Source organism: Bos mutus, chromosome 12 (genome assembly GCF_027580195.1).
Source record: "Bos mutus isolate GX-2022 chromosome 12, NWIPB_WYAK_1.1, whole genome shotgun sequence".
Taxonomy (NCBI): domain Eukaryota; kingdom Metazoa; phylum Chordata; class Mammalia; order Artiodactyla; family Bovidae; genus Bos; species Bos mutus.
The window spans coordinates 29647475-29791653 of NC_091628.1; the positions used below are offsets into that span (position 1 = coordinate 29647475).

The window sequence follows — 144179 nt, forward strand, 5'->3', positions numbered from 1 at the left end:
AAAAGAGTTGATAAATGGTGAACTCCTCAGAGGAGACATTTTGCTAGCATAAAATAAAGTGCGATAATGTATTTGTGGAGTGTCCTTATTTTTTGTTTAATGAAAAATAACAGTTTACAGGGAATTCCCCAGCAATCTAGGTTAGGAGGTGGTGCTTCCACTGCCAGGGTCAGTGCTTGGTCGGGGAGTCAAGATTCTGCAAGCCTTGTGGTGAGGCTCCCCCCAAAAAAGAAGAAGAAAAAGAAAAGAAAAGAAAATAGCAATTTACAAACTGCCTCAGGAATAACACACTTAACATTTCACAATTTAAATAGCTGGTTTCAGGGTCCTTAGTCAGCAATACCAGATTCCTAAGAGCAATACTGGTTTTTTTTGGAAGCATTTGCTCCCCTGAACATACCTTAAACCTTGCGCTTGCTGATGGAGAAGGCAGCCAGAAGGAAGGTGCAATAATTTTGGAGTGCCTCATCATTCTAAAGAGCCTCTTGATGAGGATGGAAGAGGAGGGTGAAAAAGCTGGCTTAAAACTCAACATTCAAAAAAACTAAGACCATGGCATCCGCTCCCATCACTTCATGGTAAATGGATGGGGAAAAAATGGAAACCATGACAGACTTTGTTTTCTTGGGCTCCAAAATCAATGCAGACAGTGACTGCAGCCATGAAATTAAAAGATGCTTGCTCCTTGGAAGAAAAGCTATGATCAACCTAGACAGCATATTAAAAAATAGAGACATTACTTTGCTGACAAAGGTCCATCCAGTCAAAGCTATGGTTTTTCCAGTTGTCATGTATGGATGTGAGAGCTGGACTATAAAGAAGCCTGAGTGCCGAAGAATTGATGCTTTCAAACTGCGGTGTTGGAGAAGACTCTCAAGAGTCACTTGGACAGCAAGGAGATCAAACCAGCCAATCCTAAAGGAAATCAACCCTGAATATTCATTGGAAGGACTGATGCTGAAGCTGAAACTCCAATACTTTGGTCACCTGATGCGAAGAGCCGACTCACTGGAAAAGACTCTGATGCTGGGAAAGATCGAGGGCAGGAGGAAAAGGGGATGACAGACGATGAAATGGTTAGATAGCATCACCAACTCAATGGACATGAGTTTGAGCAAACTCCAGGAGATAGTGAAGGACAGGGAAGCCTGGTGTTCTTGACCAATGACTATGGTCAAGGAGAATGAATGTGCTGATTGACTCAAGCCAAACAGTAACCACCCTCTGGTGCCAGGGTTTAGTTGTTAATAACTAAACAAACACTGGCATTGTAAGAAATACCCTTTTTGCTTTTTATGCTTTGTAATTAAAAGGGAATTAAAGGACATCCCTGGTAGCTCATCTGGTAAAGAATCTGCCTACAATTTGGGAGACCTGGGTTCAATCCCTGGGTTGGGAAGATCCCCTGGACTGAGTGACAAAGCACAGCACACAAAGTAATTTTAATTTGCATGACCCTTAGTTCTCTCTTCCACACTTTTCTAGTTGTCCACCACGAGACAACTGACTGTTAGTGATTTTATCCATTCTTGCCAAGATTTCACTTTGCCATCAGGTGGCCAGCTCTTCCAAAGTGTCTTGAAGGTGGGATTTCATTTCATGTGGTACAAACGAGGTAAGAATAGCCGGACATGACTGATAAAAACAAATCCTGAAAAATGCTATTCACTTTACCACTCCCACCCTCCTGAGTGGATTGTTAATTCATTGGGAGGAACTGAATACACCCTTGGGTTCAAGAACTTAACGTGCCATCCACCGATGGCATCCATCATAAATGCTAACATCTCTGGAGCACAGAAATATCCTGGTTTCAGAATTTATCTGATTCAAAGAAAAAAAAAACACCACCAACATTTTGGTGGTTATTTCCTTGTTGAAAGGAAGGTGCTTCCTTTCAACAAGGCAAATCCAAACAGTCTGTACTAAAATGACTCATATTTAAGACTTGACCCCATTACAGTTCAGAACACAGCAGACACATGCGCCTCTTTCTTCCTTTGCTTTTCCTCCCACGTGTTGAAGAAACAAAGAAAAGAGAAAAAGGGATCTATTTATGGCATGTGAATTTAGTTTTCAGGGTGAAAAATGAGAATGTAAGGCCGCAATGATCCTGGTTATTCAAACGCTAAATTTCTTTCTTTTTTTCTAGTAAAGCAGAATGGTTAAGGTAATCAGAAATGATTATTTAATAATTTTCAGCAAGTGTGCAAGCATTCAAATTATTACTTCAAGAGCAAGGAAAAACTAAGGAAAGGAAAGGTGGTGAGTTATACATACTTGCCTGAGGGAAATAATTTATAATCACGAAAATACTTCTCAATTGCAGTCAAAATGAACACCTTGGAGTGGACAGGTCACGTTTTCACAACAACCAGCATGTCCTGTAGCTAAATGGGGGGCAGCCTACCCCTCCTCATCTACTGAACCAAATACAAGCTGACGTTGCCTGTTTCATTCATAATGAGGTCATCATTCTTCCCATCTCTTAGTCTCTGTGGTTCAGAAATCAAACATTGCTTTGTTTTCTCTCAAAAACATGTCCTGAGGCTATGCCTTTTGGGGATTTCCCTGGTGGTCCAGGGGCTACGCCTCTGTGCTTCCCAGGGGCCCAGGTTTGATCCCTGGGGTCAGGGAACAAGATCAGGCAACTCAATTCCACACACTGCAGCTAACAGTTTGCATGCCACAACTAGACCAGCTCCTGCATGCTGCAACTAAGACCAGGTCAGCCAAATAAAACAAATAAATATTTTTTAAAAATGACTATGTCTTTTTGAACCAATGAAGCTTAAATAAAATCTTACAGCTGTGGGTCTTAATCAGGGACAGTCTGGGGTGGGGTGGGGTGGAGAGTTGCTACTACTAGTATCTAGTGGGTAGAGGCCTAGGATGCTCCTAAACATCCTATAATGCACAGGACACCGCCCCCCACACACACACCCAAGAATTATCTGGTCTAATACGTCAACAGGTGAAAAAAGCCTGTGTTACAGGAAAACTGATACATATCCCTTTTCCCTAATAAGTTTATAAGAGAAACAAGGTCATGACTTTCTGAGCCACACAATTGAAAAAGAAAAAAATTAGTTAATGAATAAATAAATAAGCAAGATAATTGCAGCTTGTGGTACACACTGGAAAGGAAATAAATGGATTAACAATAGAGGATAACTGGGTAAGCAGGAGACACTTCAGATAATAGAGCCAAGGAAGCCCTCCCTTACAGAGATTAGGATATTTTTGTCAGCAGATAAAGTGTTAGTTGCTCATTCATGTCCGATTCTTTGCAACCCCATGGACTGTAGCCCACCAGGCTCCTCTGTCCATGGGATTCTTCATGCAAGAATACTGGAGTGGGTTGCCATTCTCTTCTCCAGGGGATCTTCCTGATCCAGGGATTGAACCTGGGTCTCCTACATTGCAGGTGGATTCTTTACCATCTGAGCCACCAGAGAAGCCTGTCAGCAGGTAACAAACTCCCAATTCAAACTGACTTAAACTGTAAGGAAATGTATGGTTCATGGAACTCAAAGCAGAGGTGGGGTGGGTTTTGAGGTGGGCTTAGACCCCTGGTTCCAATGTCTATCCAACTCCACACTGCACCTTCCTTTTGAGGATGGTAACATCACTGTGACATCATAACCTCACAAGATCATACCTGGAGGAAACAGGAGGAGGTGGAGGGCACAAAGATGGATAGGGCAGAGAGGTAAGGCTCCCATCCCTACTATCTTTCTCCTTTAAAAATTATTTGGCTGTGCTGGGTCTTGGTTGCAGCATGTAGAATCTTTGGTTGTGGCATGCACACTCTTATTTTTGGCATGCAGAATCCAGGTCCCCAAACAGGTATCAAACCCCAGCCCCCTGCACTGGGAGTATGAAGTCTTAGCCACTGGACCACCAGGGAAGTTCCCCCATCTCTACTTTCTAAGTGATGGTACTGAGAGTCACCTGGTTGGGCTGAGTAGGTCACATGCTTACCCTTGAACCAATGACTATGGTTGAGAGGAATGAATGTGCTGATTGGCTCAAGCCAAATAGTGACTACCCTCTGGTGCGAAGTTCACCTTAATAACAAACACTGGGTATTCCTTGGGGAAGGGTGATGTGCTTATAGGTTGGCATTCAGAAACTTCTGTGGGAGATGAGATTTATACTGAGCCTTGAAGAGTGATAAGAAGCTGGCCTAGCCAGGAACCTGAGGAAGAGATTTCTATAGACTAGACAAGCACAGAAGCTTCCAGGTCATGTGAAAGGCCTCGTGTGCTCCAGGGGAACCGGGTCTCAGAGAGCTTGGAGGGACAGATATGAGCATTATCCCATGATTTAAGTTTTAGCTTCACCACATTTGTTATAAAATATGATGATCCTTTGTAGGTTAGAAGAAAAAAAACCCATATAGTCTTGGTTTTCTTCAGGATTTTTCCATGTATTTCTATTTTTAGGTGATCTAACATGACTTAGTTCAGTTCAGTTCAGTCGCTCAGTCGTGTCCGACTCTTTGAGACCCCATGGACTGCAGCACGCCAGACCTCCCTGTCCATCACCAACTTCCGGAGTTTACCCAAACTCATGTCCATTGAGTCGGTGATACCATCCAACCATCTCATCCTCTGTCTTCCCCTTCTCCTCTTGCCTTCAATCTTTCCCAGCATCAGGGTCTTTTCAAATGAGTCAGCTCTTCGCATCAGGTGGCCAAAGTATTGGAGCTTCAGCTTCAACAACAGTCCTTCCAATGCACACCCAGGACTGATCTCCGTTAGGATGGACTTAAAAACAAGACAAAATAGAATCTATGAGTACCAATTAATTTTTAAAGAATAAAGTTCAAGTTAATGTATGAGAAGGAAAAAAAATAAACCCTTTAGAAAGCAGATACTGAAAGAGACTGAAATGGACAAGATTTCAGGTACTGACATTACAGAGAAGCTTTACCAAAGGCACCCTGATTTAGAACAACTTTGATACTTCTTCTGTAACCTCCAGCACTCGGCAGCTTGCTGAATACAGAGGAGACCACAATGTACTGGCTCACATCAAAAGCTGAAAGTCATGAGCACTTTCATGTATATTATTCTGTCTATATATCCACTCTTTGCTCATCTCTTCCTTCCTTTCAAGGAAGTCTGTCACAGCCCTTTACATCTACTGCACATTATCTTTTGACATTTTGATTTGGGCTTTTCTTTTCTTAATGTTTGAATTTTTGTTTTATCTTTTTTTTTTTTTGGCCATGTGGCATAACATGTGATATCCTAGTCCCCTGACCAGCCATAGAATCCATGCCCCCTGCATTGGAAGCGCTGAGTCTTATCCATTGGACTGCCAAGGAAGTCCTCATCATTGTTCCTCTTTGGGAGCTGTTTCTGTTTCCAGGTTTGAAAACCCTCTTTGTTCTTTAAGACACATATGGGGGAAAAAACCCACTAACTGCAGTGGCAGCCACCAGCAGACTTAGGATAAAGTCACCTTCATTCCCTGTTTACCTCTGGATCCACAATGACAGCAATCTGTTGGGATTACTTTTATTTGGTTTCATTCTAAAATTTCTCACACTATAATAAAAAGTGTGAGAAATTGTATATATATAAAAAACATAATAAATCAAAATAAATAAAATACAGTAAGGTAATAAAAATGATAAGGATTTCAAGCACGTCATAAATGCATCATTAGATAATACATATGATGGTTCATATGGCCCCCACTCATTCACTTGTTTCAATAAATAAATAAGTGGGCTGATTAAATACAAGAGGGCTATACAAATGTACAACTCAGCATCAACAGTATGAGTTGAGCTCAAAGTTCTGGCACTTGCTTTTCTTGAATAGTATTACTAATACAGAGAGAAAGCAATGGCAAGCCACTACAGTACTCTTGCCTAGGAAAGCCCATGGACGGATGAGTCTGGTAAGGCTGCAGTCCATAGGGTTGCTACCAGTCGGACACGACTGAACGACTTCACCTTCACTTTTCACTTTCATGCATTGGAGAAGGAAATGGCAATCCACCCCAGTGTTCTTGCCTGGAGAATCCCAGGGAAGGGGGCGCCTGGTGGGCTGCCGTCTATGGGGTCACACAGAGTCAGACACGACTGAAGCGACTTAGCAGCAGCTGCATTACTACTACAACAACTTTCTGAATATCTGAGCTTCCCTGGCGGCTCAATGGTAAAGAATCCATCTGTCAGTGCAGAAGAAAAGGGTTGGGAAGATCCTCTGGAGAAGGAAAAGACAGCCCACCCCAATATTCTTACCTGGGAAACCCCATGATAGAGGAGCCTGGGAGGCTACAAAATTGTTAGATAAGACGTAGCTGCTAAGCAACAACAACTGAATATCTACTACCAAACTAGATGCTTTATTTATATCTAACCCTTCCAAACTCCCAAAAAGATAGGTATATGTCCATTTTACCCATATTGAACTGAAGCCCAAGGGAGAATATGAAGAATATTAAATGAAAACCAAGCAATAATGACGTATGTTTAGTGCTTTACATGTCCTTTTAATCATTACACATATCCTGTAGGGCCGGGCACAGGAAGGCTTAGTAATTATCTCAAGGTCACAGAGCTGGCAATTACTGAGAAATATATATGGCCAGGATTCATGCCCATAAAGTCTACCTTCAGGAGGCCTGGTGGTATTGTAAGCTATATTATAAAGCATATCAGTATTGCCCAGGATTTGAACCTGATCCAAATTCTTCTGGCTCCAAAGACCGAGAACTGTTCCTTTCTCCTTTCTGCACAACAGTTTCCTCATATAAATGTGGGAAGCAGACCAAGAAAAAAAAAATCTCAAAGTTCTATTTCTGTTCAAAAGTGCTATGATTCCAGGGAAAAAAATTTTTTTGGGGGCCATGACATGTGGCAAGAGGGATCTTAGTTCCCTGATCAGGGATAGAACCCGTGCCCCCTGCAGTGGAAGAGGGGTCTTTAACTATTGGACAGCCAAGAAAGTCCCCACGGATTTCAATATAAGGTTTTGATATGCAGAAAAAAAAAAAGCAGGGGGTAGGGGAGGCAAAACAAAAAATAACAAAAAATAAATATAGCTAACTGTACTTTCAAATTTATGAATACAATCACCTTTATTAAATTCTTCCCACCTTGAAGGTGAGTTAACTGAAGCATGTAACATTATCTAGCTTGTCTGAGCCAACGGGTACAATTGACTTTATTTGTAAGGTAAACTTGGCCTTTCCAGTCTTGTCTCTAGAGGACCGCCACACTGTTGTTGCCTTTTTTTTTTTTTTTTTTTTTAATTGGAGGATAATTGCTTTACAACGTTGCATTGGTTTCTGCCAAACAAGAAGGTGAATGGGTGTAAGATTACATATATCCTCCCCGCTCCCCTAGACTGCCTTACTCTTAATTTTTCTAACTTCAGGTCTAAATTTCTACCTATTTCATATATCTTTATGTATCTGAGAGTCGGCAAAAAGCAAACTTAAAAAGACACCGAAAGGTATAAAAGATTCGATAATAGCAGCAAACTGCCACTCCCCCCTCCCCCCATTTTTAATGCTCACCTTCTAATAAAAAATAAGTAACAGGGATATAGCTTTTCAGGGAAAGAAACAAAAGCTGTTTCAGACCAAGCGAAAAGCAAAACTTATCATTTTGGCTTGGGAGTGGCAGGGCAGAATAATGTCTGTTCAAGTCAGATGGAGCAAAATTAAGCAGAAAGTGGTACCACAGATAGCTTTGCAAATTACGCCACACCTAAAATTCGCTTATAAAAAGTAAAACGAAAACGCTGATATTTTATTCCACAAAAGAATGTCCTGCCGCTGGTGAATACAAGAGCATTTAACATAAATTCTAGGATTGTTACTAGAAGTTGAAACGGAAATTTCTTCTTCTAATTCATAATTCACCAGCTGTGGCGTAATCAAGACAATAATAGAAGCGGATACCGAACAAGCACGCAAACAAAACAACGCTGTAGCTGGAGAAAGCGCGCAAGAGCAGCAGAGAAACAACGGCCTCTCCCGAGAGCCTCCCAAGACAAAGCCAGCTCCCAGCACGCACCGCGACCAGGACTACACATCCCAGCATGCAAGGCGACACTGACTCCCAGCTGGACTACGGTTCCCGAAATGCTCTGTGACAGCTGGCCAGCCTCCCCAGTGGACGGGGGTCTCGGGTCTCCGCAGAAGTGGGGGTGTGTGTCTCCGCCACCTGAGCCTCCTCTCCCAATCTAAGGGTCAGACACCATCGCCCACTTGTACATTACGAAGATTACGATTTTTTTCGAGTCATTCTTCGTTGCCCATTTTATTAGGACGGCAAAGAGCCTCTAGCTAGGGCGGGCGGGGGCGTAGGCGGGTCAGCCTGGCCAGCTTGAGCCAATAGCGCAGGAGTGGCTTTCTGGCTGCCATGGCAACGGCGGCCGTCCCCAGAGGGACCAGCCACTCATTGGGTAGAATCTTTCGAGAAGGCTCGAGAAGAAGGAAGCGGAAGTAGCACGTGGAGGGGCCGGTGGAGGCGCCGGTGAGTAAATGCCGCAGATTCTGGAAAGTTCCGATCAGTGAGATACATAAGGCTGAGGCTCTGGGACCTCCCCTTCTGGGTCGGTAGTTCAGCGGCGCGCCGGTGAGCGAGCGGCGGAATATCCGGGCCGGCAGCCCGAGCTGCGGAGCGACTCGCGGACACCGAGCGCCGCCTTCTCCTGTGGCTACTGCTCTGCGAACCACCACTGTCCCCGGGAAGCCGGAGGCGCCAGACCGGCAGACTGTCCGTGTGTCCGTCCGTTCGCGTGACAGGAGCGGACCCCACGGGAGCCGAGCGCGGCCGGGGCAGGAAGCGGCGGCCAGGAGGACGCAGACCCAGACTCATACAGAGCCGAGGAGGAGGCGGACCGAGAGCCGGCCATGTCGGTGGTGGGGCTGGACGTGGGCTCGCAGAGCTGCTACATCGCGGTGGCCCGGGCAGGGGGCATCGAGACCATCGCCAACGAGTTCAGCGACCGATGCACCCCGTAAGTGGGAGCCTGATAGGGGGGGCAGCCGGCGGGGGCTGGGGGTCCCGGGGAACCCAGGCTTGTGGTTGGCCGCGGAACGCCGGCGGCAAACGGAGCGCGGTGTTGGGAGCGGTGCTCCCCTCAGTGGCGATCGGGATGCGGGCTGCCTGGTCGCCGGGTAGGGGAGGGCGCCTGCAGCCGCATATCGGAGACGGGGTGTCTGGGATTCGGGGGGGCCAAGGGAAGCCCGAGGATCGAGTCTCCCCGGGGTGGTCACTTCGGGCGGGCTTCCTCCTGGGAGCCGGTCGGGGGCCAAGCCGGAGACTTGGCTCCCTTTTCTTGGCGAGAAGTCTCTGCCAGCTCTTTCCGCGGCCGCCCCCGTTTCCCCACCCGGCTTCTCGGAGCTGGCTGAGCCGCCCCCAGCTCGTCCCCCTCTTTCCTAGCCTGTCTTTGCGCACCGCAGAGCTGGGGCTGCCGAGCCTTTTCTTCCGCATTGTGAATCTCGAAATGAGCTGGAAGCTTCCAGAGCCTGTGTGCTGCTGCTTGTGCTGTGAGCCAGTGGATTGTTGTTAGCGACCACAGACTGACTGCTCTGATAGATGAGTGTATCTTCTTACGCTCGGATCATTAGTGAAAGATGTAAATGATCTTTTTGCTCGTTTTATGAAAGCCATTATAGAGGAATCGTGTTCTAGTTTTTTTTTTTTTTTTAAATTTTGCACAGCTTAAATAAGAGAAAATAAAAATTGCACACTTGTGCACTAGAACTGGATGTTGTCACTGAATTAAACGGTATATTCTACAGCGGCATGGGGTGGGCAAAGGGTAACGTTTTAAAAAGCAACTTTTTTTGGAGAGGGTCTTAATTTTTGAATATAATGTATAAGGAATGAAGCATTGAGCCCAGAGGTGAAATGACTGGGCTTCTATCAATATTTGAGTGCAGATGAACATTTATAAAAGTGAATGGAAATGAGAAAATACCCAGAGACAGTGTCAGTACCAATAGGAAGACTTATTCCTTAAGCATCTCATGCATCAACCTTTTTATAAATCTACAGTCTTCTTTAGCTGTGCCAACGTCTCTGATTGGAGTATATAGTAAGGAAAAAGAATCTCAGGTTTTCATGCCTAGGGGCAGTTTATATCTTTGTTCTCTTTCGTCCAATAAAAGGAAGCAAAGCTATTGCAGGAAAAAATTTGTATTTGTGGTTATAGAGATCACTGTGAAACTAAAGATGACAGATGTGTCTCTCAAAAAATACAAGCGGAGGGCAGTATTGGAGTTTAATATTTTATGTAATAGATGTTTGACTCAACTGCATTGGCTACTATTAATTTGTTTGGTGAAATTAATTTTATTCTCCCCTTGGAAAATGAGTAAATTAGTCGGCCAACTGTATATTTGCTTTGAATTGGGAGTGACTGTTTTCAGAAGGTATCTTAAAGGTCCAGCCTTTGCCCCAACAGTTCTCTGGCTTTTCGGAGGCTATTCAGCACCTGCTCAGATGATTTAGGTCTGAAATGTCTCTATTATAGCAAATTTGAATTTGATTCGGCTTGGTATTTAATGCCCTCAATGTATTCCCACTTTGCTCCTATGGCAGTTACTCTTTTTCCGCCTTCTAATCTGAAACCTAATTCACTTCCATCCTTCTGACAAGACTCTTGTGCTTGTCTCTGCTCTGTGCTGCCATTCTGTTCCCACTGCTCTGAAGGCTATTTCACAGTTACAAGTCACTTCATCTCTTAAAAGCTGACTTAAAATGTCACTGATTATTCAGTCATTTTGCTCAGCATTTGTACTTGGTTCTGTTGTGGTACTTGCTCTGCATCATTTTTACTTGACTTGCTCAAGTAGAGTTTTCTGTATAGGACCCTCTTTTGTGCTTTTAAATTCCGGAAGCATAATTGAGGCCCACTTGTTTCTCGTTATATAAAAATTTTCTGAAGAGTCAAATGGCTTATTAGAACAGCAGTAGGTAGGATAGTGATGTTTAGATTTCTATGAAGTTGATAACTGCCATATTTTTGTCAGTGGTGTCTAGGACCAAGTTAATAATAGACTGTAACTGTTCAAATCATTTTCAGAGTAAATGTCCACTTCCTAACCATTGGGGCCTGGAGAATTATGCTGGTACTTGTGCTCTTGGAAAATGTCCTCTGAGCCTTGAGCAGTCTGGAGTGGGAGCTGGGGTTGGAGTAGTGGGAGTATGGCTGCCACTGATAGGATCTCAGAGTAGCAGTTAAGTTGGGCCCTCATAGAGGAGCTGACCAAAGCTTTAGACTCCAAACTTGTGCTGAATTGTGTCCCCCTTGCCTAAAAATGGAAATATATAGAATTTTCCTCGTGTCAGTTAAGAAACATTTGTGAAACATGGGCTTTTTTCATCTTTTCTAGATCAGTCATATCATTTGGATCAAAAAACAGAACAATTGGAGTTGCAGCCAAAAATCAGGTATGTTCAAGAGGATTCTGATCATTTTTAAAAGTAGACATTTTAAAAATAAAACCTCAGAAACATACAAGAATATGAAATACCTGAGCCTATCTGTTTTTGAGTTTGTGGACTATAATGCAAGTAATTCTCATGAGCCCTTGCATGTATGTTCAGTCGCTCAGTCATGTCCTACTCTTTGCAACCCCATCAACTGTAGCCGGTCAGGCTTCTGTGTCTATGGAATTTTCCAAGCAAGAATACTGGAGTGGGTTGCCGTTTCCTACTCCACTTATGAACCCTTACATCCTTATTTTCCTTTTCTCTTCCTTTTGTTTTATTGAATAAGATATACTTTAACTCTGTAATTCTCCAACCTTAGTTTTTAATGTGTATCCTATTTTCTAAGACATTTGATTTTTTAAAATGAGGTACATGAAATTCTTTCATGTGAAGTTTCTCATGATACTCATTTAAGAGTTAAAGATTCCTTTTATAGAAGGAACTTCTAAGAAGTTCTGTTGTTTAAGAGCATTTTCAAGTTAGTAATTAAGGAGAACTTGTTGTCTAGGCCTGTGGTATCCTATAGAGTAGCCATTAAATATGGTTCTTGAGCACTTGAGATGTGCCTAAAATCTGGGTTAAAATGCAGAGTATGAAATATATGCAATTTTGAAGGCTTAAAATGAAATAAAAAAGAAAAGCATTTCATCAGTTTTCTACAATGAGTACATGTTGAAATGACAGTATTTTAGATATATTAGGCTAAATAAGTTATTGGAATTAATTTTACTTATTAAGAGGACTTGACAATTTACCTATGTGACTCCCATTTAGGGCTCACATTATAACGAATTTTTGGGGTTAGGGAGAAAAAATAAATATGAAAATCTAAGAAGGGGACTGAAAGCAGTCCTATATATGTAAGCATACCAGAGTAAACATGCTCTGTATACCTTAAACCTACACAAGGTTATACATCAGATTTACATAATTAAAAAAAGGTTGAAAAATTCTTTTAAATACAAAAAATAGTATTGCTACAAAGGAAACAAAACTCTATATAAACGCTGGAATTCTGTGTCACGGCTGGTTGGAAGAGAGGAATGAAAGAAAAGACAGAGCAGGGAAGAGAAATGGGCATGCCACTCAGAGTGACCTACTCAGAAGGGAGAGACTGGTGAGGTAGCAGCCTCCCTGGCTGGCTATAGAGAAGACTCACATCCCAGACCTGAGAGCCACTGCATTGTTAAACAAGGAGAATCCACTGAGGCTTCGATCTAGCCTGTAGGGTACTAGACATCTGTCATCTCAGTTCCAGAATCTCCATTGTTTGAAATATTCCATATTATTTGAAAGCTTGTGTTGCCAAGCTGTATTTTTCCCCTTTATAAGAAGTAGATCAGAGACAGAAGTAAACAGTGAACTGTTTTGCTGTTCGCAAACTAGTCACTTTAGAAGTCTTAGTTTTTCATCTTTTATTGTAATTATTTTTGTGCTTTAAATAAGATTCCCACTGCTGACATCTTTGAGTGAAGTATGCTATCAAGTGTGACTTTTGTATATCCAGAGCCTAACCATAAAAAATACCTACAGTTAGTTGAAAGCATTTCCTCATATGGAAACTGAATTATCCTTACCTTTTCAGAGTCCAGAGTGCTCAGCCTTACACCGTGGAACCACTGTCTGTCCTTACCTTTTCTGCTTTTTGGTATAGATTATTCATATTCCATGCTGTTGATAGGAAAAGTAGCAATCCATACATTTTGTGGCTCAGAATAACTTATCCTGGCCACTTAGCGACTTAATAGACTATAACAGTTAACTCCTTTTTAGAAAAATGTGATTGGACTCTAGGGCTTTCTGATTACCCTTTTTCAGTTATTCGTTAGGTATAAAACAAGTTCAGTGGGAGAAAAGGAATGAAATAAAGTGATACATAAAGTTCTTGGGGCTTGTTCAGAGTTTTAGTTGATAGTTTCATTACCTTTGAGTTCATCTTGCAGATTTGGAAGCCTGTGTGTGTATTCCTCTCACTGCTTCCCTCCTGGCATTTCTGTAGGAAAAGGAGAGAAAATAAAGTGTATTCATTGGTGGAGAAATTCAGGGCTCTTGGGCAAGTTACTTATATCCTGGTGATTTGAGTTGAACAAGTGACTTGCTTTTTAATTGCTATAGCTAGTGATAGATGTTGAAATTAGAATTTAATTTTTTTTTTCTTTTCCAGCAAATCACTCATGCAAACAATACAGTGTCTAATTTTAAGAGGTTTCATGGCCGAGCATTCAATGACCCCTTCATTCAAAAGGAGAAGGAAAACTTAAGTTATGATCTGGTTCCAATGAAAAATGGTGGAGTTGGAATAAAGGTAATTTAATTGAACAACATTAGATTCCTTACTAAGAAACTGTTCAGTTCATCTACAGAGAAAAGTGCTTAATTCTTAGTAAGTATTTAACTCGGTTTCTCTAATTGGACAAGGTGGTCTTTTATTTTTTATCTGGTTTTTCTTAAACTATGGGTCTATGTTTAAATCATCCTTGAAGAATTAACTCGGATGGTATATACTGCTATAAAACTTAGTTTGTGTTTCTTATAACATCTTGGCAATTAGAAAAATGTAGAATTTCTGGTGTCTAAAGAAATCTAAATTGTGTTGTCGTATCAAAAGCAGTCTGTTCACTGTAGCTCGTTCACAGTTGTTGGGAGAGCTCTAGTGTAATACAAGCAGAAACCTTTTTTTAAACTACAGAGGCATTCCTGTCTTATGATCTACACAAAATCATATTTGTCTCCGTGATTCATCTCTTCGGTGAGATTGGAACTCCACTGCTGTCTAGAGTGCTTGGTCTAGTACTTTGGGTAGGGGAAAACGTGCCCAGCTTTGTTTCTCCTCTTCATCTCTGGGCAAGAATATTTCTTTTTTCCTTCTGCTTTGCTTTCCTATCCACTTTCTCTTTCTTTTTCCCTTTCCTCCTTTTAAACAGCCAAAACAATAAAGGTTTTCTGGAAGAGAATATGTAATGATGTTTGGACATTAATATTAGTAGCATGTAGCTTTGAGGACTGCAGTAATGAGAGCATTTTCTTTTCTCAACACAGGTGATGTACATGGATGAAGAACATCTGTTCAGTGTGGAGCAGATCACAGCCATGCTGTTGACTAAGTTAAAAGAAACTGCTGAAAACAACCTCAAGAAGCCAGTAACAGATTGTGTTATTTCAGTAAGTAGAATTCAGCAAGGCAATGTGTTGTATTTTAATTTGCCTTCTTCGTGTTACTTTTTAGTATTAAATGTGTGAAAGCTGTTGTACTACCAGAGATCAGAATTCTGCTGCACTGTATCACTGCAGTGTTGAGCAGCATTGCAGAGTAGGTTTGAATGCTATCTTTAGCCAGAAGTTGCAAAGTTTTTTGTGTGGTGGTGCATATCAAAATCTCCTGTTGGGCTTTTTGAAAATATAGACTGGCTGATCAAGTTGGAGGATGCTGAAGTTAGTCACCGAATTGAGAGACAATTGTATACATCCATGAGAGATTTCACCCACACATGGGAACCAGTGAGTTCTTGGTGAGCAGTAGTTTTACCTAGGGACTCCCCTGGCGGTCAGCGGTTGGGATTTCACCTTCCAGCACAGAGGGTGCAGGTTCTGTGAGCTAACATCCTACATGCCTAAAGGCCAGAAAGCCGAAACCTAAAACAGAAGCAGTATTGTAACAGATTCAGTAAAGACTTTAAAAATGGTCTACATCACTCAAAAAAGATTTCATGCCTTAAATGTTTTTGAACTGCTAGCAGAATTTTATCAAGTCTTCCAGTATATACTTCACAAATGGTGATATGCCTGATGGTCCCTAAAGATGTCCAATAAATGGAAAAATTATGGGGTAATGTACTCTGAAAAGAGAACTTAACATTTGACCTGAGTCAGTAACTTACTTATTCTTCTGGGTTAGAATTTTCATGTGGTGAAAATCAGAAGTTTATTATGGTAAAGATTAAATGACTTTAAGGTTCTTATATCCTTAAATTACTAGGATTCTAAATTTGTATTCTCTAGTATGGTAGCTAGTGGCCACACATGGCTTCTGAGCACTTGAGAAGGAGCTAGTCAAAACTGAGATGTGCTGTATGCATAAAATACACACCAGGTTTTAAAGAGTTAATATAAAATAAAGAATATGAAATATTTTGGATACGTTGGGTTAAATAGAATATTTTATTAAAATAAAAAATAAAAATGATCCACATAAAAAATATCTTTAAAAAGAAAATGTAACCAACCAGTAGTGACAGAACCCAGGTTTTTAGCATTGGTAAACTCAATACTTCAATGGACAGTTGATAATTAAGTTATTCAGGAGGATTTACAGTGGACAGGAACCCTCTTTTATTGGCAGGGTGACCTGCCCAGACCCATCAGGAGCCTTTATGGTCATGCACCTTGGGATATGAGAGAATCCTGAGATAAGAGAGGCAGAAAGGCTGAAGTTTCTCTTGTAGGATAGAAAGTGTTTTACTAAAGGAATATCTTGGAGAAATGCTGTTAGAGAGGGGCTTCCCAGGTGGTGCTAGTGGTAAAGAACCCACCAGCTAATGCAGGATACGTGGGTTCAATCCCTCGATCAGGAAGATCCCTTGGAGGAGGGCATGGCAACCCACTCCAGTATTCTTGCCTGGAGAACCCCATGGACAGAGGAGCCTGACGGGCTTCAGTCCACAGTGTCACACAGAGTCAGACATGACTGAAGTGACTTAGCACAAAGTTATAGTTTTGAGTCAGTGGTCCTTCCTCCTCCCCCACTTCCCTTTAAATAACCTCATATGGAAAACTGCAGAAAGTAGGGTTCTGATTGGAAAGGTGAGCAGAGACCTTTGCTCTTGGCACTCTTTCCGAAGCATTTATAGATACCTAGGGATAAAATGTGGAAGCTCCTGTACCAAGTTTTTTCTTAGGTACTTTCCAGTTAAGTGATAATGTGAATGTATTATTAGATGCTCTTCTGGAAGAATGTGCTAGTTAAAATGGTGTCCTAGAAAGTGATCAAAAGGGTTCATCTAGGTAGAAGACAGCACTGTTAGAAACTATCCCTTGAGCTGCTTTTTGTTCTTCCTCTTAAAAAAATCAATAGGCTTTGACAAAAAAAGTTGCATTTTTGTAACCTTAATTCAGGTCTGCTGAATTAAAAGGTACCCCATCTACTAATGCTTAAATCCAACGAATAGCAAATCAAAGGGCAGTGGCTAGAATTAACTTTGTATTATCTTTAAATTTCTGTAGTCTTTATAGTGTAATTACATTTAATGATGACTTAGCAGAATAATTTCCAAATGTCAGTAGAAATACGACCACTTTAGAAGTAGTATTTCTTCCACTTAAATGTAAAACTTTGTTAGATTTAAAGAATTGGTAATATATCTTATGAATATCTTGATTAGTTTTTATTTCAGGTTAAAATTTATAATTTATAATAAACCTGATACTTAAAATTTTAGGGCAATCTTCTCAAAAGTAGTTACTGTTTCTTAAAGTTAAAGAACTCGCCAGAAACTTAAAGTCCTTCTTCTCTTTCATGACATGGCTAGGCACCTGTTTAGCTGGACTATTGTGAATTGATCGCTGGTGGTTGTAAGGGATTTGTATGTATTTTGGTTTTCTAGGTAAGTTAAAGTTTTTTCCGTTCTTGTTTGCAGGTCCCTTCTTTCTTCACAGATGCTGAGAGGCGATCTGTCTTAGATGCTGCGCAGATTGTTGGCTTAAACTGCTTAAGACTCATGAATGACATGACAGCTGGTAAGAAAAAAACTGTTTTTGTATAAAAGTTAACATACTGTTGAAACTAAAGTTAAGACACACGTGGTCCTGTTATCAAACACTTCCATGTAGAAATACCACCTATTAAAAAACAGATTTGAAAGCAAAAGTTCTAGTCTTTCAGATGCTTGTTTTAATCAGAAGTTGGAACTTTGTCAAATGGATGAATCTGTTTTCATTAGGAAACACTTGTGTATATATATTTTTAATCTTTTGAATTAGTTGTGTTGGGTTTAGTGTTTTTATTTCCTTACATTGGTTTTATAGTTGAGAAACAAGTTTTCCCACAACCTTATTATGGAGTTTTAGAACTACCTCAACTATTGATTTAGTGAAAAACTTTTTTTCCCCTCATATGTTTCCCAATTGTTGGTAGTTGGGAGTCGGTCGTTTCTCTTATGTCAGATGTTGATTTAAGCCGTGCCGTTTGCTGGGCACTTTGCTAGGAATGAGTCGATGGGGAGCAAAGTGTTCATTAGCGCCGGTGTCAGTTAATTGTGATTAAGGATGGACTCAAAGTCAGTTACACCCTAGTGTATTCAAGCAAAGCAAATAAGACTTTGTTTAGCATATTTTTAATCGATATTTTAAGGATTCTTAAAGTATTGATAAAGATGTGTTCTTGAATATCCACAGTGGTTTCAAAATTCATAAAAAGCAAACCATAGACTGTTTAAGGTAGATCAGTTATTTGCCTTGAATCCAGTTGGTAGGAACTGTAGTTGGTATAGTTATACATTAAATTCTTAAATTTTTTTGGATAAGCAGTCTCCTAGCAGGTTGTGGTTCAAATGTAAGTATTGTGTAACGAGTCTGATATTGTCTGTGTGTGGTTTCTTGTGGTTTACATGCCATTGTTTTTGTATTACACATGTCTTCTCTGTCACATCTCTTCATGTATTTAAAAGGGATGAAGTATGAAGTCAGATATAAAAGAAATGTGTTCACCTTGAACTGGTCGAAATATAGTCAGGTTCCCTGCATGTGTAATTATATCAGTAACTATGAAATTACTGAAAGAATGTGAACCAAAGTATTGAAACATACTAATTTCCTTTTAGTTGCTTTGAATTATGGAATTTATAAGCAGGATCTCCCAAGCCTGGATGAGAAACCTCGAATAGTGGTTTTTGTTGATATGGGGCATTCAGCTTTTCAAGTCTCTGCCTGTGCCTTTAACAAGGGAAAATTGAAGGTAAGGTCATAAATTGGAACTAAGTGACCCAGATAGTAATGTGTGACAATTGTTGTTACTTTAAGCTACTGAGCTTCTTGGGTAATGAAGAGTTTGGGATAAAGCTATTAACAGAGAATTGTTCCTAAGGTTGATCTCCATAAAGACAATGCAGTTGTCTTAGCACGCTCTTAATTTTTCTTGCTTAGGAAAGAAAAACTTTCTAAGATTATCTTCTATGTAATCATTAGAATTAAAAATATCATAGAGATGTAGCATTTCATTTGGATTTTATAGTGACATACATCCTAATTGACTTGGGTTTCATGTTGTAGTTTAAATAGAAATTTTGAGCCTATTAGTCTTTGATTGAGCTAGCAACATTTAAATTTTTGGTTACAAATATGATTGAAAATAACCAGATTATTTGTTGTTTTAACTAAATTAGGTACTGGGAACAGCTTTTGATCCTTTCTTAGGAGGAAAAAACTTTGATGCAAAGTTAGTGGAACATTTTTGTGCAGAATTTAAAACTAAGTACAAGTTGGATGCAAAATCCAAAATTCGAGCACTCCTTCGTCTGTATCAGGAGTGTGAAAAATTGAAAAAGCTGATGAGCTCTAACAGCACAGACCTACCACTGAACATCGAGTGCTTCATGAATGACAAAGACGTTTCTGGAAAGATGAACAGGTGTGTCTCAAATTCTGACAAATTAAAAAGAAGGAACTTCTTGCTGAAACTCTAGTCCGGGTGTCAGTTCTAACTGAGGTCTTCTGAGCCTTGGCCCACATTTCAAGATTGTACTACCGGAAGGACTGTCAGCATCATTAGAACTAGAATTGCTTCTGCAAAGAGGGTTTTTAAGAAGATCTGTGCTAAGTGTTCTCATAGTGAAGTCTTTTTAGTATTATTTCTGGGCCAAAAATGTCTTGTAATGAAAATGGGATCACATAAAACATTAAGGACTAAAAATGGAAATCTTAAAAGTGATTTCTTCTGTAGTTACTCATTTTCTTTTCATTCTCCCTCCTGCATCTGGATTTTGTGTATTTTTAGGGAAAAAAGTTATTAATTATGGTATGGCTAAACCTGGCCCATGTGGAATTCAGGGTGTCTGAGAAGAAAAAAGTTTGTTGGGTTGATAAGAATTATTTAAAAAGTAGGACGGGATATTGGCCTTAAGATCAGTTTTCTTAACGTTTTCCTCTTAACTGCTAAGGGCACAATTTGAAGAGCTCTGTGCTGACTTACTGCAGAAGATAGAAGTTCCCCTTTATTTGTTGATGGAACAAACTCAGCTCAAAGTAGAGGATGTGAGTGCTGTCGAGATAGTTGGAGGCACTACACGAATTCCAGCCGTGAAAGAAAAAATCGCCAAATTCTTTGGAAAAGATGTCAGCACAACGCTCAATGCAGATGAAGCAGTGGCCAGAGGGTGTGCGCTGCAGGTACCATCTTCGCATCTTCTCTGGGAGTCATTCCTCAAACCACTTCTGCTTGATCTCATCCTGGCAGAGTCCCGTGCCCAGTTAGACACCACCAGGGAGTTACTTTTCAATAAATCAATAAGGCTGTGGGGACACAAGGGTCTTCCAGTGTTGGATGGTTTGTTGTGTTATTTCTCTTTTATCTAGTGAATGCCCCTGTTATTTATCTTTAGATCTAGTGTTTGGATGATACTTTATGAATAAGACATATATATATACACTGTGAGCAGTTTTGAATTTGAACCTACCCATCCTATTTGAATTGATCTTTATGTTAGAAGCTGAGTGAAATTTTTCATGTGCTCATGATAATCTCTCTTTCTTTTTCTTTTTTAAGTGTGCAATCCTTTCCCCAGCATTTAAAGTTAGAGAATTTTCTGTCACTGATGCAGTTCCTTTCCCAATATCTCTGGTCTGGAGCCACGATTCAGAAGATGCTGAAGGGTAAGTAGGAGAAAATAATGTTCAGATACTTGGTTTTAATATATATTAAAAAAATGAACGTATGACATTGACGGTAGAGTGTTTGATTAACTGAGATCTTTTAGCAATCAAACTTACCAAACTACTTCTCTCACTTTGGGTTATACCTGGGTAGATGGGGTTGATACAGCTTTTGGTTGTGTTCTGTTGGTGTAGCACGGTGAGCTGGAACCCTGGAAGTCCTGAGTACCTTTGCTTTGCTCCTAGTGTCCATGAAGTGTTCAGTAGAAACCACGCTGCTCCTTTCTCCAAAGTTCTCACGTTCTTAAGAAGTGGGCCTTTTGAGCTGGAAGCTTTCTATTCTGATCCTCAAGGAGTTCCATATCCAGAAGCAAAAATAGGTAAGCAATTAATTGTATTTATGCTTTTGAAGATTTAGTGTACCGACTTAAACACTCTGCTCTCAGCAGTGTTGAGTGGAATGCAGTGAAAACGTGAAGTGGAACATAACTGAAAATGTGAGGACGGTTTCAATTTGGAATAATGAAGATGGGGAAGTCTCTTCTTTTATTCATGACTAAACTGGCCTAAAGAGATGAAATGACTTGTGTGTGTGTGGACACTTCCGAGTATTTTTCCTTTTCTGATACAGTCTGTACTTGAAGATTATCACCTACTTTTAGTATTAACCTTTCCTCTGAGTGAAATGTTACTTGCAGAACATTACTTCAGTTTAAAACCTGGCTTGGAAACCGTTGAAACTATCTCCGAAAGCTACCTTTGTATTGTAATCTTTTTTTTTAATACATTTTTTGGGTACATTTTTCTTTGAGAAGTTTGACACTGTCCATCTATTTTGGCCCAAAGTGACACTGAAAATCTGTGAGAGACCTACAGGCATCTTCTTGTATCTCTTTTCCCAAGTAAAATGCTAGTATTGCTAGGGCCTGTTGGGACTCGCCTTTGCCCAGCACCGTTTCATAGTGAAATTGTTGGAAGGAGTCTGACCTGGCCAGTTGTGTTTTCTTTCTTAATCCTTAAAACTGAAAATGTTCTGACACAGGAGGGTTTTATATTTTAAAATAATTTTTTCTTGTATTTGTTGATAGAGAGTTTAATCATTGAATATAGACTAGACTAAAATTTTGACAGGCTGAATTATAGTCCTCATTCAACGGAGGATAAAATCTAAGCTCTTTAGCCATTTTGTCACCAAAACTGAAAAGCCTGCACAGACTTACAGAGCCATCTTACATATCTCTCCTGTGAGTCGTCTTGAGTACCCTCTGGTTAATGCTGTTTCTTTAACTGGATCTTACGACAGTTACTTCCTGAACTAGTGATTTGATAATTAATGAAGGTCTATTCCAACCTATTTCACTGACCTAGTAAATAAATCTAACTTTCTGTGTGTTTATGTAAACAGGACTTTAAATACAAGACTATTAAATCCCATGTAGCGGTTTGCACATAATAGGTTCAAAACACTTCGTTTTTTTCAGCGGTATTTGTTGTAACAATACTGTTGGTAGAGGTGATAACTAACACGTAGCACTTGGTTCCGTAGTAAGTGCTCACCATAAACCCTTATGAACTCAAAGAAGCATAGATGAAGTAACTTACAGCCATCACAGGGCCAAGATTCAAGCCCAGGAAGTCTGGGTCAGAGTCACCACTCTTGATTTCTACTCGGTCATGCTCTGGAACTGCTCTGTAGTGCATCATAATTTTAGGCTTTGGTAACAGGTTTTATCTCACCTCTCCTATTTGAAACAGAAGAAAATGTTTAGATCAGTCAGAAAACAGTATACCCTACCCTGAAGTTCCTACAGAATCAGAATGAGGCAAGCGCTTGATACCATTTGCCGTGTACTTGGGATTTTCATGTTGAGGTTGTGCTCCCCTGTAAAGTGGGGTAGGGAGAGGTGAGGATGGCTGGTCTGTGTCTCACACAGTGTCTGTGTCAGAAGTGTTAAATAGAAAGTCGTGAGAGTGCCCTTGCCTTGGAAGGTTTCATGGCATTTTAAGACTAATCCCAAGTATTATAAGTATACTGTACTTATGAGTCTATTTTAAAAGGTTATATTTCTGGTATACACTAAAGGACTTAAGTCTAACTCAGTTGGTAGAGAAAATGGAATTTTGGAATCGCAGTCTTTCTTAGCATTTGTCTGCGTGATAGATTTAGATTTGGTTCTGAAATTGTCGATTTCTTTTTGCTGAAGGCCGCTTCATTGTTCAGAATGTTTCAGCACAGAAGGATGGAGAAAAATCTCGAGTGAAAGTCAAAGTACGAGTCAATACCCACGGCATTTTCACCATCTCTACAGCGTCTATGGTGGAGAAGATCCCAGCCGAGGAGAACGAAGTGTCTTCTCTTGAAGCCGACATGGACTGTCAGAATCAGAGGCCACCAGAAAACCCAGATGCCGAGGTAAGTTTGTAGGTAAGCCTTTGAGATTGAATATATAGTTGACTTAATTCTAAGCCTGAAGAGATGGGTAGGAAAAGATTAAAGTGTATTTTTCTTCATGATAATTAAAATTTTCATTAATGATGACAGTAGCGATTACTAGATGATGGTAATGTACAGCCTGGAGTTTGGTGGACTGTGATTAAATTCTGTGTAGCTTTATTTGAACCAGCATGTGACAATTGGATTCAGAGTGGGCAAAGTTTCTTGGAATTATATTTTTTAAGACCTAGGCCACATATTGAGAAGTCAAATGCTGATTGATGATGATTAAGAAATAAAAGACTAAAGAACTGTTCATTGAAATATATAGCAGATATTAAAACTTTTTTTGTTTGGTTTGTTTTTTAGTCATATGGCAAAAATCAGTTTTGGTATTTTCTAACTTGATTGTAGTTACATGGTTTTCTGGGTTGTGAGAGGAAGGAAGTGCAGTATCCGACTAGAGTTTAGAAAGTTGTTAATTCTTCATGATGTTAACTGGACTTCTATTAGCCTAAGTGCTAGTTTTGCATGGTCAACCAAAGAATTCTAAGAAACTTTAAAATAGATGAGCTCTTACAGTTTACTTCTAGACAGTAACCAGAAATAGCTTAAATGAAGAGGTAAGGTAGGCGGTTACAGTGTTTTAGTTCCTATGAGCAAGTGTGACATCCCTGTGGTCAGAGAACTGTTAACCACTGTGACCATTCCTAGAACATTTAAGGAACAGGAGCATCTGAGCCTTAGCTTTGTTCTCATCAGGAGAAACTTCAGTGTAATGAATTAAATGACCAGTGCCACACACCAGTGCTTTCTCATCTGGCTACAGACACCATTATTCTAATGCCTGTTGTATCCAATCTCTTAGTACCTTTTAGATGTATATACACCAGCAATGCCTTGCTTCTGGTACTTCAGTGTCTGCCTTAGGATCTTGAGACTCTGGAAGAAAATTAATGAGATCTGGAAGAAAATTAATGAGAGACTTCAGTCATTAAAGTTAGAATGCTTTAGGCTTCTCCCTAAGATGGGATAAGATCATAACAAGCTCTGATTCACTGGGGGATTGAGGCATCCACTAACATGTAGCATTTGTTCTTTTCCTGGGATTTTTTTGAGGTGTAGACTGTTGGGTCACGGAAAGAGAGTGGAGACAGAGAGGGTCTTCCGTCTCTAAACTGGAGTGATGAGCTCCCAGATGATGGATTGTTGGCTATTTTATATAACTCCTCAGTCCACTGACAGGCGGATATGTTGAGATGTGTGATGGCCGCTGGTGAAGTTAGGTTTTGGGAGCTTATTTTTGGGAGAGGCCTGGAGTAAACCTATTTGCTTTTGAGAATTAATGTCTCTGCAGTGCTAGAGGGGAGCTTCTTGAAGGAGAGATGTTGTCATCACATCAGTCAGAATGCCTACTACTTGTGTTATTTAACTACTAACTGTTATCATTCAAAGAATTTCTTACAGGTTTACAATATCTAAGAAGTTTTCAAATACTTGTTCGTTATGCTTTATTCAGTATCTTTTCCCCCCACCTGTTAAGACTTCGGAAATTGCGTGTACTGTCTTTGGTGCCCTGTAACCTTTCAGTTTATACAAGTACACCTGCTTTCTACATCCTTTGTGCCTGGGCTTTCATTTCAGAAAAATATCCAGCAAGACAACAATGAAGCTGGAACACAGCCCCAGGTACAAACTGATGGTCATCAAACCTCACAGTCTCCCCCTTCACCTGAACTTACCTCAGAAGAAAACAAAATCCCAGATGCTGACAAAGTGAGTGACTCTTCTAGTTCATTCCATTAGACAATGTTGCAACCTGTGATCGTTAATGATATCATTCAATCTGCAGTTTCAAGAGCAAGCACCAAGTTACCTTATTCTATGTAGGATTTTTTCTCTCCTGTTAATTTTCTGTGTTTTTCAACTGAAACCAGTGAGAGGTACTCCAGCTGAACTCTTCTACTTTTTGGACCTGAAAGCTTCTCTTGAGTAACTGCCACTCCAGGCACCCAGGGGCGGATGCGCAGCTTTTGCTGTCTTGTCTAGTGCTGCAGGTGCCTGCAGTGCCAGCGTCCGAAAGAGACACGTGTCAGTGCTGCTGATGGGTTTTCACTCGAAGTCATCCGATGATAAATACATGGGCTATAGGAGTCTAGTACAACTTTTTTCTCCTCTTAAATTGCCTGTCAAATTTATATAAACTAATTACAACGATCTGGTAATAAGTTTCCATTGTTATTCCAGATCTGTGCTTTGCAGAACTTCGTTCTTTGTGCAGGTTGCATGTAAATTAGTCTTTCATTAGAAGTTTGGTTTTCTCTCATTCTGAGGATAGAATTCTTTACCTTCAAATGAATTACCGAATGGTCCATTGCAGTCCAAATACATGTTACTCTTAGTAAAAGTATCTGGTTTTAAGCTCCCATGCCCTGACTGATCCCCTCGGGGGTCCTGATTCTGATTTCTCAGAGAAGCTGCCGCCTCCTCTTGAAGAGTTGGGTGTGGATGGTCCGGCAGCGATGGCTCCTTAACTTCAGTGTTCATCCCCTTCACCTAGTGCTGAGCACTGACTGGCTCCTGCCAGTGGGCTCCATACCTGTTAGAACACGACCCTGGGTGGCGTCTCCTGTTCCTAGCTATACGTGGGACCACTAGTGCCAAGCCCGTTGGGGCGTTGCCACACACCCCCTTGGAGTGTCCCTTGTCCATGCCATGTCGGATCCGTTTTGTGATACGTTGGTTTTGTCAGCAGTTGGTTTAATGTTGTACTGTGAGTCTTATCCCAACTTAACCTCCATACCTGTGGCTGTCATCCATTTGATTCTCAGTATCTGTTGCACGCCTGTGTTTCTGCCAGGTGTAGGTGTCACTTCTCTTTCTTGGGTTTCGTGACCCCAGAGCATGCACAGTATACTGTGGGGGTGGTGGGGGAGTTCTCGTGCTCACTGGAGGGGAGAAGACAGGGATGCGGCAGGCTGGCTGACAGGATCCTCCTCGTGACCCAGCTCTGAGCACTTCACAGACAAGTGATCTCTCAGGAACTCAGAAACAGAAGCCTGGAAAACACATCTGAAAAACAGTCTCTGTCCTTGTGATTGTCAAGCCATTGAGCCTCTTTCAAGTCCCAGTTTCTTTTATAGAGGGTCTGAAATTTTAGCATCCTTCATGACTCCCCCACGCTACCTAGTGTCAGTTCCTGTCGTGCCTCGTGGGCTCGTCCGTTGCTGTTTTACCATCGCAGCCAGTCAGGGTGCGTGTTACATGCCCCTTGGTTTCTCCTCATCTGGTCTACAGCTGAGTTCGCTAAAGTTGTGCTGTTTGTCATTTGTGTCTAGAAGAACCTGCAGAAATGAAAATGCTAAGAACATCTTGGAAAATTAAAGGCCATAGGAGATACTTACTTCTTTAGCCCTGTATTTACGTATTTTGGAAAAACTTAACAGTAAACATAGTGTTTGCTACATCATTCCATTTACTGTTCTAAGACTGTAAAAACTTTTCTTTGACCTTGCAGAGTTGCTTATGAGATGTGGTACAACTCAAAGGCAGATAGTAGAAATAAGGAGATGGATGTATACACACACATATATGTGTGTGTGTATAATATCCAAATTCAGGGAATTTTAAAAGGCACTCATCAGTGTACTGATAATTGTAGCTGGAATATAGGGATTCAAATATATATTACAGGAATAGAGTTGATCCTGACATGCTTAGCAGCTGGTCAGAGTCTTATCTGTGGTTACTATTAGATTATAGACTATAATTTAAAGAAGTGGTAATTTAATAGTATTTTTGACTTTGCCAAGTTGCAAACATCGCTTAAAGGGATTAGAAAGTTAAGGACCTGTGAAGAAAAGCTTTAGCCAGAGAGATTAAATTTGAGATGAAAAATGTTCTGGTGAATTCCTGAAGGGGGAAGTATGGCAGGTATAAGTGTGATTGCAGCCCTGATTTAAAATGGATGGGTGGGTAGGAGGTAGGTGATTTTACACATTCTTGCAGCTTTATGATTTTAGGGATTTCACTTTTGCCTGAGTCCTCAGTAAGTATGATAGGGATATTTCTGTTATTCAAGAACTATTTAAGAATTTTTCTTTTCTTTTCTTTTCTTTTTTTTAACCCCTCTTCCCAAGGCTAATGAGAAGAAAGTTGACCAACCTCCAGAAGCTAAAAAACCCAAAATAAAGGTGGTGAATGTTGAGTTGCCTATTGAAGCCAACTTGGTCTGGCAGTTAGGGAAAGACCTTCTGAACATGTATATTGAAACAGAGGTAATTACCTCACTTAAATATTTTTATTTTGGAATATATTTATTTGTTTGGCCCTGTTAGGTAAATGGCTATAATTCTTTTATACAACTTTTAGGGGCAGAATGAAACCAAAAACTAATGGTTTTTAGTTAAATATTTTTAGCAAGTTTTTTTTCCCCCTAATATTTTTGCAACTTTATTAAAGAAATCTATATCATAGATCATTCTGCTTGGTGTAAAATTGATTGCCCAGGTTCTTGTGAAGCAATTGAGTGCTGATATCTTCTAGCACAGAGCACAATACCATTGGTAGGTCAGGCCACACTAAATATTTCTGTTAAAATACATTGTACTTCTCTGTAGTTTGGATAGGTGAAATGATTGAAACTCTGTTTTCCTTTACTGAGATGGGACTATTGTGTTTAGAAATTTAATAATAAACCCCTGTTTCCGTTTGATAAATAATATGTTTGTGCATGCTAAGTACCTTCAGTCCTGTCTTGAGTCTTTGCGACCCCATGGACTGTAGCCCGCCCGGCTCCTCTGTCCGTGGAGTTCTCCAGGAGAGAAGAGTGGGTTGCCGTTTCCTCCTCCAGGGGATCTTCCCGACCAAGGGATTGAACCTGCATTCCTTGTGTCTCCTACATTGGCAGGCGGGCTCTTTACCATTAGCACCAGTAATGTGGTGGCAAAATTGTGTGGCCGTTACACATTGGTCAGTATTAATCCCAGTAGGAAACAACCATGTAACTACATAAAACAAACAAAATTGTATAAAAACAGTAGATAATTTTTGTTCCCTTAATGTTAATCTGAATTGTGAAAGTTACATAATGTATTGCGTTCAGTTGTGTCCAACTCTTTGTGGCCCCATGGGCTGTAGCCTGCCAGGTTTCTCTGTCCATGAGATTTCCCAAGAATACTGGAGTGGGTTGCCACTTCCTGGTCCAGGGGATCATCCCAACCCAGGGATCGAACCTGCATCGCTTGCATCTCCTGCATTGGCAGGTGGATTCTTTACCACTAGTGCCACCTGGGAAGCCCTCTAAAATTTATTATATAATGTTAAAAACAAAAAAACCCTCATTCTGTGTATTTAGAAGATGAAGAACTTCATAGGAATTGTTGGAAGAATCTTATGAGATATAAATTAGAACTATTAATACTGATTTTTGGTTGAGGGGGTGTATAATTGTTGACTTTATTAATTCCAGAATCTAAATAGTTAAAATTCAGTTGCATTTAGCAGAAGATGGGAATTAACCTTTTCTGTTTCTGGACAGGGTAAGATGATAATGCAGGATAAATTGGAAAAGGAGAGAAACGACGCTAAGAATGCGGTGGAGGAGTATGTGTACGAGTTCAGGGACAAGCTGTGTGGACCATACGAAAAGTTTATATGCGAACAGGTGTGTTTAGGGCTGTGTTTATTCAGATAATCTCACTTTGAAGTGCTTAATACCAAATTTGACATTTAAAATCTCTACTAGATTGTGTAACTTGAGCTTTTTGAAAACAGATAACTTGAAATCATATAAACAGAGTCATGGAAAGAGAGAGAGGCTAACTAGCAGTGTGCAGTTTTATACTGGATTATCCTAGTGACTTTACTCTCTACCATTGAAGAAAGAACTTGTCAGCACTTTTATTCATAGTCTGCAGCATCACAGTTATTGGGGAGGTAGAAGCATAAATAGGAGAAAATCCTTATTTTCAAAGACCTCAGAGCCTTGGTTGCTCTGTCATTGCTTTATCCATAAGACTTTTCATCCAGTCATTCCAGAGTTTGTCAGGGACCATAAATCCCAGAGCAGAAGCATGTCTGTGGAAGATGGGCCTTGGAGAAAAATTGGGCTAGTTATAGAAATCCAGAGTGGATTTGTATAACTTTACTCAACCTACAGCTAGAGTATAACCACATACTTTCTGAGTTCGTTAGGAATGGCAGTTGTGTGCAGTGGTTGAACTAGCAACTTGGCTTGGTTCCCTTTCAGTATTTGGTGATTGTGGAAGTGAGTAGGAAGTTACTAATCAAAACCTAATTGTTTCGGAGAATAGGAAGAAAATTGCTCTTCTACGACGACATTTTAGTCAAATTGTGCAAAGTTGAACTTCTAAAATTTATTTTAAGTCCATAAGAGCAGTTTACCACAGATTTTCAAACATCCTTAGGTGCAGAGAGACTAGCCTAAGCCTAGCCCCCTCCTCTGTGTAAAACACTGTCTGGAGCAAGCTGTGGCATGTTTTTGCACCTTGATGTTTTTCAGTGAAGAGAATCCAGGTAATCAGGTTTGCCATCTGGAAATCAGATGAGCTTGATACTGAATACTTCTGAGGATGACTGTTCTGTCACGAAAGCTTTTAAAGTAACGTAGGCACTAATACTGATTTTCATGTTCTGTATGTAGGATCATCAGAAGTTTCTGAGGCTGCTCACAGAGACTGAGAACTGGCTCTATGAAGAAGGGGAGGACCAGGCTAAGCAGGCGTATGTTGACAAGCTGGAAGAATTAATGGTAGGCGCTTCTCTCCTCTGGAAAGTGGTACTTGTGTTTCAGACTGTAGACTTCTAAAATATAATTACTGCGAATATTAATTTATCACATTTGGTTTTAGAAAATCGGCACTCCAATTAAAGTTCGGTTTCAAGAAGCTGAAGAAAGGCCGAAAATATTTGAAGAACTAGGACAGAGGCTGCAGCACTATGCCAAGATAGCAGCTGACTTTAGAAATAATGTAAGTCTCTGTACCCAGTGAGGACATGAACCCTGGATTTACAAGCTGCTGCTTAAGTGGAGGAGTCTTCATTGTGAACAAATGGTCTTAAGTCAGAAATTAGGTTTTGGTGTGTGAGACGAGGAGTTATTGATAGATTTGAACTTCATGGAAAATTGGGTCCAGTTAGATGTTAGTTACTGTTAAATACTTGATTCTACAGAATGGCCATGTTTTTCTATTTAGGATGAGAAATACAACCATATTGATGAGTCTGAAATGAAAAAGGTTGAGAAGTCTGTTAATGAAGTGATGGAGTGGATGAATAATGTCATGATTGCTCAGGCTAAAAAGAGTCTTGATCAAGATCCTGTTGTATGTGCTCAGGAAATTAGAGCAAAAATAAAGGTGAGTGTCACTGTCTAGTGTTTACTGCTGTGGTTTCTTAGGGATTCTGGTTGCAATGATTTGAACCTTAAAAATAGCCATTTTTTCTAAATCTTTTTACCTCATCCCAAGATCAGATTTCTTAATGGTTCGTTATTGATATTACAAAATGTGGGAAGGCCTTGTAAGTTTCATCCAATTTCTATTTCTTCATTTAGTTCAACAAATACATTTGTTGAGCTTCTACCATGTGCCCAGCTGTTGTTCTAGGAGTTAAACTGTCAGTGTACAAGGAAAGTCCCTACTCCTGTGGAGGTCACCTGCTGATAAATAAGTATGGAAGGGTATCAGACTGTGTTAAATGCCAAGGGGAAAAAATAGTCAAAAGGGACTAGGAAACTTGATGATGGGGGGAGTCCCAGGTTGGTATTTTATCAGGGAACGTCTTGCTGAGTTCATGAGGCTTGAAGGAAGTTGGTAAGAAAACCAAGGAAGGCGCTCTGTCTGGAAGAATACTCGAACACAAAGATGGTTAACATGAGCCTTTGAGGTCATGGGCTATAAGCTTGAATTCCAGCTCTTTGCTCACTACTTTTTCTGTTCCTAAGGTTAAGTTACTTAACGTCTCCTCTGTAGGAGATGATGCTAAGTCACTTCAGTCGTGTCCGACTCTGTGCAACCCCATAGACGGCAGCCCAGCAGGCTCCCCCGTCCCTGGGATTCTCCAGGCAAGAACATTGATACCTTTTAATAATTGCTATGAGGAGTAAATGGGTTAATAATAAACTGAATAGTTAGCAAGTCCCTGACACATTGTAGATGAATATTTACATATCTAGATCAGGCTTCAAGCTATAGTTTTAGGCAAATGTACTGAGCAGGTAGAAGTCTTTGAGATATGTATGATTGGAGTTGGTTGAAAAATACTGGTTTAAGTATGTAGGAAAGTAATTGAAAACATTGGAGTTAGCCTGATTATTAGTTTTGTTTTCCTTTCTTAGGAGTTGAATAATAATTGTGAACCTGTTGTAACACAACCCAAACCAAAAATCGAATCGCCCAAACTGGAAAGAACTCCAAATGGCCCGAGTACTGATAAAAAGGAGGAGGACTTAGACGGCAAAAACAATTTCAGTGCTGAACCTCCACATCAGAATGGAGAATGTTACCCTAACGAGAAGAGTTCCATTAATATGGACTTGGACTAGATGACATGAAACTAATTTCGTCCTTCAATTAATAAAATATTTTTGCCATAGTATGTGATTCTACATGACATACTGAGACTATTTATATTTTCTTTTTTAAGGATGTTTGGAAATTTTGTGTATTATATGGAAAAAGAAGAAGCTTAAGTCTGTAGTCTTTATGATCCTAAAAGGGAAAATTGCCTTGGTAACTTTCAGATTCCTGTGGAATTGTGAATTCATACTAAGCTTCTGTGCAGTATTACCATTTGCATCACTGAGGATGAAATTGACTTTTGTCTTTGGAGAAAATAAAGTGTACTGCTTGTTCAAGAGGGCTGTGATTAAACTCTTTAAGCATTTGTTCCTGCCAAGGTAGTTTTCTTGCATTTTGCTCTCCATTGCAGCATGTGTGTGGGTGTGGATGTTTATAAACAAGACTAAGTCTGATTTCATAAGGGCTTTCTAAAATTTAATTCTGTCCAATAGAATATGACTTTTGCTTTGGTATTAATTATATTAAAAATCCATTGACTAAAAGCAAAAGCTAGTGAAATGTGTTCGCAGCATGCAGAACAAAACCTTTACAGTCTCTCTCGTTGTACAGTGCGTTGTCATGTGGAGGTGCGCCGTGGAAGAAACATTGATTCTGTTTGTAACTGATATTGTGAAGCCTCTTATGAGCTTTAAAATAAAGTTCATCTTACGGTGTCATTTCTAAACAGTTTTGTCACTAATTTAAAAATGGGATGGGGGCAGCATGATACAAACTGAAAACCCAACTTCTTTGCTGTTTCCTACATATGCTATTTCTTTTGTAAATAAGAATGATCCCCACCCTGATCAAAAAGTAGCATATATTGATTACAAAAACTATAGAGTTAAATATAACTCATCTGCCACCCAGAAAAACAAACTCATATGGTTGTTCTTCCAGCCTTTCTCTCCTGAAACTGGTGTGTGTCTTTTAAAGCTCTGTGTATCAGAGGATTTGGAAAAAATGGTCAGGTGTTCCATGTACTCTTTTGGACTGGCCATGTGCCATGTGGGAGCTAGTTCCCTGACCAGGGATCAAACCTACACCCCCTACATTGGAAACACGGAGTTTTATTAACCTCTGGACCACCAGGGAAATTCTTGGTCAGGTGTAAACCACTTCACTGTTGGTAATACTGAGTCCCATTATAAAAAGATACGTACATAAAAATATTTTAACTGGTTCCAGTATGGGTGGGCTTTATCGTAGGCTAAACACTGCTGCAGTGAAACTTAGGACAAAACTGAGGCTGTGTTGAGGACTGGGTAGGGAGAAGGCCTGCATACGTAGGGTGGATAACTGACAACCACACTGCACACCAATGTGCAGCAGTCCCCTCCCTCACTGGCAGTGGAGTTCATCTACCTGCTGCCACCCACGAGGTAAAGTAAATTTACAAGATCACATAGGAAGTTGATCAGAGTGTAAAGCCTACACTCAGGACAGCCATTCTACCCTAAGTGACATGTCTTCATTTGTGCAGTGATAAATTTCACACTCTAAATTTGCTCATTAGTGTTCCATGAATGGAATATTCATTTTCATTTGTAATGTTTAAACATCAGTTTTTTCATGAAGTGTTCTTAATCTTCCTTGTGGCTCAGATGGTAAAGAATCTGCCTGCAATGCAGGAGACATGGGTTCAATCCCTAGGTCAGGAAGATCCCCTGGAGAAGTGGGGTATGGCAACCCACTCCAGTACTCTTGTCTGCAGAATCCCATGGGTAGTGGAGCCTGGTGGGCTACAGTCCATGGGGTCCCAAAGAGTTGAACAGGACTGAGCAGCTAACACTTTCACTTTCTTTCATAAGGATCTTAACCATTCTCCAGGTAGTTAAACATTTTACCACTTTGTAATATCTTAAGTCTTGCCGTCTGGAACCTTACATTTACATGTAATCTATGGGTTTTCATGGTTTTTCTTATGTTCTCTTAATGCATGTTAACATACATTCAGTGGGTATACATTTACCCGTTGAGAGGTGAATACAATTCTCTGTACAATCAGGAAGCTCATAAAGATTTTTAAAAGTATGAATGGAAAAACTTTTTTTCTTCTATCTATCCCCAAATAGCGCCTTGTGATAATGGAGAAAGTACCTACCCAGTTGTAAATGGTCAGAAATTTTCTGTAGCGTCACTTTTCTATAAATACGAAGCAGAATCTCAAAAAAAAAAAAAAAAAAAGGCTCAACTTGCTATAGTTTGCAGGCCTCAGAACCGCATTTTTGGCTGTGGGGTGAACACATTGTCACGTTGACTATTTTGAGTACTTGTTAATATCATACTTAGTAATCACCTAGAATCCCCAGGACCTAGATCAGTTTGGATAAATGTTCTATTTAACAAAGGAGTAGATTTTATAATTTTCCTTTAGATTGTCACTTGAGGACTGTTTCTGGAACAGTCCTAGTCATTCTAGTAGTTGAACTTTGAACATTGAATCTGGTTCATCTTAAACACTGGTAAAGCCACAATTAACTTGCTTTCTTGGGTAATGTCCCCAAAACTGATTTGATTTCCATTGTCCTTGATTCCTTATCAAAAAGAAATGTAATATACCCCTCTATGAAGTAGCCTGTGGACAGTTAGACTTTCTGAAAGTAAAAATAAAGTTCACAGTTAACGTGATCAATGACCACTCACTTTTTATGAGCAGCTTTTGAGAAAATTTTTTTGATATTAACCACTTGTCAATTTACATGCAGACTTCTGTCTTGCTTGTGTTTGCTGTGGAGGAATATCTTACTTTATGTAATCAGCACAAAACAGTCATGTCATAGTTTTATGGGGAACACTGAGTCTTAATGTTTGGAGAGATTCGTTTTCTCCTAGTGGGCAGGATGATGAGAAAGTTCCCCTATGCTGTTGCTATGTGCAGTGACTTTGTTGTGGTCTAATTTTTACTAGCCCTGGGTGCTTGCTAAAAGACAACTAGTGGTAAAGAACCTGCCTGCCAATGCAGGTGACATAAGAGACTCAGGTTTGATCCCTGGGTTGGGAAGATCCCCTGGAGGAGGAAATGGCAACCCACTTCAGTATTCCCTGGAGAATCCCATGGACAGAGGAGCCTGGAGGGCTACACTCTGTGGGGTCGCAAAGAGTCGGACACAACTAAAGCAACTGAGCGCAATTGTTTTTGAGTCTGCATGTGGTCTTTGAACAATATAAGCATGTGTAGTGTAACTGAAAACTTTAGGATAAATTTAGCTTTGCTGGTCACTGGTGGTTTTACTTTCTTAGAATTGTAGTATAACATGGGCCCCTTAATTTTTCTGCTGAAGGACTAGTGGTAGTATAGTGGAAAGAGCACATTTTGGGGGTAGGAAAAGATTTGGTTTTTCATCCGAGAATCTAAACTTCTGCTCCCACCCCGACTGGCTCCAGCACTGTGGTTTTTAGGCAGATCGCGTAACTTTTCTGAATCTCCATTTCCTCATCCAAATCTAGAGAACATAAATTGAGTCTGTTTCTGATGTGGATTCCTCTAAGGCAGGGTCTTTCAGCCTCAGCTCTATTGATATTTTAATCTGGGTAATTATTAAAAAATTTAACACTCAACTTGTTTTTATAAAAAAATGTTTTTATGAACAAAATGATATTTTGTTCATCGTGGACTTTTTAACTTGAATTTTTAAAGTATAGTTGATTTACAATATTAGTTTCAGGTGTTCAACATAGTGATTCAAAATGTTTATAGATTATGCTCCATTTACCCTGGGGCTTCCCAGGTGATGCAGGGGTGAAGAATCCGCCTGCCAATGCAGGAGACGTGGATTTGATCCCTGGGTTGGGAAGATGCCCTAGAGTAGGAAATGGCAACTCACTCCAGTATTCGTGCCTGAAAAACCCTATGGACAGGGGAGCCTGGCAGACTACAGTCCATGGGGTTGCAAAGAGTCAGACATGACTGAGCACACATGCGCCCTACATTCCATTTAAGGTTGCAACATTTTGGCTAGATTCCCTATGCTGCACGATGTGTTCTGCTTGTTTATTATGAACAGTGGATTGTATGAGCCGGGTAGTTCTTTGTTGTGGGGGCCACCCTGAACGCTGAGGCACGTTTAACAGCATCCCTGCCCTCCACCCACTGGAAGCCCTTGTTGAGACAACCACAAATGACCCTGTCCCTTGAGGACTTCAGCTCTAGGGAAAGTGGCTTTGGACATCAAAATCCTACAGAAAGAGAAGGAAGTATACTGGCACTTACTGAATGCATTCTAGTGAGCCGGCTCTGTGCTCTTCCTCAGGGGTCATGATAATTCTCTCAACTCTTTTATTGGTGGGAAAGCGAGGTGAAAGGTCATCTGACCAAGTTAAAAGGTTAATCAGAACTTCTGACAGACTCCAAAGCCCACGTTCTTCTGTATGTGGTAGTAGAGTGACCATAGCATGCACTTACCCAGGCTGAGAAGTTGATCAGCACCGTCAACACACACTTTCATCCTCACTGAAGACTCTAAATGTTAAGTTCTCCAAATCTTTTATCTGAAATTACCCGTAAAGGTCAATCATGTTCAGCATTTGCTGTGTTTTCACCAGGCTGTACCCAGTTTTCCAACCCTGTACTTACATGAAACACTACAGCTTTTCTTTACTAAATAAATATTCTTAATCTGGTGTTTTCAAACCTGATCAAAATCAGAATCTTTCCTAGAGGAAAAAAAAAGTAAAACATCAGTGCATCAGAAGGAGGCGAGGAATTATTTATTGAATACTTTTGTTTGACAATTGCAATTGTTCCTTTGAAGAACAAGAAACAAGCTTGCCTTTTCTTTGACCGTTATATTAGAAATAGTGATTCACAACACTGGCTGTGTTTCAGAATTTCTCAGCGGCTTATAAAAATATAAACCTACCCTCAGAGATTCTGACTGAATTGGTCTGGATGGGAATGAAGCATCCAGATGACTGTAATGTATGAACTGAAGGACCACTGGACTGTGAGCCGTCCTATGTGATAACTGACATCTCAGCCCTAAGAACGAGAAGTTTCATTTATGATCATTGATGCTGTATTTGAAGGATAAACTGATGTGCTTATCCATTTATGTGTTTCTGTACTTAGCCTTTTCTCACTGGCTATAGATGTTTACCACCCCTCACCCCAACAACTTCTGTACAAACATATCCTCCATCCCAGACATTTCCTACAAATATGGTTTTGTCTTTTATTATTAAAAATCAGTAAAGTCCAGAGAATCAGGAAACAACCCCCTCTGTACTGAGTCTTGACTCCAGCTGAGTTAGAAGGCAGTTGGGCTTCCCTAGTGCAGAGTACATCATGCGAAATACCAGGCTGGATGAAGCACAAGCTGGAATCAAGATTTCTGGGACAAATATCAATAACCTCAGATATGTAGATGACACCACCCTTATGGCAGAAAGGGAAGAAGAACTAAGGAGCCTCTTGATGAAGGTGAAAGAGGTGAGTGAAAAAGTTGGCTTAAAACTCAACAACATTCAGAAAACTAAGATCATGGCATCTGGTCCCATCAGTTCAGTTCAGTTGCTCAGTCATGTCCGACTCTTTGTGACCCCATGAATCACAGCACGCCAGGCCTCCCTCTCCATCACCAACTGCCGGACTCCACCCAAACCCATGTCAATTGAGTCGCTGATGCCATCCAACCATCTCATCCTCTGTTGTCCCCTTCTCCTCCTGCCCTCAATCTTTCCCAGAATCAGGGTCTTTTCAAATGAGTCAGCTCTTCGCATCAGGTGGCCAAAGGATTGGAGTTTCAGCTTCAACATCAGTCCCACCAGTGAACACCCAGGACTGATCTCCTTTAGGATGGACTGGTTGGATCTCTTTGTAGTCTAAGGGACTCTAGAGTCTTCTCCAACACTATAGTTCAAAAGCACCAATTCTTTGGTGCTCAGCGTTCTTTATAGTCCAACTCCCACATCCATACATGACCATTGGAAAAACCATAGCCTTGACTAGACAGACCTTTGTTGACAAAGTGATGTCTCTGCTTTTTAATACGCTGTCTATGTTGGTCATAACTTTCCTTCCAAGGAGTAAGCATCTTTTAATTTCATGGCTGCAATCACCATCTGCAGTGATTTTGGAGCCCAGAAAAATAAAGTCAGCCACTGTTTCCACAGTTTCCCCATCTATTTGCCATAAAGTGATGGGACCAGATGCCATGATCTTAGTTTTCTGAATGCTGAGCTTTAAGCCAACTTTTTCACTCTCCTCTTTCACTTTCAAGAGGCTCTTCAGTTCTTCTTCACTTTCTGCCACAAGGGTGGTGTCATCTGTCTCTGAGGTTATTGATATTTCTCCCAGCAATCTTGATTCCAGCTTGTGCTTCCTCCAGCCATCACTTCATGGCAAATAGATGGGGAAACTTTACTTTTTGGGGCTCCAAAATCACTGCAGATGGTGACTGCAGCCATGAAATTAAAAGACTCTTGCTCCTTGGAAGAAAAGCTATGACCAACCTAGACAGCATATTAAAAAGCAGAGACATTACTTGACTGCCAAAGGTCTGTCTAGTCAAAGCTATGGTTTTTCTGGTGGTCATGTATGGATGTGAGAGTTGGCCTAAAGAAGCTGAGCACCGAAGAACTGATGCTTTGAACTGTAGTGTTGGAGAAGAATCTTGAGAGTCCCTTGGACTGCAAGGAGATCAAACCAGTCCGTCCTAAAGGAAATCAGTCCTGAATATTCATTGGAAGGACTGATGCTGAAGCTGAAACTCCAATACTTGGGCCACCTGATGAGAAGAACCCACTCATTGGAAAAGATACTGATGCTGGGAAAGATTGAAGGTGGGAGGATAAGGGGACAACGGAGGATGAGATGGTTGGATGGAATCACTGACACGATGAACATGAGTTTGAGCAAGCTCTGGGAGTTGGTGATGGACAGGGAAGCCTGGCAGTCCATGGGGTAGCAAAGAGTTGGACACTACTGAACTGAACTGAACAGTGGCTCAAATGGTAAAAAATCTGTCTGTGATGCGGGAGACCCAAGTTTGATCCCTAGGCTGGGAGATCTGGAAAAGGAAATGGTGACCCACTCCAGTGTTCTTGCCTGGAGCATTCCATGCACAGAGGAGCCTAACTGACTACAGTCCATGGGGTTGCAAAGAGTTGGACACGACTCAGTGACTAACGTACACACACACTGGATGGTAAAGTAAGTGTTTGTGTGGCTTTTTCATTAAGCACTCGTTGCTTTATGTTCTGGCTCCACTTTTTACACTCAGCACGGCCTTGGCGTTGGTTTTCCCAGGGCAGTTTCCTCTGTGAGATGGGTTTGTCTCTCTGTGAAGTGGTTGTGAGGATTAAAGGAGAAAAGTGTTTGGTGATGTTCAGTTCAGTTCAATTGCTCAGTCGTGTCTGACTCTTTGTGACCCCATGGACTGCAGCATGCCAGGCTTCCCTGTCCATCACTAACTCCTGGAGCTTGCTCAAACTCACGCCCATTGAGTCAATGATGCCATCCAACCATCTCATCCTCTGTTGTCCCCTTCTCCTCCTGCCTTCAATCTTTCCCAGCATCAGGGTCTTTTCCAATGAGTCAGCTCTTTGCATCAGGTGGCGAAAGTCTTGGAGTTTCAGCTTCAGCATCAGTCCTTCCAATGAATATTCAGGATTGATTTCCTTTAGGATTGACTGGTTTGATCTCCTTCCTCTCCAAGGGACTCTCAAGAGTCTTCTCCAACACCACAGTTCAAAAGCATCAATTCTTCTGCTCTCAGCTTTCTTTATGGTCCAACTCTCACATCCATACATGACTACTGGAGAAACCATAGCTTTGACTAGACGGACCGTTGTAGGTCAAGTAATGTCTCTGCTTTTTAATATGCTGTCTAGGTTGGTCATAACTTTTCTTCCAAGGAGCCAGCGTCTTTTAATTGGTGATGTTGACGCAGGGCAGACACCCGGTGAAGGTTACCATAGCCATGACCGGAGGGCTCTGTCTTCTCTCTGGCCCGTGCTAGTTTTCTTTTCCACTGTCAGTGTATATCCTGTTTACTCCTCACCTCCCACCACTGCACACACACACAAACACACCAGTTTTTAAAAAAATTCTTCCCTTTAGTGTTTTCTGTGGAAAGTGTGGCTTTTTAAATGACACAGGCAGTCAGCTCATGCCTTTCTTCCTGCCCGGTGAACCAACCAGCCACTCACTATGGATTTAGTGGAAACGCAGCATCTGCTTTCACTGCCCAGGGCTATCTCTCTGCTAACCACTTCCAGGCCAGGGAATGTTCGGAAAGCCAGATGGGGGTCCCAGATGTCTCTGGGGAATCTCGCCGACTTGACAGTCCATAAACAGGGGACAATATCTTCCCAGTTCCAAAGATGTGGTGATTGTCAGAATTGGTGGATTGTCTGTTAACATAAAAACCTTCTCTGCAAGAGTCGCTTTGATAATCTTCTTTTCCTTTCAAATGATAACAGTCCCAGAGTAGCATTCTTTTTTTTTTTTTTTTAATGCTCCACCTTTTAATTTAGAGAAGTTGAAAGCTTAGTGCACTGAACCCAGGACCAGTCACTGCAAGACTCACCCAACATCTTCACCACAAAGCTTCTTAGCATAGGGACCTCGTCTTCCCAGCAAGTCTGGTTTCAAGTCTGAGGACCCTCTTGTGGGCATGATAGTATTATCAGGTTCAATGTCCCCCAAATGTCCTCTACAACTATTTTTTTGGATTCCAGATACAATCAAGGATTATATGCTTCATTTGGTTGTCATAATCTGCTCAACACTTTTTAAAAATGAAACCAGTCTTGTTTCAGAATTTGGGGCATTTTATAGCAATACTATAGGTGACTCAGTGGTAAAGAATCTGCCTGCTGAGCAGAAGATGCAGGTTTGGAGGAAATGGCAACCCACACTAGTATTCATGCCTGGGAAATCCAGTGGACAGAGGAGCCTTGCAGGGTACAGGCCAAGGGGTTGCAAAGAGTTGGACACGACTTAGCAACTAAACAACAGCAAAAATAGCAGTACTAGATGTAAACGTTTTGCCTAAAGGATAGCTTTATTAGAAGAACTAGCAGATGGTCTTTATCAAATAATTTTTGTTAGTACTTGTATCCACTTAAATAGACAAAAGCAGCATTACATGTGGCTCATCAACCAAAAGGTTCATATAAAATTTGTAGAATGTACTTGTTAAATTACATCTTTATAAAAGCCACTGGGTTGATCCATTGATAAGGTCATAAACTTTCTTCCACTAGGACGCAATATATGACCAGGCATAAACAGTCCCAATGCTTAACAGCCACAAAAATAAGATCTAGGCCAACAAGGACTTATCGTATAGCACAGGGAACTCTGCTCAGTGTTCTATAATAACCTATATGGGAAAAGAATTTGAAAAAGGATAGATACTTGTATATGCATAACTGAATCCCTCTGCTGTATGCCTGAAACGGACACAACATTGCTAACCAACTATACTCCATATAACATAACAATTTTAATTATTTAAAAACTAGAATAGAAGATCTCTGCTTGACAATTGCTACTGTTTTAATGGAACATAGGTGTGTGTCCTGCACATAACTGGTCTGCACACTTCCCACGAACAGCTAATGTGTTCTGGTCACGCTCACCAGGAGTGCTTGTCTTCCTGGAATTTCTCTCTGCCTGGCAGCCCTGGGCCCTCTGGAGGGGCCGTTGCCTTCACGACACTAAGCAGGCCTCCAGGTTTATGGTGCATCATTAAAGAGCTTGCAAAACACAGAACACGAAGCCCCTGCCCTTCCCCACTGTGCTTGCTGAAGTCTTGCTTCCTCGGTGGGACGGGAAGCCCCCAGCAGACACACCTCCCTGTCTCAAAGAGTCCAGAGAACATTTGTGATGGGGACCCTCCTGGGGACCAAATATGCTCAGGGGTGGGCTCTATAAGAGCTCGGCCACTGCCCTGCAAGCGGTGGGTGGGGTGGAGGGGAGGTCACTTCTCAGAACAGGGGGCTGCGGCTCCCAGAAGAGGAAACACACACACACACCCCACTGGCCCCACCTCCCACAGCCAGACCCCTTTACTCCCTCCCTAGACCTCTCTCTCCCCAGGAATCCTGGCCAAACCTCCTGCCAACATCCCTTAACTCTCCCTGGGGAGCTCCCTTTGTGTCTGCTCCTGACTCAATGGGCATGAATCTGAGCAAACTCCAGGAGATAGTGAAGGACAAAGGAGCCTAGCTGGTGTGCTCAGTCCATGGGGCTACAAAGAGTCAGGCATGACTGAGCAACTAAACAATAGCAACAACAGTGATCCCTTTACATTTCTCTCTCCCAGTGCACTACGGACTCCTAAGATAGGAAGAGAGTTTCTTATACTATCCATGTCCTCCAGAGCTTAGGGTACAGCCTGATGCATAGGTGAAATGTTAACTAAAGGAATAAATGAAATAACAGGTGCTGGCCAGATACCACATTCTTTGCCTTCTTTTTTATTAAAAAATATATATTTATTTGGCTGTGCCAGGTCTTAGTTGCAGCACACAGGATTTTTTTTTGTTTGTTTTTTAGTTACGGCATGTGGGATCTAGTTCCCCAACCAGGATTGAACCCCAGCTCCCTGCATCGGGAGCATGGAGTTTTAGCCACTGGACCGCCAGGGCTTCTCACATTCTTGAGAAGGAAAACCATGTTCCATTCTAGAAACCTTGGAGTCTGTATTCATTTCTGAGGCTGGCGTAACCAGTAAACACAAACTGTGTGGCTTAGAACAATAGAGATTTATTCTCCTACAGATCTGGAAGCCTGAAGTCTCAAATCAAGTTGTTGGTAGGCCCCGGTTCCCTCCAAGGGCAGAATTTCCCTTTCCTCCTCCAGCCTCTGGTGGCTCCAGGCATTCCCTGGCTTGTGTTCCCTCTCTTCCTCTGTTTCTCCCTCACCTTTTCCCTTTTGTGTCCCTGCCATCTCCCTTTGCCTCTCATAAGGACCCTGGCAATGGCCTTGGGGACCCACCTGGAAAATCCTTAGTAAAATCATCCCATGAGCCTGAATTAAACACACGTGCACAGACTTATTTCCCAATAGGGTCACATTCACAGCTTCCAGGAATTGGAACTTGTTATCTGTGGCTGGCCATGATTCAGTTCATACGGTGCTCCACCGTGAAAGAAAAAAATATTGCCTGTATCTTTCTTGCAATGTTTTCCTGCATGTGCTTCACCAGAGAGACACCTCCCAGATGCAGTGTGCTTGCTTTGGTTTTGTCTAGGAAAATTAAGCTAGTAACATCTCTGATTGTCATAAAGATGCACACAGATGGCATCATTCTTCATGAGAGTCCACAAATAGGAGGTAGAAGGAAGAAGGGAGGCTGATGGGTGAGTTTTAGGATGGGAGGTCCAGGAAGGTGTGATAAGCTACAAAATATTCTCTTGGGGTTCTTGAAGCCGAGGGGAGGGTGGGCCCAGGTTTCACCTGAGCTCAGCAAGGGCGGGGGTGGGGGTAATGTGTGAGGGATGGAGGGAAGATGATGATGGTCCCTGGAAGGGGCCCCCAAGCAGTCAGGTTTCAGGAAACACAGAGTGGCCTCCAGGATCTAGAAGAATGATCCTGGCCCCATCCTGAATCTCAGAGGGACCGGACCACGCTTTCAGGAACTGTAGCCAGGCTCCCCCTGAGCATCTGGAGTGGAAAAAAGACCACAGTCCCTCCTTGATGGGCCCCTGTTTTCATTCTTTTTGGCCGCACCATGCAGCGGTGCAGGATTTTAGTCTCCCAACCAGGGATCAAACCTGCGCCCCCTGCAGTGGAAGCTCCAAGTGCTAATCACTTGACCTCCCGCAAGTCCTGATGGGGCCCTATTTTCTACCAAGTAGGGGTAGAAAACACAAACAGCTTGTGTCCTGAGGCTTAGCCAAAAAGTGCTCCTTTGGGTTGTCCAGACAGGAGGAGAGAAGACAGTCTAATCCTATGGTACCACTGATTAGCGACCAGGATCCTGCCTAGCCTTCATCACTGATGGCAGGTCACTCACACCAGGACTGTCAGGCTCACAAACTTGGGGTCAGATCTGGGGAGGAGGAGGCAATTCCCCACTCAGGAACCAGGACAGACAAAGGTCAGATGTTCACTCCTTTGTTTCATGACTTTGCCCTGTTTTCTTCCAACAAGGCCAGACCAATTGGAAGCGGCATCTGGAATCCTGTTCGGCTTGATTTATAAGATAGGTTTCGCTCTGAACACCGCTGACTTTGTATAATGGTGTTATTTCCTCATGGGATTAGTTAACAGAGGCAACACAGCGCTCAGCGAAACAACGCTGAGCTCTCAGTTGAAAACAGTACCAGGCAGGCAGGCTAGGACCCTGAGGATTAAACTCTAAATGCTCTGGTTCAAAAATCAAGGATTAAAAATGAATATTTCATTAAAATAGAAATCCAGTTTAAAGGTTTATGAAAAGTAGGGTGGAAAAAGAGGTCTGGACAAGTTAGTCTGATTGCTCAAAGATCTAGAAACAGAGTAGGGAAACCTGTCTGCTCCCCCACTGCCTTTTTAACAGCTGAAGAAATTAAGGCAGAAGGATGAAGTCATAATTTGCTCTGGCCCATTAGCAAGTTGATGCCAGAGCTGGGACTGGGTCCCCTCTGTGCCTCTGGAGCCTGGATTCAGTGTGAAGGAGAAAACTCAGAATTCAAACCCAGGTTAGGAAGGAAGGAAGGAAAAGCAGACCGAGGGGGATGGGGAGGGAAGGGGTAGGCAGACAGAAACAGTCTCATAGTCCGAGACAATGCAACTTGATTATAGACATTAAGGGACATGCAGAGGACTGTCTGTGCACCCAATGTCCTCTTCTTTTCTTTCTGGGTAACAGTGACCGCAGGGCCTTTTCATCCCCATGGCTCTATTTTTTTTTTTTTTAATTTTAATTTTTTGGCCCAGTGGCATGTGGGATCTTAATTCCCTGATCAGGGATCAAACCCTTGTCTCCTGCATTGGAAGCTCAAAGTCTTAATTGCTGAACCATCGGGGCAGCCCCAGAAGAGCCATTCTAAAGGAACCAGCCCCAGACTTCAGTTGGCTAGGCTGAAGTAAGTGCAGACCTGGGGATCTGCCAGCGAGTGCCTTTGCTAGGAACCTGGGACTTGGAACCTGAGAGAACTCGAAGTCCGACTCTCTATGAAGCTAAGGCTGCAGATTAAACCTGGAGATTGTTGCGGCCCTGTTTCCTGCAACGTGGAGGGAACTGGTGTGCAGAGAGAAGACAGGCAGCACGGCAGGGGCGAGAGCTGAAAGGACAGTCCTGATGGGGTTTTTAAATTCCTAGTCATAGTTTTTCCCGAAGTTCTAGGAGTCTATATATATATATATATATATATATATATATATATATATTGGCCTAAGTTTGTTTAGCTTGGATTTCCTTGTGGGTAAGTCCTCACTGATGTGAAGGTTCTCCATAAGCACGAGCTGGAGGGGCCCAGGTCTGGATTCCTGGCTGATTGGGTCAGAAAGATCCTGGGGGAAATCAGACAATTTAACTTGGTAGCAGAGCAGCTGGCAATTCAGACACATGTGAACTGTCAGTCATGGTGGGGGTGGAGGCAGGGCTGGGATTCCTAAAAAGTGCCCAGTGAGGATCCAGTAGTCTTGGCAAGGATGGTCTGTCAAGGGGGATTGAAGTCCCTAAGTTTTTGAGGTGTGGGGTTAGAGGAGTCCGATAAATGAACAGGAAGTCAGGGCAATCTCGCCCCTAGTATTTGGGGAACCCAGGACAAGAGTACAGATGGAGACCTAGTTTTTAAACATTAAGTGTCAAGTTAACAAACTTAAATAAAATATTTAACACATGGTGAGTGTTCGGTCTTTCTACCTTGGCCATTCCGTGACGCCCCGGAAGGCCAGTTTGGATGTAGAATTCTTGGGGTCCTCATAGTTCCATGGCGGATATGGCAACGCACGGACAGTCGGCCCCTGGGTCCCAGCCCTTGGCTGGCCCTCCTTATCCCTGCACTGTGAGGACCTCAGCATGAATATGCAGGCACTTCCCAGCCAGAATGTCCAATATCTGTCTGCACCCAGCAAACACCGTCCCTCAGCCACCTTGAGAGCCTGGGACCGAGTAGTACTCTGTGGATGGACAGGTCCTGGGGAAGCTGCTCAGGCTCCGAACGTGGACTTGGGGTCACCTGGGCATGAGATCTCAAATTCCCGAGATCTGCAGCATGGTCTAAAAGTAAGTATAAGCTCTGGGGGGACGCTTCTCCTTGGTCCTGTAGAGCCCAGGTCCAGTGAAATGGGCCTGGCTAGGACAGCACCGTCCTGCCCCTCTGAGAAGGGTAAGGTCATGGGCTGACCCAAGGCGGGTGAGTTGGTCCTAGAACATGCTGGACTTGGGGAGGCGGGCAGGAGGCTACCCAGCTATGCTGTTGTGGGCTCTCTTTGCTACAAGGTCTTTGTAAAATGATGGCTCTGAGTCAGAGTAGAGATTAATAATCCACTGTTTGGGGCCAAACTTAGGTTTGAATTTTGAGGGCTTTTATCCCTTTGCTGTGTGATTTTGGGCAAAGTATTTAATTTCTCTGAGGACTGATTTTCTCATCTGTAAAGTGCAGACATACCCTCTCCAGGCGGCTTTGAGGATTAAATGATGTCCATAAAGAGATCAGCGCTCTGTAACCGACAGCAGCTGTGTTGTTATTCTTTTCCTACTATTGTTGAGATGGCTCACAGCTCTGAAGTGACTGCTCTAAGGCCATGCTTGGAAAGGAGAGACCCACTGGCCCTCCGATGTTATTCCCTCTTCTCCGAGAGTTACTGCTGTTGATAGTCAGGGGCCTGGGCTCTGATTTCCTTGTATCATTTACTTGACTGTGAACCACTGGCAAATCACTTTGCTTCCTGGAGCCTCAGTGTCCCTGTTGGAATAATGGGACAATAACAGCATCCGTTCCTGACAGTGCTATTAGGAGTGAGCGAGATGATCCATCTAAGATCTTAACCAAGGTTTGCCTGGCACAAAGCAGGCTTTCAAAGCTGTTATTTACTTTTCAACACCTCCCTTCTCTCTCCTGCTGTCCTCGGCCCAGCCGTGGGCAGCTGCTGTTGTGATATTCAGGGTTCTAGGGGAGCTATTTCAGGACCCATTTGTCCTGGACAATCTTCACTCCATGGAATAATGGCTTCTGAGGAAGGAAGACCTTGAATCTGATTTGTTTGCTCAAGCCCAAGCTCTAATTGCTTTGGGAAAAGGCCCGTGTTGGCTGAAATCATTTCTTGTTTTGTTCTTTTTCGGCCCCTGTCGGGCAAAGCTTAATCTCAGTCAGACTTCTTGATTAACCGGGGAAGAAGAATTTGCCAAGGAAAGAAAACAGCAGGCTGGTTTCTTCAGAACTCAAATGAGGAAACTGCTATGTGATCAGTACGCTTTCTGGGCAGCTTCACTTCCTTCTTTTTCTTGTGTAAGAAAATCTAAGTTAAACGTATCTGTGCCAAGGATGGACAAATCCAGCTTCTCTGGGAGCACTGATAGGCAGGGGACCTGGTGGCACCGGAGGCTCTGGTAGATGCTGGGGATCCCCGGCGCAGGTGTGCCCCGGGGAGGCTTGCTCTGCTCCAAGGGTGGCCTGGAGGAAAGGAAGCAGGTGAGTGCAGATTCCTCAGGCACCTGGGGGCTCACTGCTGCCCCCTGCTTCCACGTAAGCCCTGGGTCGAGCACTGTGGGCCCCATCATCAAAGCATGTTGTCCACTTGCAAAGACATGTAAACACTGATTCTTTCTACTTGACCGCCCATCACCAGGTCTTTCCTCCTGTTGATCTCTGAACACATTGAAAAGCCATCTACTTCCACTTCTCAAACACCTTCCTTTCATGTCCAGGTCTCTACCACCGTCACCTTTGCCCAGTTCTGTGCCAACCCAGCTCAGAGCTCCCAGAAGCTCCCCTTTCTGCCTTGCCTGGGGCCATGCTCTGCCTTTATTTCTCTCTCTCTCTCTCTCTTTAATTTTTAATTGGGGTAAAATATGCTTCCCTGGTGGTTCAGATAGTAAAAAATTCTACCTCCAATGCAGGAGACCTGGATCCGATCCCTGGGGTGGGAAGATACCCTGAAGAAGGGAATGGCAACCCACTCCAGTATTCTTGCCTGGAGAATCCATGGACAGAGAAGCCTGGTGGGCCACAGTCCATGGGGTTGCAGAGTTGGACATGACTGAGCGACTAACACAATGCAGAACATAAAATTTACCATCTTGGCCACCTTAAGTGCACAGCTCTGTGGCGTTAAGTGCTTTCACATGGTCATGCAACCATCACCACTGTCCATCTCTGAAACACTTGTCATCTTGCAAAACTGAAACTCTGTACTCAGTAAAAAAGAATTTGCCCTTCTCCTCGCCACTAGCCCCTGGCAATCACCATTCCACTTTTTAACTTTCTGTGAGTTTGACCACTCTAGAAACCTTGTGTAAGTGGAATTACACAGCATTTGTCCTTCTATAACTGGCTTATCTCCCTGAACACAATGTCCTCATGGCCCACCTGTGTTGTAGCAGCTCTTCCTTCTCTTAGGGTTTCCTTTGGAATGGCTGCATCCTACCCGTCTTCAGGGTCTGAGTGTGAACTCCTTTCTTCCAGGAGGCCTCCTCAACTCCTGCCACTGGTGCTCCCACAATGCTCTGCACACTCCTTCAGGGAGATCCAGGCAGAGTAGGGGCGGAGCCCAGAGACCCCTCTGCCTTCCCGAGCACAGATCCTCAGAGCACAGGCTCCTCTGCTTTCCTGGCTATATCCCAGGGTCCCATCACAGGCCCGTGCCCGGCAGAGCAGAGTGGAGCACAGCAAACAGTGCAGAGTGAATGCTGAACACACTTTTCCTAAAATATTCACTGACAGTTTCTAGTGACAATTTCTCACAAACCTTGAGACCAAATTAGCACATACTTGGCCCATCGGGGCCCAGGGAATCTTAACCAGCACAGGGTTTGTCTCTAAGGCACAACTCTCCATCCAATCACTGATTCTCTGGCCTTTCCCTCCACCCTGCTCTATTAGCACCCACAGCTTCTTGGGGAGCCCAGCGGTGTCTCCAGCCCTGAGTTCCAGGCGCAGTCCTCGTCACCCACTCGCCTCCTGGTGTGTGTTTTGGAGGTGGTCTCCCCGTCTGCCTCTCCTGGCCTCACTTCACCCTGCACAGCCTGGAAAGTGCCTACTCCTGGCCACCTCTCTACCCCTGTTCACTCCAGGAACCCTGGCCCTGGTGTGTCTCAGCGAGTAACACTGACGCCATCACGCAGGCCTGCCCTCTGGGGAGGAGTCCTCATTCCACAGTAATCTGCCCACTGCCAACAGCTTCTACTTCCTTCTTTCCTATGCTCATACAGAAGCCCTTCTCCAAGGCCTGATCCTTTCACTGTGGGGGAGTGGACAGACGGTGGGGCCATGTTCCTGCCTTCCCATTGACCAGTGGTTTAACTTTAGGCAAATCACAATTCATCCCTAAGGCTTGGTTTCCTCATCGTAGGTGGAGATAACAAGGAGTATGTACCACACAGACTTCGAGAATGATCTTACGATTACTGAGGGGAAGGATGGGAGGAAGGGATAGTTAGGTAGTTTGGGATGGACATGTACACACTGCTGTGTTTAAAATGGATAACCAGGGGCTTCCTTGGTGGTTCAGTGTAAAGCATCTGTCTGCCAATGCAGGAGACATGGGTTCAATCCCTGATCCAGGAAGATGTCACATGTCATGGAGCAGTTAATTCTATGAGCCACAACTATTGAGCCGGTGCTCTAGAGCCTGGGAGCCGCAACTCCTGAGCCCACATGTCACAGTTACTGAAGCCTGTACACCCTAGAGCCCGTGCTCTGCAATAAAAGAAGCCACCACAGTGAGAAGCCCACGCACCATTAGGCAGTAGCCCTGACTCGCCACAACTAGAAAAAAGCCCACGCGTAACAACAAAGACCCAGCACTGCCAAAAATAAATAAAAATTAAAAACTAAAATGAAGTGAAATAAAATGGGTAATCAATAAGGATCGACTGTATACACAAGGAACTCTGCTCAATGTTATGTGGCATTCCGGATGGGAGGGGAGTTTAGGGGAGAATGGATACCTGTATGACCCAGTCCCTTTGCTGTTTGCTTGAAACTATCACAACACTGTTTGTTAATTGGCTAAACTCCAATACAAAATAAAATTAAAGATAAAAAGGAGTACGTCCCCAGAAGCCTGTGAGGATGAAGCGAAGTCATGGAGCAGTTCCCCACCTTGCTGTCAGGTATGGGCCTGGTGGAAGACTCTGGACAGGGGTTGACCCTGGAGGAGGCCGGTGCTGTTGGAGGAGGTCGGGCTGCACGGAGGTGGAGCTGGTGCAGGTGAGGTAACGCTAACCTGGGAGACTAAGCATGAAGACACCACCTGCCTCCTCCCACGTTTTCCCTCCCTGGCCTCCGTGCTGTGGCCAAGCTCTCCACGGAAAGCATCCATCTGATTTCTAGGGACTCCTTGCTGCTCAGGGGATCACGTGTGGTGGACACTCTGCTGACTGAACTGATGGCCTGAATGACTCTGTAAACACCCTGCGAAATGCCCACAGAATGCTCTAGACACTCACGTCTGCTAGATGGTACTTCTGCTCCCAAAGGCTGGGGGTTGAGTCATGTACTTAACAAGAATCAGCTGTGTTTGCTCCCAAACTTGTGAATGCCAGTTGTACATTTTATTGTGATCATAAACGTATTTAAACAAAATGAAAATTGATGAGATTAGTGTGAAAGAACTTTGTGAAAACTAAGATGAATACTTGGAAAAGACTAGATGAAGGGTCATGTTGAATTGAGGATAGATGAGACAACTGTTAAAGCTTGAGGGAAATTATAAAGATAAAAAACTAGAAGTCTAGTGCTCTCTCATTGCTTTGCAAATATCTTTAAGTCCTAGCTCTACTTTAAAAAAAGCAGGAACTGAAAACGATAAATAATGCATTTATGGCAGACTGTGCTGAACTTGCCTCTTATGCGAAGAAAAAGCCTTGGCCCTACATCAAAAGATTGGGGATGACTGTACGTTCTACTCTTGCAAATCGAAGTAAAATGTTTACAGGATGTACATATCATGTTTTAATGGCCCCTTGCTTTAAAATCTGTATTTTTAAATTAACCCGACAAGCACTGGTATTGATCCAGCTGGGTGAGAGGGTTTCTGCCGTTCAGCCTCCTGTTTGGGGCCCTCCAAGCAGCCCCATTCTGGCCTCACTCACTGCATACATCTCCCACTTTCCCTTCCACTCATTTAGCCCCTCACTGAAGATTGACTGAGAATCAGAACCAGCTCTGAGTTCAGAGCCGACTTCTCTTGCTGTCTCTACCTGGAGAGGGTGGAAGCAAGAGAGTGTAAGAGTGTGCCTGGCCCCTCCTGCTGCGTGGGAGCTGCTTGTCTATGGTGTTGTGGAGTCTTTCCCCACCTGACAGCCCACCGCACTTTCAGTGCTTTGGATAGAATTGGGTCCCAGCCCGAATTCACATGTTGAAGCCCTATCCCCCCAATGAGATGGTATTTGGAGGTGCGGGGCCTTTGGGAGGTAATTAGAGTTGATGGGGTCATGAGGCTGGGGCCCTTCTGATAGAATTAGTGGCTTCACAGGAGGAGGAGGGGATAGAGGTTGCTCTGTCTCCACCCTGTGAGGACACAGAGAAAGTGCCAGCCTGCCAGCTAGGAAGAAGGCCCTCCTGCGCCTTGAACGGAATTGGTGGTGACCATGAACTTGGCCTTCCAGCTTCCAGGACTGTGAGAAGTAAATGTCTGTTTCTTGAGCCGCCTAGTCTCTGGTATCTTGTCACAGCAGCCAGGGCAGGCTAACACTCTGAGGCCCCTAAGACCACAGCAGGTCCTGGGGAGGTATGTAGAGGATGTCTATGATCCTGCTGCCACCATCAAGGAAGATGCTGTCGGTGATGCCACACCCTCAAACCCCCGAGGGTCCCCCTTCCGTCCCAGTCTCAGACTCCAACACACCGGCAACACTCACCATCTCATGAGACCACAGACCCACTGGGAGATCTGCAGATGTACATTCAGGGAGTTGATTGTACAATCAGGGAGTCTCACCTGAGGTCACACTGTTTTCAAAGACACACCTGTGACTGTAACCAAAGCCCATGACACATTCTGATAAGCCAAGTGGTTTCCCAAATAAAACTTTAAATTCACGACTCTGTTGTGAAATGCATGATGAATCATGTTTCTATGTATGATACCCTCTGACTCTGATGGCATCCAGAGCATTTAACTATTTGACCTCCCAGAACAGAGATTTCTAGTTGTCTACCCTAATCCTCTCCTGCCTTCCTCCTTAGTTACAGAACTCCCAGCCTCTCCTGCAGGGAGATGTGGCTATGTGACTAAGTTCTGGCCACCAAGACATGAGCAGAAGTGTTCAGGACATCCTGGAAAAGTCAGTAAAGGGGGTTGATCCGACTGGAACATGCACCCTCTCTGTCGTGGACCCCTGATTTGCATGCCATTTCTTCCCGTTGCCTGGAGTGTGGGTGGAAGCAGGAGGCCCCAACAGCTGTCTGGACCATACAGCACTGTGAACCTGGAAGCCAGACCTGAGAGGGGGCAGAAGCATATAGAAGGGGCCTGGGCTCATGACCACGGAGCCACTGCACCGAGAAAGTGGGAACGTTGGGGTGGGGGGCAGGGGTCATCCTTCATGCAGGTGCACGACCTTGATCTTAGCCCCGTGATGAGAGGAGTGGCAGGGAACACTGAAGGGATCATTTCTATAGTTGCCTTGGTGATGGGCCCTCAAGAAACCGGGTGTGGGGCCTGGGGAACTGGAGTGAGTTGTTATTCACTCCCCTTACTTCTCTTTAGAAACCAGGCTCCAGTTTGGGGAGAAGGTGGTGCCCCAGGTTCTCCCAGCTTTGGAAGCCCAGGCCCAGACCCCCCACCCTCTCAGGGGTTGCACGGAGCTCCCAAGGAAGGAACAGTGAGATGGTCCAGCCTCACACAGCCTGGTAGGCAGTTAACGATAGCCACAAAGCTCAAGACAAAACCCTGTGAGGTAGCCCTTGACTGCACGTGATGGCCAGACAACACAGGGACTTCTGAGAGTGTCCTGAGCTGAGCAGGCAGGACATCAAACTGGTGAGATTTGAGTTGTGACCTTGCTGTACTCACAGGCTGTGGGGCTTAGGGACAGATGACTCATGATGATGACAGAGTGGCCTGGATCCCTCAGCCAGGAAAGGCTGCCTTTTATTTCACCTTCAGCGTGGCTCACCTGTCACTGCCGAATCCATCCCCGCCGCAGGAGTCTTCCTTCACTTCAAGGACGCAGTCTCCTGGAAAGCGAGGATCAGAGGTCTTTTCAGGCTAGAAGGAGACGGAGCAGATTTGGGAAGAGGAACCCAGGATCACACTGTGACGGGGAGCAAGTTTAACTCCAGTTACATGGAGTTTCTGTGTTAGAACAAGACCCTGGCTGGCTGAATCCATGAAATAACAAGAACATTTTCCCCTGAGCTTTCACTCGACTCTCAAAATCATTTGTGATGTTTTCCAGGTAAATTGTTTTCTGCATTCAGTCAACTTATTTTAGTTTGTGGTTGTGTTTAATAGGCTGGTATGCTGGGAAAAATCACTCCAGACATCCAGAATCCAATCAAAATAGATGTGCAGAGAAACACGTGTTTAGGGCTGAAATGAAACTGGAAAATCAGCCAACCCCACTCCTCATTTTACAAATCAGTGGAAGTGATTCCTGGAGCTCACACAGCTAATGAAGGTGAACTTCAGAGCAGACCTTAGTTAACCCTAACTCATAAACAGCGCTTCAAACACTTTGCTTCTTGGGGTTTTTTTTTTTGGGGGGCGCTTTGTTTTTTGTTTGACCGTGCCTCGAGGCATGGGGGATCTTAGTTTCCTGATCAGACCAGGGATCAAACCAATGCCCCCTGCAGTGGAAGTGTGGAATCTTAACCTCTGGACTGCCCGGGACGTCCCCTCCAGATATACTATGTAAGAGCTCCTCAGGTTCTTTGTGTGTGTGTGTGTGTGTTCATTTTTCTTGTAAAGAATTTACAGAGTGTTTCCTGAGGCATTTGGAGTCAAGCTAGACAGAACTACAAACGTCGAAGCAGCTTTCCCTACACAAGATCAAGGTCACTCGTGAAGTCTGTTGCTTGACCCTCTTTCCCATCATAGGAGTTGGGCGTTTGGATTGTGCTGAACTGAGTATCCTTCCTCTCCTCCGCCTCCCCTTCTCCTGCTTCCTCCTCCTCCTCCATCCCCGCTCTCTCCTTCTGCCTGATGCTTCCTGCCTCACAGTCTGATTTTCTCCAGGTTTGCTGTGCTGTATAGCATGGACCCTGGATTTTGTGCTGATCAGCATATTTCCCTCATTTGGTTCTTCCTTCCTCTCTTCCCACCCCTTTCTGCGCTTTTAGTTTCCAAATTGTGGGCCTATCTAAATTAATGAACTCATTTTTTTCCCTCTATATCAAATGCACAGCAAAATGACTGTATTTCTAAACAGGCCAATAGTACCATGTAGACGCACTCTGAGCCTCCCTGGAGCTATGAAAGCACCATGTTAAGCTCATGAGAACAACATGGGGAAGTGAGGGAGCCCTTGTCAAGGCAGAAGGCTTTCTTGATCAATGCATGCCTGGTCCCTCTATTCCGCACGTTGAGTGTGTCTCTACGAAGAAGTCAGTGACGAGGATCCATTGTGTGATTAGTATTCCAAGAGGCTGCAGATACAAAATCCTAGACACATTATTTTGTGGGCAAAGCAGATGTTCTGCCTTGAGTTGTAACATAACCAGTGAGCAATAGTTCATGAAATGACCTTTTTTTCAGTTTATTAAAGGGCAAGCATTTCCTGGAAATTCGTGTATTTCACTGAGCTCTAAATCAAGACTGCATCTACCAGGGTCTTTTCACCATCTCTTGCTCTGACATCGACTTTCATGGACCCAGGCACTGAACCCATTATTCCTTCCTTTCACTCAGGAAGCCCTGTGTTAAAATGTATTTCCTAACAGGGACTGTGTGCTGCGGGTTGCAGTTTCAGCGTCTGTCTCTCTGATGTGACAGGGGATTGAGCATGGTGCTGAGTCTGTCTGTGTTCCAAGGCCACAGACAACAACCTTTTTGCTGGTGAGAAAGAGGGACAGTCAAGTGATGCTGGGAGATCAGCTCCAACTGCCCCCAGATGAACCAGTAAGCCCCCTGGCCCTGGTCAGTAGAAGGATCTTGGGATATGCTTTTATTCCTGAGTTGACTTGGTTCTCTGGGTCATGCCTTGACCCTTTCAGGGTGCAGTTTATAACCGGTGCCAATCTGCCTGGAGCTATGAGCAAGCCTAGGTGAACTGTATGTGCCAGGACCAACCTCAGCACTGGCCTTGCCCTCCACCACCTTGTCTTGCTCTTCTCCTCTGCACGTGGCAGGAACAGCTCCTTCTAGCACTGGGTGAGCAGGCATGCTCTGGGGATCTGTCAGGACTTCATGGGGCACTCTAGGGTGGCTCCAGGAGGCAGGAGTGAAAATATCCCAGGGGCTGCTCTGCCCAAAGGTCCCTGGAAAAGTAAATTGGCAAACAGTAAGCATAAGATGGGAGGTACCCTGTCTTCTCTTAACTCTTGCGTAACTCTCTTCCCTTCCCCAGGGGATCTTCCCAACCCAGGGATCGAACCCAGGTCTCCTGCATTGCAGGTGGATTCTTTCTTTACCAGCTGAGCCACCAGGGAAGCCCAAGAATACTGGAGTGGGTAGCCTATCCCTTCTCCAGCGGATCTTCCTGACTCAGAAATCGAAGTGAGGTCTCGTGCATTGCAGGTGGATTATTTACCAACTGAGCTATCAGGGAAGCCCCTGGGCCATAAAAAGACTCAGCAAAAGGTGTCCATAAAAGGAGCTCATCTGCAAACCAGGAAAAGCCCCCTAAGCAGCACCTGACCATGCTGGGACCCTGATCTCAGACTTCCAGTCTCCAGGGTAGCACATACGTGACAAACAAAATTCTGTGGCTTAAGTGGCCCGGTCTATGGTGGTTATTTCATCATGTTAGCCTAATCTGACCAACACCCTAGACCTCAGAGAATTCACGACCCGATGGAGACTTCAACTGAGGCCCCAGACTGGGACTGAACTGGTGGCCAGGTGGACGGTCCTTACCGATGAACGCCCCGTCCCTGCTCCACAGGCGCACGGTGTGGTCCAGAGAGGATGAGAGCAGAAGCTCTTCTTCTTCTATCAGCTCCAAAGTAATGAGATGAAAGGGCAAGGGAGATGCGCTGAGGCTGCCCCAGCAAGAAACGCTCAACGCGTCAATACCCCATTATTTACAGCTGGAATATAGAAGCCAGGTTCATCTCCTGGATTATTCTCCGTACCATACTCTCCCTGCCTCCTACCATGCCACACCCCCTTCAGATGCCCCAACTCCAGTCCCAAGATAGCAGACAAGATATACTGGAAGCATTTCATGGACTGTGGGAACTGATGGGTCTGTGGGAACACTAACGGGTTGGAAGAAACTTCTGACCAGGGTCCAGGCCCCATGGCAGCACTGACTTCTTTTAACTCTAGTGAAAAAAATCTTAAACATACTAAGCATCTACACTTACACTAAAATAGTGGATCAATTCAAGGAAAACAATCACCATTTATAAGAAAAATGACTTCAGATCTCTTCCTTTACTCTGTGTAGGGAACATAAACATCCAGTTCTCACAGCAGCAGAATTATAGCACTGCCCTTGTCTTCTGGTTAATTCAGAAGGCTTCTGAGAGAATCCATTTACTCAAAGCTGGGAAAAGTATTTTGACTCTGTTATACATTCTTAAACTCTAAAATAGATGGTACTCACGATGTCACCATGCTGACATGGGCCCGCCAGAATGTCACATCTAAAGCAGAGGAAAGAACACAGCTGAGTGCGGTGGGAGAGGTCCACCCTGATGGTAGATGCTGGGCAACAGTCGCTGCAGGCTGGGGTCGGAACTGGGTGAGCGTCCAGCAGGAGAGGCCCACCCTGATGCTAGATGCTGGGCAACAGCCACTGCAGGCTGGGGTCGGATCTGGATGAGTGTCCAGCAAGGAGGGAGGTACTGGTGTGACAAGTCGCTGGTCTTGCTACATTAATTTGATACAAGTTTATCAAGCATCTACTATGTGCAAGACCCTATGCCAGCTCCAAAGATATATAAAATGGGGCCTGTTCAAGGTCCTCACCCTATAGTTTCCTTTAGCACTTAGGGTTTGGTAAGCCTGCAGGAGTGGGAAAGTAATAAAAAATAATTTTTAATACAGCCTGGTGAAAGCTACGTTCCCAGTACTCAGAGTAAAGACCAATGCAAGGCCAATCACTCTTACTTCTAAATTCCAATTTCTCACACTTAAGCATTTAAACTTCTCCTGTGGTGGAACAGGAAAAAGTGAATAAGGGGAGGTAGGTGAATATTTGCCTCTAAATTGGCTTTACAGAAATATATTTAATGAAATGTTATATAGCCATTCAAATATGCTAAGAAAAACCCCTAAATATGCTTATATGTAAAGCTTGCTAAGATACAAAGGAAAAGATGAGTCTTGAAAGTATGTGTCGTGGGTGTGTGTGTATGTGCTCCTGTATATATTTTATATATATACACATGCATAGAAACTTTCTGGAAGGAAATTGAAATTCATTAATAGTGTTGCTAGGATGCAGAAAAGTCAGGCTGGGTGATGGAGGAGGTCAGAGAAACAACTACTGCTTTTCATTTTATATTCTATCATGCTTCTTGATTTTTTTTTCTAAACATGAGCATTTCTACAACTGTATGAAAGGCCTTTAACACTTTAAACATATTCTGTTATTACCAAAGCATTATATCTCCAGAAAAATTAGAAAAGACATATTTTTAAAAAGAAGATAACCCTGTATGCGAGACAGCAAAAGAGACGCAGATGTATAGAACAGTCTTTTGGACTCTGTGGGAGAGGGAGGGGGGGATGATTTGGGAGAATGGCATGGAAACATGTATATTATCATACGTGAAACGAATCACCAGTCCAAGTTCAATGCATGATACAGGGTGCTCCGGGCTGGTGCACTGGGATGACCCAGAGGGATGATACGGGGAAGGAGGTGGGAGGGGGGTTCAGGATGGGGAACACATGTACACCCATGGTGGATTCATGTCAATGTATGGCAAAACCAATACAATATTGTAAAGTAATTAGCCTCCAATTAAAATAAATAAATTTATATTTAAAAAAAAGAAAAGAAAAGCATAACTAAAACCTCAATGTGGGCTTCCCTTGTGGCTCAGCTGGTAAATAATCTGCCTGTGGGAGACCTGGGTACAATCCCTGGGTTGGGAATATTCCCTGGAGAAGGGAAAAGCTACCCACTCCAGTATTCCTGCCTGGAGAATTCTGTGGACTGTATAGTTCATGGGGTCACAAAGAGTTGAACATGACTGAGTGACTTTCACTTTTCAAAACCTCATGTACAAAGAGGTAAGGATTTGTTACATCCTTGATGTATATTTTTCCAGACTTTCAATCTTCCGTATATGTCTTCGTTTTAACAAGGGTTGCATTATTGTTTTGTGACCTAATTTTTCACTGAACAATTTTGTCACGAATAGTCTCCCTATAAATACATTTTCATATATGGCATCCTTACACAATAACTCAATGATATTTCAATGTGTTATATTCTGTACTATCACATATTTAATTACTCCCCTTACACTGGACAGTTTGGTTCCTCTATTTTCTTCTGCCTCTCTTATAAACAATACGCTGATTCACAACCTTATAACTAAGTCTTTGTTTATGCTTCTTACTCTTTTTTTTTGGCCAAATCCTTAGAGGTAGAATTGCTGGTTCTAAGCTTTAATGCACATTGTCAACTTGCCCTTCGCGCCCTTCGGACAGTATATACCAACTCACCCTCCATCCAAGAGCGTGAGTGCCATTTTCCTCTCACCTTGCCAATATTGAATACTTTCATGAAAATGTTTTTCTCTAGAAAAACATTAAATTTTATTTAATCTAATATTTAACTAAAACTGAAGCAATGCTCATCATAACATCTCACGTGGAGAGCTCATGCCTACTCGTGGGAGGCTGCAGCTCCTGTCCCTGCAGGCTGTACTCTTCGATGTCATAGACGTGCACAAAGCCACGCTGGTCAGCCACGTAAGCACAGGCATCTCCCGCTGTCACCACCATGCTGCTGACCCGGGCTTTGTCTCTGGACTGAAGACACGTACACACAGGGATCATTACACACACGCACAGAGGGTCCATCAGAGACAGACACACAGATACATGCACACACACACATAGAGGGCCCATTACATACACACACATGCACACGCACGGAGTCCACCACATATGCACACAGACACACACAGGGTCCATCACAGACAGACAGACACACATGTCCATCAATGGTAAAGCTTACCTGTCAGACAATGGCAAGTGAAATACATTCTCCTTAATGAGAGAGACACTAGTTTTTTGACACAGGCTAGTGTCAAAAATGGCAACCCACGCCAGTATTCTTGCCTGGAGAATCCCATGGATGGAGAAGCCTGGTGAGCTACAGTCCATGGGGTCGCAAAGAGTTGGACATGACTGAGCAAGCGACTTAAGTGTCTAAAAACAAGTCAACCCAAACATAAGGTATGGAACTTATTTCCAACCCACTACCCAACTTATAGGAGTGAAGTTTGCAATGGGACGGGCCCCACCAAACAGCCTCCAGAAGGTGACAGAACCTGGGAATAGGGAAGCAGAAGGGAGGGCCTTTGGGTGTTGGTGCTTTGCAGTTCTGGAGCTTCTGGTCAGAGTCTGGGAGTCTCTGTTGAGAGGCACCGCAGTCTCAGGACTCTAGGGTGGTGCCTGGGTTGCTTGGCTTAATCTGACCAGCTAAATGGTCAATCTGTGTGTATCTGGGGAAGGAGCTCCTCTTGGAGGCTTTGGATTAAATGTCTCAATAGCCTCTCGCTTCTCCACTATTCCAGGCAGCCTTCCTGACAGAGGAGGCTTCCTTGGGCTGTGGAGGTAAGATATGGACATTTGTGCTATGGCAACAATTAATGTGTGTGCATATGTGTGCACACAGGCACTTGTGTGTGTAGGCATATCTTTTAAACACACTGTGGGACTTGCCTAGTCGAAGGAATTCTCTGGGACCTCTTTTGGCCTAACAGTCACAATTCTTGAGTGCTTTGCCGGTGGGTGTTCACAGCAAGCCTGTGCATACCTCTTTGTCTCAGGAGCTCCCTAAATCACAGACTGTGGGATCCTCCTCTTCTCTTAGGGGAGGGGGTCCTGTGCTGCTGACAGGTAAAGCAGAAGCAAGGGATGCCCAGGGTGGAGGGCGCCTGGTGCCAACAGGCCAGAAGCTTCGGGGCTGGGCCAAGGTCAGGCATCGGGAGGAGGCGGTCCCCTTGAGAGTGGCAGCCGAGTGGGGAGGCAGTCTCCTTCTCTAGTGAGGAGACTACAAACAACCGAATGCCCTGGGACCTGGGCTCTTGCAATCAGAATAACACAGGTGGCTGCTTCTAACTTACTGTTTAAAATAAAATTCCTGTGCTTTGGAGCAGGACACTGGCTCACTCCTTACAGTTCACCGAAGCCAGAGGTCCTGTCATCTATGTGACATCACCAAGCTAGTTAGTGGTGGAAGTGGCCTCAGGAAACGTCCTCTACCCCAGGAGTCCCCAGCCTCCGGGATCTAATGCCTGATGGAGCTGATGTAACAATAATAGAAGTAAACTGCACAATAAATCATCCCGAAACCATCTCCTACCTCCCAGTCTATGGAAAAACTGTCTTCAACAAAACTGGTCCCTGGTGCCAAAACAGGCTGGGTATGACTGCATCCCTGCAGGCTGACCCCCATCACATGACTCTCAGCTCTTTTCTCAGGCCTCCCGTGGGTGCTGTGGCAGTCTGCCCCTCCCTGGCTAAATAAACATTTGATGTTTATTTAACCTCACTAAATGACATCCTGTGAACCCTATGTCCCTGCAGGAATCACCAGGGACCTCTGGGGAGGCAGCAGGCAGGGAGACTCGACTGGGAGGAAGCTGCCCTCCCCCAGCTGGAAGGCTAGGCTGAGTCGGCCAGGGAGTGCCTGGCGAGTCCTGAATGCCTGGGAGGTCCTTCCTCTTGGAACCCGGGCCTGCAGTGGCCGCTTCTTAGAGACGAGCCGATGGCCAGTGTGGGCTCCATTCTCACCTCGGGGACCGTTGGCCATCAGCGAAGCAGAGGCTGATTCCAAGTTGGCTGCCCAAGTCTTGAGGAAGGCGAGGCAGGAGACACTTCTGTCTGGGCCTGGAGACAAGGAGAGGGCTTTGGTTGTGCTCCTCACGCAGCTCCCAGCTCTCCTCTCGTCCTCTCTGGTGATTGCCCCGGGGCCCCAGAGTCTCAGATCTGCCCCTGGACCTGGGTTGTAGCGGTCGAGGCATACACAAGAGCACAGTTGGCCTCGCTGGTTGAGAAGCAGCCCAGCCTGGCTGGGGGGTAAAGTCAGATGTGAAGGCAATCCAGGGCACCCTGCATTGCCCCAGGACCCTAGGGCTTTTAGAGAGTCAAGGATGGGGAACTTGGTTAGGGCTTGAGGGAGGGGCTGAGAGAGATGGTAGGGCAGTCGGGGGCTTTGCCTGGAGCTCTATGGGTATTTCCTAGGAGGTTCCCACTCTCTAGAATTCCTGGATGGGAATTAGTTGCTGTTCAGTCGCTTAATCATGTCCGACTCTTTGTGGCCCCCATGGACTGCAGCACACCAGGCTCCTCTGTCCTCCACTGTCTCTCAGGGTGTTGGAATAACTTCTAAACCCACCTCCCTGCTTCCTTACCATCCACTCCTCCTGCTGGACTTGAAGCACCATCAACACAGGGCTCACATTTGTCTTTTTCCCCACTTATCTCCAATGTCTCCAAGAGCTTAGCACATAGAACTCAAAATTTGCTCTTGCATAAAAGTCCTGCAGACCTACTTAGATGCAAACCTCCAAGAACCACAAGAGACACAGCTGTTTGGGTGTTAGGAGATGGGTAGGGAGCTTCTTCATCTCACCTCCTTGCGTCTGTGGGCTCTGGGGTGACTTGCCTTGACTGGAGGTGAAAGGAAAGTTCTCATGTAAACAATGGAGTAGGTGCTGGAGTGAAATAAAGAGCTGCTGCTCCCTTGTCTCGGAGAAGGCAATGGCACCCCACTCCAGTACTCTTGCCTGGAAAATCCCATGGATGGAGGAGCCTGGTAGGCTGCAGTCCATGGGGTCGCTAAGAGTCGGACACAACTGAGCGACTTCACTTTCACTTTTCACTTTCACTTTCGCTTTCACTTTTCACTTTCATGCATTGGAGAAGGAAATGGCAGCCCACTCCAGTGTTCTTGCCTGGAGAATCCCAGGGACGGGGGAGCCTGGTGGGCTGCCGTCTATGGGGTCGCACAGAGTTGGACACGACTGAAGTGACTTAGCAGCAGCAGCTCCCTTGTCTAGCACCATAGGACACCCACGACCCAGGCTAGTCATTGTTCAACAGAGTTTGTTCGGGCCTGACTCTGAGCTCAGCGCTGCATTGTGCATTTGGGAAGCCACAGTGGACGTGGCAGACTCAGGCCCGCCTCGGGTGGACCACGGTCACAAGTCGGATTACCCACCTAGAACACATCCTGTGCCAGGCCTGGAACTAAGCACGTCTCAGCACCACCGTATTCAGCGATCACAACAATCCTAGTTAGACGTAGTCTCTTGATTTTACCAAGCAGTGAGTGTGGTTTAGAAAGAACCGCATTGCCTGAGGTCATACAGCGGAGGGGCTGACATTCAAACCCAGATGTGTTTGTATCCAAAGCCCATGCCCTTGATATTGGGCTCTGTGTTTGTCCTTAGGGGGCTGAGGGATGTCCTTGAGGGACTGAAGGTTGTCCCTGGGGGAGCTAAAGGTTCTCAGAGGCAGATGGAGGGCCACCTACATGGTGTCCTCCCTGCCTGGGACACAGTCAGTGATTGGGCTAAGGATCACCTTACACTCAGGTTATCCAGCTCTTGGGGAATTGACTTCCGGGGTGGCGGGAGGGAACATGATGAGTAGGGGGAGGGGCAGCAAGGATAACCCTCCTAACTTGCCCACTTCGTCTTGGGTGGGGGGCTGCAGAGTCCTGGGAAATGGGCATATGTACAGCCTCCCCACTTAACCATGTGTGGGCTCGGGGAGCGTTTCACTTCCCTAAACCTGTTTTCTTCACCTGTGATAGGGAGACAATACTTCCTGTTTCACAGAGTTTCAGTGAAGATTAAATTAGAGACTCTATGGGAATTGTGCTCCATGGCTTTGCAGTGGAGGCTGAATGGAGATACTGAACCTAAGGTACTCAGAACACAGGGACATTCAGCAAATGGTAACGGTTATAATGGCTGTTAGTTAAGTCTCTAGCCTCAGTTTCCTCATCTGTGAAAATGGGTCCAAGAACACCTGTCTCTCTGGATCAATGTGAGCACTAAGTGAGATAAAACATTAAAAGCACTCAGGAAAATGACATATAAAATCAAACATGTCATTTATGTAATTATTAACATATTGTTATTATGTTCATTATAATTCTATTATTAAACACTATTTAAATATTATTTTATTAAAATTACATTAAATGTTGTTTCGTTATAATAAATATTATTACTTACAAATGAAGTAAATATTATTAGTTTCCCTAAGTAAGAAACCTTAGTCTCTTAGAACAAATAAATGAATTCCTCAGAGAAGCAGGATACAAAGTCAACACACAAAAAATCAGTTGCATTTGTATACATGACCAAGGAATAATCTGAAAAGTAAATAAGGAAAAAAATTCCATTTTCAAAAGCATTAAGAATAACACACTTAGGAATTTACCTAGGAGGTGAAATACTTGTATAATGAAAACTACAAGACACTGTTGAAAGAAATTAAGACATAAATAAATGGAGACACATCCCACATTCATAAATTGGAAGAAAATATTGTTAAAATGAGAGTATGACACCAAATGATCTACAGATTCAGTGCAATTTCTATCAAATCCCAAAGACGTTTTTGGCAGAAATAGAAAAACTCATTTTAAAATTTACATGGAATTTCAAGGGACCTCCAAATAGCCAAAACGATCTTGAAAAAGAAGAATAAAACTGGGGGCTCTCATACTTCCTGATTTCAAAACTGACTGTACAAAACGTACAGTCATCAAAACAGGGTGGTACTGGTATACAGACAGATGGTAGAAAAATGGAATAGAACAGACAGCCCCAAAATAACCCCCATGTTTTTGGTCAAATGATTTTTGACAAGGGTGTCAAGATCCTTTTCAGTGGAGGAAGGACAGTCTTTTCACTAATGGTGCCAAGAAAACTGGATATCCACCTGCAAAATAACAAGTCTGGACCCTTAGCTAATGCCCTGTGTGAAAATTAGCTCAAAATGGATGAAGGACATAAAGGGAAGACCTACAACAAGATAATTCTTAGAAGAAAACAAAGGAGAAAAGCCTCATGACATTGAACATGGCAATAATTTTTTGGATATGACACCAAAAACCATAGGTAACAAAAGAAAAATATAGACAGAGTGGACTTCATGAAAACTGATCTTTTTCTGCATCAAAAGACACCATCTGTAGAGTAAAAAGACAGCCTGCAGAATGGGAGAGAATATCTGCAGATCATTTGTCTGGTGATGAACTAATATTCTTAGAAGAAGACTTCTATGAAGCAACGACAAGAAAATCAGATTCAAAAATGGGCAGGGGGTGGTTTCCCTGGTGGTCTGCTGATTAAGAATTTGCCTTGCAATGCAGGGGACGTGGGTTCAAGCCCTGGTTGGAGAACTAAGATCCCACGTGCCTTGGAGCAACTAAGCCAGCACACGCTGTAAATACTGAAGTCTGTGCACTCTGGAGCCCGTCTGCCACAACTAGAGAGTCTGTGTGCTGCAATGAAAGATCATGCATGACAAAACTAAGACCCAAAGCGGCCAAATAAATTAAATATATATTTTTTAAAAAGGGCAAAAAAACTTGAACAGACATCTTTCCAAAAAAAGATATAAAATAGCCATAAACAGGTGAAAGGACGAGACCACAATGAGATGCCACCCCACATCCATTAGGATGACTATTATCGAAGAAACAGAAAACAAGTGTTGGTCAGGATGTGGAGAAATTGGAGCCCTGTACACTGTGGGTGGGAATGCGGAACGGCAGGGCCAGTGTGGGGAAACAGTGTGGTGGTTCCTCAGAATATCAAAATAGAATTACCATGTGATCCAGCAGTTCAGTTTCAAGTTTTCCACCTGCAATGCCGGAGACCTGGGTTTGATCCCTGGGTGGGAAGATCCCCTGGAAAAGGGAACAGCTAGCTACCCGCTACAGTATTCTGGTCTGGAGAATTCCATGGACTGCATAGTTCATGGGGTCGCAAAGAGTCGGACATGACTGAGCATCTTTCACTTTCACTTCACTTTTTCCCCCAGCAATTCTACTTCAGGGTATATACCCCAGAAAACTGAAAGCAGAATCTTGAAGAGATATTTGTACAACTATATTCACAGCAATGTTATTCACAATAGCTAAAATGTAGAAGCGACCCAACTATCCATCAATGGATGAATGGACAAGCAAACTGTGGCATATATAAATGGTGGAATATTATTTAGTCTTAAAAAGCAAGGAAACAGCAATATGCTACAATGGATGAACTTTGAGGTCATTATGCTAAGGAAAATAAGCCAGTCACAAAAAGACAAATACTGTATGATTCTATTTCCATGAGTAATCAAAATCATAAAGACAGAAAGTATAACAGTAGCTGCCAGGGGTTGAAGAGAAGGGAGAAGGGAGAGGCATTATTTGATAGATAAAGACCTTTAGTTTCAAGAAAATTTATGGGGAAGGATGGAGAGTATGATTGCATGACAATATGAATGTATTTAAAACCATTGAACTGTACACTTAAAAATAGTTAAGATGGTATATATTGTATTATGTATATTCTTCGTGTGTGCTCAGTCACTTCAGTTGTGTCCAACTCTTTGTGACCCTATGGACTATAGCCTGCCAGGCTCGTCGGGCAGGGATTCTCCAGGCAAGAATACTGGAGTGGGTTGCCAGGCCCTCTTTCAGGGGATCTTACCCATGTCTCTTAAATCTCCTGCATTGGCAGGCAGGTTCCTTACCACTAACACCACTTAGGAAGCCCACGTGTATTCTACTACAATAAGAAAAAGAGAAGAAAAAGCCTTCCAGAGAGCTCACAAACTTCCTGGATTTTAGCCTGGTTGAAATCTCTTGCTCTCTCTCTTTCACTCTCAAATTCTTTCTCTTTGATGTGGGAGAAGACATAACAGTTCTCAAAGGGGAGAATGAAGCTAAAATGTAGAAAAGTTGGCAGAAAGAATGTATTTTCAGCTCATCAGCTTTGCTCACACAATTGCCTTTCTCTCTTAGCTCCCCTTTCCACTGAGAATGACTTCAGAAGACTTGTCCAGATGGTTTTCCAAATAAGACGGCAGTCTCTTAACCAACCCCATGTGAAAAGGACCACCGTGCTTTGTTTTGACCTTCAGGCCGAGCCAGTGCTGCTCTTTTCTGGAAGGCCACAGGAACTTTCACATCCTTCCACCTAATTTGTGCATTTTTTTGCACTGTTGAAATGTGAATAATTAGGAACTAGGGCTGGCTTTTGCATTTTTGGAGAGAAGAGGAGTTTTTCAAAAACCAATGGCCACATAACTTGAAGCAATAAATGTTGCTGCAAAGAGGGTTTTAAATTAGAACTGCTGGCTGAAAGGTCAACATTGCATTCTTGGCCAGTGACTTAATTCTCAATTTAATGCAATGAAAATAAACCTTTAGAAGGAAATGCCACCACTTTTTCCCCAAAGATTTTTTAAACTCTTAGGCACTCTCAGAAACAGCTTCACAGAAGGGTCTTTTTTTTTTATATGCAGCAAAGGGGCTAGAAATAGACAGGATCATAAATCTACAGGTAAGAATTTCTTTTTAATCTCACGGCGTCCAAAGGTTTCGGTTTCTAACCACTGCCCTCCGGAGCGCCTCTCAAGCACAGCAGGCTGACTGCATCGCTTTATCCTCATTTAACCTGTTGAGCATCACATCTTGTGCCTGAATTTAGACTGTGAGTCCCTCGGTGTGTACAGCACCAGGTCTCACATCTCTCTCTAGCCTCTGGTACACAACTCCCATGGGCTCCCTTGTGAGCCGTGGGAGCGGCTCACATATTTTCTGATCCAAGGAGTCACTGGAGATTTTCCTTGGCTACTAAGTCATCACATGTCTAAAGCAGGGATCGTAGTCTGAGGGTCATGGCTCTCTAAGGGTGGGCTGGTTTGGCTTCTGGAGATGCAGGAACTCCCCAGTTTTATGCAAAAATTCCCAGCACTTCTGTCTGTGTGTCCCCTGCTGGGGCCCATGGGTGTGAGGAGTGGGACCTCTGGCTGTTGGCTGATGAGCATCTGCAGATGGCCACTTCGGAAGGATGAAGCTGGACTCTGGACATGGGGATACAGCAGTGGTAAGAAGCTGCCTGTGTGGCTCTGGGTTCCTGCCACTTTTACAGTCCAGCAGCACCAGCAATGGAACTGATAGATAAGTGGATCTCCCCATGTGTGTTTTCCACATGGCTCAGGACTCCTGGGGAGAGAGGGTTGCGATTATCAGCCCAAGACCTAGCACTAGGCCTGGCACATAGCAGGAACTTGTCTGTATTCTTTGAATGAATAAGTGAGTGAATGGACCTGTGATCACATTAGCAGACAACAAAGAGAGAGCCTTGAAGAACTAGGACCAGTGCAGAAGAATTGGGAAGAGTGCAGTGGGACAGTGGGGAGTTTTGTAGTATACAAGTAATGGGGCTTCTCAGATGGCGCTAGTGGGAAAGAACCTACCTGCCAATGCAGGAGACATAAGAGACGCCCATTCGATCCCTGGGTTGGGAAGATCTGGAGGAGGGCATGGCAACCCACTCCAGTATTCTTGCCTGAAGAATCCCATGGACAGAGGTGATTGGTGGGCTACCGTCCACGGGGTCACAAAGAGTCGGACACGACTGAAGCACACAAACACGTAATTGACTTACAATGCTATGTTAGTTTCAGGTGTGTGTGAGATGGGCTCTGAGGGACAGGTGCCTGGGGATGTGTACTGAGCTAGCTGAACTCTCAAGCTCCTCCCCACCGCTCCTGCCTTCCCCAGCTCTGAAAATCTCCATCTCACAAGTTAAGACCTGAAACCAGGCCACTCCCTTATAACTGGGAAGCATTCCAGAGATGAGCTCCCTTTAGACAACTTGCCAGGAGCCTGAGCCTGCCGGGTCCATGCAGAGTGGCCATGGAGGCCACCCCTACCTTCCCTATTTTCTGTGCCATCAGAGGAGCTGGGGGAATTCAGCTTGCAGAACACATGGCCTGAGATGACATTCCAGATGATAATCCCCCCATCATAACTGGAGGTGGCGAGGAGAGAAGGTGGACAATGAGCCACACAGAGGATGCCTTCCTTGTGCCCATGGTTCTAGGAAAGAGAGAAGGGGACAGAGTGAGAAACCCAATCCCCAGTCACCCACAGTTCACTTGCCTGCATTTGACGCCTGGACAGAGGAGGAAGAGGCGTTCCTCCTGCGGTTACCCCTGGAACCTGGTGGTCCAGCCCACATCAGCCAGAGAGGAGCTGCATCCTCCTGTGTCAATTTCATCACCTTCCCTGGGGAAGTGCTACATCTATCAGCTTCCTTACCACCCCCAGTGCTAGCAAGGAGGCTCTTTGCAAGGAGCCCTCTTTGGGGCTGACATTGATGGAAACATGACAATGGAACCCAAGCCCTGGCCAAGGGGGTCTGGCCTCCCATGAGCCCCAGGTCTAAATTCCAGGGTGTGGAGTCCCTCAGCTCAGTTCCTCCAGGGCTCCCCTCTGCCCCCCAGTGTGGCCTACAAGTGCCCTTAGGAACTGGAATTACCCATTCTCCTTGAAAGGAGGATTTGGGTATCTGCGTGCTTAAGAAAGACAAGAAACACAACAAAAATGTTTTTGTTTTTCAGACCAGAGCTGCAGAGCTCCAAGAGTGTCTGACTATTCTCCAGTTGAAGGTTGAAAGTTAAAACTTTCTCCCTGGGCTGCAGTTCCCTTGTGAAGACAACTTCTCCTGGGGCTGTAAATGATATTCTTTCTCCCTTGTCTTCATGTGCTTCCTGCAGAGTGTCCCTTGAGGACCTGTCTGTTATCGGCTAAGATGTTCCTTCTGCCTGAAAGCAGCTGGGAAGGTGATGGGAAGGACACATGGAGAGAAAGTCAATGACTTTCTCCTCCCGACAGTCTGCCTCCAAATCTCACCTCCTTCTCAGGTCTGTGAGCACTGGTGTCTGGAGATTCTCCCTCCACGGTCCCCACTACTTGTGGAATGCAGTTTCATGCCTTGGATGGCTTTCAGACTCTGGTTTAACTTCCAGCTTCATTTCCCTCCTGTACCTGAATCTCCAGCCCCTCAGACTATTCATAGTCCTTCCAGACAACATGCTTCTCCTGCATCCAGACAGGCCTCTCCCCATCTCCCCCATCCAGACTGCCTTTTCCTACTTGGCCTCCCAGAAAAATCCTAGTAATCTTTTAATATCCTCCATGATGTTAAAGCAAAATTGGTAGTTCCCATCTCTGGGTTTCTCTAGTATTTCATACATTATTACATCATCTGTCACATCGTATAATGATTACTTCCTTAGTTTATCTCCTTTCCAGTCTGTGAGACCCTGGGCTGGGAATCACACTTAATTCATGTTTGTATCCTGTGTGCCTACCCACAAAGGACGGCACTATATCCGTGCTTGATAAGTAGGGGTTGAAAGAACTGATAACTGAATGAATAAATATTTGGATGAACTAATACTTCCCTGACTCCTGCATGATTTCTGCCCTTACAGTGGCTGTGGCTTTCCTAGGGACATTTTATGCAAACTCTGTTCTTTCACTTAATAATCACTCACCTGCAAACTTCATAAAGGCAGGGACCATGTGACGACCATTTTGCTCATCATTGCAATCTCAGTGACCAGCACAGGCTGGGCGCATGTTTGACACATGTTGGTTGAATGAAAGCCTATTAATATAAGCTAGGCACTGAGCTACATCCTGGGAATACAATGGAGAAAGCAGATGAGGTCTGTCTTCATGACTTTGTATTCTAGTGACTTGTGGCTTTTGGAATATTTGCAGGGCATAAGGTGGGGTTGGCTGATGGGAAGTGCTTGTGCACAGTGACCTTCCTTTCTTAATACTTGTCTTAGTGGCTTGACATCCAGACATTTTGTTAAATTTATTTTTGATTGGAGGATAACTGTTTTACAATGTTGTATCCATCTTTGCTGTACTACAACAATGTGAATCCAGACAGTTTTGAGGGAGATCATTTGGCTCTGGGAAGCTGCAGAAGGTTGGGGGCAGTTTAAGTGCTAATAAGAATTATAAGACGTTCCCTGGTTCTGGGCCCCTAACAAGCCATGGGGCAGCAGGAACGTCATTGCTTAGGTTCCCTGGCCACCCAAGGATGGCATGGTGAATGCTTGTGGTTTTGCACTGGAGCAGAAGCAGGAAGTGGATGCTTCCTTGAAGAAAGTCATCCCCAGCAGGTCCTGGCCTGCCACTCTTGCACAATAGGACTCCAGGCTGAATTCAAGTAGAGCTGTGCAGACTTGCTCCTGGGCCTCATGCCCCAAACAGCAAAGGCCATCCCTCCTGTGGAGCAGAAGCAGCTGCTTGGAGCTCAGGGCTCCTGGCTCTACCTGGACCCAATCACGAGTCCCACCACACCGGAGGCTCTTGAGATGCTGTGACCGCCCTGGGCAGGCCCAGAGGACTCAGGGTGAGCCTCTGGAGGGAATGACATCCCCATCAAGTGCCACTGTTTGGGTTTAGAGTCAGACAGTGGACCAGGGCTCTCCAAGTCATCTTGCCAGTGTGGCTGTGGCTTCCGGAAGTGATGAAAGCCACACGGTGTGTCCTGCATCCAAAGCCAAATAGGAGACGACCAGCAATAAAATGAGCTGCCAACACACTCACAGCTTCAGAGAGAGGTGCTGGCACATTTTACAACCCTACCCCTCACTCCACCAGTGATGTAGATTTTTGAAATGTCAAAGCAAATTCCCCTAGTGCTAGTGGGAATAAAAAGCAATCCACTCCTGACGTTTGGGTGATTGCATTTCAGCAAATCATATGCCAACTGACAAGCTCTCCTTGGATGGTCTGCATAGCTTCACCTCCATAATAAGATCCATAGCTATTGCATGAGCTAAAACAAAAGCCATCAGCCCAGGAATCTATAATACCAAAGGGCGAATTCAATGCCAAGACCTCTCAGGTAGTCATGTTGCAGATCATCTGAGGATGCTGGGCTTAGGCTGTGAAATACAGCATACTTTCAAATGAATAAAGAACTTATAATGTTTAAAGACTTTGGAAATTCAGGACCATCAACATAGCAAGCAAGGGAAATAAAATGCCACAGGTAGATTTAAAATGCAGTTTTAAGTCAGAATTTTCATCTTCCCCTGTCTCTTAATTCCCTTTCCCAACTGTAAGTCATAAAAAAGAATTTTTTTTTCCCACAGAGATGCTTGGAGATGGCATTTATTTCCTCTTCTCATTTAGAGATGGACTGGGGCACAAAGAAAGAAATGATAACCCCCTCCAGCATTCTTGCCTGGAGAATTCCATGGACAGAGGAGCCTGGCAGGATACAGTCCATGGGGTTGCAAAGAGTCAGACACGATTGACTTACTAACACTTTCACAGGGAATAAAGACAAGATGGGAGAGAGAAGGAAGAATTTAAAGAGCCAGAGAGTTGACAGTCTGGTTAACCTTCAGTTAGGGGTGAGGGTATCAGAGATGAAGCTGGAAGCCCCTGCAGGGAGAGGGGAGCACAGCCACCTGTACAGAGGGTGAGGAGACCCGCAGGGTGCGAGGAGCTGCAGCTGTGGGGGCTAGCCTGGTTTGGATCCCCGGAGATGCCCTCTCTGCTCCCAAGAGCTTTTATACCCAGGACTTTGTGATATTGTGATTTATAATAAGAACTATCTGTTTGGGCTTTGTCCACATTCTGGCACAGAGTTGCTAAAACCTTGCAGTTTCTTGAGTGACGAGACCAGGGAGGCTCCTTGCCCTTTCCCATACCTCACTGTCTGATCTCTTTCATCTGACTGTCCCAGAGTTATATCCGTTTGTAGTAAAATGATAATCCATTAAACAAAGTATTTCTCTAAATTCTGTGTGATGCTCGAGAAAACGAAAATAATCCAAGGAGAGGGTTGTTGGACCTTCTAGTCTACAGGCAGTTGGACAGGACTTGCAGACGGTGTCTGAAGTGGAGGGGCGGGAGTCTTGTGTCTTGGAAGAGGGAACTCTGCCCCATGGAAGCCGATGCTCTCCCCAGGCAGACAGGGTCAGAACTGTAGGGTACCAGCTGGTGTTGGAGAATGGCTTGCTGGGAAAACCCCCACACGTAGAACTGGATGTGGTGTCATACTTCTTCCCATAAAAAAGAACTAAAGAAACCGAAGGAGAAAAACTCAAGTTTTTTAAAGGGAAGAAGGGAGGAAAAATGGGGAGAAAAAGGGGAGAGAAGGAAGGAGGAAACACTTTTTTTCTGTATCACTGCTTGGCTTATACCAGATAGAGGTATAAAGAATTTCTCCAAAATCTGTTTTTAGAGAGAAAAGATTCAGCAGGGGGTGGGGGTGGGGAGATGCATATCGGTTTGAAGCAGGGTTTTGAAAACATCATAATTCTGTACATTTCACTTACAAAGTACACATCTATTCTTCTCTCCCATCCAACTGCTCTGATACACCTAGAACAATAACAGATGGCTATATTTTGATACTTAAGCTTATCATTTGCTTAATTTTTGCATGGAATCAGCACTGTGGCTTGATTTTGCCATGTTCATGTGACAAATGAGGAGAGCAAGAAAGTCACCTCTTCTGTTTTTTTATGAAGAGCAAGATAAAACATGATTTGGTAAATGAGGGTCAGTTTTTTAACTGGCTCCTAAAGGATTAGGAACAGAAACAGGATACTCTGTTGTTCCCAAGGTCTGTTCCATGAGCAGCTGCCTTTCTGAGGATTACTCGGTCCCGAGAGCCTGGCTGCACCATGGAGGCAAGGACGCAAATAGAAATGGATCGAGTACTGCTTTTTAACACTTTCATGTTCAGGAGGGAATTTATTGGATTTTTATTCTTTGACTTATGGCTGCTGAATTTAGCTACTCTAGTTTGTGATTTATTCCTTGATAAAGCATTTGGTGGAAGACGCACTGTTTCCTACCTCTACCTCTAGACTATTATCAAAATGTGAAGAGAATTGTTTCCAATATTCTGGAAGAGACGAGTTGCCTAAATTGCCATCAGGGAGCAACCACAGTTTGGGGAATTCTTTGACACATTTCCTTCTGGAAAATTCCCTTTACTATCTTTAGTATCCTTCCCTAGGACAAAGTTTGTGTCAAAAAGGATACCCAACCAAATATTCAAAGTTGTCTCTCTTATATTCAAGCTGAATGTAACTCACTTATTTTGGTTCACTTCCAAGTAGGTGCAATCACAGACTTTACCTTGGTCTCCGTCTAGAAAGATAATATTATCAACTAAGAATCCAAGTACATAAGAGTATAAATGAAGTCCAAGTAAATAAGATAAAAATTTTTTTCTATATTAGCTCTTGAATCAATTTACACATGTTGGCTCAATCCAACTGATGACTGGGGAAACTTCAACACTTACTTTCTGGTTTTCAGACCACAGTTAGGTGTCTGTGGGGAGCCGGCGGGAGGACCGCCACCCGTGGCAAAGGTCATGAGGAAGGAGGCTCGACATACGCAAAGGCGGGATCGAGCCTCAGCAGTCCCCCTGGAAATTCTCGAGCATCTACCCCCATAACCAGAGCCTGCCTACTTTACTACTTTGTGCTCTCACCTACACCTCTGACTTTATGGGGGGCTGTCCCCCACAGCCTCTTTCGGAGAAGGAGTTAACTTAGAGCTCCAGTTAATAATAATTCCTGGGCGTGATAGGAGTGTTTCAACCTACAAACTCCTCTGAAGGTTCTCTAGCCTGCCTGACAGGCTTGTCCAGCCACATGTGATTGCTCACAGCCTCCCAACCGTGAGAGGCACGAGATGCTTTAAACCTTCTAAAAACAGGTTCTTTAGAGAAGTTAGAAAACTATTAGTATAAGTATAGTGGGCTGATTAGAAATTTTATTGGTGAAGGGTTTTTCATTTGTTGAGCCAATGTTTACTGCTAAGTCTCCACATCCCCTGCCCTTACACACATTAATGAATATATAGAAGAAATAAGTATTAACCTTTGATATAAATCATGTTAGACCTTAGGCTAAGTAAATTCTTTCCTTAACTAAAACCCACTACACCCTCACCCTATAGGAATGTAACTTTATCTGGTACCTTTGGAAGGTGGCGTCTGTTTCAAAAATAATCACCCCTGGAGAAATAAGTGTTCTGGTTGACTGACCGCTGTCACAAGGAGAGGGTCATAAACTGTCAGCAGGCCCCTCTGGCCAGAAGATGATATAACACCCCTAAGACCTCTGTATAAATCTGTATGAAGCACCTGACTTTAATAAAAGTCAGGACTGCTGTCCCCGCGTGACTTGTGTATACCATCTCAGTGTATAAAAATAGATCCTGGAAAATAAAGAATGGGATGAGTTCCTCGAAATACTGGTCTCCCCATGTCGTTCTCTCTCTCAAACTGTGGCTGAGTTTCCATCTGGAGCGCAGAGCCCGCCATGCTTACTAATTATGCCTGGGCTTCTAAGATCCGACCGGGGAGGCCTCAGTGTCTCCTCTCCTTTGGGAGAACGGAAGGACGCCTACGGCCTACGTAAGTGGTACAAGCTTCTTGTCTTGAAGTTTTATTGGTTTCCCGCGTAAACCAAGCTACTCAGCCTCTTTTCTGCACTGAATTTTCCTACTGAGCTATCCTTATTCTATTACTCTTTATATCTCTAATTAATATCTAATTAAAGCCAGTGTATTCACCAACACCGTCTCCCCTTCGAACTCCCTGGATCAGCCGGGGCTGGACCTCGGCAGGTGTCTTTCCAAGCCATCAAAACACAGCTGATGCTGCTCTCACTGCCCTAAAAGGTTGATTCAGCCCTGGCTCAGCCGTGGGAAGAGGCTCATCTTCTCCTGCAGAGTGCCTGACACTTATTGACAGCGAACCAGCAACAAATTCACGAAGTCAAAGGCAAAACTAGGGACCACACACACATGGCACTGAGCAGTTTTTATCTTGTTTACTTGGACTTTGTTTATATCCTCCGAATGTTGAAGAACATTTGCCTCTGATCTTTCTCATAGCTTCACAGGCCAGAATTGCGGAAATTTTACCAGGAATAGACCTAGCACGTGAACAAAGGGAATAAGCAAACTTGAAAAAAAAGATCACAATGACACATAAAAAAGACTTGCTTTTAGTTCATCTAAGTTCATCTAGACTTTGTGATGTTTGACTTATGTGATATTTAAAATGTTTAGAAAAATTAAATATTTTAAAGATTTTTGGGGGGGCGGGGAAGGGGCGTTGCTTTTCTCGTAGCTCATGGATAAAGAATCTGCCTGCAATGCAGGAGACCTGGGTTCAATTCCTGGGTTGGGAAGATCCCCTGGAGAAGGGAATGACAACCCATTCCAGTATGCTTCCCTGGGAAATCCCATAGACAGGGGAGCCTGGCTGTTTTTAAAGCATTTGTTGAATTTGTTACAATATTGCTTCTGTTTCATATTTTGGGTTTTTGGTTTTGAGGCATGTGGGATCTTAGCCCCCTGACAAGTGATTGAAACCTACATGCCCTGCGATGGAAGGCAAACTCTTAACCACTAGACGACCAGAGAAGTCCCAGGTTAAACTTTTTAAAGAATTCAGGTCTATACCAGGCAGTGAGGGAACAAATGCACAGGCTATAGATGGGAACACAAACATATATGTGAAGTATGTCCCTCCTGCCCAGTAGTTTAGAGTCAGTGGCAACGAAATACCAGAGAGAAAGGATAGAACATTGTTCCATGCATCCTAGACTCTGTCTCATTTGATTTCTCCTGTATGTGCCCCAAATGCCTAATGTGTGTCGTTATTTCATGGGGACCCTTGGTAGGAGGTGACTCAGCGTGTTTCAGTGTGCAGACAATGTCCACTGTTGTTGTTCCGTATTTTCAGACAGCCGTCTCTGCCCCCAGTAACCAGCCTAAAAAGCAGAACCCTGCATCAGGACGGAAGTCAGGGGTCATCCTGCCTAACAGTAGAAGGTTCTGACGAAAGCACATACCTTCTTCCACTGGAGTCGAAGGTCAGACAGGTGATTCCAGCATTGCCATGAGCCCCAGTAAATTCAGACAACAGTCTTCCCGTTTCAAAGTCCCATACTTTCACCACCTGTAACAGGAAGTTTAAAAAAGTAGCTGGAGACAGGCTATCAAATTAGAGAGAATTTACATTTAGAGGTTTAGTCTCATAGATATGAAAGATATGCATTTACTCTGAAGGTTTCTGTACTTTTATTAATACAAGTTGGCTCACCTGAGTGTGTTCGTTAGCTGCTGCTGCTAAGTCACTTCAGTTGTGTCCAACTCTGTGTGACCCCATAGATGGCAGCCACCAGGCTCCCCCATCCCTGGGATTCTCCAGGCAAGAACACTGGAGTGGGTTGCCATTTCCTTCTCCAGTTCGTTAGCTAGGGCTGCCATAACAAAATACTGTAGACTGGGGCTATAAACAGCAGACACATTTTCTCACAGTCCAAGATCAAGCTGCCAGCAGGGTTTGGTCTCTTTCGAGGCCTGTCTCCTTGGCTTGTGGATGGCCACCTTCTCACTGAGTCCTCACGTGGTCTTTCCTCTGTGCCTCTGCACCCCAGTATCTCTTTATGTGTACAAATTTCCTCTCGTTATAAGAACACCAGTCAGATTGGATTAGGGAGGGCCCACCCTCACAGCCTCAGTTTAACATGATGACCTCTCTAAAGACTGTCTCTGAATACAACCATATTCTGAGGTACCGAGCATTAGGACTTCAACACATGCATTTGAGGGGAACACAATTCAGTCCATAGTACTGACTGAGAAGATCAGAAAATTTAGAAGCATTGGATAAAAATCTCCTGACCATGTAACTCAGAGAAGAGAGGTGTGAATTGAATTTTGAGCAGCCAAATTTATTTACCACCAAAGCAAAGCTGAAGAGAAAAGATGACACATTTTCTGGGAAGGATATATAAACCCTCAGCTTTAAAGCTTTGCTCAGTCCAGCTTGTTCCAGTCTTGCAGTTACTTTCTTTTTGCCTCATCTCTTGAGCACTCTTTGAATGAAAATAATCTTTAAAATTTTTAAAAATATTTTTTGACTGCCATGGCACAGTGGGATCTTATTTCCCAGACCACAGATTAAACCTGTGCCCCCTGCAGTGGAAGCAGGGTCCTAACCAATGGACCGCCAAGGAAGTCCCCAAAGTTGTTATTCTGATAAACTTTGGTATTACATGTAACTATGCATGTGTTAAGTTACAGTTCATAAGTAATATATTGTAAACATTTAATTGAACTCTATTAATCTTCATTGTACAGCTTATAAGCATTTCAAAGGCATCAAAATTTGGTGGTCCCTAGTGCTCAGTTTATACAAATGAATGAATACAATGTGATATAGTGGTATTCATAAATTCAGGCCTTATCAAGGTCTTGGGCAATGGAGTCTAGATGTCATGGATTGTGATGATGGGCATGACTATGCTACAAAGACTTCACACAGCAACAGATTTGCAAGGTGAGCAAATACTTAAATCAATAATTTAACTCAGTAAGTATAGGGGTGTTTATTACTGCAAGGCGGAGAAGGCAATGGCACCCCACTCCAGTACTCTTGCCTGGAAAATCCCATGGATGGAGGAGCCTGGTGGGCTACAGTCCATGGGGTCGCTAAGAGTTGGACACAACTGAGTGACTTCACTTTCACTTTTCACTTTCATGCATTGGAGAAGGAAATGGTAACCCACTCCAGTGTTCTTGCCTGGAGAATCCCAGGGACAGAGGAGCCTGGTGGGCTGACGTCTATGGGGTCGCACAGAGTCGGACACGACTGAAGTGACTTAGCAGCAGCAGCAGCAGCAGCATTACTACAAGGAGATCCAACCAGTCTGTCCTAAAGGAGATCAGTCCTGGGTGTTCATTGGAAGGACTCTTGTTGAAGCTGAAACTCCAATACTTTGGCCACCTGATGCGAAGAGCTGACTCACTGGAAAAGACCCTGATGCTGGGAAAGATTGAGGGCAGGAGGAGAAGGAGACGACAGAGGGTGGGATGGTTGGATGGCATCACTGACTCAATGGACATGAGTTTGGGACTCCGGGAGTTGGTGATGGACAGGGAGGTCTGGCATGCTGTGGTTCATGGGGTTGCAATGAGTCGGACACGACTCAGTGACTGAATTGATTAATTGATTGATTCAGTTCAGTTCAGTAGCTCAGTCATGTCCGACTCTTTGGGACCTCATGAATCGCAGCACGCCAGGCCTCCCTGTCCATCACCAACTCCCGGAGTTCACTCAGACTCACGTCCATCGAGTCAGTGATACCATCCAGCCATCTCATCCTCTGTCGTCCCCTTCTCCTCCTGCCCCCAATCCCTCCCAGCATCAGAGTCTTTTCCAATGAATCAACTCTTCTCATGAGGTACTGGAGTTTCGGCTTTAGCATCATTCCTTCCAAAGAAATCCCAGGGCTGATCTCCTTCACAATGGACTGGTTGGATCTCCTTGCAGTCCAAGGGACTCTCAAGAGTCTTCTCCAACACCACAGCTCAAAAGCATCAATTCTTCAGCGCTCAGCTTTCTTCACAGTCCAACTCTCACATCCATACATGACCACTGGAAAAACCATAGCCTTGACTAGACGGACCTTTGTTGGCAAAGTAATGTCTCTGCTTTTGAATATGCTATCTAGATTGGTCATAACTTTTCTTCCAAGGAGTAAGCGTCTTTTAATTTCATGGCTGCAGTCACCATCTGCAGTGATTTTGGAGCCCCCAAAAATAAAGTCTAACACTGTTTCCACTGTTTCCCCATCTATTTCCCATTAAGTGATGGGACCAGATGCCATGATCTTCGTTTTCTGAATGTTGAGTTTTAAGCCAACTTTTTCACTCTCCTCCTTCACCTTCATCAAGAGGCTTTTTAGTTCCTCTTCACTTTCTGCCGTAAGGGTGGTGTCATCTGTATATCTGAGGTTATTGATATTTCTCCTGGCAATCTTGATTCCAGCTTGTGCTTCTTCCAGTCCAGCGTTTCTCATGATTGATTGATTAGCATATGCCTAATACATACAGTTATAATTGTAGAGTATTTATATCTCAACTTAACCTCTACTTACCACCCACCACTGGGGGAGACTTGCATATCAATGTAATGCCATTGAGGGAGGCAGACTGTGTTAGCATAGAATTAGGAGCCCAAACACTAATGGAGCCATTCATTCTGCCTGGATGTGGGAGGGGATCTAGGACTGTTACAGGGGCTGGTGTCTGAGTTGTGCCTTAAAGAATAAGAAGGCTTTTGACAGATTAAGAAGGAAAGAAGAGGGAGACATAGGTGCTCTGATTCCTGCCCTCAAACACCTGAAGCAATTGTTTAGAGGTGAGGCTCACACACATGAAACAGAGCAGAACACCGTACAGAAGGCTCAGGGGGTGATCAGGAAGAGGGAGGTGCCCACACAAGTCAGGGTGGAGAAGGCAAATTTTCCCTGGTGGAGACAGGACTTGAGTTGGACCTTGAAGGGTTGCTTAGGTGCGCGTAGGAAAAGAGCAGGAAGAAGGAAATTCCAGGGTGGGGATGGGAAAAGTTTGCACAGACCCAGGGGCAGGAATGTGCAGAACGCTGAGAAGCATGATAAGACTGACTTCCTTGGAGTCAAATCTGAAGGATAAATGCTTCTCTGTAAGTTTGAACCCAAACTATGCAGGAACCCAACTATGCAGGAACCCAATTTCTTTGAGATGAACTGACACTGAGTCATCATAAAAAATTTTTGACCAAGAGATCAGGTAATTTACTTCTTTTGGTACTTAATAAGACCATGGTGACCATTAATCTCTGGAGCAGAAGCTTGTCAAGAAGAGATGCTGGGAGTGCAGCTGAAGTGAATGTGAATAGGAAGAGGATGTGTCCGGGCTGTGATGCTCCTGATGCTGTAAATCCTAAAGACAGGGTGCACCAGGCTCTGGCAGGAATGAGGGAAGAGGTCACGGCCACACTGCCAGGGACACTCACTTGCAATGTTAGAGCCTAGGTCAGTAATAAAGTAAGTGATTGAACTAATATTAGAAGATTTCAGAACATTTCAGCAGCACCAGTGTACTTGGGATGTGCCCTCCCATTGCCTCAAGGACAGAAAAACATAAGTTGTGGGATGTCCGTGTTTCCGTGCTCTAGTTCCTTGTTCAAGGAGCAATGATTGCTGATTATGGCCCCTCCTGTGGGCCAGCCACTGTTCAGGTCCTCCAGGATGGGGCCAGTGGGGTCCTCATGAGTTCTGGTGAGAGGGGAAGTAGACGGCAAGTTGTGAACCCTCATTCCCAGACTAGAGTTGCAGGGGGTTAGGGGTACACTGATCATCCACACAAGAGCATTGCCATGAAGTCTTAACCATTCCATAAGACCAGACAGACTGTCCTTCCAAATAGCTCACAATGCAAGCCCTGCAGAATCTGTGGGCTCTTCCATCCCTGTGAGCATTCACGGAAGAGTGTCCAAACACTACAGGTGGTCAGCAGAGCAGACCCGAACCTCTCATTTTTCACTTCTAGAGACAGATTGCCCCGTGAAGGTGAGGACAGTGGGGCCGCACTTGCAAGCACATCATTGCTAAAGAGACTAACGCTTGATACTTACAGATGCTTCTGAACAGCTGACCACCTGCCTGAATGTGGGGTTGTACCGGCAGCATACCACGGGCTTCTTGTGGGAAACCACTGGGTGAGGCTCATGGGGAGAACTTGTTCATGAAAAACAGAGAGAAAGAGGATGAAAACTTGAACCGAGGGCACAACATGCATACCCGGGACGAAACGTCGATTACTTTGATTAAGAGGATGGTCCTGAGCTCAAATGATGGGTCTGTGACCTTGGGCAAGTCACTTAGCTGTTCAGAACTCTACTTTTATGATCTATTAAATAGGAATAATGGTATCTACTTTAAAGCATTGTTTTGAGGATTAAATGAGAAGCCATATATACAGTCATCCCTCAGTATCTGAGGGGGGGGATTGGTTTGAGGACCCCCAAGAACACCAAAATCCACAGGTTCTCGAGTCCCTTATGTAAAATGGCATAATATTTGCATATAACCCATGCACATTCTTTTATATACTTTAAAACATCCCCAAATTACTTATAAAAACCAATGCAATTTAAATGTTACATATATAGTTGCCATATGTGGCAAATTCAACTTTGGGGGTCCTTTTGCTTTTTGGAAACTTCTGGAATTGAAATAATTTTTTTCTTCCATCTCCAGTTGGTTGAATGTCTGATGCAGCACCCATGGACAAAGAGGGCCAACGTGACGTCCTTAGCCCAGGACCTCACATAACCTGACGGGTCTGCAATGAGGAGCAGCCACAAACGTGAGAACTGATGCCATGTCTCCTTGATGGGGCAAGAAGGAGTGTGACTTCATGAAACTGCAAGGTGGACCTTCTTCCCTATTAACGCACATCTTCCCACAAACAAACTGTATCATCCCGTTCTGAGTCCCCAAGCCTGAATGGCAGTGCTTTTCCCTCACAGCAGGGACAAGGCCAGGCCAGATCCTGGGAGGCCCTGCAGAGTGCCTCCCACTGGCACCCAGGGGCATAGGGCTCACCCGTGTCCTTGGACTTCGCCTCTTAAGCCACCCAATCCCTTTACACTCATCGCCTCATCTGTAAAATGGAATCCTTTATAGAAACTTTGTGAGGGAAAAGAGCGGGGAAGGAGGTAAAAGGCTGGCATGCAGTGGACACTGAAGAACCGAACGTTGGTCACCAGCCGTCACTCTCCTTAGTGCCTTGCGATGGTCAGCCCCAAGCCTGGGCCACTCACAGAGATTTGGGGGACCCGCAACCTCAGATTTAGTGCTGGAAGAGTCTCAGTGTGGGCAAAGCAGGGCTTGGCATAAGGACGATTAGAACTTTGGGGAGCAGGGTCTCCACACGTCACAGATGAGACCGCAGGAGGCTTTTGGCTGACCTGGTCAACATCACAAGCTCCCCAGAGATGGAGCGGGGACTGGCAGACAGTATCTGGCATTCAAGTGTTGGTGCTAGAGAAGAGGCTATTTTTGCCGTGAGGTGGAATTTCAGACACTTTGCTCTAAAAAAATCAACCCAGCAGGCTGTTTGTTCTGCACAGTGATACCATGTAGAACAAACAGCAGTTTGACTCAGAGATGCTCCCATTTTTCAGCTGGTTGTTTTGGCCTCTTGAGTGAAGAGCCTGCCTTCCAGGCCTGGCTGGAGTGATGACCTGGCAGTGCCCGCTGTGTCCTAGAGTGGCTGCCCTGCTTGAGGGACAGGGGTTTCAGGTATGGACGCTGCTGGACAGTGGGACTACAAGTAGGCCGATGCCTTAGGACTGAGTAAGCAGCCCCGGGCTTTGTAGGACAGTTTCCTATGGGGGTGGGCTGGTGGGTGGAACAGGCTCAAGGGGTGGATCTCAGTCTTCAGGATGATATAGGGAGGTGGTGTCAGAGTTACCAGCGGGCATGTTAGGGAGAGCTCACCAGATGTACACTGTGCTCTAGGGTGTGGGGTGTATAGCCGGGGGCTCCCACAGAGTCCTTAGCTCTGGATTGTTAGGTAGAAGGTCCTAGGCAGCTGCACTGAGCTCTGCAGGACCTTCTGGAGAGCTGACTGCCAGGGCCCAGAGGACACCCTCCTACCTCAGCCTCAGGTGCAGAAGTGCTAGGATACCAGCGGCCACATACAGGGCTCTGGGACCGGGGAGACAGAGGCAGGCCCCGGGCTCACCCTGAATGCTGCTGGCTTTGGAGGAGGCAGTGAACAAGCAGCCGTTGGTCTCCAGATCCCAGATCTGAGGAGGCAGTGAGAAAAAAGTGATCAGAGCTCTTGACTAGCCTGTTTTGCTGGGTTTCCAAAGCCATCACCTGTTGGGGGATCTCTTAGGCTTATGCAAAGTTCACACGTTGTCCCTCCTCTCACTCCCCCAAAGGAAGGGTAGTTGTCTAAGGAGAAGGAAATGGCAGCCCACTCCAGTATTCTTGCCTGGAGAATCCCATGGACAGAGGAGCCTGGCGGGCTACAGTCCATGGGGTCACAAAGAGTCGGACACAACTGAGTGACTAACACACACACACACACACACAAGGAAGCATGAAGTGGGGACCAAAGTCCTGAGCCCTTCTGCCAGGATGAAGCTGCCCGGCAACTGCAGCTAAACTCCCCAGAGTTCTGCTCTACTTTCCCACCAGGAGATGCTTCTCTTCCATAGACACAGTTTCCTCGGTGGGGGCTCACAGTATGGGTCTGATCTGTGGCTCAGAGCTACTGCTGCCCCCAAGATATGCCCCTATTTCTTCCTATTGATCCTTAAAACCCATCCCTGGAGGACACAGGCAAGAAACCTCAGGGTGACTACTGGAGGAGAGCATAACCCCCCGTCCCTGGGTTGGAATCCCAGCTGTACTGCCTGATCACTGTGTGGTGTTGGACAAATAACTACATTTTCTTTGCCTCAGTTTCTTCATCTGTAAAATGGGGAGAATAATAGTAGCATTTGCCTTATAGATTTGTGTTAAGGAATCTAAACATTTAATAAAAGATGGAGTGCTAGAAGATGGTATAATATGGCTAGAATAACACTATTATTGTTCATCACTAATTTTTTTTTTTTTTTGCCTGCACTGTGTGGCTCACGGGGTCTTGGTTCCCTGACTAAGGATTGAACTATCATCTCCTGCAATGGAAACACAGAGTCTTAATGGCTGGACTGCCAGCAAAGTCCTGACTGCTCTGTTCTTGAAGGGAGAAAAAGTGCCCCTCACCAGAAGCACTGGTGCTGGATTTTTACAATAGACAGAAATTAATTTACATTGTTTCAACCTATGGAAAAAAAGGGGTTTATCTGTTACAGTGGCAAGCCTTACCTTAACTGACACACCATGCTATCTTCCTTCCAAGAAATAGCTTTCTTTCCACCCTAATTCTTGTTGACATAAAACAGCTTTGTTTGTGGTGTGCAATATTAAATGCACAAAAAATAACAAGTGAAAATGGAAATCTGAATCAGTCACTTTGCTCTTCTTTAGAGAATGCCAGAAACTAGCAGACTCTTGAAACATTTTGTGGGTCCCCATGATTTACAGACATGAAATATTTGGGCTAAAAAAAAAAATCAACCAAAGAATGAAGACTATCTGATCAGGCATGCTAGAAATTTAGCTGTTTGCTTCCTAGTTGATTAGTTTTTATTTGATAGGAATAATATATTCTGAAATAAATTACACACCCTATTTCCAAGATAGGATTTCAACATATTTTAAACACACTTTGGGAAGTGATTCAATATGCCTGAATCATCACAGGCAAGATGCTAATCTTGTCATCATGAGTTTAGATTGGAAGAAAATGGAGAGGCACTAGGAAAAAAAATAGGATAGAAGACGTGTCCTCACATACAGAATTATGATTATCTGATGGTGGCAAGTTTTGAAAAAAAAAAAGTGAATTAAAAATATGAAATCTCCAACTTTGTGGCCCTGGAGAATGCCTTTGGATGAATTTGATTTTCAAAATAAATAAAAAACTAAAGTCCATAAATCTCACCATTTTAATCAGTTTTTCTTGGAGGACTAAATTGAGTTTGGGTCCTGGTTGTATCCCTGACTGTGATCTCAACACCTAATTTTATATAAATATGTTCTTCATTGCCGTGAGATGGACTCTAAGCTCACTACACAGGAGCAATGCTGGACCCCACAAACAGTAAAATCCCAGAGTGTCACAGGGCCCCTGTTCTCAGTCTTTAGAGCTTTTCTCTCTTTTGCCCACTTTGGCTCCCGTTATGAGACTTCCCCGATGGTTCAGCAGGTAAAAAATTTGCCTGCAGTGTAGGAGATGCAGGAGATTCGGGTTTGATCCCCGGGCCAGAAGATCCCCTGGAGAAGGAAATGGCAACCCACTCCAGTACTCTTGCCTGAAAAATCCCATGGACAGAGGAGCCTGGCAGGCTGTAGTCCAAGAGTCACCAAGAGTTGGACGCAACTAAGCAGGAAAGCATGCTCCCTTTATGATCTCATCTACTCCACGGCTTAAAATTCTATCTAAATGCTGATTCCCAAATTTGTATCTCCAGCTCTTGCATCTCCCCTCTCTCAGGACGACTCTCTCCAGCACATCCGCAACTGGGCTCCTGACATTATACTCCTCTCACCCACCACCTTCCTTATCACAGACCTAAAATCTTAGTATCATCCTTGACTCCTCACTCGCTCTCTTCTTTAAAAACAAAACAAAACAAAACACAGCTTTATTGACATTTAATCCACATACTACAAAATTTGCATTTTAAAGCATACAGTTCAATGGTTTTTAGCATATTCACAGAGTTGTGCAACCATCGCCACTACTTTCAAAAAATTTTCCTTCCTCCAAAAGGAAACCCCATGCCCATTAATTGCTACCCCCTATTCCCAGCTCACCCTACCCCCTGACAAGCACTAAGCTCATTTCTGTGTCTGAATTTGCCTACTCTGGACATTTCATATAAATGGAATTATACGGTACACAGCCCTTTGTGACTGGCTTTCACGTAACACTTAGAGCTTCTCATGTTTTCTGTGCTGTCCCCTATAATAGTGCTTCATTTCCATTTTTTGTTGCTGAATAATATTCCATTGTATGGCTGATTGGATTTTGTTTATCCATTCCTCAGTTCATGGACATTTGGTTTATTTCTACTTTTTGGCTGTCATGAATGCTGCTATGAATATCCATATGTAATTATTTTTATGAACAGATGTTTTCAATTCTCTTGGGTATAAATCCAGGAGTGGAAATGCTAGGTCATATATTACCTTTCTGGTTAACATTGAAAGAACTACCAAAATGTTTTCCAAAGTGGCTGTACCATTTAAATTCCCACCAGCAATCCACAAGGGTTCCAATTTCTCTACTTCTTTGCCAACATTTGTTATCATCTATCTTTTAATGTTAGCCATCCTAATGGGCGTGGTTTGAATTTTCATAGTGATTAATGATGTTGAGCATCTTGTCCTGTGTTTACTGGCCGTTTGAATATTTTCTTTAAAGGACTTTCTGTCCAAGTCCTTTGCCCATTTAAAAATAAGCTATCTGTGCTTTTATTGCTGAGCACTGAGTTCTTTGTATTCTAGGTACAAGTCCCTCATCAGATATATGGTTTGCAGGTATTTTGTCTCATCCTGTAGGTTGTCTAATCACTCTCTTAATATCGTCCTTTAAAGCACGAGTTTTTATTTTTGAGGAAATCAACTCATTTTTTCCTTTAGTCTCTTATGCTTTTGATGACATATCTAAGAAATCATTGCCTAGACCGAGGTCATGAAGATTTGCTCCCATGTTTTCTTCTAAGAGTTTGGTAGGTGTAGCTCTTTTTACAGTTAGGTCTATGATCCATTTTGAGTTAACCTTTTTGTACAGCGTGAAGTAAGAGATTTAAGTCCAAAATCAAGGCATGGAAAGATATGGACTCTTCAGTGACCTTTCTCCTGGGCTTGCAGAAGACCATCTTCCTGCTGTGTCCTTGTAAGGTTGCCTCTCAATCTGAGTGTCCTGATTTCCTCCTTTTGTAAGGACATCAGTCATACTAGATTAGGGCCCACCAATATGACCTCATTTAACCTTCAGTATTTCTTTATAGGGGCTTCCCTGGTGGCTCAGTGGTCAGGAATCTGCCTGCCAATGCAGGGGATGCAAGAGACTTGGGTTCAATCCCTGGGTTGGAGAAGGAAATGGTGACCCACTCCAGTATTCTTGCCTGATAAATCCCGTAGACAGAGGAGCCTGGCGGGCTACAGTCCATGGGGTTTCAAAGAGTTGGTCATTACTTAGCAAAAGAGTTGGACATGACTTAGTGACTAAGCAAAAACCCAGCAATTTCTTTATAGGCCCTATCTGTAAATACAACCATATTCTAAAGTACTGGGGGTTAACATTTTGACATATGAATTTTGAAGAGACACAATTCAGCTCAGCGTCTATCAATCATTTATTATGTGAGGGGTCAGTGAGCTGGTTTATATATCTGCAGTGAATATGATCTCTGTCCTGAGGTTCCAGCAACTCACATTGCTCCAAACACCCATCCTCTGGCCCTGTGACAGTCCAGAAAAGAAGGTGGATGAGCCATGGAAACTTGTCATATTCACTGGAAAAGCATATGAGGTGATGAATGAAACAAATCAGTGAGGTTTTTCTTCTTTTTTAATTTATAAAACTGTGTATTCCAGAGATAACAGAGTGACTGGGCTTTATAGGCAGACAGGACCCTGTGTATAAAAAGAGGTATGAAGGCAAACAAAATGAAGGTAGGGACATTGCTACCTCTGCCAGGGCCAGAAAGGTTTAAATTCTAAGCCTTAGAGAGCATTTCAGAAAGGGCCCACTTGCTCTATGTGTCCTGCAAGACAAGATGATCACCTCTAGAGGCAAAGGACTGCTGACTCCTTCTGTCCCCATTCTGTCCCCAGCTCCCCCTCTCCATCCCCAACCTGCATTCTCACAAGGAATCTCTGAATGGAGTATAAGCAGAGGGCTCAGTGCTATAACATTTACTCATCCCAACAAAGAGCAGGTATAGGAAGTTCTCAGAGAGCCTGCCCTTCCCCTGCTTGCCTATTCTCCCTTTCAAAAGCAGATCCATGGAAGCAAATGCCATCTAAGCATCTGCTAATCAGAGGCCCCAAAGGCTCCAGAGAGAGGAATGAAAACATGAAAGGAACACCTTCTCTGTCTGAAACCGCATTGGATAACACATCGAAACATAACAGGGCAAAGGCCTTAATAGTGTTGTCGGTGGACATGGAAAATATCTTGTTATCCTCAGCAGACACATGGATGTAAATCACTGGAGCTGTGTGGCTTCTCAGCATACCTGTTGGTTTTCTAGAATGGAAAAAGAACAGATGAACACCAGGCAGTTCTAGCTGAGGCTTCTAAATAAAAATGCAAGACTAAACTTGGCCCGGATCTGGCAGCTCTATTCAGCCTGAGGAGGGTTATGTCTCCCTCTGAAACGACGTGCGTATATATCTTGTGTGATAAAAGGAGTGAAGCAGATAATATGCAGTTACAGCAACACAACTCGGTGTGAGATGAAGCCCTGGGCTTTGTTTCTCCCAGGGCTGACAATACCGCTATAAAAGGAATAAGCTTGGAAGAGCGCTGGGTGGGGTTGGAAGAGACTCCACGCAGGTTGTTGCTTTATGCAGGATTCAGATCTGGCGTGAATGTCTTTCTAATAAGAGTTTATTTTAAGGAGTTCTGAGGGATCGCAGGGCCCTGAAGGGTGCAGGGCTGCGTGTGCTGTGGGAGGGTGAGGGGTAAGGAGAAGGGATGCTGGGCTGAGGTTGACGGGAGAGAACAGTGTCGTTTTATAACCATGTCACTGGGAAGTAAGCAAATTTTTCTCAGTCTTCTGACAAACAGGAGGCTAAGGTAGTAGAAGTGGGTAGAAAAATCATGTTTCTTTTTTCCTTCCTTCCTCCCTTCCATTTCTTTCCTTCTTATTAGGCATCAGACATGGCACTGAGTGCTCTATATGGATGGTCTCATTTGCGATCTGTACTGCTAATCTACAGAAGACTCCCAAGAGTCCCATGGGCAGCAAGGAGATCAAACCAGTCAATCCTAAAGGAAATCAACCCTGAATATTCATTGGAAGGACTGATGCTGAAGCTCCAATACTTTGGCCACTTGATGTGAAGAGCCGACTCATTGGAAAAGACCTTGATGCTGGGAAAGACAAAGGGCAGGAGCAGAAGGGGACGACAAAAGAGGAGATGGTTAGATGGCATCACCAACTCAACGGACATGGGTTTGAGCAAATTCTGGGAGACAGTGTAGGGCAGGGAAGCCTAGTGGGCAACAGTCCATGGGATTGCAGTCCATACGACTTAGCTGACTGAACAACAAATACTACTACTACTCATCCAGGAGTGGATATTCTTGTTATTTCCAAAGAGGGACTGGAGGCTGCAGCCCTTGCTCAGGATCATTCAGCTAGAAAGGGACTGAGGCGGGACAGAGGCTGGACCCGTGAGCTCACCGCCTTGGAGCACTGCCCAGCAGCTGAGGGGGTGGGGGTCACCTGGCAGGCCTCACTGGTGTCTGTGCAGAGGCTCAGCAGCAACCTGGGCTTTCTGTAGGTGACTGGTTCTTACTCCAAACCCCATATCAACTCCCGTTTTCCTCCTCTCCTTCCTTCTTCAACACTTGTCAACAGAAATGACACAGCTTTTAGCAACCAAGTTGCATTTGAATCCTGATTCTGCCATTAGTACCCCAAAATTACTCAGCTCCTCTGAGCTTCAGTTTCTTCCTTGGTAAATGGAGTTGACATGAGGATTAGAGAGAATGAATATGGGGCACAGTGCCTGGTACCAAGTAGGTGCTCAGTAAAGTGACAGTTCCTGTTATTTTCAAGAAAGCATTTCTGAGACTTGTTCTGCAGGGACCCACATGAAGGTTGGAGGGGCACTCTCAGGAGTATGATAATTACACACTGAAGGGGCGATGGCAACAGCTGCTCTTCTGATTAAACAGTTTGCTACCCTGACTACCCCAGTGCCAGGCTTTCCAGAAGAATCCCTGTTTTCTTAAGGTCAATTCTGCTGTATTTCAGGGGTGGTGGAGTCCTTAAATTAGATGGGGCTACACAACTCCAGCAGAGAAGTGAGGGTAAGCTTAGGGCCATCTGAGTGAGGTGCACAGAAAGGACACTGATTGGAGATCAAAATCCCTAATTGTTCTCTACAACTGATCATCATTCATTGTAGGGAAGACAGCAATCTGATCAAAGTAAATCCTTCCAGTTATGAGTGAATGATGGTTCTACACGATCTCTGTGTCTTTGCAAGATATTTTCATTTTAAATAAGTTGCTTATTAACCCCCCAAAATGACTTTGTAATAGCCACAAGCAGAGATTTCCTGGGTTGCGTGTCTGGGAGATCAGTTTTGGACAGGGGCTGTTAAATTAAAGGGGAATCTTAGTGATCCTCAGTCCTGCTCTCCTGTACTTATGAGGTCAAGGGCACCCTTGGTTGGAGAGAGAATGAAAACTTACCCAGGCAGATAAGGATTCCAGACTAATTATCCGATCCATTCCACCTGTCAACAGCAAGTTCTTTCCCTTGCAGAACGGAAATGCCTTGACTCCTTTGTGGATGCAGAAAACCGTTTGATCACACTCTGCTCGCCTTTGGGGCAAACCGAGGAATGCTTGGTCTTTTCTTGCTTTGACATTTCCCCCAACATCCTTTATTTCTTTCATCTTTTGCTTGACATTTGTTGTTCCCATAGTGCACCCTAAAAATATTCACAGAAAAGCAAAACAGTTTCTCAACATGATCAGTCAATTTTTGGACAAGTTACTAATTTTGAAAGATCTCAGGCTCATTTTCAGTGATGACAGTGTTTTCTTCATTTTTACCCCAGGTGTTAAACTATAGGTAGTCTGAAGAATGAAAATGATATTGTAAGAAACGCAAGGTTTCCCCAAATCTCTACTGAGTGCCAGGCATTGGGCCAGAGCCTCCCCATACATGATCTTGTTTGAGCCTCAAAGAAACTCAGTGGGGTAAGCACCTTTACTGCTGCCTTACAGGTGAGGAAACTCACACATAGAGAGGTTAAACACTTGTCATTAAGAACACATTGGAGCCAAGGAAGCACCATCTGACTCCTAGATCAGGGCCTCCAGGTTTCATTAACTAATCAGCCAATTTCATTTACAACTATTCTGACAGATATTTGAGCCAAATTACTCAAATGACTTTTGGGCTTATGAATCCACAGAATAGAATAAAATAGTAGCATCACACAGAAGTGTCACACAGAAATGATCAAGGGCCTTCCTGCAGGCTTTAGACATTGATTTTGAGACAGGCCGGGACCTAGGACCCTTGACTAGAGTTCTTGCATCTAGATAAAAGTCTCCTCAGGCAACAAAAATACAAGAAACTATAAGGGGCTAAAAATAACTTACGTGTGTGTGTGCTAAGTCAGTGCATGTGTGCTAAGTCACTTCAGTTGTATCTGACTCTTTTCGATCCCATGGACTGTAGCCCACCAGGTTCCTATGTCCATGGGGTTCTCCATGCAAGAATACTGGAGTGGGTTGCCATGCCCTCCAAGGGATCTTCCCAACCCAGGGATTGAATCCACGTCTCCTGCGGCTTCTGCATTGCAGGCGGATTTTTTACCACTGAGCCACCAGGAAAGCCCAAAATAACTACGTGAAAGCCCAATCGGGGCAATTATGAATTATAAGATACAAAAAGGCCACAAACCAACCACTGTTTCTGAGGTGGGGAGAGCAAAAGTAGGGTACTGTGCATGATCCTTGCACACAGCACTACCAGGGGGGTGGGCAGGCCACCTAAGGCACCCTTCCTGCCCGACCTGCCCATCTGCCCCCACCCTCACCATGTTTAAGGAACCAGCTTGCCCCCTCCTGGGGAGCGAGCAAGGCACCTGTGACTTGTTTTTGCTTCCTCCTGCTGTAGCACAAATCCCAATACAGCCTTGCCTGTATTCCTCATCTGGCTTCTTCTCATCAATTCCTATTGATTAAAGAGTCTTAGGACCCGAGGGGGTAAATAGTCTCACCAGAAGATGATCATGAAGGAAATCCGAAATACACTCACCAGTGCCTCTCCCGTCCACCTGCCTGACTTCCCCCTTGACCTCTGCCTTGTCCAAGGAGCCTGAAGGACCTTGGAGGACGAAGGTGGGAGACTAACTGTCTTCACCCATCTCCCCAACCCCCTCCCGATCCCTCTACCCCCAAGTAAGAATCCTCTTTCATCATCTGTGACTTCAGCAACTGGCTGAAGGATTATCAGTTTGGTCTGGGTCTTGTACCTGCTAGCACAAATTACAACTCAGCTTTCTTCCAGGATTCAGGGAGAACATGCTACTCAGGAAAGTTCCCTCAAGGCGACTGGAGGCTTCCACCTCCTGGGCGTGGTGCTACTGCAGCTCAGAGGACCCCCGTGAGGCAGCCCTGCCCATTTTCCCACAGAAGTGGGAAATCTCCATTTTTCACTGGATATCGCCAGAACTTTACTTGTTGGTGACCAGTTTTAAAACACGCTTTAGCTCGGTCTGTGGCTGTTTCTCAGGGCCTCTGGGTTAGGGCGTGTTGTGCAAGGGAGGACGGGCAGGTGTCACAGTTGGGGGAAGGGAGCCCCCCTCTTTCCACTTCAGAGCTTCTCTGCTTCAGAGTCCCGTGGCTGTTCTCCTTTCCCTGAATTCCAACAGGGAAGCAGAGTCATTTCTGAACAGGGGTCTCTGACATCCCCATTATTTGAGGCTATATAACCCGAGTCCAGAGACAGCCCTGGCTGGTTTGTGGACAGTGAGTTGAGGTGAAGACCCTGCCCTCCATGGTTCCTCCCCACAGTGGCCAATGGCTGGGTCGGGTGGTCCCTCTGGCCCCATCCTTCCTTTCTGCTGTAGCATGCAGCAGGGAAGGTACACAGCCTTGAACTTGCAGCTCTTTCATCTGCCAGGCAGAGGGGAGGGGAGGACAAGTGCTGAGTGTACATAATTACTTCAGATGACAGCGTGAGCCTGCGTTATCTGAGCACTTGAAATGTCAAGGCAATGCAGCAAACCCTCCACAAACACCAGTTCAACACTTTCACCCCTCTTGTTGTGAGCAGAGATCTGAAACATCTAAGCAGGTGTATCACTTTATTTTTAATTTTTTTAAGCGAAGGGAGAGCAGCCAGTTCATTTGCATGATCTCTAGCAGTTCTTTTCCAACCAAGCCAGAAAGAGATACATGTTTAAGTGGTTGTCATGGAAACCAGAGAGCATTGCTCTCCCCCAAGGTCTGAAAGAAGGATGATGAAAAGTTTAAGCAGTCACCATGGAAACTGAGAGCAGATTCAAGGAGGGCTCAGATCTCAGCACACTAAGTAGCAGCTAAGTCTTGAGGTGCTGGGGTCCTGGTGAATTCTGTCTGTCACTGCAGCTGCTAGTGTCAGGGCTGACCCACAGGCCACTTTCATGGTCACGGGCTTAGCGCATCCCAGGGGGTCAGCACTGAGGTGAGTGTGTCCTCTGCAGAGCTCAGATCCTTATTCTTCCTGTTCTGAGGTGGCCTCTCCTGCTTATCCCTCCCTGTACTTCCTTCCCTTCACTCCATCTGTTTCTTCAGTGTGGCAGGAGCCCACAGATCGGCCGTCACTAGGTGGAACCTAATGCTGCTCAGGTTTGGGTTCGAGGCCCAGCCTGGTCTGTCTATGGCCTTGACCAAGACGTGTCCCCTTTCATGTTCATGAATGATGAAAACAAGCAAGCAATTCCTGCCTTCCTTCACTGCAAGGGACCAAACGCACTTGAAAGCACTTCCTTTGCCTCACGCAGAGCCTCTGTGCCATGTTGGTCTCTCCTGTTAAGGTTTTTCCCTCTTGCTGGAGGTGATCCTGTCTGGGGACAGATGGCTGACCTGAAGCTGAGTTTTGAAGTTCAGGAGTATGTAAAGGGCGGTCCCTTAGGGGCTGCGGAAGGGGACAGACCAGAAATAGAAGCTAGAATTGATTTGAAGGGGACTGTGGGCTGGTGTGAACCCTCTACTTTCTTCCTGATGGGATTACTGTCTCTAGGGACCATTTAGGGGTGGGGTGGGGTGAGGCCTATAGCCCAGTGGAAGAGTGTGTGTGTGAGTGTGTGGGACACATACATATCCAACTGAGCAGTGACACAGGTGTAGGACACTGTGGGGGTGTGTAGGGGGTGGGTGGGTGGGGAGAGGGCGGAGAGGGCACAGGAGGAAACACTCGACAAGCTTGTCACTACAGAATCTTAGCTTTCCTGCTGTGTGTGGCCTTGAGCACTGCTTTGGGAGAGAGATGGATTTGTTATGTACTCTGACTTCACAAAGAAATCCATTAAATAAATATTTATTGAGCACATACTTATGTGCCATGTGCTATTCTAAGTGTGAACAAAACAATGACTAACACAGACAAAACTCCTGCCTTCAAGGCTCTTGTCTTCTGATGAAGACAGACCACGAGCAACAAACATAATAGATAAATCATATACTATATTAGGAGGTGATTAAATGCATGGAATTAATCAAGGGCAGAACAAGGTAAGAAAAATAGGGAATGCTGAGGGCAGCACCTGGGCTGTTCCATTATAAAATAACGTGGACAAGATGGCCTCACTGAGAAGTTTGAGCAAAGACCTCGAAGAGCTGAGGGAGTGAGCAATGCAGGCATTTGAGGGGGAATTTTCTAGGTGCAGAGAAGAAGCAGTGAAAAGATCCTAAATAAATTCAAGGAGATTGTATGACTAGCACAGAGAGACTGAGGGAAGGAAGTAGGAGACCGAGCCAGAGATGTAAGGGTTGGGCTGACACATGGGGCTCAGGAGGACCTGGCTTTGACTGAGGGAGTCGAGCGCCCACTGCAGGATTTGCACAGATCAGACCTCTCGTTTTACAGGATATCTCTGGCTGATGCGTGGAGACTGCAGGGGCAGGATGGAAACAGTGGCCCAGGGAGGAGAAAGCAGTGACTTTCACGAGATAGTAGTAGTTGGGCTGGGACAAGCAGCCAAATTCCGAGTGTATAATGAAGGTGGGATCAACAGGTCAGGATGGGTTGTGTGTGTGAGAGAGAGAGAGAGAGAGAGAAGAGTCAAGGATGACTACTAGATTCTGGCCAAGCAACTGGAGGGATGAATTTAGAGCCAACTGAGATGAGCTAGACAGCCTGACGGAGATGATCTAGATTCAGGTTTGAACTTAACTTTGATGTCTATGAGATACCCTAGTTGGAGAGATCCTTTAGACATAGGTCCAAGGCAGCGGGAAATACCAGACTGAAATTCAGGGGGATGTGCATTTGGGATTTGATAACATCATCAAGAGAGTGATGCAGATGTGAAAGAGAAGAGAACTGAGGATCAAATTCTGGGGCCTCCAACATTAGGTCTTGGACATTATATCATGGAGGGAGCAACTAAGGGAGTCAGAGAAGTCATCCAGCAAAGAGCTGGGTGGAAGGGAAACCAAGAGAGGCTGGATCTCTCAAGCCAAAACACCAGGGGATTTCCCTGGTGGTACAGTGGCTATGACTCCACACTCCCAATGCAGAGGGCCTGGGTTCAATCCCCTGTCAGGGAACTAATCCCACGTGCTTGCAACTAAGAGCTGGTGCAGCCAAATAAATAAATATATTTTTTAAAGGCATACACGAAGGAAGCTGAGTGACCTGCAGCTTAAGTGTTGAGAGAACAAGTGGGATGAGGACGGGTCACTGACTCAGCAACAAGAGGGGCATTTGGTGGCCCTTACAAAGGTGCTTTTGGTGGCATGGCAGGGACAAAGCCAGGCTGGAGTGGGTTTTAGAAATACTGGAAGGACAGGGAAAAGAGAAGGCAAGTAGAAACAACCCTTCCCAGGAATTTTACTCCAAAGGTTCACCCACATTATCATCCTAGTCCCATCCCAGGCACATCATAAATGCCCAACACACACAGAAACTCTGACAGTGTGGACAGGGGATTGAGGTGAAGTAATTCTTTCTGCACTAGTGTTATCTAGGTCTCTAGAGACACTTCACACTGGTTTAGAGCTGTCAGCAACTGCAGTGGCCCCTGCTTTCCATGATGTGAGGAGGAGGAGGGGATGGACAGGGGTCTCACAGGAGAATGAGGATCTTCAGATCTGAGCTGGACAGACCCTCGCGTCCAACTTCCTTATTGAACTGGAGAGGGAACCAGGGCCTGAGGCCACAGCTCTGTGAGTAGCAGAGCTGGGGCTGGAACCCAGAGACCCTCCTTCTTTCATTGAATTTTGTTCTGCCATAACAAACACTGAATTCTGAGCAGTTTCTAAAGGCTGACTTTCAGTTTTTTAAGATTCATATCCATTACTGGTCTAGAAAATCATAATTTCCTAGTTCCCAGAAAGTCTAATGAAAATTCCCAAGAAAGTTCTTATAGCACACTTGCTAACACTTTGGTGATTTAAATGTCAGTGAATCAGAAATTGATAAAGGGAGCTTTCCTTGAAAGATAATATGAGTTCCAAGGCTGTGAATCAGAGGTGGATGGAGTTCCTGTCAGATTCCTGTCAAAAAGAAGAAAGAAGGTGTTTCACAGGCGGTGGAGACCTTGGACATGACTCATTACTGATTCTCCAAGATGTTCAGTGGCCACTGAAACAAGATTCTACAGGAAAGGAGGAAAAAAAAACCCCTAAGATCTGTTTTCGCAAAGCTCAGAAATGCTCAGGCACAGCTCAGCTGAAAGGCTTCTTAAAAGAAAGACTCATCATGACGTGGGTGGCTGACTTCTGAGTCGCTGAAGACAGTGTTAAATACTGTATTCATTACAAGTTCATTGCTTGGTGAAATCAGGCCCTTAAAACCCAGGAGTGGGGCCAGGGACGGATCTAGGAGGAAGAGAGAGAGGGCATTTAGGACGGTCAAGAGGGAAAGGTGAAGATCATTGCAGCAAATGAAAGACGATCTCATGTAGAGATGCTGCTGCTGCTGCCCAGGTGGCAGGGACCCCACCCAGGGATCACAGAGATCGAAGGCAGCCTTTGCCAGCGAACACTTTCTCACCGCCCTACGGTGGATGATGAGGATTCAGAGATTTATTTTGCTCCAGGGTCACAGTCTCCTTTGGAAATGTCATTGTTTTTGTTCAGTCACTAAGTCGTGTCCTACTCTTTGCGACCCCATGAACTGCAGCATACCAGGCTTCCCTGTCCTTTTGAAATGAGGCTGTCCCCAAACAAGTCCCAGGACCTGAGGGGCAGGGCCTTACCAGTCCAAGTCTAGGGAATGAAAGGTGGAATACTGGCACTGGGGTCAGAAAAACTGAAGTCGAGGCACAATTCTACCTCTTCCAGCTAAGTGACCTGATAGGCAAACTTCTCTGAACTTACGTATCCTCATTTGTAAAATGGGAGTGCACACAGGTATACCTTACCTCCTACTGTGAAGATCAAATAATAAATACATGTGAGTGGTTCTCAACCTTGGCTGCAAATTAAAGTCACTGGGAAGTATCTAAAAAATACTGGTGCCTCAGCCACAGTCCTTGGACAGTGCTTTTAATCTTGGCCACGTATTAGAATCACTGGGAGAACTTTTAGAAGTCCCAGTGCCCAGAAACTTACTGGTGGTCAGGTGGTTAAGAATCCACCTTCCAATGCTTCCCTGATAGCTCAGTTGGTAAAGAATCCACCTGCAATGCAGGGGGCCCCGGTTCAAATCCTGGGTTGGGCAGATCCTCTGGAGAAGGGATAGGCTACCCACTCCAGTATTCTTGCGCTTCCCTTGTGGCTCAGCTGGTAAAGAATCCACCTGCAATGCGGGAGACCAGGGTTTGTTTGCTGGGTTGGGAAGATCCCCTGGAGAAGGGAATGGCTACACACTCCAGTATTCTGGCCTGGAGAATTCCATGGACTGTATAGTCCATGGGGTCACAAAGAGTCAGACACGACTGAGCGACTTTCACTTCACTTCCAATGCAGGGGATGTAGGTTTGATCCCTGGTTGTAAAACTAAGATCCCACATGCCTCAGGGCAACTAAAGCCTGCATGTTGCGACTGGAGAAGGCTGCGTGTTGCAACTGAGATCAGCAGAATCCACCCCCGCCACAAAAGCCCCAATGCCCAGGCTTCACCCCGGGGCCAGTTAAGTCAGAATCTCTGAGGGCAAGACCCAGGTAGTAATCAGATTTGATGAAGTACCCCAGAAGATCCCTAAGGGCAGCCAAGACCGAGAAATGAATGTGAAAATTCTTTATAAGTTAGTAAGTGCCAAACACGTGTAAGGAATCATCACCAGTATCACCTTGACAAATTAAATATGATGACAGTAACACTGAATTAGTGGACAAGGCTTTTCAACATGCTTTCAAGAGCTTCACAAAATAAGAATGCAGTTTAACAAAGTAAGTGTGAAGAATTAAGAAGATTTTCAAGTGCCAAGTTATTAGGAAAAATTATTTCAAATAGAATAAAATGGAAACAAAAAATTAAGTAAAAAAATATACTATTGTGATTAAAGGATACCTCTTGGACTTGACATGTACACAGGTGCCCTGCAGCTCTTTTCAAGGGCAGACAAAAAAAAGAAAAATCCCTGAAGACAAGTTACTTATTCTGTGCTGTAGCTTACTCACCTGTGAGACGAGGCTTGTAGTGGGATCTACTCACAAGGTTACGATAAAGAATCTGCCTGCCAATGCAGGAGATGTAAGAAACTTGGGTTCGATCCCTCTTCAGGAAGATCCCCTGGAGGAGGAAATGGCACACCACTCCAGTATTCTTGCCAGGAGAATCCCTTGGACAGAGAAGCCTGGCAGTCTGCAGCCCATGGGGTTGAAAAAAGTCAGACATGACTGAGCATCTGAGCACTAAGCAGCGAGCACATGATGGGGATTAAATAAAAGCAAGCATGGAAGGAGCTCAGTGCAGGGCCTGGCAGTAATTGTTCTAGTTAGAAGGCCCCAGGACCAGTCAGAGGCTGCATCTACGTCAGACCATGAGCTGGTCTCCAGGGAATGGTCCACGTGAAGAGACTGGCTCCCGGGTCAAACCTAAATCAGCCAATCTCCTGGGGTTCATCCAGCACCAGGATATACAACTTCTGGTTGGCCCAGACAAAAGGACTCCCATGCGAAGAGCACAGGCTTGTCAGATTCCTACTCCAAAGACCCCAGATCAGTCTGGTCAAGTCCACGCCCAGACTGCCGTGCATCTGGGCCTGGAAAAGGAACAGGTGGATAGGGACTGGGGTTCTCCTTTCTCTGAATTCACTTGATCAAAGGCCAGCTTCCAGAAAAATCCAAAGGCCTTCAAGGTGTGGGTCTTCCTCTTGCCATTGCTGACAGTTGTTATATCAAGTGTGCGTTTTGAATTCTTAAAATATTCCAAATCCTACTTGATACAAATGCCCCCAAGACCACTGTTTTATGTTGATACCACCGTATATTTAATATCATGTAGCACCTTAGGGCTGATCAAATGGTATGGCCTGAGATTGCCTAAAGTGGATTTTGCTTTTATTTCAACCCAACAAATACAAATATGGATTGAGCTCTGGGTATGAGCGAAGGCTGGGATAGGCCTGCCCACCCTCCCTCTGCCTCCCCGGCAGCCGAGAGTGAGGCTTATAAAACTCAGCAGTGGGAGGATGTCCCATTTTGAGCTTCACTGGGAGTTATTATCCAAGTGTGGGATGCCTGCTGCAATGTAGAAATTCTAAAGGTGGGAGAAAGTCAAGGGTCTGACACACAAAAAGGGAACACGGGAAACTTAAGAGAAGGGCAAGCAGTACCGATGACTAGAGCAGTGGGCTCGTGGTTGGAGCTTGAAATGACAGCTTTGATAGAATCATAGTAGTTCAGCTAGAAATGAAAAAAAGAAATGTTAATTTGAAGATCACATACCAGGTCAAGTAAGAGTCTATAACAATATCTAAGGTGTTCTTTCAACACACATTTCAAGAGGGAGAAAGGAGCCTCTTGTTCACAGGACAGGTGCGACTTTACAGAACCACATTTGAGTGTGGGCGGCGTGATGGGTGACAAGCTCACAGGGGGCTCACTTGGCTTTATACTCGCTCAAGACTAGTACAGGAGCAAGCAATTCCTGGGTGTCCTGTCTGATAGACTATGCCCAAGTTTCTACTACCTCGTTTAGGTATTTCCAAGAAAATCAGAATGCTCCCTGCACAGCCGCAGGGGTTTCATAAAGATAGCAGCGTGTCCTTCACCGTAAATCAGATTTGAGTTGGAAGCTATGCTGCGTCGTACTGGGAAGGGTAATGACCTCTTTTCCTCAGCCTTTGAAAATGAAGCTCTGGGCTCAGTGGCAGGTGCTCTGGGGATGGGGAGGCAGAGCTTTCAGGCAGGACCCTGAATGGGGGTGGCGGTGGGTGGGGTTGGGGGTGGGGAGGGCAGGGCCACTCTTGGGGAAACAGATTGGGAGGGATTTGAGGAGTTCCTCTCCTCTCAGGCCACCTTCTCCACCTGCAGAAGTCCTAGTAGGGACAAAGTATTAGTCACTCAGTTGTGTTCGACTCTTTACCATCCCATGGACTGTAGCCCTCCAGGCTCCTCTGTCCATGGAATTCTCCAGGCAAGAATACTAGAGTGGGTAGCCATTCCCTTCTTTAGGGGATCTTCCCGACCCAGGGATCGAACCCAGGCCCCCTGAATTGTAGGAACATTCTACACCACTGAGCCCCCAGGGAAGCCCTCAGGTAAACTGTACCTCAAACAAATTGAAGGAAAAAAGAACCTGGTTCCATCTGCTTTCGAGAAATACATTGAATTACACTACAACTTTGCGTGTGCTTGTTCAGTCAGATTATTGTTTTCTTTTTTGTACCTAGCTTTCTTAATTCACATTTCCTTTCTACTGCAGGATGGTGTTCTAGTTTCTTCTCTTTATGTTTGAAACTTTGTTGGTTTAATCTTTTAGACAAGATTTTCCCGGTCTGATTTTTCTTCCCCTTTAATTTTCCTTTTCATTTAGCACATGTTTGATTCTTTTCCATTCACCCAATAACATTCCCGACCTTTCTTTTCTTACATTAGTCTTCTTTATTAAACATCTTCACTACCTAGTTTCAACCTGACGTGTTTATAAAGAGATGAGGGATCTTTATTCTCCCCCAGGGGAGGATCCCCATCAATCCCGAAGGACCACTGCTTTCCCTTCTGCACGTCCACTCTGTTTGGCTTCTGGGCTTTTTCTTTGTTTTTCAATTTAAAGTGTATAATTTCACATTTTGTTAGTATATTCAGAGTTGTGCACCATCACCATTTTCAATATTAAAACATTTTCATCGCTTCAAAAAGAAATGCCAGGACTTCCCTGATGGGAAGTGGCTAACAATCTGCCTGCCAATGCAGGGTACCTGGGTTCGACCCCTGCTGGGCAACTAAGCCTGTGTACCACAACTACTGAAGCCCGCACCCTCGAGCCCGTGCTCTGCAATGAGAAGCCACCGCAATGAGAAGCCCACGCACCACAATGGAGAGTAGCCCCGTCTGCAGCAACTAGAGGAAGCCTGTGGGCAGCAATGAAGACCCAGGCAAAAAAATTTTTTAAAAAAATAAAAAGAAACACCCTTAACATTAACAGTCACTCCCTATTTTCCCACTATTTCCTCATCCCTGTTCTTCTGGAGAATCCCACGGACAGAGGAGTCTGGTGGGCGATAGTCTGTGGGGTCGCAAAGAGCTGGACAAGACTGGAGCAACTTAGCAGCAGCAGGCAACCACTAATCTGCTTTTTTGTCCCCATGGATTTTCCTTTTCTGGACATTCCATATAAATGCAATCACATAATTTGGGATCTTTTGTGACTTGATGTAATGTTTGAGTGTCATTCACATTACAGCTTGTATCACGACTTCATTCCTCTTATTGTCAAATAATATTTCCTTGTACAGACATATCAGATTTTGTTTATCTGTTCACCAGTTGATGGACATTTGGATTGTTTCTACTTTTTGACTACTGTGAATAATGCTGCCATGAACGTTCATTCGGGAACAAGTTCTTATGTGGACACATTCTTCATTTTTCTTGGTTAGACTGGGCTGTCTTAACATACAGGACAAAGTCTTGCTTTTTTACACACTAGGGAAATACTAAGTTCTCAGAGCCAGTAGAAATCTCAGGGAACAACTCTCAAGTCTGTAGTCACATTGTGGGTCCTCAGACACGAGTCATCTGAGTGAGTCTCACTCCTACAAGATGGAGGAGAACAATCTACTGTCTTCAGACCCATTGGGTATCTCGGGTGGAAACTCCCAGAACAAACATGCAAGCAAGTTCAGATTAATGATTTTCACTTACTTCTAGAAACCATTCTTTGGGCCATTCTGGGTATATCATGTGACATTTATTTTTGTGTTTAGCTAAGTTAATAAAGTTACCTCAGGACCAGTGATGACTTGTTAAAGAATACACACACTATTATTTGATTGCTTGTGTGACACCCCTGCAGAAAGACGTAGTGTGGCACATTGCAAGCTACTTTTGCTTCTTCTTTTTACCTGAGTAACCGAGTCCCCGTGCGCTTGCCAGAGGATATAGCTTACGTTTGGAGAGTTCACAGCATTATTAAGGTTAATGTTTGGCACGTTCTCAACTTCAGGCAGCTTCTTCCAAGTTCTAAGGAGAAAACAAAAAATCTCAAAAGAATAGGAATGAATGTTCCCCCTCATTCTTCTATTATGATTTCAAGCAAACGGACCACCCTAGAGCCTCAGCTTCTTCGTATGCAGAATGGGAATCATGAGCATACTCCACACAAAGTTTACACTGTTGAACAAACTGTGTATAAATAAATTTTAGATCCTTAAAAATATAAAAAGAATGAATATCCCTCCCATGTCCTGCTGACTCCATCCAGGAGCTTTTTCACAGTCTAGCCTTGTGATCAGGAATGACCCTCCTCTCCCTTGCTCATAAATTCTTCTCATTCACTGCGACCTCAATAACTCCTCCATGGGAACCTCTCTCTATGCCAGACCGTTTGATTGCTCCGTTTTCTGGACTCCAGGAGAGTTGAGCATGGAACTGATGCTTGATGTGTGCTGCTCTTATTTTCTCATCCGTGTATGTACAACCCAAAGGCCAGGATGCTTCCTTTGGAGCCCCACGAGGCTCAGTAGAGAGCAGGGACTCAATTGGGTACCTCTGTGTGTTCTAGTCAGGATTTGAACAGCCTTTAAGAAGAAGATACTGAGGTCAAGGTCCATCTCCAAAAGAAGTGGGCCTTGATCATCTTCCTATCATATATGGGAAGAACTTAGCAGTGGTAGCAGTGGTCTCATATGTTACAAGAGCTCTGTGATCATTGATTAATTCACACGAATGCTCTGAGGGACACACCATCCTTCCCACAGCCAAAGCAGGAACAAAGCAGCTGGTATAACAGGAATGATTAACTGTGGAGGACCCATGGTTGTCTCCCTAACAGACACTCTCTCCCCTTTTTTCTGCCAACAGAACCACGGCAGAGGGCTTCCTTGGTGGCTCAGTGGTAAAGAATCCACCTGCCAAAGCAGGAGACATGGTTCAATCCCTAGTCTGGGAAGATCCATATGCCGTGGAGTAGCTAAGCCCATGAGCCACAACTCCTGAGCCCATGTGCAGCAACTAATGAAGCCCAAGTACCCTAGATATCATGCTCCACAAGAGAAACCACCACAGTGAGAAGCTCATGCACTGCAGCTAAAGAGTAGATGCAACGAGAGAAAGCCTGCACAGCAATGAGGACCCAGCACAGCCAAGAAAAAAAAAAAAAAAAAGCCAAGACAGAGCTCTTGATTTCAGGGATGTCCTGAGACTCAGTTCTGGCCAATGAGATCAGGTGAAATCAACTGAGGCGCTCTGGGAAGATATTTTGCTCCTTCATAAAATGTGAAAATAATGTGAAATAGTCTCTTTTTCTTTCTCACTTTTCCCTCTCCCCTGGATGGTATTGTTCTTTCTGATTTTAAACACAGTTGAGATGTGAGATATTTGGAGCTATGGCAGCCATTCTGAGACCATGAGGCCATGGGCTGAAGGACAAAAAGCCAGCATATTAAAGATGGTGAAGTGACATGATGGAGATTGGAGGTGAGTGATGACACCATTGATAAGCTAAACCAGTACAGCAATCATCTATATCCTGATATTTCTTTAATGAAAGAAAGAGAATTCCTTTATCATGTTAGTTGTTTTTTATGTTTCTGTAATAGCAAGCATTTATCAGCTTCTTAGTATGTGTTAAGCAGTGTTCTAAGCACTTTATATATATCAACTCATTTACTCCTTAACTTTATGAGATAGGCACTATTACTATTCCCTTTTTAAGGCTCTATTATTATTCTTTCAGAAGGAGGAAACTGAGGCACAGAAAGGTATTAAATAATTTGCCAAAGTTAGTAAGTGGCAGCAACAGGATTCAAGCCTAGGCAGCCTGATTGCAGCTTGAAGCATATTTAGTAGATAACTCTACACAACAGTCTACAATTGATGTTCTCACAGTTTAACAAGCCCCAGAATTGTGGAACTATTTAGAGCTCAGAGGTGTTATTCAGATGACCTTGAAAATATTAAAGTAGATGGAACCTGGAATGGTGACCTATGTATCACTGAAAACTGTAGGCAAGATGTTTTAATACATACTGCTAGCAATTACAGAAGTGCATTGGCTTTCCCAAAGCAGTCCCAAAACTGTTTTTTTCATCTAGTGTTTTATTATTATTATAGGTTATGTCATAGTAAAGTTCTCTCTGCACTTTTTAATTGCTAGTATGACAGTGCATTTTTTCATTTAAATTGCTCATTACTTTTGAATATTTTCCAAGTATTAAACTTGAAAATCTCAGTATACTCAAAAGCTATATCTTGGACTTCCCTGGTGGTCCCGTGGTAAAGAAATCCACCTACCAGTGCAGGGGACACCGGTCCGATCCCTGGTCTGGGAAGACTGCACGTGCCAAGGGACAACTAAGACCTGTGCCATGACTACTGAGCTGGTGCTGAAGAGCCTGCGAGTCGAAGCCTGCACACTCTAGAACCTGTGCTCCGCAGCAAGAGAATCCACTGCAATGGGAAGCCTGTGTACTGCAACAGAGTAGCCCCCCTCTCCACTGCTGGAGAAAACCTACGGGGAGCAACGAAGACCCAGTGCAGCCAAAAATAAAAATTTAAAAAGCTACTTTTTGGGAATTTTTTACAAATTAGCAGTCCTATCAAAGCAACAGGAGACCCTCTAAATTGGTGATCGCTGAGCACTCCCTCTCAGTTTGGTTATCATGCTTGCTGGACTGCCTCACGCTGTAGAGTGCTCAGGGGCAGTCTACATGAACATTCACTTCCTCTCCAAATGAACTTCTGTCAGGGTTCATTCTGAACTTCTTCATGTCTTGGACACACCCTTTCATCTGTCTTTGCCTGATGAAGTTCTTTATTTCTGAGTTTTCTCAAACTTTCCATCCAAGCACCCTGATCCCCTACACTCTTAAGCCAAGAGTCAGAGAACTATAGACTGAGTAGATTTCAGTCCCCACACTTCAGAACTCCCAAGACCCATTGCCCATCTGTGTTTGCGTTCAGATTACAGGCACTTCAGAAACGAATCCTGAGTACTCGATAATCTCCATTTTGCCCATGGTACTGTCTTTCTAAGATTTCTGTTACAGTTCAGATTCACTTGGCTTCTATAACAAACTCTGATCTCACTGGTTAATGGAACTTCTCTCTTTAAAAAGCAGCTTTCGAGAAGCAGTTAACAAAGTCTGCTATTGTTACTTGAAGAAGTGCCTGCTCTCCAACAGTAAAGTGAATAATAAGTCTCCTCAGCCTGAATGTTTCTTTGTGGTACCTTGAGAATCCTGCAACTAGCTTTTACTGTCAATTAATCTTCTCTTAAATTTCCCTCAGATAAGAACTTTTCTGACCCACTTCCATTAACCGCTCCATAATACCATTCATCATCAATGTTACCTTTCTCTGGATACATTTATTTCTGGGGAGGAATTTTCATGACAGAAAATAGGTCAGAAGAGAAAAATCGGCCAAATTCACAGACTTAGATTAAGGAGATGGTGATGGTACTCAGTAATCAAAGGTAACTGACTTAAAACATGCATTCACACCTCAAGAGATAAAACTTTAGGAAAAATCTTTAAATGCTTAGGAATTACTGCTTAGAAACATGAACTCAGTCTCCTGTGGGTAAATTAACTGATGAGGACAAAGTTTTTAAAACAAGGACTTGATTGTGATTTATTTTTCATTTTGTTAATAGTTTCAGAATTACCCACTAATATTTTCTTAATTTAGACAAAAATCACGTATTTTAAAAAAATCTCCACCAAGCATAAAGCAGATAGATATCCTGGGATACTTATGACACAAGCTGTTCCTTTTTGAAGGCATCTACAGGGGGAGATTTAGATAGTCTTTGCTTTATCAGTTTTTCATCTACTCTGAAATTGGTTTAGTTAGATCAGAGTAACAGTTCTGTGTGGTGCTGCCTTTATGGTTTTGAGTACATTTGTGTCATCGGTCAATTGTTCACCTTGAACTTCATCTTTCAGCTTGTCAAAAAATAATCTAACACTTATCCAAGCACCAGCATGAATTGCCAAAGAAGCCTGGAGGAGGCTGTCATTGCAACTGGAGCCTCAAGACTCTTGCCCCCAATCCAGGTCCCCTGAGAAGTGATGAAGTGTGGCACCTCTCCACACTCCACAAGGGCACAGTATCCTGGCTCCATGGCTGTGGAAGGCTTATGACATGTGGGACCCTAATTCCTAGCAGTACTCGTGTGTGTGTGTGGCTGGGGCGGGGGTGGGTGGGGCTCTCTATCCATTATAGGGCAAAGCTCCAACAAATTCCTTCCCTTTCATCCAAATGCAACTGAGGGATACTATGAACTGTCCTGCTGTGCCTTTTTAGAAGGCATAATTCCTGGAATCATTACCAGTACTTTTTCTTTTCCATGCCTCTCCCAAAAGTGTCTTTGCATTACATCTTTGAGCAAATGAATAAATACCTCTACTCAAAGCAAAGTGCTAGGTAAATGTCAAGTGAATGCCACCCTGGGGAAGGTTTAGTGACTCAGGACCCTGTTCTCACTGTACCAGGTTCAATGATCTTTTCTAAGACTTGGATACATTCAGAGAAATACTGTTAAATATATTGATGACACAAAGCTGAGAGAGAGAGAATGCCAATCTACTGGGTGGTATTATCAGTTTTTAAAATTATTTTAACCAAATAGAATTAGGAGGCAAAAAAAAAATCAATAAAATGAAATTTAGCAAGAATGAAAGCCTTGGGTTTAGATTTAAACCTCAATTTGTAAAGAAAGGATGAGGAGTGTCTTCCCTGATGTTCCAGTGGCTAAGACACCACGTTTCCAATGGAGGGAGCCCAGTTTAATCCCTGGTCAGGGAACTAGACCCCACAGGCTGCAACTAAGAGTCTGTATGCCACAACTAAGACCAGGTACAGCCAAGTAAATAATAAATGTTAAAAAAAAAGAGAGAGAGAAAGGATGAGGAATACATGGCTTGAAAGTGGAAGATAAGATGCCAGTGAGTAGAGTGTTGGTGGGCTGTGTGATGCCTTTCTCCAGAAGAGAGGCCAGGATGACCTGATATCTTGAAGTGAAGTCAGATAAAGGATGGCTGAGAAAAATAGAACAGTTTACCCGAGAGAAGGGAAAATCTAGTCATTTTCAAATATTTGAAAATGTGGATTTTGGGGGGAAGTTATGTTTTTATGTTTTGCTTATTTTTCTTTTCCTTTTTTTAAAAAAAATTACTTTTATTTAAGTTGTATACTCAGTGATAAAGAATCCTCCTGCAATGCAGGAGATGCAGTAAGGGCCAAGGGTTTGATCTCTGGGTTGGAAAGATCCCCTGGAGAAGGAAACGGCAACCTACTCCAGTATCCTTGCCTGGGAAATCCCATGGACAAGAGGAGCCTGGGGGGCTACAGTCCATGGGGTTGCAAAAGAGTCGGACGTGACTTAGCAACTCAACAACAAAGTTATATGCAGTTGTTTGAAGAATCAAATAGTTCTGCAAGTTTAAGAAGCCTGACCACTTTCTTCATTTCCATCCCTGAAAACCTCCACATTTCTTTCTTTTAGGTGACTATGTGGTATCTATTCCCTGTCTCTAAATAGCATGCTTGCTGTGCTTCTTCTTGGTTTTTCAGTTTGGGATATTATCTTATGACTCTGGACTTTCATTTGCTTAGACTTCTGAGCACTTAGCATTCGTATTTACCAACCATCTTAATCTTTTCTCAAGATACTTGGCTCCATCAGATTGTCATTCCATTGGTTTCATCTTCTGAGGGGCCCTGGCCACCCTTATGCCTGGGACACAGTTGCAATCTCAGGTCTGGATGGGGAGGAAATGTAATTTTTCTTAAATTCTTCAAGGTTCTTGGCTGGGACCTCCCCTCTAATAGAAGACAGAATAGCAGGAGAAAACCAAACAAGTAAAAGAACATGTATATATGGGAGATAGTCAGGAAAACTGAATAACTCCCCCAAATGGCCTAAGCCATCGCCTTAAACACCATCTTCAGCTAAAGGTAAAGAAGATGTGTGTGAGGGAGCCTGTTATGGGAGATTATCAGGCAAAACACAGTAAGCAATGGTAAGGTCATTAGATTTAAGTCATCATCTTCTCCACTCACACGACTTTCTAGAGATTTGGTCATCCTCCCCTTCAGTACAGAGAGGTTGTTGTTGTCTGGTCACTAAGTCATGTCTGACTCTTGCAACCCCATGGACTGCAGCATGCCAGGAAGACACCCCTACACATGGAGATTCCCCTTATAAATGTAAAATGCTCTTACAAAAAGGTAACTTCTACTTGGCTTTCAGAGCTCCTCCTGTGCCTGCTGTTTCTTAAAAATAATCAGCCTGAAATAATCCTTATGGCAAAAAGGCATATTTGGGGTGATGTACTCTGCTGCCCTTCAGGTCCTTCCTCCCCCATCATCCTGAGGATGCTATTTGCTATTCTGCTTCATTGCATCTCCTGTTTTCCTATCCCACGTCTTCTTTTCAGTTTTCCCCTTCACTTTACAGAGAAAATCCTTCATTGGTTTCCTGAGAAGGATACCTATATGGGAAGTACTTTTTGAAACTTTACATCTTTGCAGATGACTTTATTCTACCCTCAAATTTCAGTAATAGTTTACCAGGATATAGAATGCCACACTGGAGACAATTTTCCTTCCATTTCTGAAGGAACTGCTGCTTTGCTTTCTAGCTTCCAGATCTGCTGTGGTGAAGTTCAAATCCATTACTGAGTCCTGATCCTCTGCATGGTGAGCTGACTTGTCTCCTCTGGACACTTCTAAAATCTTCTCTTTGCTCTCAATGTTTTGGAAAATGTTCTTAAACTATTGGATTATTTTCTTCCCTCTCTTTTCTCTTTTTGTGTGCATAGTATTTGAATATTGTACTTCCCAGACTGGTTGTATGGTTTTTGTTAATCTTTTCTCTTTATTTCACTTTTTTCTGTTTTTTTATTGTTGTTGTTGTTGTTCTGCTTCCTGGGAAAATATTATCTTCCAACCATTTTATTAAGTATTTAAAATCACAATTTTAATTTCTAAGAATTCTTTTTTCCCCTCTGGATTTTCCTCTGTACTGGCATCTTCTTTATTTAATGGATTCCATCTTGTCTCTCCAAAGATAATAATGGCATTTTATTGTTGTTTCATACCTAGAAGGGAAAAGTACGGTTGTCAGCGATCTAGGAGGCAGTGCTGCTAATTCTTGGGCCTGGGGGGTGAGGATGTGGGTTCTGTCTTATGAAATGAACTGGCTGTCAGTTTTTCCCACAGTTGATCTCAAGTATTTAGTGTTTTGGGGCTTCCTAAGTCACTTACCATTTGTTTTATCTGCTCTCCAACTTGCAAATTTTATTGCTGCCGTTTCCTCTCATTCACCCCATCCTTGTGGGACTGTGCCTTCAGGACAAAAAAAAATCCCTTTTCCATGGTTGAGACCAGTGTTATTTAGCAGGGAATTAAAGTAGGTGCATGAATTCAGCCTACTCTGCTTCCTGGAAGTGTGGAAGGCCTATTTGGAGTCACCTAAGGGACTGCTTTCTAATATCTGGAAATAATCCACAGCTTTAGGGGCTGTCTTGTGAGGCAGGGGCTCCCCTTTCCTGGAAGTTGTTGTCAAAAAGTGGGAAGTTTTGTTGTTCAGTCGTGTATGACTCTTTGCAACCCCGTGGACTGTAGCCCGCCAGGCTCCTGAGTCCATGGGGTTCTCCAGGCAAGAATACTGGAGTGGGTAGCCATTCCCTTCTCTAGGGGATCTTCCTGACCCAGGGATGGAACCCAGGTCTCCTGCATTGCAGGCAGGTTCTTTACCACTGAGCCACCAGGCCAGTTTGGAAGTCTGCCTCTCTGGGATGTGGCAGAGAGGCTTCTGCTTCTCTGGGTGGTCACAAGTCAGATAAGGTGCCTCCCTGGGACCTTCCCACTCATTTAAAACTCTGATTACATTGTGCTTAATATAGTAATGTTCATATCCAGATATCTCTGAGAAAACGTGCTTTCATTATTGTTTCATTTTCCAGTGTAGCCCACTGTGTATTTTGTGGAGGGAGAGTTTTGGTGAAGAGGTGACACCTGGGGGCAAGTTTGTCTTCTAGTTCTGTCATCAAAAGATTATAGGTGATGAGAAGTCAGTGTCTAGTCACTGTCAACTGCTTCCTGGGCCTCCCTAAAACAGCAGGTGGTGGGGAAGAAATCCACTTCTGCTCTGACACATACAGTCAGCATTTTCCAGCGTTTCTCAAGATAAAAATGGAGACCCTAAAGCCCAACCCAAACTAGACAGGGCCAACACCAGAAAACAACAGGCGCTGAGAGGTACTTAGGTATGTGGAAAGCCCCTCATGTTCTAAAAGGATTCTCCTCCGTATTTGCTAACAGAAGTCAATCATTTTCAGCTGAATGATGTATCTGACAGTGGCTGGCAGGGAAAGATGAGTTAAAGATAAGGAACTTAAAAGTTACAGCATGAGCTACTGCTAATTGAATAGCATAACAAGAAAGTAAAGCATGTCCGAAATTATATTGGTCAATGGGCAAATTAGGTGCAATTTATAAAAACTGTTCTTATATGCAACTTTCCAGCCATCATTCATCATCAGTCATCATGTGTAGCTGATGTGCAAACACGCTCTCAAGTTCAGCCACATCCTCCATGGAGAAGTTAGCGAGCTAATGTCTTACAGTCAGTTTTCAAGTTTTATTGCTTAACTGATTCTAAACAAAACCCAAGAATTCAAGATCTGATGAAAGAGCCAGCATCCATCCACCCATCCATCTGTTAGATAGTTAGGATAGGAAAAAAGAGTCCAAAATGGCGGTGGTTAAAAGACAAAGAAGGGAAAAGCCTGCGAAAATAGAACAAAGGAAGGTCCAAGGACCTCAGGTAAAACAAACAGCACTCCTGGCTGGTCCAATTTACACAGGGCAGGCCCCAGGGGAGGAGGAAAAAACATGAAAAGAGGAACCAAAATTGGGCCAGGGCCTCTCTTCTCTTTCCGTCTTTTGAGTGGGCATCCCCTCACGCCTCGAGGATGGATTTTCCTTTACTTCCTAAATAAAGCTGAGCTATAACATGGTGCTGTAACACTGGTCTGTCCAAGGGCTGTAACGCTGGTCCGTCTGTTGCTTCCAATTTTTGTTGTGACGAGACAGAACCGAGGAAATTACACACTCCCCCAACACATCCATTCAACCATCCATCCACGTCTACTAGGGAATCAAAAATAAGAGTTCTATTCTCAGTCCTGTAGAAGTTCCCAGTCTGGTGAGAGAGACAGAGTGGGGACAGAACATTCTGACTCAGGGCTATAATCCCAATCATTGAAGTACACATAGACTGCTTTGGGGATGTGTGGTTCCAAGAAGAGAGAAAAGCTCCCCTGAGGAGAAGATGCTCAGTGAAGGCCCAGAAGGGCACTGTCTTCAAGCAGGGAAAACTACCTACACGGGTGCCTGGTTCCACGAAAGATGAGTTGCTTGCCAGAAGCCCATCTGCCACCAGAACATGGCAGGGCTTGGGGGCTGAAAGTGCCAGGAAGAGACAAATCTGGAAAAAGAAGTGAGGTCCCCATCCTGAAGTGCTCACAGATGAGAGTTTTGATTTTATCTGAAATTGAGGGGAGTCACTGAAGGATTCTGAGAAAGACAGAGACAACATGGCCTCTCACAAGCTCTGCTGCTGCCCCTGGTCTGACATCATCATCACCAGAGTGACTGTTCAGTATGGAAGTCAGAGCATGTCACCCACTGCTCAAAACCCTGCAGCAGACCCACCTGCTCCAAGCCCCATGTGACCAACCTCCCCTCGCTCTTTGAGCTCATGCCTGCCGCTCAGCCTGCACCCACTCTGCTTCCAGTACCCTGGCCCATGCTCCTCCTTAAGGTTTCCAGGTCATTCCCCCACGGGGCACTTCTCTGGCTATTGCGTCTGCAGTGAGTGCTCTCCCTTCAGATATGCATGGGGCTCATCCCCTCCCCTCCCCTGTTAGTAAATACCAACCTCTCTATAAGGCCTATCCTGGCCACACTGCTTAAAACCACACACACACACTCGGTACTCTCAACCCTCTGTACGCTGCTTCTTTTTTCCTCTTCTCCACAGCATTTATTACTTTCCAAGGTATCATATAAAATGTTATGTTTATTGTCTTTCTCCTCCTGTTAAACTATGGGCAGATGTCTTTGTTTTGTATACCTAGCACCTTGAACGAATACAGAATGAATAGAAATTAGATTTTTTCTTTTTTTACAAAACCGCCCTATGAAAATATGGAGGTTGATGTACAGGGGTGTGATATTAGGGCTCGGGAAGCCAGTTAAGGGTTTGCTGTGATGACAATGACAATTTGAATGGGGCAGTGACCGTGGGGAGAGAAGAAAGCAGGGTCCCTGTTAGAGTTATTAAGGGAACAGAGTTGTCAGGACTTGGTGACCAATTATTTGGATGTGGGAGCTCGGTGGTACCAACATTGGATCAGGAGGAAGGGGAAGACATGCTAATTTTTGGTGGATGACAAAGACACAGTGAGTTTACCTTCAGCTCTCTGTGGAACCAGTCTTTTTATATTGCCCAGTACATATTGATTTTATAACTTGTTTCTTTCCGATGTATTTGCAACCCCATGGACTATAGACTTCCAGGCTCCTCTGACCATGGGATTCCCCAGGCAAGAATACTGGAGTGGGTTGCCAATTCCTTCTCTAGGGGACCTTACTGATCCAGGGATGGAACCTGTGTCTCCTACATTGGCAGGCGAAATTTTTACCATCTGGGAAACCCCATCTATATACAGCCTCTATGAAAATACATTCAATTTACCTAAAATTTTTACCAAAAGCAAAATAATTGATTACAATAATTTATGACTTATCCTATAGTCATTGACCATCCTTAGGATCTTATTTGAGGTTTTAAAAAAAGTCTAATCTGAGGTACATCTAAGTTTCTTTCCCATTTTCCACTGTCCATTTTCACATTGACAACCAGAGACAAGGTCTCTATAGCACCATACCTCAGACATCTCCTGACTTTTCTCTAAATGATGATGCCCTTAACTAGTTTACTTTAGACCTGCAATCCAGTCCTTAGGGAAACCACTCGACTGTTTCTAAATGGCTCTGGCTTCTTTCCTGTTCCCCAAAGCAGTAACCTCCTCTCACGATAAGCTGCACCCACTTGCTGGAAACTCAGCAACTTTGTTCTTCCCTTTCCCCGCAGCCCCCAGATGGCCACCAGCTGGCCTGAGCTATTTCTTGCATCCTAATCCCTTTATCCGTCCTCTTGGTTTTCTTTTTGATCTCCTTGTCTCTCCCCTCCTCCTGCTAGCAGCCACCACAATCTACTCCTCTGTGGAAGCGCCTATTTTTCTAAGAGAATTTGAGGATTTTTTTTAGAGCATCACCTCTTTTTTCTTCTGCTTTTGTATTGTGAGGAGGCCAGCTAAAGGGCTGTGTGGGAGGAAAGCTGTCTCTGGGAGCAGGACGAAGTCTCCCGTGAGAAAGAGGTCAGGACAGACTGTCTCCTGAACGAGGCCCCTGGGGGACAAAGGGACCAGAAGGTCCCAGAAGTCACACCTGGGCCCCGGGGCAGTGCTGGCCACTCTTGAAGGGCACAGCGGGAAGTGTCTCCTCTCTGGCTTTCTCATGGGCACCATTTGACCTCATTTCAGGGGATTTCTGTCCCCTTCCCCAGCACCAGAGAGGGTCACACCATATTCTCAGTTGTTAAACACCTTTTAAAGGACTGTTATTGATTTTTTAAGATGACAACTGGAAGATAGCTGAGGTGTCTGTGTCTTTGTGCTTGTTGGGCCTGTGAGCTTCCGTGTTCACGGGTCTGGGGGAGTGTTTCTGTGAGGTGAGCCTGAGAGTGTGTCTGTGAAGATGGAGTGGTAGTGCAGGGAGAGGGGTGGACACGCTTGTGTGTCTGAGCTGTGCCTGTGTGTGTGTGTGTGTGTGTGTGTGTGTGTGGACAAGGCTGTGTGTGCCTGTGCCTCGGTTCTGGATGTGTGGCTGTCCATGAGCAGGGGGTCTGGGCAGGGTGCCAGGTGTGGTCTGGCCTGTGAGCGGTATTAGAGGTGATTGTGCCGGGCCTGTCGAGTGTAGAGGGCAGGGGGCTTTCTAGGGAACTCCTGAGTGTCTACTTGGGAGATTGTGGGATGAAATTAGAGACTGTGTGGGAAATCTGTGGGAGACCTGTGGAGGGCTGTTGACATGGGTTTTGGGGTATATTTTGAAGTGTTTGTGGAATATGTGCGGGTGTCTACAAAGTCTCTGTGGGGTGACAGCGGGAAACGTGTGGCGAAATGTGAGTGTGACTACTGATATCTACAGACCACCTATGGGGTGAACGTGAAGGTGTCTCTGAAGGGTTGGGGGAGCTGTGGGAATGTGTCAGGGGTCCTCTAGAATGTCTGTCTGTGGGACAGTGTTGGTGGAGGGCCTGCTGGTGACTGGGGATGTCTGCAGACCTCTGCGTGCCTGCTCTGCCTCTGGATTCACCACACCTGAGAGTGTGACGGCCTCTAAACGTTCCGCCAGGACTATTCTCACCTCCAAGCTTCTCTGCCCCCAGTGTCACGGTGACAGGCTGAACGGAGGTACTTTCTCAAGGTCCTCAGCCACCAACAGTGACAGCACAGTTGATCTAGAATGATGTCTTCCTCGAGGGATTAAGGGTGTGGTGTGGCCTCCCCGCTGAGAGGGACCTGGGGTGAGGCCTCCCCACTGAGAGGGACCTGGGGTGTCGCCTCCCCACTGAGAGGGACCTGGGGTGAGGCCTCCCCGCTGAGAGGGACCTGGGGTGAGGCCTCCCCGCTGAGAGGGACCTGGGGTGAGGCCTCCCCACTGAGAGGGACCTGGGGTGAGGCCTCCCCGCTGAGAGGGACCTGGGGTGAGGCCTCCCCACTGAGAGGGACCTGGGGTGAGGCCTCCCCACTGAGAGGGACCTGGGGTGAGGCCTCCCCACTGAGAGGGACCTGGGGTGTGGCCTCCCGCTGAGAAGGACCTGGGTGTGGCCTCCCCACTGAGAGGGACCTGGGGTGTCGCCTCCCCACTGAGAGGGACCTGGGGTGAGGCCTCCCCACTGAGAGGGACCTGGGGTGTGGCCTCCCCGCTGAGAAGGACCTGGGGTGTCGCCTCCCCACTGAGAGGGACCTGGGGTGTGGCCTCCCCGCTGAGAAGGACCTGGGGTGTCGCCTCCCCACTGAGAGGGACCTGGGGTGAGGCCTCCCCACTGAGAGGGACCTGGGGTGTCGCCTCCCCACTGAGAGGGACCTGGGGTGTGACCTCCCCCTTGTGAGGAACCTAAGGTGTGACCTCAGTCAGATCAGCCTGGTGATTAACTTTCCTTCCTCTCCTTCTGGATATACCTGAATGACCTCATTCAAACCTCAGAACCCCTTCTGAGAGGACGGTGCAGGCAGTACCATCTGGCTTATGGAGGAAGACACTGAGGCAGCCGTGGGGTCTGGCAATGGCCAAGCCAGGGGAAAGAGCTTGGGATGGTGTGTCTCACCACCCCACTTTCCTCTCTTGAAGCCAGATCTTGAGCTCCTGCCAGGTGGCAGGCGCCATCCTCTCTGAAGATTTTCTGTTTCGTTGAAATGTCCATCCTGACTTTTTTCCATGACCAGTTTTTGGTTTCACTGCTCTGTCCTCTGAACCCAGCAGAATGATCTGATGTATCCTCAGGAAACATTTCTTAATGAATGAATAAATGTCCCCGCTTCGGAGGTCCATAGTGGTATCCATGAGAGGGGAACGTCAGAGAAGAGTAGACAAATGAGTACAGTAGGGGGTGGAAAAGAGAAAATTAGAAAGAAGAAAAAGCGAAGCCAAACCCTAAGCTATCTTAAGAGCATTTTTCTGGGTTTATTCTCTTACCCCATGGCAACAGTTACATAAAGAGATTATGTCCTTGCTTTAAAAAAACGTGTTATTCCCCTTCATTTAGAAATTAGACTTAAACGTCAATATTTACCTTAATAGTTCACCGACAGAAGCCAAAAACAGAATGCTCACACATCCCTGCAACACAGTTTAAAAAAGAGAAGAAAAATAAATTCCCTTCAGAAGTAAAAAGCCAACACATTCCATTTATTTCCCACACGCTAAAAGCTTGTGGTTCTCTCAGCAGAAACAAGTGATCTTTTTCCACTTAAGAGGGAGTGGATAGTGTTCAGGCATCTCTGTTTCTCCCCACACAGATGGGCTTTCATATCCAGCAAGTGGAGCTGTGTAACCTTTAGTGAGGCATGAGCTTGGACAAGACTCCCCTGTCCCAGTGCTCAGGCTGGGGTCACAGGGAGCTCCCTCCCTCGTGCGCCTGACAGTGTGCTTGGAAGACCTTGGTCACCGTGGGACGCGTGTCGTAGTGACCTGCACTGGGAGCAGCATCTGACACGGAGGAAAACACTGGAACAGCACCCAGGCACGCAGAACAGCAGAACTTGCTGTCCTTCATGCGAAATCGACACTGCTATTCTGTTGATAGCGTCCCAGTGTTCCATGACTAAATATCTCCTTGAACAAGCACCAGGCACTGCTCTGGCTAGGTGGCTCAGTGGTAAAGAACCCACCTGCCAATGTAGGAGACTCAGGAGACTCGGGTTTGATTCCTGGGTCGGGAAGATACACTGGAGTAGGAAATGGCAACCCACTCCAGTATTCTTATCTGGAGAATCCCATGGATAGAGGATCCTGGTGGGCTACAGTCCACGGGGTAGCAAAGATTCAGACATGACTGAGCACACACACACACACACACACACACACACTTCTCTACCTAGCTGCTTTGCATGCCTTATCCATTAAATATTCAACATGATCCTCTAGGGTAGGCGATTTTATTACTGCCATTTTACAGATGAGTAGACTGAGGCAGGAAGAGCTTGAATGGTATGCCCAGGGTAAGAGAAGTCCTGAGAGGCATTATTACATTTCATGTGGTCTCTGAGCTCAGGTAGATCAGTGTCTGATCAGGCTGTGGTCTTAAATCACAGTCTGTGAAGTTCACGGTAGGTAACGTCATTTTCTTGCTCAGACTGGATACAAAAAGAATCCCAGTATGCTGTTTTTTCTTTTTTTCTTAGCCTTAGTATGACATACACCAAAAATTCTGTGTCACGTGTCTTCTGTAAGATTTTTCTAGCACATAATCTATTAATGAGAATTACATTACTGTTATTGGGTTCTGTCACTTTCCCCTGCAGTTATAGTATGATTTAGAAACTCACTTTATTTCAGGAAATCATGGTATCCTCTTGCCCTCTCTCCACATCTCTCCTCCTAGTTTGTGTGTCACTGTCTTCCTTCACGTTCCCTCCTCAGAGTCCTGCAATCTGGCTTGCCTCCCTGTTCCTCTACTGACATTTTTCTCACTACAGGCTCCCTTTCTAATACATTGAATGGAACTGTCTTGGTCTCTCACCTTCCCTGAGCTCCCTGGATGCTTGGCTACTAAAGAGCTCTTTCCTCCTGGACACCCCTCCTCCCCTGTTTGCTGCTGGTTACTAGGCCCTCTCAGCTCCTTGTGTCCCTAAGGTTGGGATCTTAGCCGTCTGCTTTTCTTCCAAAGTGCTATCCCATGCCCTCCATCACTCTCTCATGCTTCAGGAGCATCACAGCCGAGCTGTCTTCCTAAGCCAGTGACGTGCACGTCTGCCTCTCTACCCCAGACCCTGAGCAGGGATCACAGTTTCCCACACGACCCTGAATGTGCAGGATGTCATGCTCTCCGCGTGTATAAACCACACCGACGGCTGGAACACAGCTGCCCTTTGCCCCTTTTCTGTCAGGCTGTGTGGTCCCTGGAGCCTATGAGTCTCTTGGTGCCCTGAGGACCTATGCTGGGAACTGGATAAAGTGAGAAGGACTGAGGACGCCCAACACAGAAATCGTGCTCCACAAAAATGGTTTTCTTGCTATTTCCATCCCTCTCTCTCCCTCCTGGTGTCTACCTAGGCATCAGGTCTGTCTCGTGGGGAAGAGAGCACCAGCATTATCCCACCCTATCCACCCTGGGGCCACCTCCATTTAACCCTTGTCTGTTGGGCCAGAACAGAGCTTGGGCTCTGTCTCCCCAGTCCTGACTTATCCAGTTAACCACTGATTTCCTGGCACCAGGCGAGTGTTTCTAACCCATGACTGTCTCTCTGCCACTGTCCTGCTAAGATTACCATGAAGGGTCCCTGCTACCAGTTAGACTAGGTAAAAACTCTTTCACTTAATTTCAAGATCCTCCATCAGTGTGGCCCCTCGTTCAGTCCACATTTCCACCCGACACCCCAAAATGGGAGCTCTTCCCTCTGGACCACCAGCAGTCCCACCTCTTACTCTGCCCTCATCTCTATGATTTGCTCACATCAGATCCCTCTCTCTACCCAGAGTTATATTTCCTTCAGGATCTAGCTAATCTATTAAGATTGCCTCACTCCCCCCGATCCAAAATGCTCTTTATTCCCTCTGAATTTCTCTAGTATACATAGTCAAGAACATATATCCTTTAACTACCATAAGGAAAGTTTGTTGAATTTTTACACTGTGCAAAATTGATTCAATCTCTCCTAAAAATAACCCCAAGAGATAAATGCCCACATAGTTTTTCACATGAGAAAACTGAAGTTCAGAAGGTGAATTTGCCTAATACTGTATCCGGGATTCGAACCCACGAAGTCTGATCCCAAAGCCCACATACCTCTCAACCGTCCTGTGCTAAATACTCTGTATTTGTTTCATCTCCCAAAGGATTCAATGGAAAAGATCATTTATTGTACAATTTTTTTCTTTTCCAGTGAGCCTAGCTCAGGGTGGAGCAGGTATTTATTAAATAAACACTCACTTCTTTTGTCTTGCGGCTTCTAGACTTAAAGATACTGTGACCCCAATGGAGTTAAACAGCTGAAGAAAGCAGTGGTCACACCAGGATTATTTGCTTGATAAATAGCAGATGACAATAAAGACCAGGCTACAGTGACCAGTGACATACGGACAATAAACCGCTTAGCTTTGGTGGTCCCCTTTTTTATTTTTCCTTTGGAAAAAAGAAAACCAAGGTATTAAAAAAAAAAAAAAACAAAACCAAACCTGAGCACTCAGTGCTCATTGCTAGTCTGAAATCATTTTGCTTCCAACTCTTATTCAAAACATCTCAGGGGCTTTGTTGACATTATCTGCTAATGATTGTAATCCCTCTTTCCAAAAGGAGAGGCAGCAGGCTGACAAACAACACCCTTCTGTCCACAGAGATCTGAGGTCTGAGGCCACCTCCCGACTTGCTCCTGGGCCAGCTGCCTGCACCGGGCCTCCGGATGCATTTCTAAAGGGTAACATTTACAGTGTTGGATAGCTGGGCCTTGTGGAGCTTAATGGGATTCTTAATAAAGGTGGCTTTCATTAAGACGGGGAGCACAGGCAAGGTGCCCTTGCTTTTGAGGAAAGGATGGCCCAGCACAAGAAGTAATGCTCCTCCTGGGCTTGGAAATCTTGCAGGTCAAGTGCCTTGTCATACATTAACAGGCTCTTTAAGTTCCCAGGCAGATTGAGAGGAACGTCTAGACAAATGAAGGCAGAGGAATCATGCGATCTGTGTTAGGAGCAGAAACACTGAGACACAGCAGCTGCATTTAAACAGAGCAATTTGCTAAATGAGTGGTCGGCTACATTCCAGATGGCCAATGTGACACAGGGCTTAGAGGAAGCCTTTATTCAATCCTGCATCTGTCTAGACTGAGACATGAAAGGCCAGGTTACACTTACTGCAGCAACAGCAGCTTTGAAACTCACACATAAAACCTGCTTGGTATCACCAATGAGGCAGCTTGGCCAGAGGCCAGCTGGAGAAGATGCGGTAGCAGGGCGTGTGTGCAGCCCCGAGGAAAGCCGGCTTCTTGGCTGAACGACAGCCAGCCAGAGGTGGGGGCTCTCACTGTGCACTTCCGCCGGCTGCACCACCTCACCCACCTCCCACATGCAGGGAGGCAGGGGATCGTCATAGGAGGAAGCACCAGGATACGGTCAGAGAGCAGAAATATTGGATGAGTTCCACACGTCTTCTTTTTCATTGTTGTTCAGTCGCCAAGTTATATGTGACTCTTTGTGACCCCATGGACCATAGCACGCCAGGCCTCTCTGTCCCTTACAATCTTCTGGAGTTTGCCCAAGTTCATGTCCATTGAGTCAGTGATGCCATCCAACAATCTTGTCCTGTGTTGTCCCCTTTTCCTCCTGCCCTCAATCTTTCCCAGCATCAGGGTCTTTACCAATGAGTTGACTCTTCCTATCAGGGGGCCAAAGTACTTCATAATCATTTCCCATGTGTTTGACTTTGGATTTTCTAATTAGGTTGTCAAATTTCCAATGTGGATGAAAGAACATTCTTAGCTTTCACCTACGACCCCACTCTGTGTTCCCATCTCCCTGCCTCTAGCACCTAATTCAGTCCTGGCTCAAGCACCTCTTTAGAGATGATATATCAAAGATATTGGCTGAGTAGGCTGGGGGGCAGACCAGATGACCACCTTGTTCTGGGACCTCTGGGTCCACAAGATATGTTGACTGACTGATTTAAACTAGGTCAGCCAAAATCAAATGGAACCACTTGGTGGGCATCTTGCCCAGCTTTAATAAAAGAGGCAGCCACAGAGCTTCATTGGACTGATATGAGGACCTACAGGAATCAGCTCTACTGACCTATTTCTCTCTGGTAAGTTCTACCCCAAGCCTATTTAATTTTTATTGTTGGATTGAAAGTTTCCATGGGTTGAGGCTTTCACTATGTTCTTCAGTAGCCATTGAAGTTTCACGGTTGGAACGTACTGACCAGTCAGTAAACAAGCCTGCATCCTCTCACCGCCTCCTTCTGGGTCCCAGAACCCTCTGGGCTTCCATGCTGGACAGCTGTTTTTTTCTGACTAAGGAGGAAATGTTTAACCTGACGACTCACCAGCAGCCCTTCCTGTGACAGTCTCAGGAAAACTACAGTCTGCTTAGGAAGAACTCCAAAGCACTTCACTTACTGTGGATTCTGATCTACACAGACATGGAAAAATTTGAGTTCTGTTCTGTGTCTGCACACCAAAGCTTCCTTACTAGCGCTTTTCTCTCTTAGAGATTTCCTATCATCAGGACTATGTCTACCCTAGAGTCAGTCCAAAATAAATGAGCTAAATGAATAGGGCTGTCCTAGGGGGGAATTTATCACTATCCCCATACTAATCTCACCCACATACCACTTCTTAGGTAACCATTTGAGGTAACCGCCCAGTTTCCTCATTTGTACCAATAAGCACAGAAAACGATTCAAGAGACTATTATTTTCAGTTCTCCCAAGGGTGGCACATGACTAGCATTGCTTTAGATGCACAGGTAAGAAGCTAATCTGTGTCTAGAAGAGATGGCTTTGGATATAACTGGCCTAGACTTTGTTAATGGAGGTCTTTGTGGCAAGAGTCCAGGTTATGGAAAGGGAGCTATTCTAGTATCTATAATATTCTAGCAGTAGATATGCCAAAACTTCAGAGAAATAATTTCACTGAACTTCAAGATAGTCGCCAATCTGTTCAAGTCCTTACAATACTCAAATAGCTCAGAAAGGGTATAAAAGTAGATCATTCACCTCCTTAAGAAACAGGTTTCTTCAGACTCACAGACATAGAGAACAGTTGTGTGGTTGCCAAGTGGGAGGTGGGTAGGGAAGGATTGGAAGTTTGGGATTAGCAGATGTAAATTAGTATATATAGGATGGATAAACAACACAGTCCTACTGTATAGCACAGGGAACTATATTCAATACCTGTGATAAACCATAATGGAAAGGAATATAAAAATAAGAATGCCCATATGTGTATAACTATACAGCAGAGATAGGCACAGCAGAGTACATCAACTATACTTCAATTAAAAAAATTAAAAAACCATGCTTCTTAGTATGCTGAACACAACACTGACGAGTATATCTAAATGATCGTTAGATATACTCTAAAGATGATCCTAGATGAGAGGTAGCAAAGAAAGAAGCCCAAGAATAGTCAGTCACTCATCAAGACAGCCTTTGTGGTATGACGGTGATAAACCAGGTTTCCCTTGTCTTTATCTCAGTAGCTTCCTTTATGCTGACTGTGTCCCTGATTCCAAGGATACTTGCCCATCAAGAAGTAGGCAAGATGTGAAGACCTTGAAAGCCGACAAAGGGTGCTTAGGGGACCTTACGTGATACAACAGCAAGAGTTAGTGCATCTGCTTCATATATAAACTAATTTCTCTCTTGGGCACAACTCATAATTTTGTGAGATGGCAAGGTGAGCTCCTTAATGATATCTTCACTGTAAGCTTTTTATCAGCCTAAAGAAAATTCGTTTTTTTAAAAAAATGAACATCCAGCAAAGGCTCAATACTGTTTAAAAATGTCCAGACTTTTAAACATTCAAATATAGTTCCACAAAGAGCCATCCATGATTGACACTTTATCTTATTAAAGTGCTGTTAATTAAGAACCATAACCACGAGCTAAAAGGATTAAAGCAGCATACTCTGCAATCTATTCCTGAAACAAAATGCAACTCTGATTTGCTTGGAACCTAAATCAAAGGAACAGTCTATGGGGTCATTCACTTCCGGTCCACTAGGGGGCAGTGAATGATCGGGTTTCCCCCAGGCAGCTTTAATGACGGTTGCTATATATACACCTGAAGTGTGGCAGGCCTTTTACACAAAGTGAGCAGTGCCGCAGTGATGACAGGTGCAAGGAGCAGCCCGTTATTGCTACCAGCACAGTCTGTCAGGAGGATGAAGTGAAATGGATCATTTGCATTTTTACCAATGAACTTGCATTATAATGAACAGGCAGTGTTGCCTGGATGGGGCCCTGGCTTTGCCTCCCTGGCTTCTGTTGGACTGCTGCCAGTCACCAGGCTGGACCGCACCCAGGACTGCAGCGCGATGAACAGATAGAGCCGGGGAGCTGAATTTAACAATTGCCTGGGGCTGGTGACCACAGGGGCACGGATAAGCATGGTGGGGTGAGTGTGGGGTGGGTCGCTCTCCCATCCCATCCCTGGACCAGTGTCCACTGCGGGGAATTCCAGGCCTGGGAAGCTGCAGCAGTGCGTATTCAGGGATCCAGACCATGCGTGCTGCAGTCTGTGTGAATGGCGCCCCCTGGAGTTGGGCAGTGAGACTCTGTAGAATCACCCACCTGCCCTCTCTTGGCTGCTCAGTTTTTTAAAAACAATCTGCCTTCAAAGGCTCTAGGGAAAATAGAAAGGCCATATATAGGCAGAGTTTGAAATTGAAACTAGCTGGATTTCAGAGTTGGCCAGGGTCCCTCTCCCTTATTCCTCAGTCCCACCCCAGATCCAAGTATCTGGCACCCTCCTGATGGTCGTCTTTGTCCTGTTCCAACATGCTCTTCAAAAAGATTCTAGGACATCACACCATCCACCTAGGTTATGTTTACATCACTTGGTCTCCTCTCCCACCCGAATTTACATTTAAACCTTATTTCTAATTGCGAAGCAAAATCCAGAGAAAGGCTTCCTCCCTCCTGGACCCTTCTCCTTAGCCCTGATTAACAGGAGCCTCCCCTGCCTAATGGGAGTTAAACCAGACGTGTGTTTCCTGCTGTGCTCCGACTTTAAAGCTTTCCGAGTGATTCCTTCCTCCTCAGCCCTGTTTCTTCACACATTTACCTGGAACATCCCTTTCGTTTTACTTGAAAGCCAGTAAAGCACAGTGGTTAAATGCAGGCTGGGATTAGACTGCTTGGGTTCAAATCCCAGCTGTGTCGCCTCCTAGCAGCACGTAAGCTGGAGAGCCCACGTGACTGCTCTGTGCCTCAGTGTCCCCGTTATCACAGATGGCAGTAAGAGCAGCGCCAGATGGCGGTGGCGTGAGGATTGAAGACGCAAGCACAGCACCAGGCCGAGGCCGGCACTCAGACATGCTACTTGTCAGAATTTTATGCATTTGCCATAACGTCGTGTTTTCTCTTCTCTTTCCTCCACTTGCACCTCGCCTTCCAGAAACAGATTCTCCCACCCGCTTCCCTCCCCCTTGCTCCTCCCTGAAAGGACAGCAGATGGTCTTCTGGCCCCTGAATCACTCCCGACTGCCCCCTCATGCCCCCTCCTGCCCTGCACACCTACCTGATCATCACCATAGAGAAGCAGGCACTTGTCAGGATCCTCGTAACTAGAGCAAAGAACGAAAAAAGAAAACATCTTTCAGACATGGAGCACAACAGCAGCTCGGGGGAGGGGGACCCGAAGACTGTCCTTTATGTCACACTTATGTTCTATTTGCAGAACAGTCTTAGACATAGACACTTGTTTACTTCACCCAGATCAGAAGTGATTTCAGATTTCTCTTCATTTAATCATCTCCTTCCACTGTGTAGGTTCATAATTAAAATAAGAAACTTATTTATAAAGCCAGTGCCAGAGCTGAGAGCTAGCTGAAAGAAGGTGCTTGGGCTGATGAACCCTCTCGGTCAGCAGACCTCCAAACCACAGTGGGCAGCCTGGAAGGAGAGACAGGGGCTTGCCTGACATGGACAGCATCTCCCCCATCGGATGGGGGTTGGAGGGAGTGGGGAAGAAGGAGCATTGGCTCCCTAATCCTGGTGTCCAAGAAGGAGGTGGCCAGAGTTTCATGGGGAAATGCTGCACCACCCACTTTGGGTAAATGGCTGGCTTCAAGGGTAGGGTGCCCACTGGCTGGTGCCAGGGCCAGAGGGAGAGAACGTAGTTGCGGATGAAGATGTGAGAGTGGGTGGAGTTGGCTGGAAGGGGGGATGATGGGGCTGAGAAAGAGTAGGAGGAGGGCGTATGGACAGTGGGCAACAAAGCGGCAAGACCCTGAGTGTGTTACCCTTCCCAGTGACCCCTCAAATCTCAGTATTATCTACAAAAATCACTAAATGCTTGGTGTGGCTGGATTTCTTGTCAAACCAGTAAAGGGGCTGAGTGGATACATGAGGTGGAGGCCTGCCAGTATCTGGGAAATAGCAATGAAGGCTTGTCTGACATTATATGGCTACATTATGTGGCTACATGACATATTTTTGGAAGTACAGCTGATATACAATATTGTGTTAGTTTCAGGTGTACTACAGAATGATTCGACGTTTGCATACATTATGAAATGATCACAAATCTAGTAACCATCTGTCCCCATAAGTGGCTACATTAAATTTAAAAAATAATTTGTCACTTTGAATTACATTAATTTATTACTCTTATTTCCGGAAACAGAAGGAACCTACAAGAGACACACTTCTTTCCTGTGTCAGTATCAGAAATCTGTATGTGTCTTAAACACCTTAATTGATATCTTATAGACCCTACCAAGTGGCCAATGGAGGTTGTTTCCTTCTTTTTTCTGGCTTTTAGGAAACTCAAAGAAAAATAGGCTATTCATTTCTAAGAATTGTTTAGGGTATTATGGAGTGTATTTTGGTCACTGATTTTGTCTCCCTATACATTTATCCGTCACCTTCATTCATCCATGTGCACATGTTGTATCTTTTATTCTATTCTATATTCATTGCTGTAACTGTCCCCAAATCCTCTTTTGAACATTGTAGTTATTAATAAACAAAAACACAAATAAGTATATTTTGCCTATCCTGAAAATTCTTACACTTGAGTATTTTTACTGCACAGACTATTCCTCAAGTTTTGCCGGCAAATCTGTCCATTAATCTTTTCTGGACTTCTGTCTTTAGAGTTCTGCTTTTCCAAAAGACTTTGCTTCACCCTCATTTTATTAACATGGTCTCTTGTATTTTCTTCTAGTATCTACTTTAAAAATATTTAGATCTTTATTTTGAATTTATTTTTATGTATCCTGTGATTTAAGGACTTAATTTTCCCCCTAATAAATAGCTAACAATTATTTGTTAGACTGTTCTCCCACTAATTTGAAACACTTATTTTATCAGATACTATTTTTCCTGTGTGCATGTCTGGCATCGATCTATTTGTCTCTCCTTTGCACTAGCTCTTTCATTTATTATAACTTAACAGCTTGCTTTGATATCCAGTAGTTCCAATCTTTGGAGAAGGCAATGGCACCCCACTCCAGTGCTCTTGCCTGGAAAACCCCATGGACGGAGGAGCCTGGTAGGCTGCAGTCCATGGGGTCGCTAGAGTCGGACACGACTAAGCGACTTCACTTTCACTTTTCACTTTCATGCATTGGAGAAGGAAATGGCAACCCACTCCAGTGTTCTTGCCTGGAGAATCCCAGGGACGGGGGAGCCTGGTGGGCTGCAGTCCATGGGGTCATACAGAGTCAGACACAACTGAAGTGACTTAGCAGCAGCAGCAGTTCCAATCTTACCTCCTTATTTATTTTCAATATTTTTGGGGGGCTATTTTCACATATTTACTCTTTCAGATGAACTTCAGAATCAACTTGTTGAGCTTCAAAACAATCTCTTAGATATGTTCATTGGAATTCCATTGAAATTGACATTTAATTTGGGGAGAGGTGACATCTTCACAATATTAAAATTTCCCATTCACGAACAAAATGGCTTCCCTTTTATTTGGTCTTTCTTTTACATTTTTAAAAAAAGGCTGTTGATGGTACTAGTAGTAAAAAACCCACCTACCAAGGCACCAGACGTAAGAGACTCCCTGGGTTTGGAAGATGCCCTGAAGGAGGGCATGGCAACCCACTCCAGTATTCTTGTCTGGAGAATCCCATGGACACAGGAGCCTGGTGTGCTACAGTCCACAGGGTCAGAAAGAGTTGGATACAACTGAAGCAACTTAGCATGCACGTGTGCAGAAAGGTTGTTATCACTCTAGATATATCTCACACATTTCTTGTTAAGGTTATTTCTGGGAATAATCAATTATCTACCAATCAATTTCTTCCTTAGAGAAAAATCGAGAAAGATAGCAAAGAGTCAAGTTCCTCACGGTCAAGATACTCCTGTTACAAAGACATGTACCTGTGTATGGGTTCAGTTGCTTCAGTCGTGTCTGCCTCTTTGCGACCCCATGGACTGCAGCCAGCCAGACTCCTCTGTCCATGGGATTCTCCAGGCAAGAATACTGGAATGGGTTGCCATGCCCTCCTCCAGATCTTCCAGACCCAAGGATCAAACCTGCGTCTGTGTCTCCTGTATTGCAGGCAGATTCTTTAACCACTGAGCCATCTGGGAAGCCCCTTACGAAGCCATATTCACCTGCAAAGTTCTGCCATACCTTTTCCCAAGAAAGACCCGTCCAACCCGTGTATAATGTTGGAAATAAGAACAGTTGGGCAGTTGAATAAATTTTTAAAAAATCCTGCACGTCCCTCCAAAAGACAAAGAACAGAGGTTCTCCACTAAGTTATAAAAAGACTCGTTTAGACCCCCAATTTTTCTCTATACCTTTTATTTCTACAGATGATATAAAATATAAAATAAAATTCAACTCCTTGCACACATTATCATTCTCCCCAGCACATAAATCTTGTGATTTGAATATCAATCATAAAGAATCCATCCAGTCTACTGGTGTCTCATTTCCTTCCCCTCCATTTCAATCGTCTTGTCTTTGATCATACTTAAGCCACTCACAGCCATGGTTGTACCCTTGATTTTGTCCTCAGTCATACCTGGAGCCCCTGCAAAATCTCCGTTTCAAACTCCAGTCTTCCCAGTTTATCTGCACTGTACTCCAGCTGTAACTCTTGGACTTTCAATCCATTGGTCCTAACACATTTTCACTGCCCTTGACCCTTCCATGCCTTATTTTCCTTCATATCTGGCTTAAATTCCACAGTCAATTATAACCACTTCCTCCTTTACACCCCAACTCTCTCGTTGTTGCTGCTGTTCTTTCTTGGCAAAAGTACATCCCTGATTCAAACTGACTTTCCACCCACCCCCTGCATGCACTCACATGAAAATGTGGCTGGCGATAAACCACACCACTCTGCTGAGTGGTCTGACTTGAAATTCATGACCACAAACCACAAATAAATTCTCAGTGCTTCCTGGCAGCCATTCTCATCTCCCACTTTTCAAGACCATTTCACACTTCCTCTTTTCTCTGAAAATCTCCAATGCTTCTTCCCAATGTCCATTCTCAGATGAAGATCCTGCTTCTGAGTTATCAAGAAAATGGAAACCTTTAAAACAGGCTCCACTGGGGCTTCCCTGGTGGCTCAGTGGTAAAGATTCCGCCTGCCGATGCAGGAGACACGGGTTTGATCCTTGGTCAAGGAAGATCCCACATGACACAGAGCAACTAAGGCTGTGTGCTGCAACTATTGAGCCAGTGCTCTAGAACCTGGGAGCCACACTACTAAGCCCATGTGCCCCACCTTCTGAATGCCACATACTCTCGAGCCCATTCTCTGCAACAAAAGAAGCCGCCACATTGGGAAGCCTGCGCACTGCAACCACAGGGTAACCCTCACAACTAGAGGAAAGCCCTCACAGCAATGAAGATATAGCACAACCAAAAATTAAAAATGAACAAACAAAGAAAACAGGCTCCATCAGATCCCAGCACACATGCACACATTTACCTGCGTATGGACCCATCTACTCAGGCTTCCTTTGCATCCCTGGTTCCCCCCGGGGTCAGCCCTTCACATGCGTGCTGGATCCCATCCCTTTTTGCCTACCCAGTCTGCCTGCTGTTCAGCATTTTTCCCCTCTGTCTCCTGCACCACTGATATTCTGGATCATTCCCATCAGCACAAAAAAGGGTTCTAATTACTCTTGTTGGAGAGGATAAAAAACACTTGTCTCAGTCTGCTTGCCCTACCAACTATCACCCCATTTTTCTCCTTCCCTTTACAGAAAAGTTCCTTGAAAGAGGGGTTGATCCTGCTGTCTCCATTTCTCTCTTCCTATTCCCACTCAATAGCATTTTCATCTGGCATGTCCACCTTGGACAAAACTGCAGTGACTTCCAGTGGAAATTCTGGGTCCTCGTCTTTCTAGCCACTGCATGCACTTGACGCTGCTCATCCAGGTTTGAACACCCAGGACTCGGCCCCTATTGCCTACACATGAGCAAGTGCATCCGACACCTTGAGCTCTGACTCCGCTTCTTTATTCTGATGACTCTGACGCCCCTCAACACGCATACCTTGACCACCTCAAATTTCTGATGCCCTCCCCTTGTGCTTCTTTCTCAGCACTTATCACTTTCCAACACCCTATGTAATCATCTATTATGTTGATGGTTTATTATCTGAAAGCCAGGCTCCACTAGAGCAAAGGTTCTTGCTTATTTTACTCGCTTACATGCCGTGAGTGCTCAGAGCAGTGTTGGGCCTATAATAAGCTACACTGATCTTTGCTGTTGATGCATGAATCATACACTCCAGGCTGGCCATGCTCAACTCCCAGCAAACCCCAGGCCCCACCTCTAACGCACAGGCTCCGGCCTCGCCTGTAACCCCTGTACCTCATTGTTGCTCTTCCCTCAAGTCCCTCCCAGTGGTGCCCGTGAGCACTGCCCTATCCCCCCACCCCCACATAATTTCTAGATCCTTCTGTGCTGTATTTCTTCTCCTTTGCTCTCACATCCTAACACACTCCTCACTGAGCTTATTGCCTGTCTCTTTCCACTAGGACGGAAGTTCCCTGAGAGCAGACTTTTGATCTGCTTCTCCCCCTGCTGTGTCCGCAGCACCCAAATAGTGCCTGAGAACACATATGTGGAAGGGGCTTACTTAGAAAGCACCCTTTATAAAGTTCTGAGCGATCATCTCCCATACTTGTCTCTACGAATGTGGACCAGAAGACAGTCAAGCTCTAGCTGGATGCAGTGGGTCTGGCCTGCATGCTGCGCCCACATTCCCCAGGGTGGCCTTCACTCACCCTTGCATGCTTGGCCTCTGAGTCCCAGCCAAGATCTGGAGGCCTCACCTGGAGGCCACTGGGCTCCCTGCCTCGGTCCTAGTGCTCCAGATACACTCTCCCCACTGCCCTTGGCCTCCTTGATTTTGGAGCCTCGGTCGCCCAGCCAGCCAAATGCAGGGTGACTCCTCGCCCACTCTTGGCTCTGTCATCCAGCTGAACGAAGGCTGGCAACTCGCCCAGGGACTGTAACAGGCTAGGCACCCCCAAGCCATTCATTCCTTTATTCCTCAAATAGTTATTATAATACCATGTGGCCAGTGTGGTTTTATGCTGATGGGATATAACAGAGAACACTCTTGCCATTGTGGAGCTCATATCTAATGGGGGGGTGGGTAAGAAATAAATAGCCAAATAAATATATCACATGTCAGATGATGCTAATTGCTATGGAAGTAAATAAGGCAGGGTGAGGACATTAAGTAAATCTGAGTCTTGGGGTGGAAGAGTGTATTTTCATGGTCAGAGAGGCCTCCTGGAGAAGCAGGTGACACTGGATTGAGCCACATGGATTTCTGAAGGGAAGGTCACTCCTGGGGGTAATGACAGCAAATGCAAAGACCCTGAGGTGCATTTGTCCCTGCTGTGTTCAGAGAGCAGTAATGCATGCAAAGGCCTGGAGCAAGGTGGGCAAGCAGGAGGGTCCTGGTGGGGACAGAGTGGCCTGGCAGGCGGAAGCATAAAAGAAGGAAGATTTCTCCTAGAACTGAAGGAGATCCTCCCTGAGCTTGCGGGGAAAGGAAAAAATAGACAGGGAAAAACTGGGAACAGTGACAGACTTTATTTTTGGGGGGCTCCAAAATCACTGCCAATGGTGACTGCTGCTATGAAATTAAAGGATGCTTGCTCCTTGAAAGAAAGCTATGACAAACCTAGACAGCATATTAAAAATCAGAGACATTACTTTGCCAACAAAGGTCCACATGGTTAAAGCTATGGTTTTTCCAGTAGTCATGTATGGATGTGAGAGTTGGACCATAAAGAAGGCTGAGTGCTGAAGAATTAATGCTTTTGAACTGAGGTGTTGGACAAGACTCTCGAGAGTCCCTTGGACAGCAAGGAGATCAAACCAGTCAATCCTAAAAGAAATCAACCCTCAATATTCATTGGAAGGACTGATGCTGAAACTGAAGCTCCAATACTTTGGCCATCTGATGCAAAGAGCTGACTCATAAGAAAAAACCCTGATTCTGGGAAAGATTGAAGACAAGAAGAGGAGAGGATGACAGAGGATGAGATGGTTGGATGGCATCACTGACTTGATGGACATAAGTTTGAGCAAGCTCTGGGAGATAATGAAGGACAAGGAAGGCTGATGTGCTGCATTCCTTGGAGTCACAAAGAGTTGGACGTGACTGAGCAACTGAAAAACAAATTCATTGGAAGGACTGATGCTGAAGCTGAAGCTCCAATACTTTGGCCACTTAATGCGAAGAGCAGACTCACTGGAAAAGACCTAGATCCTGGGAAAGATTGAGGGCAGGAGGCAAAGGGGAAAGCAGAGGATGAGATGGTTGGACAGTATCACTGACTCAATGGACATAAGTTTGAACAAATTCTGGGAGATAGTGAAGGACAAGGAAGCCTAGTGTGCTGCAGTCCATGGGGTTGCAAAAAGTTGGACACAACTTAGCAACTGAACAACAAAAGGAAAAGCAGAAGAACCACAAGGAAGGGGGAGGAAGAGAGGGCTGAGGGTTCTTGTAGGTACACAGCCCAGCTATCCAGGGGGCTGCCAAAGGGAACTGTGGTTCCCCAGCAATGTGAGAGGAGTAGCTGTGTGGAGCTCCAGGTAGACATGCCACCTGCAGCCAAGTGCAGAGTCTTATGTATGAGACAGCCTCAGGCCCAAAGGGGCCTTGATGAAGGCTTCCCACCAGTGGACCCCCAAACTCAGGCACCATGTCAGTGGAACCCCTGTAGTGACTGATATTACGGTGTGGGTGCTCAAAACAGAACTGGAGTTCTGAAAAGTAAAGTGAGTTATGTTTCTTTCATATCCAAAGTTACAGACTAAGATTCACATTTGCTACATTATTCTAAGTACATTAAAATCAGGAGAAATAAACTGTTGTGTACCACTGGCTTATCTTTCACACATCTTTGCCCCTGGATGTTGATATATTTTTCTTCCAACAAGACTTGGAAAAATGAAAAGAGTTGCCTTGAGTGGAAATCTCTGCTCTGCTATTGCTTACCCTGAAAGGAAGCATGGAGCCTGCCTTAAAGCATGCAGTCACTGACTTCTCTAAAAGAGAGACTCGATATTTCTGCCAAAAAAAAAATCCCAGAAACACATCCATCCCGAGTATCAGAGCCCAGAAATTATTCATATCACTCTGCAGCTCTGGCAAGAGACCAGATTCCTGGAATTCGAGGCATCTGAAACATTTCATTGTGCTGCAATAACAGCAATAGATGTGGGTGATAACAATCTAGAAAGAGTTTTTCAAAGGGGCTATCTCTGATTTTTTAAGATGCAAAAAAGGCCCAATTTAGGATCAATAATTCCCCCCTTTCTAGAGATGTTTCAAGCTAATCTGTGTGTTTCAATCTCAGCAAGGGCAGCAAGACTGTCATTTCATTTAGGAGTTAGGTTTAGAGTAGTTTTATCCAACTAATTGCAGCCCAGCGATTCAGGGGAGCATTCTGTCACATCTAATAAACTGAAGCTTTCACACAATGCTTAGGACAGGGCCTCAGACCCAGGGTAAACTCCCCATATGCTGCTGGCAAGGACAGGGAAACCAGGAAATTGGAAGTACCTAGCTGTGCTTGGACTGGCTTCAGACTTCATTTCTTTGATCTTTGATGAATTGCAAAGCTTCATGATAAGTGAGTCAATTTCTGACAAGTCTTGGCATTCTAAATCCTAATGATCTTACCATCCCCATATTTTTTTCCTTCTGGGTCACAGTAGGATGATGCATAGAATACATCTCTTGGTTTCCCCCTTCAAAATGGAGATGATCGTGGGGTCTCAGTTATGAAAGGTGATGGGGAGACTGAGGCCAATGACAGCTATTCACAAGGGACCCATCAGTGCTCTTTTTCAGGCGGCAAAAGACAGGAAGAACAGTCAGATAAGAGATCACTGAATGTGTCTGTAGTTATTGATGCTAGATTCTTTCTCTCTATATATCAGCCTTCCAGGAAAAAAGAGAATGGATCATCAATGCTCCCAATTCGTAACTCGGCTAAGGAAAGAAGGCAGGCTGTTTTTACTCAGTGTATGCTTGACCTGAATCAAATTGATTGTACTAAAGCACTGAGGCATCGCTGGGATTCTGTCATTTATGTGAGAAGTCTCTTCTGGGGTCCATGCGGATGCCATTTGGGGATGAACCATCTCTTGAGAGAGCCAACCAATGTCTTAACATCAACTTGGATGTAAACCAGAAAACAATGGTGATGGTGATCACTTTGTCCTTCAAAGAAGCTGAGAGGGAATGCAGATCATATGACAAGCATCAATGTTCAAAGAGGCCTTGATCCACTGGGATCCTGGCAAAATGCCATTGAGATTTGTTCGAAATTGTAAGCAGAGCATAAACAAATCTTCCCAGAGTTTGTGGACCAAGCTACAAAGAGGAGAGACTGGAGGCTGTGAGCCAAGCAACAAGAACATGTAAGCAATTGTTCCCACCCACACTGGGACAAGGATTATAGAAATGAGAGCAGAAAGAGACAAGAAGTGGCCAGTGTTTGGAAGTAGAAGGTGAGGAAGAGAGGAGGCAACCACAGGGAATTCCAAGGTGCGCAGTTCAAATGATGAAATGGAGGCTATAATCAAAGCAGAAAACATTGGAAGCACTGCAGAATCTGGGGGCAGGGAGGTTGCATTTTGGCACTTCAGTTTTGAAAGGCCTATAGGATACCCACTCACAGACAAACCTAGCATTCAGAGGACAGAGGTCAAGAAGTAATTTTAAATCATAGCCAAAGCCATAAAAAGAAAAGACAATACTTAAGGAGACAGTGTGGTAAAGAAGAAGGCCAAGGGTAGCACTTGAAGGGCTCTCAACATGTAAGAGGGAAGAGGAGGGTGAAGGCTGGAGGAATTGGAGAACCAGAGGAGGAGCTACTGCAAAAATCAAGGGAAGAAAAAGTATATGTCACACAGCTTGGTATAATGAAGACTCAACAGAAGGAAGGATCTGCCTCCTAGGATATCATTGTATTAGGTCTAGTGAGAAACAGGCTGTGAAGCCTGGTAGTGATGGTGTCTGGGTGCAGGGCAGAGGGCCAGGGACCAGATGCTGCGAGTCCCTGAGCATGCAGCGTGAGGGGCAATGTCCCTCCTCAGGCCTTTACTCCTGTTGTTTCTCTGTCTGCGCGGCTGTCTCCCAGGTATCCCCCTTGGCTTCCTTGGCTCACTCCCTTGCTCCCTCTGGGTCTTAGCTTGAAGGTCACCTTTCACTATAGCTTCCCCTAACCACCTTACTGATTACTACAACGAACAACTCCCCCATCCTACTCTCACCACACACACACATATATCCTTGGCATTATTTCCCTTTTTTAAGTCCATAGCACTTAACACCTTTCAACATACTGTATCATTTGTACATTTATAAAACTTATTATTTATTCTCAATCTCTCCTTCTTGAATGAAAACTCCTTGAGGGCAGAAAATCTTATATATATTATACTGTGAAGGATTCCCTGCACTCACAACGGTGTCTAGCTCACATTGGTCCTTCTGGAGTATTTGTTGAGTGAATGAACACAGCTGACTAGAATACAAGACAGAGAGTGATAATTCCTGGAATAGAGATATAAATAAAGTAATATAGAATACAAGGGAGAAATAGACAGCAATGTGCTCCTCTGTACATGGAATTCTCCAGGCAAGAAAACTGGAATGGGTAGCTGTTCCCTTCTCCAGGGGAATCTTACCAATCAAGGGATCAACCCAGGGTCTCCTGCATTGCAGGTAGATTCTTTACCAGCTGAGCTACCAGGGAAGCCATGATAATAGTAGGAAACCTCAATACCTCACTTTCAGCAATGGATAGAACATCCAGACAGAAGATTAGTAAGGAAACATATGATTTGAATAACACTATAGATCAAATAAATCTAACAGACATACATAGACATTTAACCCAACAGCAACAGAATATACATTCTTCTCAAGGACACGTGTATCTTTCTCTGGGATAGACCATTTAGGCCACAAAACAAGTCTTAACAAATTTAAGAAGACTGAAATTATATTAAGTATCTTTTGGATAACAATGAAATGAAGCTAGAAATCAAAGCAGAAAGCAAATTGGGCAATTCATGAATATGTGGGGGGGGGAACCCACATTTTGGAACAAAAAGAAGTAAAGGAGGAAATTAGGAAATACCTCATGACAAATAAAAATGAAAATACACCATATCAAAACTTATGAGACTCAGTGAAAGCAGTACTAAGAGGGATGTTCATGCCTACATTAAAAAGAGGAAAGATCTCAAATCAACAACTTGGCTTTAAACCTCAAGGAACTAAAAGAAAAGAAGAAGAACAGGACTTCTCTGGTGACTCAGTGGTAAAAAGTCCACCTGGCAATGTAGGAGACACAGGTTCAATCCCTGGTCCAGGAAGATCCCACATGTCACAGTAACTAATCCTGTAAAGTCACAACTACTGAGCCTGTGCACCAGAGCCACAAGAGAAGCTACTGAACGTCGCAATGAGAGAGGAGCCCCGGCTCCCGCAACTACAGAAAAGTCCATGCAGCAACGAAGACCCAGCACAGCCAAAAAGAAATAACTAAGTAAGTACTTTTTTAAAAATTTTATTTAAAAAAGAACAAACTAAGCCAAAGTTGGCAGAAGGAAATAACAAAGACTAGAAAAGGAATAAACAAAACCAAAAAACAACAAAACTAAGAGTTGGGTTTTTGAAAAGATTAAAATATTTATAACACTTTTGCCAGATTAACTAAGAAAAAAGAGAAGACTCAAATAAATAACATTAGAAATGAAACAAGAGACATCACAAATGATACAATAGAAATACAACTGTGAAAGTTATATGCCAACACGCTGGGTAACCTAAAAGAATGGACAAATGCCTAGAAACATAAAATTTTACCAAGACTAAATCACGAAGAAACAGAAAGTCTGACCAGATGTATAGCTAGTACAGAAATTTAATTGAAGGCCCAGAACCAGATGACTTTACTGGTGAATTCTATTGAACACTTTAAAAAATAATTAAAACCACTCTTTCTCAAAAACTTCCAAAATACTGAAGAGGAAAGAATACTTTGAAACTCATTTTATAAAGCCAGGATTACCCTGATATCAGAGCCAGACAGAGACACCACAAGAAAAGAAAACAACGCATCAATATCCCTGATGAATGTAGACACAAAAATCCTCAACAAAATACTAGCAAACCAAATCCAACAGCACACTGAAAGGAGTGATGGCTCAAGACACAGAAATCAATTAATGTGATACATCACATCAACAAAACGAAGGATAAAAATCACTTGATTGTCTCAATAGGTACAGAAGAAGTGTTTGACAAAATTCAACATTCTTTCATGATAAAAACTCTCAACACACTAGGAACAGAAGGAAAAGGACCTCGGTGTGATAAAGTTTTCTTCCAAGAAATGTTCTGCGGGTAGTAATGTCATATCTCTTAGCTAAGTGGTTTTCTTCTCCCCTTCTTCTATTGTTAGTTTATTTTATATTTGAAGAGGACAATATCTTGCCCTAAGTTAGTAGATGAATTAGCAGTAGATCAAGCTGAGATTAAAAAAATACTTTTTATGTATTCATCTGTTTAGTAAAAAATAGCTATTGAATGTCTTCTAGGACCTAAGGGATCTATTAGGCAGATACATTTATCACTCAGCAGAAATATTTCTCTTATTTTCCTATTTTGCTTTTATAGTTAAAAATGTTAAAGCTAAGACGTACTTTTGAGTGTGTCTGCAGTGGTTTGAAAGCAACAAAAAAGAAGTTGTATGTGAAATTGTATATTAAAGGTAATAACAGAGGGAGCTCCGCACACGGCAATTAGTCTACAATGTGCTCCCACAAATGCACTCAGACACCATGATTAATGCTTCCTGGAGCCTTCAATCTCTATAACTAGCTATCATTGTACTTATCAGAACCCTACTTGCCCAGGAAATTATGATAAATACTGTGCTGGTTCCAATATCGCTCTAAGTGATCAGGTCTGGGTGTGAGAGGCAGTGGTGAGACGAAATGGAGATAAAACGCAAAGTTTATGTTCTGGCTGCTTAGCAAGAATTTAGCAAGGAAACAAGTCAACAATCCTTAAGGAAGGTTTTAGGGCAACACAGAGACACCCCACCCCACAACACACACCCAGGTCCAGTCTATACCAGTTATAAGTGTTGTTCCAAATCGGTTTTCCTTTGGGTGTGTCTAGAAGCTAAATGGGCTTCCCCAGTGGCTCAGTGGTAAAAAATCTGCCTGTCAGTGCAGGAGATGCAGGAGACGCGTGTTCGATCCCTTGGTTGGGAAGATCCCCACAGAAGGAAATGGCAACCCGTTCCAGTATTCTTGCCTGGGAAATCCCATGGACAGAGGAGCCCGGAGGGTTGCCGTCCATGGGGTCACAAAGAGTCAGATATGACTGAATGAGCACCCACACACAGAAGCTAAATCTTGGTGAAATAAAAAAAAAAAAAGAAAACTAGTCTCCATGTCAGAAGAGTGTGGCATCCTAAACCTCATTCCTAGTCCAATGGAGAAGCTCTCAGAGAATGATATCATCAACAAACTGTCCCATTGGTTGATTACCTGGCCAATGCCATTGCTCCATCCCACCCTCATTAAGGGAGAGGTGACTGATTAGAATGTACAACCCAAGTCAGTAAATATTCACTATTGTGGATAAAATGTTTGTGTCCCCTCAAAATTCATATGTTAAAACTCTAACCTCCAATGTGATAGTATTTGGAGGTGGGTCCTTTGGGATGTAATTAGGGTTAAATGAGTTCATGAGGGTGGGGCTCTTGTGACAGGGTTAAGAGACCCCATAGAGCAACATTCCCCCCGCCCCCATGCAACCCACCAAGGAAAGGCCACATGAGGACACAGTGAGAAGGCGACTGGGTGGCTGTCTGCAATCCAGGAAGAGGGCCCTGGCCAGAAACAGAAGGGATTATCACCTTGATCTTGGACCTGCCAGTCCCCAGAACTGTGAGAAAATTATTTTCTGTTGTTTAAGGCACCCAGTGACATTTTGTTATGGAAGTCCCAGCAGATTTACACATTCACATTCACCAGGCTGTGCTCCCCTTGAGGCTGGGTGTCCTATGAGTTCAGTTTCTGAATCCCTAGCCCATAGCAAAAGACTCGTCCCCACCCTCAGCTCCAAGCCCCAAGAGAGGTGGGGTAGAACAAAGTCTTCATGATGTCCTGGGACCACAGTGTCCCCAGAGATGAGTGAAGTTGCTGAGATCTGAGTCCACAACAAAGTCCTGCCTTCCCCAGAGGCTCTGACCTACCCAGGAGGAGCCCAGCATCCTCTGATGTAGGGAGCTGGGGTCTGGCCCAGGATCTGGGAGGCAGGAGGCACACACAGCCAGGCTGAGCTATACTTGCTTCGCTGGGCCTGCACATGTTCTCTCAAGGGTGTCCTTTTTCTTCTCTCATCAAAGTGGCCTTTCTAGAAAGCAGTGCTAACACAATCAATCATTTTCAGGCAACTCTCAGATGTCTTAAGTAAAAGCCAACTCACTATGGCGATGCCCTCACTGTAGGCTGGGCACCTGGATTCCCCAGCGCTCCAGTGCCTCCTACCCTACCCTAACCTCCGGGGGTGGGGTGGGGTGTACACATCCCTCCCTCTGGAGAGGAAGGAGGCCTCAGGAGGGGCCACACCTGTGCAGGAGAGGCGCTGGGGAAGGGGTCTGTCTTTGTTCTACAGGAACACAGTCTGCTGCAAGTCTGCTTTTCAGTTACTTCCTTCTAAATCCATCAACTTTTCTCTATATTTCTCAATATACAAAATGATAGGTGGAAGAAAACTGAATGAAAGATATGTTTTACTAAAACCATCAAGCAGCAAGAAAAGCAAGGCGGGGGACAGAAAAGCCAAAATAAAACTAGATCCTCCTTTTGAAATCAGTAAGAGATTTCTGACGTGATTATTCAACAAGTGTTTCTCTAGAGCCTACTAGGGACCAGTCTGTGTGCATGTGCCCGAGAGCACAGGGCAAAGACTGAAGCGTGGGTGCCACCCATGGGCTACTCAGGGCTTTGTATTGGTGATGTCTGTAAGGGCCCCCACAACCACAGACCAGGGATGCTTCCAGGGGGACACTTGGTTTCTGGGTGAGAAGCAGATTCAGGGGACTTCATGAAGATAACATTTGGGCTGTAAAGAATGGTAGGATTTCTGCAGAACCCGCCGTGTCTGTGAGACAGTGAGAGCTTTTGGGAACCGTGTCTTATTCATATGTGTCCCCATATCCAGCTAGGTCAGGTGCATATTAGAAACATGATGAAAGGATGGCTGGGGAGTGGAACAGCATCCAGAGCATCCGGACAGTGACCTGACTGACCGGAGCTGAAGGGTCTCTGTTTAGGTTGGCCCTGACGGCCCAGTGCAGAGGGAGGCTAGAATGGCAGTGGGGAGGGGAGGGAAGGCTTGGGTGCCACTAAAAGGTGTGAATATTATTGGAGAAGGACTTGGCAACCACTCAAAAGCAGAGTAACAAGGTCAGAGTTGGGTTTCAGGAAAATTAACATAGCCACATTTAAAACATAGATTAATTTATAATCTCATCAACAGAAACCATATCGCCTCTCTGGGCCTCCCTTTCCTCCACAGATGCAGGAAGGCCCCTCCTTTCTGGGCACCACTGTGACAAGTGACACAGGCATGACAGGCTCCGTGGGAGCCAGGATGCCTACTGATAGAACACAAGTGTACGTAACTGTCCACAGAGAGAGAAGGAAGGATTTGCTGCTCGGGGGAGAGGCACTCTGCCTGGCCCTGGAGATGCCTCTTTCTCACCAGTAGTTCAGTTTCAGCGGGACAGCTTCCAGGCCACCAATCTGACAGTACGGCTCCAAGTTAGAGAGTTCATACAGCTGGATTTCACAGTTTCTGTTCAGAGATGAAGCACACTTGGAGTAAACCTAAATTTCCCACTTGATTTTTATATGGAGCATTTTTTATAATGCACAGATTCCACAAAACAGAAACAGCTGACCCGTGAAACACCTGCCTTCCTGAGCATGGCCCCTTGCTGAGCTGGAGGCTTCCTCTCCAGCTCCACCCTTTGGGGACATCAATTCCATCTGGTTCTGAACTGGTCATGGCACCCATACTCCCCATCAGGAGGCTGGTACAGTTTCCAACAACATGGGCTCTGGACGCCAATAGTTGGGACATCAGATCCCAGCTCATCACACAGTTCCCTCGTCTGTAAAATGGGGCTCATACCTGTTTTACAGGAGAGTTACTGGGATTAAATGAGAGGATATGTGAGAAAGTAGTTAGCTTGGTACATGGGACCTCTTAAGTGCTCGAAAACGTGAACTGATTTTTGCTGCTAATAATGAAGATGATTAGAGCCACACAATGGAGGGTCAAGGACTCAGTTCCCCGCTCAGTCCTCCTTAACTTGTGTCCTTAACCCCTTCCTCCTAAGTTAGCTTGTCCACCCAGGAGCTGACTGAAAGAAGAAGTTCGTGGATATAAGAAAAACAGCCTGCTGCTTCAGCCTGCTCACATGGAACACATGTGTGTGTGGGTGTGTGTGTGTGGGGGGGTCACTCCGCAAATTCCAGAGCCTTGCCTTGCTTGCCATCTGTGATTAACGTAGTTTTCCCATTTCCTTTCCACCTGCCATGCAGCTCAAGAGTGGTTCACTGCCTCCAGTCATTTGTCTTGCCTTACTTTCCCATTTGCCAGCTCAGAGATTCTCTAGGAAGTTACTGCTTTAATCTCTGAATTTCTGTGTGTGTAAAAGACACGGCAATTAAAGCTATTGAACACGCTTTTTAAAATCAAACAGGGCTGAATTTAGAAATCCAAATTTGTTGTTTTTTAATGGTTGATATTAATTATATAAGTAATATTAATATGCTAATGTTTTAATAATTAAACTTAACATTAAATTTAATTGTATTTGAGAGCCTGGATGATGTGGGGTTATATTAACTGTTAGCTAACGTCACTGAAGCCTAGGGAACCAGGGTCTGCTAAAGGAGGCAAGTTTGGGTTTGGGAGGAGTCGGAGGTGGAGGGAGGAGTCTGAAGAGGGTCAGGCAGGGCGGTGGGAACCACATTCAACCTCCGCCCCTTCATCTAGCCACGGCCCCAGCCCCATGCTCAGGTCAGTTCAGTTCAGTCGCTCAGTCGTGTCCAACTCTTTGCAACCCCATGAATCGCAGCACGCCAGGCCTCCCTGTCTATCACCAACTCCTGGAATTCACCCAAACTCATGTCCATTGAGTCGGTGATGCCATCCAGCCATCTTATCCTCTGTCGTCCCCTTCTCCTCCTGCCCCAAATCCCTCCCAGCATGAGGGTCTTTTCCAATGAGTCAACTCTTCGCATGAGGTGGCCAAAGTACTGGAGTTTCAGCCTCAGCATCAGTCCTTCCAATGAACACCGAGGACTGATCTCCTTCAGGATGGACTGGTTGGATCTCCTTGCAGTCCAAGGGACTCTCAAGAGTCTTCTCCAACACCACAGTTCAAAAGCATCAATTAAAAAAAAAAAAAAAAAAAGGCATCAATTCTTCGGCGCTCAGCTTTCTTCACAGTCCAACTCTCACATCCATACATGACCACTGGAAAAACCATAACCGTGACTAGATGGACCTTTGTTGGCAAGTAATGTCTCTGCTTTTGAATATGCTATCTAGGTTGGTCATAACTTTCCTTCCAAGGAGTAAGCCTCTTTTAATTTCATGGCTGCAATCACCATCTGCAGTGATTTTGGAGCCCAAGACTCCATGCTAAACAGTTTAATTCCTCAGCCTGGACACACCCACCACTCCCATCACAGTTCACCCTTCCCTGGTTGCTTTTGCCTTAATTTGGAGTTTTCCAAAATTCCTTCCCACCAAGCTGCACACGCCCTTGCCTTGGCGCATTACTGAGGTTGCTCAAGCGCCGTCCAGGACGCTGCACATTTATTTTCATTATTTTGAAAGTGTTAGTCGCTCATTCGTATCCGACTCTTTGCCACCCCATGGACTCCAGCCCTCCAGGCTCCTCTGTTCATAGAATTCTCCAGGCAAGAATACTGGAGTGGATAGCAATTCCCTTCTCCAGGGGACCTTCCTGACCCAGGGATGGAACCCAGGTCTCCTGCATTGCAGGTGGATTCTTTACTGGCTGAGCCACCAGGGAAGCCTACTTTCATTACGTTCGGTTAAGTTCAGTTGCTCAGTTGTTTGCGACTCTTTGCAACCCCATGGACTGACTGCAGCTTCCCTGCAGGCTTTCCTTCCCTGCCAGGCTTCCCTGCAGCTTCCCTTCCCTGTCTGGCTTCCTTGTCCATCACCAACTCCTGGAGCTTGCTCAAACTCATATCCATCAAGTCGGTGACGCCATCCAACCATCTCATCCTCTGTCGTCCCCTTCTCCTCCTGCCTTCAATCTTTATGTTGCCCTTGATCAAAATCTTCAGTATCTTCCTTCACAGCTTGAGGCCATTCTTCCAAGGCCCATTCTTTGGAGGCTCTCCACCAGCGAGTATAGTTTGTTTTCACTGTGGATTTTATTTTTTCAATCAGTCCAAAGTCTTTTGGACTGAATTTTGGTGGCTAATAAAATAGCTGTATTATTTTGAATCTAAAATAAAGGGTGCTAAAATGTAATGACATTTTTTTCTCACTCTGGAAGTATTCCAGAAGAGGACTATCAATTTGAGACAATGACAATATCATTGCAATTGGCCAGACAAAAGGATACCTTTCTTTGCACAGCAGCTTTGATGATGTATGAGTTCTAGTATATTTTTTTAAGGGCTTCATTCTTTATCCTATTATCATAAACATGAATATGTCTGTGTAAACCCACACATGGAAGTGAATTTCATAGACCAATGATGATTCTTTTCCCAGCTGAACAGCCAAAGACACTCACCCAGTCCCTAGGATCAGTTTGTTGTACTGGGGCATGATGGTAACATCTGTCACCCACCTGGACTTCCGAATAATGGGCTTGTCCTAAAGGGTAGAAGGATGGGAATGTACAAAAATACAGCTTTTTAATGATAAGACAGTTTCAGTTGTCTCAAGGCACTCTTGTCCGTAATACACATACTTCACATTATAGAGCTTTCTTCAGTTTACTTTTGCCCTCAAGTATAGATACATCTTGGAGATATTGTGGACCACTGTGATGAAGTGAGTCATGGGAATTTTCTGGTTCCCCAGTGCAGACAAAGTTATGTTTACATTATGCTGATGGTCTATTAAGTGTGCAATGTTGTTTTTTTTTTTAATCAATGTACATATCTTCATTAAAAAATACTTTCTTGGGAGGAGACATGGGTAAATTTATGGCTGATTCATTTTGATGTTTGGTAGAAACAAATGCAGTACTGTAAAGTAATTATACTTCCACTAAAAATAAATAAATACTTTCTTGTTAAAAATGCTAGCCACCATCTGACCCTTCAGTGAGTAATAATCTTTTTGCAATAGTAACATCAAAGATCCCTGATCATTGATCACCTCAACAGGTATAATAATAATGAAAAAGTTTGAAATATTGCAGGAATTACCAAAATGGGATACAGAGACACAACGTGAGCAAATACTGTTGGGGAAATGGCCTTGATAGACTTGCTCAATACAGGGTTGCCACAAACCTTCAATTTATAAAAAATACAGTATCTGTGGAACGCAGTAAACCAAGGTTTGCCTCTCTAGAGAACTTGCTACACAGACTCAAGGCACTGAGTTTATTCTCTCCTTCCCTGGTGGCTCAGACGGTAAAGCATCTGCCTAGAATGCGGGAGATCCAGGCTCGATCCCTGGGTCGGGAAGATCCTCTGGAGAAGGAAATGGCAACCCATTCCAGTACTCTTGCCTGGAAAATCCCGGACAGAGGAGCCTGGTAGGCTACAGCCCATAGGGTCACAAAGAGTCAGACACGACTGAGCGACTTCACTTCTCGGGAGGGTTTATTTGGCAGCCTGAGGGGTATAGTTTAGCTGTGTAACTACTAGGTGGGTGATAAGTTTCCTGAGGGCGGAAATGGGTGTCTGTCCCCAGCATGCAGCATAGAACTTGAGCAGCGACAAGGGCTCTATTCTGTAATGGCTCACTGTTATTCCTAAGTGTACTTCCCAAATGCTTCTTGCCTTCTGAATTTCTGATTCTGTGATTCAGTAAGTTCTCTCAGAACTACCTAAACTGAAAGAACCATTAACAGGGAGAAAAACGGAAAATTCTTTTCCATTTGTCATTCATTAAGACATGATAAATTACATGATGGAATCATGTGTAATTCATCACTCCATCTGATTTTAGCAGTGGAATGAAGAATTATCTTGTCCTAC

The 144179-nt window shown here is 44.4% G+C and overlaps 2 protein-coding genes across 3 annotated transcripts; one reads left to right on the forward strand and one right to left on the reverse strand.

Annotated features, from left to right (window-relative positions):
• The first annotated feature begins 8541 nt into the window (after positions 1-8541).
• On the forward strand, positions 8542-32031 carry HSPH1 (heat shock protein family H (Hsp110) member 1). 2 transcript variants are annotated; one of them, XM_005902159.3, is made up of 18 exons: positions 8542-8993; positions 11377-11434; positions 13641-13781; positions 14516-14638; positions 17110-17209; positions 18292-18425; positions 18853-19097; positions 19627-19855; positions 20232-20338; positions 20585-20718; positions 22543-22751; positions 24417-24548; positions 26912-27049; positions 28312-28437; positions 29437-29544; positions 29645-29764; positions 29990-30151; positions 31132-32031. In XM_005902159.3, exons 1-18 carry the CDS (start codon positions 8887-8889, stop codon positions 31336-31338), a joined length of 2580 nt encoding a protein of 859 aa, XP_005902221.2. In that variant the 5' UTR covers positions 8542-8886; the 3' UTR covers positions 31339-32031. The 2 variants fall into 2 exon arrangements, with proteins under 2 accessions (XP_005902221.2, XP_070236566.1); XM_070380465.1 differs by lacking the exon at positions 24417-24548.
• A 14673-nt stretch (positions 32032-46704) lies between these two features.
• On the reverse strand, positions 46705-89988 carry LOC102271272 (cilia- and flagella-associated protein 337-like). The gene is given in 20 exon segments (XM_070380215.1): positions 46705-46912; positions 52582-52673; positions 54696-54883; positions 55482-55571; positions 56177-56215; positions 58418-58559; positions 59016-59083; positions 60552-60647; positions 67716-67882; positions 70299-70357; positions 72162-72207; positions 72930-72984; positions 74428-74430; positions 75553-75629; positions 75711-75817; positions 80324-80426; positions 82353-82504; positions 87468-87573; positions 89755-89778; positions 89780-89988. Coding segments are annotated over 20 exon segments (2031 nt in total).
• Between the last annotated feature and the right edge of the window lie 54191 nt (positions 89989-144179).

Excerpts from the sequence above, each read along its gene's own strand:
- HSPH1 (XM_005902159.3), top strand. The coding sequence starts at position 8,887 with ATGTCGGTGGTGGGGCTGGACGTGGGCTCGCAGAGCTGCTACATCGCG. Across the intron at positions 19,856-20,231 it reads CCAGAGGGTGTGCGCTGCAG|TGTGCAATCCTTTCCCCAGC; the intron begins GTACCATCTTCG and ends TTCTTTTTTAAG. Across the intron at positions 30,152-31,131 it reads AAATTAGAGCAAAAATAAAG|GAGTTGAATAATAATTGTGA; the intron begins GTGAGTGTCACT and ends TTCCTTTCTTAG.